Source organism: Balaenoptera physalus, assembly GCF_965194825.1.
Source record: "Balaenoptera physalus genome assembly, chromosome: 9".
Lineage (NCBI taxonomy): Eukaryota > Metazoa > Chordata > Mammalia > Artiodactyla > Balaenopteridae > Balaenoptera > Balaenoptera physalus.
In genome coordinates, this window is record NC_138888.1 from 16,522,340 (window position 1) to 16,666,518 (window position 144,179).

The 144,179-nt window shown below is 37.2% G+C and overlaps 2 protein-coding genes and 1 long non-coding RNA gene across 7 annotated transcripts; 1 reads left to right on the plus strand and 2 right to left on the minus strand.

Moving 5' to 3' along the window:
• Positions 1–2,120: 2,120 nt before the first annotated feature.
• Positions 2,121–88,515, minus strand: TAB2 (TGF-beta activated kinase 1 (MAP3K7) binding protein 2). Of its 5 annotated transcripts, none has more exons than XM_082474652.1 (8): positions 88,377–88,515; positions 63,685–63,833; positions 38,898–39,088; positions 30,243–31,743; positions 14,032–14,192; positions 13,723–13,816; positions 12,380–12,460; positions 2,121–4,087 (listed from the first exon to the last, which is right to left on the minus strand). In XM_082474652.1, exons 3-8 carry the CDS (start codon positions 38,997–38,999, stop codon positions 3,945–3,947), a joined length of 2,082 nt encoding a protein of 693 aa, XP_082330778.1. In that variant the 5' UTR covers positions 39,000–39,088; positions 63,685–63,833; positions 88,377–88,515; the 3' UTR covers positions 2,121–3,944. The 5 variants fall into 5 exon arrangements, with proteins under 5 accessions (XP_082330778.1, XP_082330779.1, XP_082330780.1 ...); XM_082474653.1 differs by lacking the exon at positions 88,377–88,515 and adding an exon at positions 87,291–87,909; XM_082474654.1 differs by lacking the exon at positions 63,685–63,833 and having other exon boundaries at positions 88,377–88,509.
• Positions 24,047–30,236, minus strand: LOC309667023. The gene is made up of 2 exons (XR_014267485.1): positions 25,780–30,236; positions 24,047–24,961 (listed from the first exon to the last, which is right to left on the minus strand). It is a non-coding gene; the product is annotated as an uncharacterized lncRNA (long non-coding RNA).
• Positions 75,381–107,603, plus strand: LOC309666705 (uncharacterized protein; the record flags this gene model as incomplete). The annotated part of the gene is made up of 4 exons (XM_082474313.1): positions 75,381–75,492; positions 88,354–89,203; positions 95,328–98,080; positions 104,582–107,603. 2 exons carry the CDS (start codon positions 75,381–75,383, stop codon positions 89,172–89,174), a joined length of 933 nt encoding a protein of 310 aa, XP_082330439.1. The 3' UTR covers positions 89,175–89,203; positions 95,328–98,080; positions 104,582–107,603.
• Between the last annotated feature and the right edge of the window lie 36,576 nt (positions 107,604–144,179).

A 144,179-nucleotide genomic window follows, 5' to 3' on the forward strand; every position in this document is an offset into this window, starting at 1 on the left:
GAAAAATGCCTCAAAACCCATTCATACAGAAACATAACCCACTGTTTTAGGATAATCCGGTTCCTAGAGAGAAAAGAGGTTGGCTCAGATAGTTTCACATTAAGCCCCTCAACACCTCTGTGAGCAGGGTTTAACATTAATATAATTATCTTCCTTTAACAAGGCAAGGAAAGAAAAGCAAGGGACTATCCCAGGGTTACAGAGTAAATCTAGGGAGATGCCCGAATTGGATCCCAACTGTCCTGACTCTTAAGGTTTGAGGGGTCTATCTGGGGAATAAGGTGGCACAGTATTAAAAATGCAACTGCTTTCATAACCTTCTTAAATAACTAGGTGAATTAATGAACTATTGTACTGTAACATGGCAATTCTATTTTTGAACTTGCAATACAGGAAGAAATTTATAGTTGCAAAGACAATGCATTACCAAGCACTTTTAATGACTAACTACACTCCCTTATAAAAAACAACAAGAACAACAACAAAAAACACCAAACAGCCTACTACATATTGAGGGGGGGAAATCCAATTTAACAAATATAAAGCTACAAAATTGTACTTTCTTTAGAGGAAGTCTTTTCTCTCAGTTGCCTAATTGTATTTTCAGATGGAAACAATAAAAATTAAAATGCAGCCCTGAGTCATTTCATCTTCAAGTATAATGGATACAATTATAGTTTCTAAAAACTAGAACCAAAAAAAAAAATATGTTCACTTGTCATGGAGAAATATAAGTATTTTGTAATATTATATAGGAAACTATGCTAATACCTGGCACGCAGATATCAAATCTGGAATGGCCTTTGGTGCCATTTAATATTATTTTCTAAGGCAACACAGTCAACTTCAATTACTCACAGACTGACGATTATATCTCATACCATTTACTTAAACTTATCATTGTTCACTATAATTTCCCATCAACATTAAACCGGGATAGAGGAAACTGATGAAATGTCAGTTAACCTTGCTATTTATACACGCTTTGATTAAAATATAAGTTAAAAGTTAATAGCTAATATAGTTTTGAGCTATCATAGATATGAGTTTATGTACAATTTCAATTCTCCAATATAAAGTCAATTAATATTACACTGTAGTTTGGCCCTGCTTGTCATTTAAAAAAATGGAAATTGTAAAAGAAAAATAAATTTTTATATTTTTTCCACAAAAATTCTCAATACAACGTGCATCTTTGTATAACATACTAGTTATATAGTGGATATTGGCCAACATTTTGTTAAAAATAAAAAGTTTTCCTGAGAAGTCCAGTTTACATGAACCGCTAACTGCCCACCTCCCCTTTCAATATAAAGAATGTCAGCACCCAAGGATGATCAGCAATGAGAAACGAAGTCCATCTTTCCATCTGAGGCTCTTAGTACCTGTAATTCTATTTTAGTGCAATATTTCCTGAAGGTAGTCTCCAGACCACCAACATATCCAGACCTCATATTCCCTGGCAAAGAATATTTATGTCCTACTAGGTTTCAAAGACCAGTCAAGGCAAGGCAGAGCTTTCTGTAAGTTATGTCACAACAAGATCAGCAAGGGCTACTCTGCTCTTTTCAAGCTCAGAAAAACTGAGTCATAATTTTTTGAAAACTCAATGTAAAGGTTCTCTTCAAGAGAAGCACCACCATCCTCAGCACTTCCACATAATACGAGAGAGCAAATATTAACTAAATGGCTACTCAGGTTAAATGGCCCAAGAAATCACATTTTCAACAACGGGGTAAAGTTTAAAAACCCCAAAAGAAATAAAAGAAAAAGCTATAATAAACTCTGAAAAAAGCAATATTCATTTTTCTGCCTTAGCTTAAAGATGATTGCTTTCATTCATTAGTTAAAAAGAAGCCTGGGGAAATTGATACAAATAATCCAAGAAATGCAGTGGAAAGCCATGATGTCATGAGAAGACTCTAGAGAATGAGTTTTCTCTGGTTTATATCAACTATCAAATGTTCTGCTGGGGCATAAATTACCTCCTGTCCCACAAACTTTAAAAACAAGTCACAAAATCCACATTAGAATATAAGTTTTTTAATTTTTATAAATAACTTATCTGTTACAAAGATAGTTTTTACCCAGCTAAATCACAAAACCATCAACTCAAGATATCCAAATTACGTTTTATTAATAAAACAAGTAAAAACTGATTTATCAATCTTCACATAGAACTGCAGATGAAGCTGAAAAACAAGGCCTATTTTTAAAACAAAATGCATCAAAGGTAAGGGCTTTGAGTTTATTGTCTAATTAACTAGGATTGTCATAGTTCTTCCCATATACAAGATGCAAAGCCTGGAAGTTAAGGCTTTGACATTCATATAGAATCACCTGTAATAATCCTGTTTATTTAAAAATATTCATTTGCAAACATTTACAGTGGGTGACAGTCTACATTACCTCCTATCTTTTGCTACATTTCAGCACTTCCCTTAGCCCCATTCTAAGCACTGATATATAATTCCATAATTGTTTTTTAAAATGCATACTGTTATTTCTTTTTCTTGATTTCATTTAGTTATATACATTCCTGATCATCTGAATATTTATTTTCCTTATAAAAATATATCATCAAAATAAAGAGATGCTTGAGGTTGCTTCAGTGTTCAAGTTTGCTTGTTTTTCTTTTTTCCAGCTCTTCTTCAGTTGTCCTAAATATGACTAGCCTTGTTTTATAAATATACATGATACTGCCACCAAGTCAGGTTTAGAAACGGACTGCCCCAACAGTAAAGCATTTAAACTTCTCTCCGAAAAAAGGGCTGTAGGTACTGCTGCTGTTGCTGGTTTTGAAACTGTACTTTCCCAATGGTAATCTCTTGTGAGAGTTCTGTGGGACACGAGGCAGATAAAGCAAGCTTAACCTTGTTGCTGTCAGTGGGTTAAAAATATCTTTTGTTTTAAGCTTCCCTGTGGAAGATAAAACACTGTGTTGTGTTACCCACTGCTAAAGTCAGTATATAGTGTGACCTATAGACGTAAGTCTTGTAATATTTTCTGCAATTCACTGTGCAGCATCTGTATGTCTTCACAGAACATCGGCACTCATGAGGGCAAAGTACAGAATAAGTAGAGGAAAGTTATTTTGTGCATAGTTTCATTTCATTAATGCTTTTTTTATTTTAAGGCATTGCTTCTCTCAGGTAAGGCTTAAAAAGGGACATGATCGTGCTTAATCACTAAAAGGAAAAAAGAAAATTAGTTAACAAAAGACTATTACACTATACATATAGAAATACAAGAAAATAATAAGGAAGAAAAGAAATCACTTAAAGCAGACTCGAGAGATCTGTACAGTAGGAAAAGCTTTGGGATATTTCACTCCATGTTTGTACAGACAATGCGTGCTGCTTTTCTTTTCATCTTTAGACCCTAGATGCTGGCTTCACAGAGTGGAGACGTTTTCAGGGAAGACAAAGACAAGGCCAAGAGTACCACAGATTTGTGAAGTTCTTCCCCTATCCATTGGCACTATATGGCAGCAAACAGTTTTTAAATAGTTAAACCTTGTTCCTTTTCTTCATGTTTGTAGTGTTTCACTGAAAGCTTTAAAAAAAAAAAAAAAAAGCCATTGTTCTATTCCTTCCTCCTGTCAAAATTCAGTAGTGACATGAGGGGAAAAGGTACTGGGAACACCTAGGTATTAATATATTGAGAATTATCCTTAATGGGCTACTGGTAACACTGTACATGGTTAGGCAGTGGGCAACCAAGTCTTTCAGCAGATTACCTTCATGTGATGAATTTCAACTGCCCATGATATTAGACTGAGGTATTATTAGCTCTGTGGGTTGACATTTAACATTAGCACAACACCATCTTGTCACACCTTCAATTTGACAAAATCCTATGTAGCAGTGAAACTTTTCCCCTGATGACAGACTAGTTTCTTGAACTTCAGATGTGGTTTTAGGGAAGATATAGGGCCTCTTGGCTCAGAAATGCCTTGGCATCTCACACTGTTCACAACGGATTAAGGCTGGATGGTTCAAAAAAGTACAGGCAGTACAATTCCACTGAGCCCCCTCATCATCTTCTGTGTCTTGAGTCTTTGGTGTTTTGATGGTGGACCTTTGATCTGTAAGGAAGCAAAAATCACAAAGTCATAAATTACTGGCAACTTTAAACAGTATTTGTACTGCACAGCATGAAACAGCTTGTTAAACAAGTGAAGCATCTAGCTGAAACTGACACACATGCTTGATCCTCACAACCTGTCTCTATCAGGCTGGCACTTCTCTGCTGGGGAAGAGCAACATGTAAATGACATAACCACCTCAATATCTCCTCAAAGGGGAAAAGAGCATCATTTCCCCCAATTTATAGCAGGAGAAAAGGGAAATCAATTCATATGGTAACTAATAGCCAAGATTACCATAATGTCACCTAAGATGGTGAAAAGGTGTCCAACTACAATGCAATACTGCTAGTGCATTTATGTCTGATTAAAGTTTGAGTTTCATTTCTCACTGAAGTAGTATTTCTATTTTTGTTTTCTACCAGGAATGGAAGTTTTTGTTAAATGTTCTCTATCTGAACAACACAAATAAAATATAAAGATGAACTAATTTCTAAAATCTTATTTATTTAACTAAATATCGACAATAGACCTCGGAGGAGTAAATCAGTAGAAAATTTTACCAGACTTTATTTCTCACTTTATTTTAAAATCATATTTATTATGGAACACTAGAAAGACTATTAGATTAAGAGTTGTGAGAATGGAGTTCTACTCCTAGCTCTGCTACTAACTCCTAATTTCTTTGCTCTGTGATCTTAGATAATAAATCATGTATCCTCTACATCTAATCTTTCTTACTTATAAAATAAAGTCACTGCAGCTTTATGAGACCAATGTTCTAGAATGTTTGAATGTACAGAGGTATCTTAAGTATAAGGAATAATTATATTCCTCCATGGTTGTGTCTAAGATGAAATTACGTTTATGAAACTACTTTTTTGGGGGAGGGAGGTACCATTATAATTTTAGAATAGTATCCCTACAAATTATTGTGGGGACGTTTCAAGTAAAAGGAGCATGCATTGTTGGATCTCTCCTGTCAAGGCTTATAATTTGTAGTTTCCAAACTACGTTAAAACAATGTATATTAATTTGAAAATTCTACCTGCTCCACGGAGTTGGTAACTAAATGATAACTTTTCTGCTATTTTAAAAGACAAACTATTGTATATAGTAGATGAAAATATCAAGTTTCTATAACAAATTTAAAATAATTAAGTAATGTTTGGTACTTTGTACCCCTTTAGCAGCACTTTACTGTCTGGCGTTAAACACTTTATTGCAAAATTCCCACTTTAAGCATTGGTCAGAAGTTTTTGGGCATCACCACAATTTCTGGCACATGCATGAGCAGCATGGAAGTACTATTTATACAGTAATTTTCTTTAAATTGAATAACTTCAAAACAAATATCTATTTAAGGTTTACCTAAGTAAAAATATTTGAAAAATCAAGGGTCTGACAGTACTAATTAGTACCCCCTAAAACACCTTAAAATAAATACAGTTAAAAAAAGTTTGACTTTTTACCATCTACAATTATTTCACACTCCATACTTGGGAAACATTTTATAGCATAATTGTTTTAATCTGGGGATAATCCAGTCTACTTACTAGAATTTTGGTCTCACCGAGGTTAGAAAACATTCCTACCTGGCACATTTTCAGTAAAACCTTGTCTTTCCTTTTTGTTTAACTACAAAGGTTTTTTAGGAAGGCTATTCAATCTATATTAACACTTCAATATATTATTAAGTGCCAGAATCTTCTTCATTATTTAAGTAATATCTAAGGTATCAACAGAGGACCTAAATTTTTTTAAAATGGAAAAATCTCCAATGGTTTTCTTACATCTGCACAATCTCTTTTGGTACTTAGAATTATGACTCTTATTTATGAGTGTTATTTGGAAACTAAGTAACCACCAGAATTGAAAAAAGAGGAAGTTAGGTTGCACAGGATGACTTGTGATTGCCACACTTCATTTTAGCTGTTAAAAAACCGTGCATTGTCTGTTGGTGGGAATGTAAATTGATACAGCCACTATGGAGAACAGTATGGAGGTTCCTTAAAAAACTAAAAATAGAACTACCATACGACCCAGCAATCCCACTACTGGGCATATACCCTGAGAAAACCATAATTCAAAAAGAGTCATGGGATGGGGCTCTTTGGTGGGGCTAATGGCAGACTCTGGGAGGGCTCACGTCAAGGAGTACTTCCCAGAACTTCTGCTGCCAGTGTCCTTGTCCCAAAGGTGAGCCACAGCCACCCCAGACTCTGCAGGAGACCCTCCAACACTAGCAGATAAAGAAACAGAGGCTAAAGACCCGTTAGCAGGAAAGTCAGCACTGGAACTCAGGACTTTTGACTGCAGAGACCACCCACACACTTCCACGTCTTCCGTCTCTCTCAAGGCCCAGCCCTGTCTTCCGAAGAGAGACCGGGTGCTGACAGGGTCTTGGTGCTCTGGCCGGGTGTCAGGCCTGAGCCTCTGCGGTGGGAGAGCCGAGTTCAGGACACTGGACCACCAGAGGCCTCCCAGCCCCACGTAATATCAAATGGCGAAAGCAAGGAAAAACACGTCAAGACACATATTAATCAAACTGTCAAAAATTAAAAACAAAGAAAAAATATTAAAAGCAGCAGGGAAAGGTAACAATTAACATACAAGGGAATCCCCATAAGGTTAGCAGCTGATCTTTCAGCAGAAACTCTGCAAGCCAGAAGGGAGTGGCAGGACATATTTAAACTGATGAAAGGGGAAAACCTACAACCAAGATTACTCTACCCAGCAAGGATCTCATCCAGATTCGATGGAGAAATTAAAACCTTTAGAGATAAGCAAAAGCTAAGAGAATTCAGCACCACCAAACCAGCTCTACAACAAATGCTAAAGGAACTTCTCTAGGCAGGAAACACAAGAGAAGGAAAAGACTTAAAATAACAAACCCAGAAGAATTAAGAAAATGGTAATAGGAACATACATATTGATAACTACCTTAAATGTAAATGGATTAAATGCTCCAACCAAAAGACATAGACTGGCTGAATGGATACAAAAACAAGACCGGTATATATGCTGTCTACAAGAGCCCCACTTCAGACCTAAGGACACATACAGACTGAAAGTGAGGGGATGGAAAAAGATATTCCATGCAAATGGAAATCAAAAGAAAGCTGGAATAGCAATTCTCATATCAGACAAAATAGACTTTAAAATAAAGACTATTACAAAAGACAAAGAAGGACACTACATAATCATCAAGGGATCAGTCCAAGAAGAAGATATAACAATTGTAAATATTCATGCACCCAACATAGGAGCACCTTAACATAAGGCAAATGCTAACAGCCACAAAAGGGGAAATCGACAGTAACACAATCATAGTCGGGGACTTTAACACCTCACTTTCACCAATGGACAGATCATCCAAAATGAAAATAAATAAGGAAACACAAGCTTTAAATGATACATTAAACCAGATGGACTTAATTGATATTTATAGGACATTCCATCCAAAAACAGCAGATTACACTTTCTTCTCAAGTGCTCATGGAACATTCTCCAGGATAGATCATATCTTGGGTCACAAATCAAGCCTTGGTGAATTTAAGAAAATTGAAATCGTATCAAGTATCTTTTCCGACCACAACACTATGAGACTAGATATCAATTACAGGAAAAAATCTGTAAAAAATACAAACACATGGAGGCTAAACAATACACTACTAAATAACCAAGAGATCACTGAAGAAATCAAAGAAGAAATCAAAAAATACCTAGGAACAAATGACAATGAAGACATGACGACCCAAAACCTATGGGATGCAGCAAAAGCAGTTCTAAGAGGGAAGTTTATAGCAATACAATCCTACCTGAAGAAACAAGAAACATCTCAAATAAACAACCTAACCTTACACCTAAAGCAATTAGAGAAAGAACAAAAAACCCCCAAAGTTAGCAGAAGGAAAGAAATCATAAAGATCAGATCAGAAGTAAATGAAAAATGAATGAAATGATAGCAAAGATCAATAAAACTAAAAGATGGTTCTTTGAGAAGATAAACAAAATTGATAAACCATTAGCCAGACTCATCAAGAAAAAAAGGGAGAAGACTCAAATCAATAGAATTAGAAATGAAAAAGGAGAAGTAACAACTGACACTGCAGAAACACAAAGGATCATGAGAGATTACTACAAGCAACTCTATGCCAATAAAATGGACAACCTGGAAGAAATGGACAAATTCTTAGAAAAGCGCAACCTTCCAAGACTGAACCAGGAAGAAACAGAAAATATAAACAGACCAATCACAGAGACTGAAATTGAGACTGTGGTTAAAAATCTTCCAACAAAAGCCCAGGACCAGATGGCTTCACAGGCGAATTCAAATCAAACATTTAGAGAAGAGCTAACACCTATCCTTCTCAAACTCTTCCAAAATAGAGCAGAGGGAGGAACACTCCCAAACTCATTCTATGAGGCCACCATCACCCTGCTACTAAAACCAGACAAAGATGCCACAAAAAAAAGAAAACTACAGGCCAATATAACTGATGAAAATAGATGCAAAAATCCTCAACAAAATACTGGCAAACAGAATCCAAGAGCACATTAAAAGGATCATACACCATGATCAAGCACGGTTTATCCCAGGAATGCAAGGATTCTTCAATATACACAAATCAATCAATGTGATAAACCATATTAACAAATTAAAGGAGAAAAACCATATGATCATCTCAATAGATGCAGAAAAAGCTTTTGACAAAATTCAACACCCATTTATGACAAAAACCCTCCAGAAAGTAGGCAGAGAGGGAACTTACCTCAACATAATAAAGGCCATATATGACAAACCCACAGCCAACATCGTTCTCAATGGTGAAAAACTGAAACCATTTCCACTAAGATCAGGAACAAGACAAGGTTGCCCACTCTCACCACTATTATTCAACATAGTTTTGGAAGTTTTAGCCACAGCAATCAGAGAAGAAAAAGAAATAAAGGAATCCAAATCGGAAAAGAAGAAGTAAAATTGTCATTGTTTGCAGATGACATGATACTATACATAGAGAATCCTAAAGATGCTACCAGAAAACTCCTAGAGCTAATCAATGAATTTGGTAAAGTAGCAGGATACAAAATTAATGCACAGAAATCTCTTGCATTTCTGTATACTAATGATGAAAAATCTGAAAGAGAAATTAAGGAAACACTCCCATTTGGCATTGCAACAAAAAGAATAAAATACCTAGGAATAAACCTACCTAAGGAGACAAAAGACCTGAATGCAGAAATCTAAGACACTGAAGAAAGAAACTAAAGATGATACAAACAGATGGAGAGATACACCATGTTCTTGGACTGGAAGAATCAACATTGTGAAAATGACTCTACTACCCAAAGCAATCTACAGATTCAATGCAATCCCTATCAAACTACATATGGCATTTTTCACAGAACTAGAACAAAAAATTTCACAATTTGTATGGAAACAAAAAAAACCCCGAACAGCCAAAGCAATCTTGAGAAAGGAAAATGGAGCTGGAGGAATCAGGCTCCCTGACTTCAGACTATACTACAAAGTGACAGTAAACAAGAGAGTACGGTACTGGCACAAAAGCAGAAATATAGATCAATGGAACAGGAAAGAAAGCCCAGAGATAAACCCACGCACCTATGGTCACCTTATCTTTGATAAAAGAGGTAAGGATATACAATGGAGAAAAGACAGCCTCTTCAATAAGTGGTGCTGGGAAAACTGGACAGCTACATGTAAAAGAATGAAAGTAGAACACTCCCTAACACCATACACAAAAATAAACTCAAAATGAATTAAAGACCTAAATATAAGGCCATATAAGGCCAGACACTATAAAACCCTTAGAGGGAAACATAGGCAGAACGCTCCATGACATAAATCACAGCAAGATCCGTTTTGACCCACTTCCTAGAGAAACGGAAATAAAAACAAAAATAAACAAATGGGACCTATTGAAACTTAAAAGCTTTTGCACAGCAAAGGAAAACATAAACAAGACAAAAATGGGCAGAAGACCTAAATAGACATTTCTCCAAAGAAGATATACAGATTGCCAACAAAGACATGAAAGGATGCTCAACATCACTAATCATTAGAGAAATGCAAATCAAAACTACAAAGAGGTATCCCCTCACACCGGTCAGAATGACCATCACCAAAAAATCTACAAACAATAAATGCTGGAGAGGGTGTGGAGAAAGGGAAACCCTCTTGCACTGTTGGTGGGAATGTAAATTGATACAGCCAGTATGGAGAACAGTATGGAGGTTCCTCAAAAAACTAAAAATAGAACTACTATACAACCCAACCCAGCAATCCCACTACTGGGCATATACCCTGAGAAAACCGTAATTCAAAAAGAGTCATGTACCACAATGTTCACTGCAGCTCTATTTACAATAGCCAGGACATGGAAGCAACCTAAGTGTTCATCGACAGATGAATGGATAAAGAAGATGTGGCACATATATACAATGGAATATTACTCAGCCATAAAAAGAAACGAAATTGAGTTATTTGTAGTGAGGTAGATGGACGTAGAGACTGTCATACAGAATGAAGTTAAGTCAGAAAGAGAAAAACAAATACCGTATGCTAACACATATATATGGAATCTAAAAAAAAAAGAAAAATGGTTATGAAGAACCTAGGGGCAGGACAGGAATAAAGACGAGCAGACGTAGAGAATGGACTTGAGGACACGGGGAGGGGGAAGGGTAAGCTGGGACGAAGTGAGAGAGTGGTAGTGTATATATGGACATACATACACTACCAAATGTAAAACAGATAGCTAGTGGGAAACAGCTGCATAGCACAGGGAGATCAGCTCGTTGCTTTGTGTCCACCTAGAGGGGCGGGATAGGGAGGGTGGGAGGGAGATGCAAGAGGGAGGAGATATGGGGATGTATGTATATGTATAGCTGATTCACTTTGTTATACAGCAGAAACTAACACACCATTGTAAAGCAATTATACTCCAATAAAGCTGTTAAAAAAACAAACAAAAAGACCCCCTGCATTGCGAAGCAGAACTGATTTCAAGAACTAAGTAAACCTCTATAAGTGAAACTAGTACCTCCCTATTTTAGCTTTAAGGCAAAAATGACTGATTCTTTATTTCTCCAAAAGCAGCCAGTACACAAGCTTCTATCTTTTGTGCAAAGGTTTTTAAGTACTGGAGTTTCTCTTTTTCTTTTCTTACTTTTTATCACGGGAGAACAGTGAAATAAACCCTCATGCACTTATCCTGCTTCTACAACTCTCAAGACGAATCTTATTTCATCTATATTCCACCTCCTTCCTAACCTCAACACATAAATACTGGATTATGTCGAAACAAAACAGGATCTTTTTATATGAAAATTTTAGTTTTTGAAAGAGAGTAAAAAGATTGTATTAAGGCACTCATTTAGAGTCTAAAATTCCCACTTTGCTTATTTTAAGAAGCTAGGCTATACCACTGTTTTCTTTATTCCTTTATTCAATTAACATCCAAATAGCATCCAATGTCTGAACACTGGCTTCCCCATGTACTATGCCAAATACTCTAATCTCACTTTTGCTCCTTTGTAGTAAGAGTTCATTATGTTCCAGCTAACGATGTTTAAAAACATTTAAATTAAAAAATATGAAGATAAAGCTAGGCCTAATTAAATTATACTTGAACAAAAACGAATGGACAGCACAGGATACTGATTGAGACTACGAAAATTCTTGTAACAAACTAAAAAACTAGTAACATACTTGGTTCTTTCTTATTCCCATTTCTGTATGTTTTTTAATGCCTGGAGTAAAAAAACCCACACAACCGTTCCGACATTTCTTAGTTTGGTGTCTATATAGTCTGTGAATATCAGTGATGTAAAAATGATAGTAGGTAATTATTTTAAAAAACCATTCGTCTGAAATTCAGAGTATTTTGATTACAGAGAACTATGCGTAAACTAAATAGGACAGAATACTCATGAAAAATAAACTTTCCTAAGGTGTCTTCCTTAACGTTTGTCTAAAATTTCAAAGAATGCAAGTTTCTGCACCTGGTGATTTTTTTTTTTTTTTGGCCAAGATTTGCTATTTTGGGAGTATATAATGAATCCTAAGGACATGCATATTACTTTTCAAGAGCTAAGTACATTACATTTTTGCACCCTCCCCAATTCCCAGCATGTAAGTGAAAATAAATATTTTCCGAATGAATCCATCCAAGAATGCCAAAGTTTGAAGCACTTCTAGAGTGGAAGGTTTTCCAAAACCTTGCTTTTCAAAATGCAACAGTTCTCACACTTACTGGACACACTAACCTTTGGGTTTTGGTGGCACAGGACCTACAAATCCAATATTGTCATAAAAGTTATGAATAGCGCTGGGATTAAAATGTGGTCCTGAAATACATAAAAAGTAAGTATATCAATGCTTATAGCTCAAAAATATTAAAAAAATTGTTTAAAAAACCAAATATTTTCTTTCTAAAAAATATCACAGTATAAATAGAAGAAATACTTTTTGCACCTCTAACGTCAAATTACATGTCAGGATTTCAAAAACAGCTGAGATAGGTATAATATAGTACCCATAATAGAGGTCTAAGTGGTAAATTGGGGAAGAAGGCAAATTAATGCCAGTAAGACAGACAGTAACAGAATTAGAACTAGACCCCTGTTCTATGTGACAAGATAACTTAAAATTTAACAATTTAAAATACAATTTTAACATGGTCTTAAGCAACTAAATAGCTTGGCTTCAAGTAAGTATAAAAACCTTGTACTAATGTAATACAATGCTTCAGATTTTAAACCAAAGGAACAAGTTCAAGAATTATAGTTTCTAGACTGGCACTAACTTCCTTTTTCTCTCCAAAGTTAAATTATGGCATTTTCAATGAATGTTTCAAGATAAACAGCTTACTTACTAAAATAAAACAAATCATCTTTCAGTTTAATGGATTTTGGCACATACTAAGAAGTATGATTAAGGGCTTATTTTTTGGCTTCTTCCCTTTCCTGTCTTTTCCGTTTTATACATTTCTATTATTTCTAAACTTTAGAATTAGGTTTAAGTTATAAATATTCCTTTTAGTTGTCTATGGAACTGAATTGTAAACATTTTTTTGTTCTACAATAAGCAGTTATTGCTTGTCAATAATAGCTCAAGTATAATAAACTATCATTGTCCTAAAAATATATAAGCCGTATTTTTATTTTCTTCTCTATTTTAGCAATTAAGAAAGTACCATTAGGGTGGCGGTGCCTTTTAAATTATGTTCTTAAAAGCATAATTCTTGAAAGGGAAAAAGGAAAAAGGTATATGAGGTTCGTACATTTTAATCTTAATAAATATTGTAACAGATTATACTAATACATAACAGCAATACTTTTGACAATACAGCCAGACACACTAATCACTGTCTTCCCTTAACACACGACTAAAGGGGATTTGAAGGCTATACAATGTATCAAATTACTCCGCAACCAAATACATAACTTTGCGGGGGAGTGGAGAGCGAGCAAAAACAAAAATCCAAGTAGCACTATATGGCTCCAAAGTCAAATCGGAAACAGTAAGATTACAATTGATAAGTCTGTTTTTAGCCGTGGGAAAAGAGTTGGTAAAAATGAATTTCAGCTGAGTATGCATTGAACTTTACCTCGGGCTTGAAAAAGATCAATTTCTTTGGTTAAGCAGTCAATGTCAATCTGGAGTTGTCTATTACAACTTCTCAACTGCTGCATTTCTTCGAGCTGAAAAATAATTCCATGTGAGAAGGATCTACATTGAACTCTTGTGTTATTAGCTAAGAAAGAGTGAAGTTTTGCAGGGGGAGGTAAGGACAGAGAAAGAAGTATGAATTAAGAGCATTTCTAGAAAACAAGATCAAGCTTTTATACTTAGGACAGATTGCCTATTCTCATGTTCAAGCATAGCAGTCACAACAGTTAGAGAAAGAAAGACTTACTGAAGGTATTTGGGATATGGAATTTGATCTTTTCAGACGCCTTCGAGTTAGATTATTTTCCATTTCATTGACCTCAGATTTTAGTTTATCCAGCTTTTTCTTTTGAATCTCAAGTTCTCTTTGAAGTCGTTCCATTCTGGCCTTCTGATGTACCAAAAGAGCTGCAATACATATTAGTAAATATGAGGACCCACCCAGTTTAGTCAATTAACCTTTAAACAGCCTTGGGAAAACAAAACAAATGACTACTTCTGTGACAAACAAGAGGCTGCCAAGAATCCCAAAGATAACAATAACACAAAATATTGTGAGTTAAACATTTAAAATTTCAAAATTTTTTACTTGAAAATTATTTTAATTATTTAAGCATACAAATGTCACTCATTTTTTTGGGGGGGGAGGTTTTAATATGGCCAATGACAGCATTTTTGCCTATAACCGCTCAAAAGGTCTAGTAGAGTCAATTAACCTACTTACTCTTTAGTTCAAATTTGACCCCTTGAAAGGATAAGCCCCTCTACTCCAAAACGTCTGACATGTTTGGACTATACATAAGGTATCCTAATATAGACATGTTATAGATATTTTAGAAGGGAACATGAGTTAGGTTAAATCCATTTTGATGTATACAACAAATAAAACTGATTTCAATTCACATGAATGTTAACATTAAATTCCTCAAACTGCAAATTAAAAACCATACCATTCAGATAAATCAAACACATTTTCTTATACTGCAATTACATTTTGTGAAAATATTTTCCTAAGATTTCCTAAGGAAAGAAAATAAGCAATCAATCTTGTCGCATGAATGATGAATTGCTTGGGAAACCTTATTAAACCATAAAAATTGGTGTATGTTCTTGCCATCTCTGGACAATGTGAGCTTCACTTCTTAGGACACTGGATTGGTAGTGAAGATACCTGAATAGACTTCTATTAAAAGGCAGCTTGGGATGATTCTACCATGAGAAAACAGGCAGATTTGGGAAAATACAATAAATAACCTCTAAAAATGAAAAATAGTAATAAAATGAAAAAGTCAAGTTGATTAAACAGATTAGATTAATGCTAAACAGTCATCATCAATCAAACTCAAATTTCCATGAATCTAAAAACTAAGGAAAAGGCTATATACATTCAGGCCGTTCAATCCAGTAGTGTATTCTAGAATCAGAATTAGGGTGTGAGGTGCGGGAGGCTAGTTAGGCTCAAGTACTTAAAAATTACCTTTAAACAATAGATAATTTTTCCCAACAAAAATTTGACACTAATATAATCCACAGGTATTTCCTCTGTAATTCTCCTTTCTTACTTATTGGAAGAAAAGAATATTAGGGCATTATGCTTCAAGTTTTAAAAACCATGACTGATTCTTGGTACCCTCTCTCCCATTTTAATATATATTCTAAGAACACAGGGCAGTGTTTTTGGAGGTACACATGTTCCTGGTAGAAAACACACTGTGTCTTTGTACATCCATACCTACCCCAAGCTTGTTTTGTCAGGCTTTTATTAATTTGGTTTATTTTATTTGAATTGCAGACTTTTACCCCTCTATTTCCAAAATATAAGAATTCTGCATTAGGGTTTATTTTATTCTCTTAAAAGAAGATGAGGAGTGGGCTGTTAATTTTTGAGTGGGATAATAAGAGGAGAAAGATGGAGGCAGGAAGTGGGAATGAAGGGCAAGGCAAAGGAGAACTAGGAGTACATAATGCACTTTTCTTTATTTCTAAACTCTGACCACCTACCAACATGTCTCAAAAGTGGCATTAGACATTTGTTCAAATTAATGATTACTTAAAAGCAGTATTTCTTAAAATTAATGGAGATTTTCTCCCTAAAAGTTTTTTCCTAAATATGTAAAAAAAAAAAAAAAAAAAACTTAAAAAAATACATTTATTTATTTATTTATTTAATTTTTGGCTGCGCTGGGTCTTCGTTGCTGCGCACAGGCTTTCTCTAGTTGCGGCGAGCGGGGGCTACTCTTCTAAAACACATTTACTTAGTGGTTCTAATGATATGTGATAATTTATATTTGTGCTGAATTAGAAAATAAGATATACATTTGTTATATTATTTAATATTATATATGGAGAGGGGATAAGAACAGATTTTCTAAGAAATTGAAACCCAACCTGTATCACACTCTGAGTGGTCAAAATTCATACCACGAGGGCAGGGAGAGAACCTCAAAGTAAGGAGTTACAACAATTAAATACGAAGAATCAATTATATTAGAGAGGACTTCCATTGAAAGATGATTGAGCATTGTATTTACATAATCTTCTGCCTCCTGAAACCCCATGAAAATGACAGAGAAATAAAACTGATAGACTCCAACAATGATAAAAAATAGGAAGAAGGCAAGAAATGGACGAGAGATTTCAACAAGTTTCTGGAGAATGAAAGTAGATGAAGTGGCATAGATTTATGAAGGAGAAAGCTACGGTCTCATACACAAGTACTGTACCGCAAAGAGGCAGCTAACCTGCCTGCAGAAACCTAAAGAGGCTCCAGACTTTGGAGGATGACGGTAACAGCAGAAGGCAGAGGTGAGGAGTGGGCCAGAACAGGGGGTTAACTGGATGTCTCTTTATGGAACAGCTGATCTCGCCCCATCCTGTGGAAGGGCAGGTAGCTGTATGCTTATTCTTAAGGCTCCTTCAAACACACATTTCTCAAGCTGGTTCCCATACACAAAGAATGCTAGGTGGTGATAGTGCAGTGTTCTCTTGCAGCAGAAGGCTCTTCACTTATTCCTCACAAAGCAAAGTCTGCCAAGTGACAAGTCTCACTTTCTTACACAGGGCTTTTAGCCCTCATAGTCCTTCATTCTTAAATATGAAGCAACAGCCAAGGATCACCACACATTTGAGGAACATCTGACATGTGAAAGACCTAGATAAACAAAGAGAAAGACTAAACCCAGACTAAGTGAATATAATTGAGTAGGGAGATGAGAGAACTCAACTTCTAATGAACATCATTAAGAGAGTTCAGACAAGAGCATCCATAAAACAGCAATCTGCTATGAAAAAGGAATTGGAGAACTAGCTCTTAGAAATTAAAAACATTACTGCTGAAATGAACATTTCAAACATGGACTGAAAGAAAATTTAAGGAAATCTCAACTACAAAACAGAAGGACAAGGAGGTGGGATATACTGAGACTATGACAATGAGAAATAAATAGAAAATTGGTCCAGGACGTTAAATAGCTGATTAAAATAAGTTCTGGAAAGAGGCAATAAGAAACTGGAAATCAGGAGATTTCCTGGTCTGAAGGGGGACGCTAGCCTTCAAACTGAAGGGGTCCAATGAATGTAGAAAAATGGACGATAAAAAAAAAAGAAGACCTATACCTAGGTACATTACTGTAGTCTATATAGAGTAGTTATACATAGAATATATGTGTGTGTGTGTATATATATACACACACAAGTATGTATACCTTGATACAATTAAAATAATATCCAATTATATACAAGTAGTTAAACCATAATAAGGCACAGGTAAAGACTATGCTGCAGCTTCATTTGTAATATTTGCATTGTAATAATATTTTAATTATTCAGCCAAACCACATTAATTTTCCCTATTCTGGAATCCTAAATTATTTAAATAGTAATGGAGCTGAAACTGCTTTTTGTACTAGTTCAAAGGGCATTAAGTAAATTACTACCATGAGTGAAGTGTGAAGGAAGGAAACAAAGGGAATAAACTATGTCAAGAGCTTACATATTATTACTTTGTATTTATAAATCATTTCACACTAAAGGGGAATCTTTTTTTGTTAGATGAGTTCATTTCATTTTTCACTTGGAAAAATTCAGCATTTTAGATTTTTCATGATAAAGTACATTTCTCAATTAAACTGTAATCTCCTTGAGGGTAAACATTTTTGTATCATCTTGTATCTACTTTTAACCGTGAAAATTGTAGGTACTTGATAAATACCTATTAAATGTAAAATAACAACAATAATTTGACTTTTAATGGATAGTAAAATGAAATAGAAATGTCCAGGAAATACTGATAAAACAAAAATTGGACATTTATTTTAAAGTCTCCTTGAATGTGTACTTCTAATATTTTTTACTTAGCAAAATTTTAATAATTTTAAAATATGGCAAGACTTTTTTAGGTTGCTGACACTGCAGAAAGATGGCTCTTTTATATGCTAGTTCTACTAAGGAAATAAGGGTTATATTTAACTTTTCAATCATACAACGATTTCTTTAGTTTTCCAAACTTAACTATCTACCTTGTCCTTTTAAATAGACAAAAAGGGCTTCCCTGGTGGCGCAGTGGTTGAGAATCTGCCTGCTAATGCAGGGAACACGGGTTCAAGCCCTGGTCTGGGAAGATCCCACATGTCGCGGAGCAACTAGGCCCGTGAGCCACAATTACTGAGTCTGCGCGTCTGGAGCCTGTGCTCCGCAACAAGAGAGGCCGCGATAGTGAGAGGCCCGCGCACCGCAATGAAGAATGGCTCCTGCTTGCCACAACTAGAGAAAGCCCTCGCACAGAAATGAAGACCCAACACAGCCATAAATAAATAAAAATAAATTAATTAAATAGACAAAAAAGGAGGAGGAATAACAGGCAGAGAAAAAATACTCAGTACGTTTCAAATCTTCTTTCAGTCAAAATTAAATTTTAATGGATAAAGGTAATTTAGGCATGCAACGCCCCCTGGTGGTTGTTAAAATAACTGACAATTAGTTACTTAAAATACATACTAAGGCTCTTAAAACCGCTTCTATAGGCATACTAGATATTTCACACAGCAATCTCCGAAAACGTAGGCTTTACCGAACTTTCGTCAGCTTCCAATAAACAATGGAGACAATCAGTTACTCAACTTTATTTGTAAATAGAAAAACTCACCTGAAGTTTCAGACAGTGTTAGCTTTACTAATTTTAGGCATTCTGTAAGTGTAAATGACATCTAATTTCTCCAGAAGTTAAAAAAAAATAAGAGAATTGAATGGGCATATTAAAAAAAAGATGCCTTTGCCATTGGAAAACGTACCAGGCATTTATGGATACAAAGATTTTAGGCTTATTTTTTAAAAAAAGAGAGAGAGTGAAGGAGATAAACTTTATCACTGGAAACATAAGACACTTATTTCTAGTGTCTTTAAAATTTTTGTCTGTCAGGGCAATTTTAAATGCCTAAGTGTGGTACCATGTGGCCTAAGTCATTGTATCTAAAAAGGCACAATGTCACCTTCTAAAATAAATCAAGATTTTTCTGGACTGTAAGTGCTGACAGCAGGGATATTTAGATGTTTTATATTCCACCGTATAATTACAATCACTTATTTGGTGACTCAGTCACAAGATTCAGAGATGGCAATTACTCTTTAAAATAAAGCATGCTGATGTTTTAATCTATTTTGCCACTTTTAAGGACAGCTTGAAATCAGATCTTGCAACAGTGTTGCAACTGGGCCTGTAATCTGGGCAACACATTTTACAACAAAACCATGAATATAATGCTTAACCTCTGTAATTATTTTTAAGAAATTTAAATTATTTATATATTAGTATTAATAATAGATGAGTATGGGACCCCTGCTAGACAACTTTGTTGTCATTTATTTGCATATAATTAAGATGCTGCATGTACTCTTATAGCATTATGATATAGATACTGTCTAAAAGCTTTGTTTTAGAGAAAAAGAAAACTGGGGCCTACAGACACCTCAAGAGCCTCAAAGAAATACAACTGGATGAATCATAATAGGAACTGTGAATGTTTATAGCTTAGAAAGGTTTATACTTTTAAAGGGGATATGGTAGTTATTTTCAAGTTTTTGAAGGGATGCCATATGAAAGAGAAATAAGGCCAGTTCAATATGATTTCAAGGAGTATCACTGTAACTAAGGAGAAGATACACACAAGATTTCTGTTCTTTTCTCAAAATCTTGGAATGCAGAAGGGCTTTCTAAACATAAACAGAAGCCAGAGGAAAAAAAGATTAAAAAGTTTTAATGTATAAAAATAAAAAAATTTATAAAACAACAAAAAAATTTATTGACCAAGTTAAAAGTAACAACATATTAGAAAAAACAGACTAGGCACAAAACAAGCAAGTTCACAAAATAAGAAATAAAAATGGTTTAACAATTAATACATGAAATGATGCTCAACCTCACTCATATTCGAAGATGCAAATTTAAAAACACCAAAACAATATATTTTTACCTATCAGACAGACAAAGATGTATTTTTTTCAATCACCTACATAGTGATGGGTGGGAGAAAGAAAGAGGAAAAGGACGTTCTTATAAATATTACTAAAAATGTTCCCCATTTATAAATATGGGAGTATAAACTGGTAGAATCTCTTTAGAGAGAGTCTCAAAATTAAAATTGGCAACATGTACTAAGGCAGTCATCAGTGTCCTTCACCAAATATTTCTGCCTCTCTGCTTTCCAGGTATGTGGTAGAACTGCGCCTCTCCATTCTCTCTGAATTAGGGGTGGCTATGTGGACTTGTTTTTTCTAAAGAGTAACAAGTGTCGGAGCAGAACTTAAGGAGTCAGAGCTGATTTGCTGTATGTCCTTTGACCTGTCTGAACAATCACGGAAGCACGGAGATGGAGCTTCCCTTAACCTGGGTACCTAAGTGAGGATGATGTAGAAGAGCCCACCAGCTAATCTATTTGGCAAGTGAACTAGAAATAAACCTTTGTTGTTTAAAGACACAGTTTCTTACAGCAGCATAACCAAGCCTAAATGATACATCTATCAAGATTAAAAATACACATATCCTTTGACACAGCAGTTTTCCACTCCTGGGAATCTCTTCTGCCAACATACTTGGGTGTGGGCAAAATTTGTATGCACAAAATTTTTACTGCAGCAGTTTGTAAAAACAAGACCCTAAGATCTGTCAAAAAAAGGACTGATTAGAGATTATGGTACAAAATACTATGCAGTCATTTTTAAAAGAAGCAGATCTGCAATGCCTGACATGGAATACTCTCAAAGAGATAAAAACAAAAACACTGATAAAGACAGAGAGTAAAATACTATGTTTCATTTGTATAAAAAAAGGTATAAATATATATATGCTTCATATACAATTTCAATTTCTAGAAGAACACAAAATGAACTGTTTGTGACCAGCTACTGGTTGTCTCCGGGGAGGGGAACTTTCCATCATAAACCCTTTTTGGTCTGCTTGCATTTTTTTAAAAAATCAAGTATATTTAGAAAAATATTTTGGTGTTATCCCTATAGAATCCTAGCTGACTTCTTTGTAGAAGGTGACAAGCTGATTCTAAATTATATATAGAATAGCAGGAGACCTCAAAGAGCCAATCTAAAAAAAGAACAAAGTAGAACTTGCCTGCCCCAATTTCAAAACTTACTACAAAGTAACAATAATCAGTGTAGTAATGGCATAAGGATAGACATACAGATAATAAAAAAAAAAACTAAAAGTCCAGAAATAAACCCATGTGTTTACGGTCAACTCATTTTCTACAAAGGTCCCAAGACCATTCAATGGGAAAAGAAGAGTCTTTTCAACAAATGGTGCTGGACTGCTATATTTAAAATAGAGAACCAACAAGGACCTACTGTATAGCACAGGGAACTCTGTTCAATATTCTGTAACAACCTAAACGGGAAAAGAATTTTAAAAAGAGTAGATACAAGTATACGTATAGCTGAGTCACTTTGCCACGCACCTGAAACTAACACAACATTGTTAATCAACTCTACTCCAGTATAAAAAAGAAAAAAAAAAAAGGCCACCTATGGTACAGGAGAGAACTTTGCAGCAACAACACAACAACAGCCCAAATGGTGATGGGACATCTGGACTGCCACATGCACAAGAATGAAACTGGACGCTTATCTCAGACCATTACATAGAAATTAACTCAAAATAGATGAAATACCAAAATTTAAGCTCTAAAACAATAAAATTCTCAGGAGAAAACACGGGTAAATCCTGATGACCCTGGATTTGGCAAATGATTCTTAGATATGACAGCAAAAATATAAATAATGAAAGGAAAAACATAACTTGGACTTCAGCAAAATTAAAAACTTGTGCTTCAAGGACACTATCAAAGTGCCAGGATAACTTACAGAATGGGAGAAAATAGCTGCAAATCATATAAGGGACTTATATCTAGAATATACAGAGAACTCATACAACTCAGTAATAAAAACAAATAACCCAATTAAAGACTAGGCAAAGGAAATAAACAGGCATTTCTCCAAAGAAAATATACAAATGGCCAGTAAGTACATGAAATGATCCTCGACATCATTAGCCATCAGAGAAATGTAAATCAAAACCACAATGAGATACCACTTTACAGCCACTAGGATGGCAAGAATCAAAGAAAAAAGCAACTGTGGTGAAGGATGTGGAGAAATCAAAACCCTCGCACATTGTTGGTGGGAATGCAAAATGGTGCAGCCACTGTGGAAAACAGTTCATTCCTCAAATGGCTAAACACAGAGCTACCACAGGACCCAACAATTCTACTCTTACGTGTATACCTACACGTATGTGTATACATATGTCCACACAAAAACTTGTACACAGATGTTCACAGCAGCATTATTTACAATAGGCAAAAGCTGGAAACAACCTAAATGTCCATTAACTGATGAATGAATAAACAAAATGTAGTATATCTATACAATGGCATAATGGGCCATAAAAAGGAATGAAGTCCTAACACATGTTACAAGGTGGATGAGCTTTTAAAACATTATGCTAAGTGAAAAAAGCTAGTCACAAAAGACTGCATATTATGTAGTTCCTCTTATACGAAGTGTCCAGAATATGTAAGTCTACAGCGACAGAAGGTAGATTAGTGACTACTTAGGGCTGAGGGTGGAGGTGATGGGATAGGAGGTGACAGATAAAGGGTATGGAGCTTCTTTTTGAAGTGATGAAAATGTTCTAATATTGGTTGTGGTGATGGTTACACACATGTGACTATACTAAAAATCACTGACTTGTACACTGTAAATGACTGATGAACTTTATCTCAATGAATGTTAAAATAATGACTAAAACTTTTAAAAAGTAAATTAAAAGAATGAAATATTCATACATGCTAAAATAAAATGATCTTAAGAGATGTTAAGAAAAAATGTATATAATATATCCCTAAAGAGTATGTTTATGTTATACATACTGTAGAGTATGTATATATTATATAATGCCACATATATGTATGTATACCCACATACATATATTGCATTCCCATTAAAAAAAAAGTGTGAGTGTGAGACAGAGAGAGAGAGAGAGAGAGTGTGTAATTATAAAGGGAAGGAGGATCAAGAACTGCTAATGGAGATTACCTCTGATAATTAAACGGTGGGATGGCTGGGGGAAGGGACAGGTCAGGGGTCAAAAGGAGACATTTTTATTGTATCTTCCCTTTTTGGGTTAAATTTCTTTTACCATGTGGATATGTTATTTTCATTAATACTTCTAAAAAATTCAGTTTAACATAGGAAATAACTTGCTAGTAGGCAGAACTCTTCAGAAATGGAATGTGCTGCCTTAGGAGGCAATTTGTCCCTCAGAAAGCACGCAGTACACAATGGGTTTACGCCTGACAGGGGTCCTGCAGGACCAACTGCTGGATGGGTAAGTGGACTGGATAACGTTTGTTGCAGAGTTCTAGATGAAACAAGTCTCTTCCAGCCTTGAGATTTATTCCAAATTAAAAAGGTAGGTAGTCTTAAGACCGGGAAGAACCTACGAGAAGTAGGCCAGATTCGAAAGGAAAAAAATTCTTTAAGTGATTTGAAGTCAAGCTTAATTACTGAGTTAATTTAATGTGACTTCAATGCCAACACAGTGAGTCAACGTTCGCAAAAAGGCATTTCCAATCAGCATGTGAATAAAAGTCAAAGTGCAAATTTTAAAATTTAATTTCTAGTTTCTTTTGAAAAGAATATCTAGCCCCCTCAATTTTTGTCATGATTAGCATTTTTTTTTTTTTAAATAAAGCCCATTTTTTTTTTAAAATTTTATTTATTTATTTATGGCTGTGTTGGGTCTTCGTTTCTGTGCGAGGGCTTTCTCTAGTTGTGGCAAGTGGGGGCCACTCTTCATCGCGGTGCGCGGGCCTCTCACTATCGTGGCCTCTATTGTTGCGGAGCACAGGCTCCAGACGCGCAGGCTCAGCAATTGTGGCTCACGGGCCCAGTTGCTCCGCGGCATGTGGGATCCCCCCAGACCAGGGCTCGAACCCGTGTCCCCTGCATTGGCAGGCAGACTCTCAACCACTGCGCCACCAGGGAAGCCCCCATGATTAGCATTTTTATTAAATCTCATTAAATAGAAAGGTGTTGTGATTTGGAGGGAAGTACTGCTGAAAAAAATGACAAGGAATGAGAAAGTCCAAGAAGCGAATTTCGTCTCATACATTTTCTTATTTGTATTTCTATTTTAGGTTTAAAGTCATAGCTGCTGTTTGACAATGTAATGGGACCATAAATGTAACTGGAAAAAAAAGTATTAAAGTATCATTAAAAATGCTTATTACTTTAGCTAGATCAATGCCATAGATGCTTTCTGTAGCGATAACGGAGAAGAAGAAATCATTTTTGGCAGCAATGTTAGTTTGGTAAGAGCCTCTGGCAACTGTAACAAAACACAGACCACAGGCCACTGCCCCCAACCCCCCACCATGAAGACTGGTTTGAATGAGTGGAGCATTTGTTCTCCACACCTACAGAAGTTTCCAGTGCTACAAAAAGCATACTTTTATGAACAGGGGGAGGACACCAGAAAGTCTCAGAAGACAGTGAATGATTAAGGACTCAAGTATAATTTACTTCCTTTACAGGGGGTGATGGTGACAGACTTGGTGCTGAGATGAGCAGGGTCGCGAAAGAAGATTCATTAACTGTCCTCTTTTTCCATTCTATAGCAGAGGGCATATGAAACAATAGATCTTCAAAAAACAAATTCTCATTTTTGAAATTTTTATTGTAGTATATTTATATTTCAAATGTTAAATGATAAATAAATGAAAAATAATGCGTTTTGTTTACCACATTTATTTAGGCATGTTCTCGCCTCAATTTGAGAAAAATATTTTCCAATGATTCTAGTACCTGGCTTAACTTGCTTTTCTACTCTGAAACAGTATGATTCAGGAGCTTTAGAAAGATCAATTTCACTGCAGGAGGCAGGGATATTTCTTTTCTCTTTATTACCCATACCACACAAATTAGAGTTCAGAAAAGATCCTTACTTAAAGATCAGTATTATTCGGGTCACCTCATTTAGTGCTGTGTAAACTGTAAAGCATTACACATGTATAAGTTAACATCGCAAGAGATGCATTTTGCTGGAAAGAACAGTCCTTTGATTTGACTGGAACCAAGTCAATGAAACACTAGATCAAGATTTTGACACTGGAGGATACATAAATCTTGGTCAACACCAGTTCCACACTAAACAGAAGGAAATGAGATAAGAGGCTGCAGAACAGCACCCACCCCAATACAGTGTGCACATGCAGATGACACAAGGGTACACAGCCATACGAATGTTAGGAAATTCCTTACACGTGTAGGTATGCTTAAAGAAAGTGATCACGGTTGTTACAGCTGTCTGGAGGTTGTTCAGTAAAGACAAATAATTTGAGTGGCCCATTCTGGGGAAACCTGGTTTTTTTTTGGTAGGCTTTGAGCTCTCAAAACAGAGCCCTTATTCATTAGCAAAGTTTTTTTTTACCTTCAGGTGTCTTTATAAGGTCTTCCGGGACTTCCCTGGCGGTCCAGTGGTTAAGACCCCGCGCTTCCAAGGCAGGGGTGTGGGTTCGATCCCTGGTCGGGAAACTAAGATCCCGCATGCCACGCAGCGTGGCCAAAAATAAAAGAAAAAAATAAAAAGGTGCTTCCTACATCTACCAAGGGTATTACTTTATTGTTTCAAGTTATTTCAAATTATATCTATATATTATCTATATTGTGATTTCTTTTGTGATAGCTGCCTGTTTTTATTTATTTTTATTCAGTGATCTTCTAGCTCCATGCTTCTCAAACTGAGGCATACACAGTCCCTACAGTGGTGCACCAGGGGTTATATGAAAGAAGGTACAAGATAAACCTGAAGCATCTTTCCAGAGGGTTTATTTTGAAAATCTGGAAAGACAGTGCCGTGGGCCCTGTGAACTGCCTACGTGAGAACCCTGACCCTGCTCCTTGTCCTGTGGCTAGGTATTTAACCTATGTGTTCCTAAGCATTTTAAGCTAAAAACAGGAATACTACTAGTGCCTATTTTATAGTTGGTTGTGAGAAATAAATGGGCTTTCAGAACAATGCCTAGCACATTATAAGCTTTCAGCAGGTACTAGCTGTTATATATCTTAATATTAGATTATTCATTTCCCTGTTGAGCAAATACAAGCAATGATGGAGAGACAGGAAATGCTGGGGCAGGTGGATTCAGATAGGGAGATCAGGGATAGTCTCACTGAAAAGGCAGACTTCTGAGTAAAGACTTGAAGGGAGTGAGGGAGTTAACTGTGGAGTCAGGGAGAAGAGAATTTCAGACAGAGGGAATAGCAAGTACAAAGGCCCTAAGGTATGCCTTCTATGTTTAAAGAATAGTAGCATGAAGGCCAGCAGGGCTGGAACAGAGTGAGTGAGGTGGTAAGTAAAAGGAAAAGAGATGGGGGAGAGGCAGTGGATCGCTGAATGAAATAGGTAGTGATCATGTGCAGAGGAGTCATATGATCTGACTTATGTTTTTAAAACTGTATCCCAGTGGATGCTGAGTTAAAACAAGACCGTAAGTAGGCAAGGGTGAAAGCAGGTAGGCTACTGCAATAATTCATCTAAGAGATGACAGTAGCTCAGGCCAGAGTGGTGACAATGAACGGGGGTGGTAAGAAAAAAGAATTCTTGATATACTTTGAAGGTTAGAGTTGACAGGATTTATCGTCAAATTAGATGTGAAATGTGAAAGAAGGAAGGAGTCAGTGGTATTTCTGAAGTTTCTGGCCTGATTAAGCTGCCATTAGTGGAGATAGGAAGAGTAAGTTGGGGGCAATGTCAGAAGTTGTTTCAGACATATAGTAAACTTGGGATGCCTAGTAAACATTCAAATGGAGATGTTAAGTAGGCAGTTAATTAAACTGCTTGAAATTCAGGAAATAAGTCCAGGTTAGAGTTACAAATTTGGGAGCTCTTAGCATAGGATAATATTTAAAGTTATGAGGCTGATTGAGATCATCTAGGGAATGGTAAAGACAGAAAAGAGAGAAGGCCCAAGGATTGAACTTTGAGGCTTTGATCTCACTTCTTTGAACAAAGAAGTGGAAGAACAAAGAGGTGAAAGGTCAGAGAGATGAGGGAGAACCACCAAAGAATAAAAGGAGAGGTGGAATCCTAGTGTATTATCATATAGTAAGTCAAATGAACAAAATGTTTCACAGAGAAGAAGGTGCTTGACTGTGGCAAACGCTACTGATACAGATCAAGGAAGACAAGGGCTGAAAGACTACTGGGTTTAGTAATGATGCTGTCACTGATGACCTTGACAGGAGCAGTTGTGGCTGACTGCAGTGGGAAAAACCCTGACTAGAGAAGACTCAGGAGAGAATGGGAGAGAAGTTGGAGTTAGCACATATAAGCAACACTTTATTTTCACACTCCAGTTAGTATACGAATATCTCACATCTACTTTAAGCAAAAATTCCCCTTATCAAGTTATCTTCATAAAAAAAATTACTCTCTGGGGGGTGGTGGTGGGAGGAGGAGAGACACAGGTGAGGGAGATTAAGAGGTATAAACTTTCAGTTATGAAATTTTGAGTCACAAGCATAAAATGTACAGCATGGGCAATATAGTCAATAATTATGTAATATTTTTGTATGGTGACAGATGACAACTAATCATCATGATCACTTGGAAATGTACAGAAATATTGAGTCACTATGATGTGTACCAGGAACTAATACAGTGTTGTAGGTCAATTATACTTCAAAAACAAACAAAGAGACATCAGATTTGTGGCTATCAGAGGTGGGGGGGGCGGAATTAGATGAAAGCCGTCAAAGGTACAAACTTCTAGTTACAAGACAAATAAATACTAGGGATGTAATACACAACACAGTAAAGATAATTAACACTGTTGTATGTTGTAAATGAAAGCTGTTAGGCATAAATCCTAAGAGGGACTTCCCTGGTGTTCCAGTGGTTAAGAATCCACCTTACAATGCAGGGGATGCGGGTTCGATCCCTGGTCGGGGAACCAGGATCCCACATGCCGCAGGGCCACTAAGCCCACATGCCGCAACTACGGAGCCCACCCGCTCTGGAGCCCGCGCACCACAACTACTGAGCCCACCCGCTACAACTACTGAGCCTGTGCGGTCTGGAGCCTGCCCGCCACAACTAGAGAGAAGCCTGCACGCCGCAACAAAGAGCCCATGAACCACAAAGAAAGATCTCGCGTGCCACAACTAAGACACGATGCAGCCAAAAAAATAAATATTAAAAAAAAATTTAAAAAAAAGAATAAATCCTAAGAGTTCTCAATCAGAAGGAAAAAATATTTTTAAAATCTATTTCTTTAATATTGTATCTATATGAGATGATGGATGCTCAGTAAACCTACTGTGGTCATCATTTCATGATGTACATATGTAAATCAAATCATTATGTTGTACACCTTAAACTTATACAATGCTATATGTCAATTGTATAGCAATAAAACTGGAAGAAAAAAATTACTCTCCATTTAAGAATCAGTAACTATCCAAACATAGGAAATCTACTATTTTGATGGAAGGAGAGTAGAAGAAAGGACTTTGGGGGAAGAACAGGAATTAAGTATCAGTGGAAAAAAATACTGTTACATTAAAAATAATTTACTGCCGAAACTAAACAAAAATGGTTCCAGTTTAGTCACAGATCTATGGAAAATGAAGTCTCAGCACAGTTTCCAGTGAAATCAGAATCACCCATGGAGCTTTCACACACACGAGCACCCGTGCCCACGTGCACCCAGGCTTCACCATTAAGAAGCTCTAATTGAGCAAGTGTGGACTGAGTCTGGGCATTTTTATGTTTTGAAAGCTTTGTAGTTGATTATAGAATTTGAAAGCACCACAGCCTAGCTTGGGCTGTGAATCACTAGAATATAATTGTTTAAAACATAAAATAAACCAAAACAATCAGGCTCCTCTAAGAAACTCAGCAGTAAAATCACTACTTTTAGAAATTCTAAAAAGGACAAGTGGTACTAGTAGTAGTAGGAGGCTACATGCTGCATGGAGGTGATGATGTAGTATTTTCCAATCTATAATACTTGGAACAATTCATTGGCGATATAAAGATGATTGAGATACATCCTTACTCTAAAGGACTCCAGCTAATTTACAAAACCTGCATCAATATTCAAGACAAGCATCCTCTCCTTTTTTATCTGAATGAATTTAACAGTTTCCTAAGGAAGATTAAATAACTTAAGGGGTCAGATAAAATGTGGTATGATAGAAATTATCTCTAATTGAATTAATATAGATATAATTTAGTATTACGCCAATATTAACTAGTCTATTCCAGAAAAGGACAATCAAGTGAGATAGATTTAAAACTAATGTTCTCATTCACAATTCCAAACAAAAAGAAAGGTTGCACTAACTGATGTTTAAGGGAGACTGAAAGAAACAAGTATCAGGAATAGGATTCAAATTTCTCTTTGAGTTATTCAAGAATTCACAGCAATTTAGACTTTGTTATAAAATAAGACAAATAATGTTGTATTAGAAAAATGAAGAACAGAGAATTCTTCTGGTCAAAGAAGGCAGATTTACTATATAAGTTCACTAATCTCTTATTAAAATGTGTTTTTATGAATTTTTATTTGAAGAAAATTTAAAGGGAAAATCAGCATCACTGCAGGTGACAGAGTTACTGAAAAGAAAGTTTATAAACATTAAGAAAACAAACAAATCAAGAGTTGATTATTCTGAAGATCTGATAAGGCTATCATTCAAGCTTCAAGTTATAAGATAAAACTGATATTCAAAATTTATATGAATACTCTCAAAGGTTCTTAAGATAGCATTATTTCAGGCAACATTTAAAAGATAAAATGATAGTGATATCCACTTCTGCAGTGAAACCAAATGTACACCACTTAAGCCCAGAATGGAAAATGATCCCATTGCCAATATTATTATTACCTTGTGTGTAGGCCGCATCATCAGATCCCATACTCAACTTCCGTGCTTCACTTATTCTATCCACATGTGCTAAAGCAGGGTCCGTGAGGTGCTGAATATTCTCTGTTTCTACATAATGATCAGGATGGTTCAGAAGATTTGTAAGTTCAAAGGTAGGGGACACCACCCCTGGTGAAACTGCAGGGGGTTTATTGGGAGAAACTGTAATTTTGAAAGTATATTTTGTATTGGGTTGAGTGACCACCACTCGAGGAGAAGTTGCAGAGTTATTGCCTATTGCTCGACTTTTGGGAGGGTGGTGATGAATAAAGGCAGGCCCCATGCTCACTTGCCCGGACATATTCCTGGAGGCAGCAGATGCTCCAGAGTTTGTGGATATGAAGAGAGTGGGCTGATTCCGCATGACCTGCTCATCTCCTGTGGTGGCATTAGCTGAAATATAGACCTTAGGTTGACTACGGGACATCACCTCATCGGTATTTGGGGGACTGGCAGCTATGTAAACAGTGGGCTGATTTCTGTTTAAGGTCTGGCTGTTGACCGAAGAGGAACTGCTGGAGGTTCGAGGTCCAGAAGAACGCAGTTTCGAAGAACTGCTTCTTTGCGGGGGTTCAAGTTTGATTTCAATCTGGTTTTTCCGAGGTCCTGTTGAAATATTCTGAATGTTATATTGGCTATGGGTAGAAGACTGTGAGCTACCAGACGAATGAATTGTTGGTGGTTGTGGAGTAGTAGGTGAACTGATGGGCATGTAGACATGAGAGGTCTGGTGGCCTTGCTGATTTGGCTGCTGGGCTGAGGTATGTGGCAGAGGATTAGATGCAGGATATGTAGTCCAGGGACCAGCTTGTGAAGGTTGATAAACTTGTTGAGGGTTCATGGGATTAAACTGAGATACCCAGCCAGAATGCTGTTGTGTCTGTCGAGTTGTACCACTAGGAGTTGTAATGTAGGGCCTAATATAGATAGAATTTCCCTGTGGACTGTTAAGTACAGGTGGAGGTACACCATGTATGTGCAAAGATGTAGGAGTATTACGACCAGTCTGGATATTTGGGGCTAAAGTTACCATAATGGGATTAAATCTTGGAGTTTGTTGAGAAAGGTTAGATGTTCCTTTGCTGCCTAAGTGAAATCCAAGATGTGGTGCTGAATTTGAAGCACCAGATGTACTGGACATTCCAAAAACATTAAAGCCTTGAGGAACTTGAGCTGGTGCTGTCTGTGGCTCCTGCTGAAACAGTTCATTATTGGACTGACCACCTTGAAGTTGTCCATCACTAATGCTGTGCGTTAGAGTCCTACTTCCATTCATTCTATTTCCTTCTCTTCCATGGTGGTAAACATTCTGTGACTGCAAGTCCAAGTTGAGAGAAGTCATGTGATTGCGTAGACCAGAAATTCCAGAATCATCCGAAAAATTCAAGTCTCCTTCACCGTAAAGATACCTTGTACTCTCTTGAGAGAGAACTGCACAGCAGGCATCCAGGTTATTATTATTCTATAAAACAAAATAAAAACAGCTTGTGTTAACAACCAGAAGCCAACGCATATACTCTCATCACTACTAAAATATTACACGATTAACAAGAGATTAGTTAATACAATTATAACAGATACACTTGAGCTCTTTTACTTGAGAAGAACTAATATTTATGCAAATAGTTGAATTAAAAATCCTCACTACTAATGTAATGGAAAAGTTCTCTAACTAGCAATAGCTAAAAGTGAACCAAGTCATTATTCTGTTTTAGGAGTTATTTTATAGTAAAATGGATACATGCAAATATAGTAAAATTACAACTTAATTAAAAATGCAGTTTGAATTTTGAACAAAATATAAGCATTTAACTTAAGCATGTAATACTGTATAATTAATATTTTGCATATTCATGTGCTATGTAATTCTTTTAAACCAATGACCTTTTAAAAACTATTATTTGTGGTATTTAAATTAAAAAGTTCTAAAATTCATAACAAAGGCATTACAGTTCCTTATGTGCTTCCTCTTGTGTTAAAAACAAACAAACCACATACATATACATATGTAATGTAAGGTCAAGGTAGCCTCCAGAGTAACTGAGTTCACATCTTTGCCTTTAGACAGCATCATATAATTCTACTCCAGAGAAATGAAAAACAAAACAAAACAAAAAAACAATTAGACTGTTTCTAAAGAATTCTCAAAAGAAACTAACCACTACTTATAAATTATCCATAAAAATATTTACTGAACACCTACGATATGTACATCATTCTGTTTGAGACTGTGGCAGACTCAAATGATGTATAAAACCAGACTTTTCCCTAGAAGAGCTTGCAACTCAATTAGGGAGACAAACCATGGATTTATGAAAAGGTAACATGATTAAAACATGAATATATGTCAAACAATAAGTGGTATTGAAGTTCAACAGAGAGTTAATACCATAGGCTACTGTAGAAAGGACTGTGTTAATGAGGGAGGTATAATCTCATGGGTTTCACAGTACATGTAGGACTTGGATAGGAAAAAAGGCATTCCTGGTGAAGGGAATGGCATGACTAAAGACAGACATAAATGTGATAGTAAGGAAAAGTATGTTCTAAACAAGGTGACTGGAGCAGATCTGGCTGGAGTTAAAGGTTTGTATTGGAAATTTTGTGGAACAAATTGTTAGAAAAGCAGATTGGGATTAAATAATTGGGGCTTGTTAAAAATGAGTTATACTAGAGTTTGGGCTCTAATACAGGCAATGGGGAGAGCCACTGAACATTCATTAACAGAGAAGTGAAGACACAAAGGGTGTTTGGGGAAGATAAAGAACTCCACTGATACTTAAGATGAAGAGGAAAGGGAAAACTTTTTGACAAGAAGATCGGTTAGAAGATATGAAATAATGACTGATGGTGGAAACAAATTATGAAAGACTACAAATAAACAGTCAACACAATTTGGCTATAAGGGAGAAAGAGAATTCAAAGAGAACTGGAAGACAAAGAGCCTGACAGAAAGGGGACAGTCTTAGACATAAAGAGGATGAATATAGCCAAGTTAAAATGTCTACAGGTGGTTTGACATGAGATAAAATCTTATTAGAGAAAATGGAACTAAAAGGCATCTCAAAGTCTTGTTAAGAAATGGTAGTCCAAAAAAAAAAAAAAAAAAAAAAAGAAATGGTAGTCCACAGTTTGACCAGATGATACGAAAGAAAAGATTAGTGAGCAATGTTTGACTTTTTTCCTTCCCCAAACCAACACTTCAAATCTCTCATGCTATAAAAATCCTTTTATCCTACACATAACTCTGAATTGATATATACTAGTTTTTCAAAGAAAATTTAAAAATTCATCACAATCTTTATCAATTGATTACTCCTTATCATAGTTAGACCTTATCTTTTGCCAAACTTAATTGGTGCTTTTTGCTTCAAGCTAAGTTTATTGTTATTCTTAGTAAATTCTTCTCCCTCCTAAGCCAAAGCTCACAAAGACCTCTTCTTCTCATCTCCTTTGCCGACATTCCCAAATTAAAATGTATATTCCCTACTAAATCCAATCCCACACTTCCTTTTTAAAAGCTGGTACTGCTATTTAAAAAGTCGTCTTCTCTAATTCTCTTGAGCTCTCAAAAATCCTTTCAATTCTTTATAATCTCTCACTATTTAATATGTCCTAGTCCCAGCTATGCCATAACTCATGTGCCCTTAGGTTTTTTACTCTCTACAGACATTAGTTTCTTATCAGCAAAACATAAAAGAACTTACAGGGATTTTACAAGGCTACAATAGGATAAAAGGAAACGTACTTTTTATTAAACATTTTATTTTAGAAAATTTTAAACATGTATGAAAATAGAGAGTAAATACGACAAACTCTCCTATATTCATCATCCATCTTTAAAAATATCAATATATGGCAAATCTTTCTTCATCCAATGTGTGCGCCCCAGCTGCTCCCTTCATCAAGCTAGATCAAGCCTGACATTATTTCATTTCCATCTGTAAATACTTCAATATGTATCTTAAAACATAACCACAATGCCATTATCATACCCTAAAATAATCAACACTTAAGATTGCATAATATCCAAATAGTGTTGAAGTCCCTTGATTGTCTCGTAAGTATCTTTTTAGTTAGTTTAAATCAGGATCTAAGCAAGGTCCACATATTTCATTTGGTTGATATGCCTCTTAGGTTTCTTATAATAATAATTAATCCTCCCCTCTTTCTCAAATTTTCTAAGCCATTTGTTTTTTGAAAAATGATCATTTGTCCAGCAGATTTCCCATCTGGATTAGCTGATTGCACCCTGTGGTATCAATATTTTCTGTATTTCACTGTGAACTAGAAGGTACAACTAGAGGTGTGCGCAGGTTCATGTACAAATTGTTAGCAAGACCCTGTATGGGCTTTATTTCATAGTGTATCACACAGGAGGCACAATAATATATCTGCCTGTCTTTTTGTGATCTTAAGGTTGATTGGTAGGTTCTGATGTTGTCACAGCTTGATCCAGCTGATGATTTTTATCAGCCAATGATAATCACCGTTTAGAAACCTTATCTCATTAGGGGTTGCAAAATGGTGCTATTGGTGATATTCCAAATATAAGATTCCTTTATCATGTTTTAGCTACAATTCTTCCTCATAGAACTTGATCTCTTTAACTATTTACTTACTCTTTGCACAGAAGAGGCAGGATAAATAAGTTCTCTTTACTGGTTTTTAGAATAATGAATTGGTGCCCTAGCAACTTCCAAAGGTGACACTTATTTTCAGTATCATTATAAACTCCTGTATCTTTAACATTTTGATATGTGTCAACTGATTGTGGGCATTATATCCTATCTTCAGCCTAGCGGGAATGACTCCAAGTTGGCTCCTGTGTACGTATGACATGAGCCCATTAGTCTTTCATAGCTTCCTTGCTTTCTAATATGACAAGATGTCTAAGATCATCTTGTATACTTCTTATCCCAGACCTGGGACCAGCTGTTTCTCAAAGAAGCCCTGGCTACTTTTAGTGGGAAACTGTATAGGACTCCCTTTAAGTGTATCAAAAGAGATGGGATGAGTTTTTAAAAGGTTGAAAAATCACTTCTTTTTTGTATAATACAAATCTGCATTCTTTTCAAAACCACAAAAGAGTCTGAATCATTATTTTCAGTTCATCTTTCATTTCCCCCCAAGCTTCTTGCACAGAGACATTACAGACAATATCAAAGTATACACTATAATCATCCTTCTCAAACTCTGATTCATTCACTCTTTCAACCGATATTTACTGAGCATCCCATTAGGATGTAGAAAGGAATATAATCCCTGCTCTTAAGGATCTCCCAGTCCAGTGGAGGAGATTAATGTGTATGCAAATAAATATAATGTACAATGGTAGGTGTTTCAATAGAAATATGAATAAGGATTATGGGTGGAGGGCACCTGAGAAGGCTTCAATTAAGGATATGGTAAGTAACACAACACATTACTTTGAAAAGAAATAGCAATTTTAAATTTATAGATTTAATCATCATACTAAAAGAATTAAAAACTAGTGAAAATTTCAGTTAAAAAAATTAGTGTCAACTATGCAATATTTTTTTACACTATTCTAAGTTATGATTTAATTACCAAATTTTAAAGATATGAATTACATCCACTGATAACATAGCTATCTTAGAGAATTCCATAGCACAAGGAAATGATGTGAGTAGTTCCAAAAAGAGGGGGCTGAACAGTAAACAAAGTCAGGAAGAGAACAGAGGATAGATATTTCTGTTCTCCTCCTAAGAGCATGTATACAAAGTGGTAGTGTGACATGATCCTTTAGCCACTAATTTTCAATATTCTATATACTTTTTTTTTCATCTAGAAAAGTTCTGAACCAGTATATTATAGGGAGGATCTCTCCAGAGAAAAGACAGCCTACCCATCTGAGAAAGGGAGAGCGGCTCCCAGAAGAAAGGCTGTCACCAAATAAGAGGTGTTTATACTACATTTAGAGGTAGCTTATTTGCCGTTACAGTTTAAAAGTAACTCTAAATTTGGGAAAACTTACACCTTAGTTGTATCCCCAGAGGAGCCCTCCGCATTCCTTGCTTGTCACATTTTTGTTATCAGCTAAAAGGGACATTATTCGAATGATTAGCAACTCAATTTAAAAAGAGTTGGGCATTGGGAAGCATGTCATACAGAGGTTTGTTTTTGTAAAACCAGATTAACACAGTGAAGGTTGATACTACTGGGTGCCCAAAAGAAATTCTAAATCATCTATTTTCTATTTTTTGGTAAAGTTGAAAACATGTTTACTTATTTTATTTTTTTAAAAACTAGGTAATTCATTTACAAAGATCAAAACAATATTAAAAGATACATGCTGAGAAGTCTCACTCCCATCTGGCCTATTCCTCCTTGCCCACCATGGGTAACCATCTTTTATTAACTTTGTTTTTAATTCTTCCAGTATTTCCTTATGCAAACAGGGGCAAACATACACACATGTGAATATTTATTTATAGATGTATTTACATACATCTATATATACTGCTCTACATTTTTTTTTAACTTAATATATCCTAAAGATCATACTGTAAGTGTTTCTCTCTCCTCCCTCTCTCCCCTCCCCCTCCATGTTCTGGACAGTTCTTTCAGTAGCAAATCTTATTGAAGAACCTATAGTATTTTTGAATTTTTCAATGACTCACTGAACATTCTCAGTATAGTCTTATCAGAAAATGCTATTTGAAAAATTAGGAAGAGGTACCTGAGTTCTAGGGGAAGATACCTTCCCCTCACTATCTCTGCTCCTTCCCATACTTTCTTGAGCTTCTGACTCCATTTTTATTACCCTTTTTTCCTCTTTCATTTCACTGCACATCCGATATCAACAAATATGGGCTATTGATTCATTCACCAAATATTCATTATGGGCCTTCCACTATTATTACTGTTATTTGTATTGGTTGCTAACATTTATTGAGCACTCATTATGAATCAGGTATCCTACTAGTTGTTTTCCTGCATTATCACATTTAACTCTCTGTGAACTTTCTTTATTCCCATTGTACCCCTGAGGAAAATGAGGGTCAGAAAGGTTAATTCAATTGCTGCTAATAACTGTCAAATCTTGAACTCAAGTCTCTTTATCAGCAAAATATATACTATTTGTTACTATTTAAATTTTTAAATTTATTTCCCCCTAGCTTTAACTGAGGTATGATTGATAAATAAAAATTGTATATATTTTGGTTGTACATGATTTTTTTTAAAGGTATACAATGTGATGATTTAATATACATATACATTGTGCAATGGTTACTACAATAAACACATCCACCACTTCACATAGTCAACTCTTCTTTCCTTCCTTCCTCCATCCTTCCCCCCACCCCCCCACCCTGGCTTCTTTCTTTCTTTTTTGGTGGTAAGCATACTTAAGATTTGTTCTTTTAGCAAATTTCAAATATACAATACAGTATTATTAACTCAAAACATATGCTCTTAAACAATACACCACAGAAAGAGCCAGACATGTTTGGAGAATTCCAATCAGTTGAGGATGATTATAGCATAGGGTGTGAGGGAGGAAGGACTGGGTAAGAGATCATGCCGCAGAAGAAGGCAGTATTTTAGATCACAGACCTAGTATGTCCTAGTCAAGATATATAAACTTTACTCTGAAGGGTATGGGGAACAACCATGAGGTTTTTAAACAGGTAAATATATAATAAAATCTGCATTTAAAAAGACATTTTTAGCAGAAGTGAGGACGATAGATAGGAGAGACCAAAGCTGGGTTAGACTAAAGGTGGGTAGACCAATTAAATGTATAGATAAAAGATGATAGGGTGTGAACAAAATGTAGTCACTTGATATCAAGTACAGATATTGAGCCTTTAAAGTTTCATATAATTTCAAACTTTAAAAATCATTCATCAAGAATAAATATGTCTGAAACCAAATCACTTTTTTATATCTCCATTTTAACAAGCTGAAAAATAGTTCTTGATAGAAAGATTTCCAGTTTAATCAAATGAGAAGGTACACTATCACTAAATATTTAGAATTACGGATTTCTAAAATTGTACATACTAAGAAAAATGTAAAAATTTATTAGATAGTGGTATTAATTGGAAAACTTACAGATTAAATTAAAAGATATAAAAAGAAACTTTTTTTTTCTTTAGAATTGGGACTTCAGGCATTGTCTAGTCAAATTTCCTCATTTTACAGATAAGAAAACTAAAGTACAAAAGAAGGTATATTACTTGTCAAATATGTTTAGGGTGCCCATTTAGGATTAGATCCCAAGTTTCCTGATTCCTTATTTAATGATTTTCTCACTTTCATATGAAGACCTGGAATTTTTAAAAGTTCTGGCAAAATGGGGAAAGGGGGGAGTGAAGCAAGTTCATAGTAAGTGTGGACCATGTATCAATGCTTTATATTGAGATCTCATTTAATCCTCATATCTACTTTACAAGGTAGGTATTATCCATATGACAGATGGGGTACAGAGAGCCCAATAACTTGCTAAAGGCCACATGACTATCAGACACCAAAGCTCATCTCTCCATCATAGCACACTAATGCCAAAGAAGATAAAAGAGTTTTCTTTCAGTGTTTAAAAAAATACCAAGTTTGTATTAATAAATTCAGAAATCATTGAACACTGACCTGTAACATGCACCTGGATACAACAACTTCAGGTACTTCAGGGAATTTTTGTCGCAGGTCATGTAAAACCTGAAAATCAATTTGGTGGCTTCCTTGGGCCATTCGTATATTGCCTGATCAGGACTATTTGTACAGTAGGCAATTCTAGGCCTTAGTGGAAACAGTACTCATCTCTTCTGTCCAAGCATCTTCTGTGAAAGAAAGAAAAAAAACTTTAATGAGAACTGTTATAGAATGAATATTGTTGTGGATTTAAAATTTCAATACAAAAGGGTATGTGCTTTAGTACCTAACATTTAATATAAACTATAAAAATATTATTTAGTCCTATAATGCTTCCCATATAGTTATACTGTCTTTTCAGTTTATAACTACTGATGGCAAACTTTAAAATGTTCTAATTCCTATGTATTTGTATGCTTTATAATGGCTGTGCCAAAAGGCATTCAAATGAAACTGTCAAGGTTGTTTTAAAAGGGAAAACTGAAAAATGCTTTATAATGGCTGTACCAAAAGGCATTCAAATAAGAAACTGTCAAGGTTGTTTTAAAAGGGAAAACTGAGTAACTTTACTGATTTTTTTCTTAATGATCAGAGGACAGCCTAAAGTAAGTAATCTTGTTTATTCTACTTAAAATTTTTAAAGTTTGGATCCTGAAAAAGTTTGGTCCTACAAATAGCTTTGCCTGCTTTGTCTAAAACTGATCTGTAAATCAAAACATTTGATATTTTGCCTTAATTTTCAGATATACTTAATCTTTAAATGTGTAATCAATTCATTCTCAGGGGCTTAGCAGCATTTTATTCCCTCCGTTTCTATAAAATCAGTATTTTAAAAATACTAATGCTTGGGCCCCAAGCCCAGAGGTTCTGATTTAATTGGTTGGGAGCAGCATGAGTGTATGGATATTTAAAAGCTCCCCAAGTGATTCTAACGTATGGCCCAAGTTGAGAATTACCTAACTTATTTATATTCCTAATATTCCTAATGTAAACCGTGTTTAATCTTGAAAGCCTCTTTGGGATATAAATAGTATAAAGTATATTAAACCTAAATAACATATTAAAATATTTAAAATCATTCCATTTGCATAATAATTAAAATACATTTCATTTTAGTATAAATTTGACAATAAGACAATCTCTTTAAAACAAATTTCTTATCTGTAGTATTTCTCTTTTCCATAAGCTTAAATATAAGTCTGTAAACTCTATGAATATAGTAATTAGGTCTCTTTTGTCCATTATTACACACCTAGCGCTTTGTAGACAGTTTTCAGCATAACAGTAGATATTAAAACACTTTTGAGTAAATTTAGTTATGACAGGACTCCCGAATCCTCAACACAATAAAAGCTCATTGAGATATCATGTTTGGTAAAGACTCTCAAGCTTTTTATTATCATTTGGTTAATTTTTCCTTTATTCGTTTGTCTGTGTGACTTCAGCTTAGTTACATCTCATAGGTAAAAGCACTGCCAAACCAAGTTATTTGCATCACACATTTCTCAAATCTATTTCTAAAACACACACACACACACACACACACACACACAATTTTTAGCACTCAATGTAGTGTTTCTAGAAATGGGTTGCAGGAGAAAAGGAAAGTACTGGAAATTAGTAAAGATATTTAAACACAACAATAAGGGGCAATAAACAGGCTACAGTACTGCTCATCTTGAGAAAGCCTCCTTGACTTCACTCCAGCTATCAGCTCATTTATCTGCCCATTCCCTCTTTTGGGCTGAACTCCTTGAAAGGGTGGTTTATACTTTGTCTTCATTTCCTTCCTCTTATCACTTTTAAATCTACCCCAGTCAGGTTTTCATAGTTTTTCTCCACTGAAACTACACTTATCAAAGCTGTCCTGGATCTTCAGGTTGTCAAACTTAACAGTCACTCCTCAGGCCTCATCTCACCAGACCTCTCTGTAGCTTATGAACTAGTCAACCACTCCCTCATTCTTTAAACAATTTCTTCACTTGGCTTCTGAGATTTATACTCTTCTGGATTTCCTCCTAGCCACTAGCAGCTCCTTCTCAGTCTTCTTTGTCAGATCCTCTTCCCTTTCGGAACATCTAAATGTTGGGGAGTTATGGAGTTCAGATCCAGGGTTTCTTTTCAATTACACCTACATTCCTCTTCAAGGTAATCTCATCCAAACACACTACTTTAAAGAGAGGCTTTGCAAATCTGTTATGTCCAACTCCAAGGGAGCTCTCTCTCCCTTGAGTTCCAGACTAATATAACCAGCTGCCTGCCTCACATATCCTTCTGGATATCTAAAATTCACTTCAAACTTACTATGTCCAAAATTGAACTCTCAATTTTCCCCCATCCAAACCAAATCTTTCCCAGTCTCTTTCACCTCCGTGAAAGAGAGATGGTACCACCAGTCATTCAGTTGGTCCTTCTCACATGCCATATCTAATCCATTATAAAGTTTTGTTGGCTGTTATCTGCAAAAGAATATTCTGAATCTGACCACTTCTCCCCACCTCTATTACTGCTCTTGTCCAAGCCACCATCATAGTTCACCTAGACTACTACTGCGAAGGTCTCCTAACTGGTCTCCTCCCTGCCTTAACTCTTTGCTCTACCCCCACCTCCCACTCTTTTGAACAGAGTGATCTTTGTGAAAAGTAAATCAGAACAATCATTTCCCTGGCGCAAAATCCTACACAAGGCCCCTGGCTAACTACCACCCGTGGGACTTTGTCTCCTACCACCATCTTTATTCCCTCAGTTCCAAACTAAGTTCCCTCACGCTGGTTACTTTCCAAAGAGAAGCCAATCTCATTCCTCCCTTAGGGCTTTTAGACTCGTTGCTCCTTCTGCCTGGAACACTTTTCACTCAGATACTTGCATGGCTCTCTCTCTTACTTCATTAACACCTCTGATCAAATGTCACTTCCTCAGAGACTGCTTCCTTGACCAATCTCTCTATCTAAAATAATGCCACACTTGTTTCCCTTCCCTCCCTATCACATCCTCATACCTTGCTTTTACTTCATAGCATTTATCAATATCTGACATACCTACCTACCCATTGCCTATCCCTAAAGCGTTAGCTCCACAGGATTAAGAACTTTGAAGTTCACTGCTGTATCCCCAGGATCTCAGTCAAAGATGTAACATTTGTTGGATGAAATAAAGGTTTTACTGGATGGTTTCTTCATATTTTTTGCTTCTAAAATGCATTTCAAATAATCTAGATTGGAAATTTATATACATAATTTGAGGGAGAGGCAAATAAATAAATTCTCAGTCTAATTCAGGACAACTTTTCTTATTTAAAAGTGGATGAATCATGAAAATAAATTTCAACTTATTCTATTGTTAAAACATATACAGAAATTTCTAAAGTTCTTTGAAAAACTCTTATCACACTTGCTTGCTTTTCTAATAAAGACTATCAAGTACACTAACAAGAATATTGTTCAAACGTACAACTGTATTTTAGGGATTCCACTTCCTGTAATGCCTAAGTAGCTCCTACTGGATGAATTCTCTCATGAGCAACTCCTATAACTAGACAACATATAAAAATATTGAAGGCAGAAACAGCAAAGGGAGAGTGGTGGTGCTGGGGGTGGGGAGGTGAAGGAAGTCAGTACGTAGAAGAAGTGGACAGCACAGGGTGATTTTCCATTTTTTAAATGGCTTTTAGCCAGAGAGCAGGCCTCAGTTGGTTTGCTCAGCTAAAACCCAAACAAGTAAATCTGTAGTCTTACTCACTTAATGAACCAAAGGATAGGTCATGTTGTGGCATGACCACAACAGCTGAAAATCTAGCCAGTAAATCATAGAAAGGAGAGAAGCACCAAATTCTGTGTATAAATTCTGCACGTATCTCTGATCCCCAAACTACACATACGTGAGAGATTCCAAATGGCCAGGCTAAGGCTAAAATAACAGAACTGACATTTCAGTTTGAAGTTTGATTTCAGCCAAGTTAACTGCCTACTGAAACAAACAAGTAAGGAAGCAAACCACCAACAAAACATCAATACCCACTAGAGGAACACAGTAGACTCCAGAGTCTCTACAATGTGTCATTCACACTGTCCAAGTTATAAACTAAAATTATTACACACTGCAACAAAAAGAATAAAATATCTAGGAATAAACCTACCTAAGGAGACAAAAGACCTGTATGCAGAAAATTATAAGACACTGATGAAAGAAATTAAAGATGATACAAATAGATGGAGAGATATACCATGTTCCTGAATTGGAAGAATCAACATTGTGAAAATGACTCTACTACCCAAAGCAATCTACAGATTCAATGCAATCCCTATCAAACTACCACTGGCATTTTTCACAGAACTAGAACAAAAAATTTCACAATTTGTATGGAAACACAAAAGACCCCGAATAGCCAAAGCAATCTTGAGAATGAAAAATGGAGCTGGGGGAATCAGGCTCCCTGACTTCAGACTATATTACAAAGCTACAGTAATCAAGACAGTTTGGTACTGGCACAAAAACAGAAATATAGATCAATGGAACAGGATAGAAAACCCAGAGATAAACCCACACACATATGGTCACCTTATCTTTGATAAAGGAGGCAAGAATATACAGTGGAGAAAAGACAGCCTCTTCAATAAGTGGTGCTGGGAAAATTGGACAGATACATGTAAAAATATGAAATTAGAACACTCCCTGACACCATGCACAAAAATAAACTCAAAATGGATTAAAGACCTAAATGTAAGGCCAGACACTATCAAACTCTTAGAGGAAAACATAGGCAGAACACTCTATGACGTACATCACAGCAAGATTCTTTTTGACCCAGCTCCCAGAGAAATGGAAATAAGAACACAAATAAACAAATGGGACCTAATGAAACTTAAAAGCTTTTGCACAGCAAAGGAAACCATAAACAAGACCAAAAGACAACCCTCAGAATGGGAGAAAATATTTGCAAATGAAGCAACTGACAAAGGATTAATCTCCAAGATTTACAAGCAGCTCATGCAGCTCAATAACAAAAAAACGAACAATCCAATCCAAAAATGGGCAGAAGACCTAAATAGACATTTCTCCAAAGAAGATATACGATGGCCTACAGACACATGAAAGAATGCTCAACATCATTAATCATTAGAGAAATGCAAATCAAAACTACAATGAGATATCATCTCACACCGGTCAGAATGGCCATCATCAAAAAATCTAGAAACAATAAATGCTGGAGAGGGTGTGGAGGAAAGGGAACACTCTTGCACTGTTGGTGGGAATGTAAATTGATACAGCCACTATGGAGAACAGTATGGAGGTTCCTTAAAAAACTACAAATAGAACTACCATACGACCCAGCAATCCCACTACTGGGCATATACCCTGAGAAAACCATAGTTCAAAAAGAGTCATGTACCAAAATGTTCACTGCAGCTCTATTTACAATAGCCAGGACATGGAAGCAACCTAAATGTCCATCGACAGATGAATGGATAAAGAAGATGTGGCACATATATACAATGGAATATTACTCAGCCATAAAAAGAAATGAAATGGAGGTATTTGTAATGAGGTGGATGGAGTTAGAGTCAGTCATACAGAGTGAAGTAAGTCAAAAAGAGAAAAACAAATACAGTATGCTAACACATATATACGGAATCTAAGGAAAAAAAAAAAAAAAGCCATGAAGAACCTAGTGGCAAGATGGGAATAAGGACACAGACCTACTAGAGAATGGACTTGAGGATATGGGGAGGGGGTGGGGTGAGATGTGACAGGGTAAGAGAGTGTCATGGACATATATACACTACCAAATGTAAAATAGATAGCTAGTGGGAAGCAGCCACATAGCACAGGGAGATCAGCTTGGTGCTTTGTGACCACCTAGAGGGGTGGGATGGGGAGGGTGGGAGGGAGGGAGATGCAAGAGGGAAGAGATATGGGAACATATTTTATGTGTATAACTGATTCACTTTGTTATAAAGCAGAAGCTAACACACCATTGTAAGGCAATTATACGTCAATAAAGATGTTAAAAAAAAAATTATTACACATAAGAAAGAGGAAAAAGTGACCCATTCTCAAGAGAAAGGCAACTAAGGGAGACCAAGCCCAAGATGACCCAGATGCTAGAATTAGCACATAAGGATTTTAAAGCAGCTATTTTAACTATGTTCAAGAATGTAAAGGCAAATATACTTGGATTTCTCAGCCAAAAAAAAAAAAAAAGAAAAAAGAAACTATTAAAAAAATGCAAATTCAAGAAGTGAAAAATTTCTGAAATAAAAAAATTCACTGGCTAGATTTAACCACAGATCAGAAATGACAGAAGAAAGAGTCAGTGAACTTGAAGACAAAGCAATAGAAATCATTCTAACCTGAAGAGTGGAGGAAAAGAAGAATGGTTGAGGTAGGGAGACGAACAGACCCTCAGGGACCTGTGAGAAAGAATCAATAACTCTAATATAATATACCTGTAAGTGGAAACCCAGAAGAAAAGGGGAGAGAGAATGGGGTAGAAAAAAGTATTTAATGAAACAGTGGCTAAAAATTTCCCCAAGTTAGTAAATGATATAAATTTACACATCAAGAAGATCTTGACTGGTTCCCCGGCCATCTTGGAGGTTGCTCTTGGTTGGGCGCCATCCTGCACCTAAGGCAGGAAGGTGGTGGTCATAAAGAAGACAAAAAAGTTGCCTAAGTCAATCAACTCTAGACTCCAGATCAACTCAAGATTCCAACTCCTTATGAAAAGTGGAAAGTACATGCTGGGGTACATGCAGGCTCTGAAAATAAGACAAGGCAAAGTGAAACCTGTCATCCTCACCAACAACTGCTCAGGTTGAGGAAATCTGAAACAGAGTATTATGCCATGTTGGCCAAAACTGGTATCCGTCTACAGTGGCAATAATGTTGAATTGGGTACAGCGTGTGGGAAATACCAAAGAATATGCACAATGGCTATCAATGATCCAGGTGATTCTGATATCATTAGAAGCATGCCAAAATAGATTGGTGAAAAGTAAATCATGCAAAATTTTTCTATAATAAAACTGGCCAGAGCCTGTTTTAAAAACAACAAACAAACAAAAAGATCTTGATCAAGAAGATCAGCAAACCCTCAACAGGAAAAGCCAAAGAAAACCACACAGCAGCCTAACAGTAGAAGTGCTGAAAATCAAAGAAAAAGAAAATCTTGAAAGGAGCCAAAGAAATGAAATATAGGGAAACAACAATTCAAATGAATGCCGACTTCTCATAAAAAACAGTGGAGTCCAGAAGATACTGAAATGACAAAATTTAAGTGCTGAAAGGGAAAATAAACAATCAACCCACATTCTGCATCCAGCAAAAGTAAACTTTAAGGACAAGGCAAGATAACTATTTTTAAATGTAGCCTTTGTGGGTGAGTGAATAAGTTTTACAACTAAACACATTACTGAAACAAACAGGTATTTATTTAATTATGAAAGGAAAACCAAGAAATACTTTACAACTTAATCTGGAAAATTATTTCTAATAATAAATAGAAATATGTTTTCTATGGTTAAGATGCAAAATGACTGCTCTTCTGAGAAAATAAAGAAATCATACTTTATAGGTATGCTTCTAACAGTAGGTGCAAAATTTTGGCACCTAACCTGCCACCAGCTCAAATGATCTAGGAGGAATAATTTCTTAAGGATTCTAAATAGTAGCAGAGTATACACAGTACTACAAAACCCAACCGTAAATATACTGGCAAGATTTACAAAATGTGCCATGTTCTTTCCTTTCTTAGAGTATGTAAGCAATTTATTTCTGACCTCTCAATATTATGACAGTGCAGAGTACTAAGTATCGGTTAATGGCTCACTCAGACTTCATGTTATGATAATTATCAAGTCTTCATTTTCACTATTGTTTACCGTTGTGAATTCTTCCAGGACTGTAAGAGTATAACACAAATAACGGTTTAACTGTACTCACAAGAAGAGACCACAGTCTTCAGATTAAAAAACAACGATAAAGCAAAGCAAAAGGACTTATAGGTCTGATCAAAATTTGAGCATTTATGAGGTAACTGGATATTTAAAATTGGCCTATCATCATCATCCACAACCCACGAATTTAAGGAGTGCCTAGTATGCAGCAGATACCATGTTGGAGATACAAGTATTAGAGTCTATACCCTTGCTCTCCAGGTCACAGACATTCCTGGATTAAAGGCACATCAAAACAAGCTCATAATTTAGGTAACTGTTTTAACTTGTCCACTATTTTATCTTCTGTCTGCCTCCTGCTACCAGATCTGCTGCCTGCTCTCTCAGTCTACCTTGTTGCTGACACAGTAATCTTTTTCATCCCTTTCACATCATTCAAAAACAGACTGGAAGGGAGTACATGAGGAAAAACTATAGAGAGCAGCAGCAAGAAAAAGGTAGGGGCCACATCGTGAAGTGCCTTTTGGGCCATTAAAATTTGGAGGTTTTAGCTTCAGGGTAATGGGAAGCCACTGAAAGATTTAAGCTCAGAGGCAGGAAAGGTGACATGATCAAGAAATCCTGTATGTATGAAGAATGGCTATAGTACAGAGAAAAGGGGCAAAAGAATGTATGAGAAGACCAGTTAGAAAAATGCTGTAGTCAGCCATGAAAAGGTTAATAGCTTGTAACTGCAGAGATAGCAATGGACAGTGAGTAGAAGGAAAATCTTCAGGGATATTTAGGAAGTAAAATTTAATAGAACTTTGAGATGGATTAGATATTGGGGTAAAGAAGGAGGTATAAAGGTTGCTTTCTTATTTGCTCAGATGGTGGTCCCATCTATAAACTGGGGAACAACAGAAAAGGTCCAAGAAAACAAAGGGGTAGATTCTAAGTTTAGTTTTGAACATACTGAGTCTAGGGTACCTTTAAAACCTCAAAACAGTGATATCACAGAGGGAGTTGGGATATATGGACCTGGAGCTCAGAGGAGAGGTCTAGGCTGCAGATAAACATTTGAGAGGCATCTATGGTGCTGGCATTAACTAAAATCTGAGCATAGATGAGACAATCCTACCATATAATTTAAGAACACTCAAAGAAAAATATTCTTGGTTATACTATGTATAAAACATTATACAGTCATTATTAATTTTTTCCCTAAAGGCCAACATTTCTTCTAGCCCAAACACTAAACATTATATACAAAAATTGATTTTAAAATATCTTAACTTTTTGTTCTGGAACTATTTTAAGGGCATACCCTATAATGAAAAATTAAATAAAAATTTAAAGAAGAAAACACGTACATAGTTTTTTAAAAGCCAAATAGTACTACAAAGTTTATCGAGAAACCAGCAATTTCCCTGTCTCATGCCGCTCCACTTTTATCTTATTCCATATTCCACTGTCAACACTGAGCTGTTTCTCCACATTCCTACAAAGATGATTATAGGGCTATTTCTTGATTTTTCAATTTTATACATTTTCTATGGATTTCCTACTGTGGGAAATGAAGAGTTAGCTTTATAACTTAGTTCCCATCCCAGAACATAACCATGCTTCTTCACTCCTATGTCCATCTGCCCAATACTTATTTCACAATTTTTTGCTTCAATCCATATTCAGTATTTATATTACTTTTTCCTGTAAATACTGTTAGCCTAGCCACCTAATCTATTATGAGGGGTGGATTCTATCGCCAAGGTCCCTCCCCTACTAGCATTTTGGTAAGAAAAGTGTGTGTGTTGTTAATGAAAAAACTGTAGAATATTAACCATATGTGACCAGAAGTTGGCTTTCCATCAAGTCCGAGAAAACAGCAAAGGTCTCGCAATTCTAACCCCAGGAGAAATGGGGAGAGATGAGAGGGGAGGGGATAGGGGTAAACACTACTATTCTACTATTGAAATTATAGATTTAGATGAGATGTATTACTTTTAAACAAACCTTGATAAGAGATTAAAAAACAAACAAAACCCCCAAACTATGACTATACAAATATGTAAAAGATTAAAGTTGACTGCTCCTGTCCAGGAGGTACCATACAAAATAAATGATGGAGCAAAGCAAAATTCCCAGAGATCCAACTTTAAAAAAAAAAGGAGTGGACTTCCCTGGTGGTGCAGTGGTTAAGAATCCACCTGCCAATGCAGGGGATATGGGTTCGATCCCTGGTCCAGGAAGATCCCACATGCCACAGAGCAACTAAGCCTGTGCGCCACAACTACTGAGCCTGTGCTCTAGAGCCTGCGAGCCACAACTACTGAGCCCTCATGCCACAACTACTGAAACACGCATGCCTAGAGCCTGTGCTCTGCAACAAGAGAAGCCACCGCAGTGAGAAGCCTGTGCACCACAACAAAGAGTAGCCCCCGCTCACCACAACTAGAGAAAGCCCGCGCACAGCAACGAAGACCCAATGCAGCCATAAATAAATAAGTAAATAAATAAATAAATTTATAAAAAAATAAATAAAAAAGAAGGAGTAACTGGTAATGTATCTTATATAAACTACTTAGATTTATGTAATTTAAACTTGACAAAGTGTTGGCCTTCATTATTAAAGTCTTATTAAAAAAAGAAATCAATGAATAAATTAAATGTAGCTCTCAGATAAGCTTAAAACTTTCCTAAGCAGTAGAATTTCAAGAAACAATACTCTACTTTAACCATCTGTTTCTAAAATTTTCTGGCGAAAGAACATATTAATAATTAAAAACAGAAATAACACTGCTAAATATTTCACCGTCAATTTCTACATTAGTGGGCATTGTTTCATTTAATAAGATGAGACAATTAAATGGCTGGTTAAGTATAAATTCTAGGATTCTATAATCTGTGCTCATTTATTTATGAAATTTAATCTGTCACTTACTTGCAGTGTCTTCTTGGGCAAATCATTAAACTCCTCTGTGTCTCAGTTTCTTCACCTACAAAATGGTGATGACAGAGTAGCTACCTCACATGATTTTGAGAATTAAATGAGTAATACACATAAGATAATAAAAAGGAACACAGAGCAAGCAAACAAGTAAATAAAATAGCTTACGTAAATGGTAGCCATTAACACTATCATTTCTTCCTTGTAAAATGAAGGAAACTCCAAGAATTTACAGGGTTAGTGATAACACAGTGAAAATTAATGGTATTACACTTGCCTCGCCTGTAGCAGAAATTACAAACACTAGTAGTAATAATTATTTATTCTAAATATCATGAATTTCCACAAAGTACAAAGGAACAAAACCTTAGCAAACACAGCTGCAGGCCACTCTGGCTGCAGAATACTGAAGGAGTTGACTGAGCCTTTGAGGCCTTCCTTTCCCATGTATATGGGACAAATAATTTGTTTTAATTGGGTAACTCAGATAAAGCTACCTGAAAACCAAATATTAGGTTGCATATAAGTGCCAGATAAGTGATATAAACTGTGCTATAGGTGTTTAAAGGGCTCTCTGGGCTGAGGGAGGGTGTGGGAGGGTCTTGAATCATGGGTACTTAAATAAGAAGGTTAAAGTATGAAGCAAGGCAACCAAATACTGGGCAGGTTCTGGAGACAATGAGTCAGTCACCTGTCTGGCTAAAAGAAGGAGGGACAGGAGGAAAGGGAATTATGAAGAAGGAGTTTGGGGTGGTGAGTATCTACAAGAGAAGACGAGAAAGGCCAATGAAGGCTGCAAGTGTACAGTGGCCTTTATTATAGAAGATCTTGAGTTAACACTAACGGTTTAGCATTATTATGTAAACTGGTATACATACTTTATCTTTGCCCAGTTTGTACATGGTTGAGTTTTGCTGGAACAAATTTAATTATTATAACAAAAAATATATAGTTCATGCTGAAATATCACAGAGAAATAGGATGAAATATATAAAACTAAAATTCACTTCTCAACTGCACTGGGATTCTCCTTTAGCTTACGGACAAGAAGGAGGTCTTTCCACTTTAACCATATATACCATCCTAAAATTTAACTGATTTCCATAGTGACTTCCAGAAATGATAATTTTTTCTATAAACAATGGAATCTTGAGTTGGATAGAACCCTAGGAAATTGTCTTGTAAAAGTATATATATTTAAGAGGTTAGAGAAAAGCCTTGCTGCCCAGTAGACTCTTTTTACCAGACTTCCTCTTCCATTCATCTATCCAATTTTACCTCTTAAAACTAACCCTTGACAACAAACAGAAATTTTTACACAAGTAATGTTAGTTTCAAAGTGGAGAGACTACCTTGTTCACTGCTGCTGTACCCTGAATACTTAGAAAGTGTAAGGCAAGTAGTAGATGTTCAAAAAATATTGTTGCAATAAATCTCTAAATACAGATCAGAATACATCTAGATTAAAGACTACTATAAAAAATGGTAGCTATCCCTCCAAACTAAAAGTGTTTGCCTTACCCTCGGCTATGTCAGTGCTGCTGTAATACTTGTTTTGAAACTGTAAATTTGTTTCAATGCAATTGATATGTTAGGGAACAATTTGAACACTAAATGAATTTTGCTGTGATTTCATCTGCCAGAAACACTAGGTGAATGCAGAAAACCATACTCAGCTGAAACAAGCTGCATGTGAATACACAAAATGTGAATGTGAACACACCTCAAACATCTGCCAGCTACCTCAGCTCACTGCATCTTCATGGAATCAGTCACACCCATCCACAACTTGTGTTCAACTTCCCTTGTGATTTCAGAAAACCCTTCTTCAACCACTTCACAATAACAAGTTTCCACAACTATGTGGAAACTTCTTTTACAAGGCAAACTTCAGGAGGGTTTAAAAGCAAAGTACAATATTTATTTGTATAAATATTGTACAAGTATTTACATATTTCTTAGCCATTTAACATGTGTAAAACTACACTATCATGTTTTTTAAGGTTCCTGTCTTTCTAAATGTTCACTGATGACATTTTGAGTGTTGTACCCCAATTCCATGTTTCCCGTAAGTCTTGTAGGGTTTTGTTTTTTTATTTTTTGACTGTATTATTTTCCATAGTATGGTGTTTTTTAGGAACACATATGTCAAATTGTAACAGAACTGTTTGTACTGCAAAGCCCCTGACCTCAACAACGGTTACTCAATTCCCCAGGATGTCTAATTGGAAGGTAGAATGTTTCAACTTAACATATGAGGTTGTCAATATGATGTTAACAGTTTCTTATTACTAACTTTAACTTGTGTCTCTCTGTGGACTGGCTGACAGGATCAGACTGTGCAGTCAGTTAGCTATAACTTTTTTAAAGTTAAAGCAAGTTTTGAAACTTTTTGGCCTCAATGAAGATTTCAGAATTCAACTTAAAAAAAAAAAAGTATTACCTTCCTAATTACATACACTATTTTAAATACCTTTTTCATTATTGGTGTAGTATGTAAGTATCTCATCAAATGCCAAGTAGGTAATAGTTGATGCACTTCACATCTGATTAACTTTAAAAGAATTTACAAATGTCATTAATTGAATATGAAAAATCTCAAAATTAATTTTAACAGCAAATTTTTAGAACTGTATTTCTTGGAGCATGATATTACATCTTTATTAAGGCAAAGCAAACTTGCTGCCCCCCAAATTCTATAATATCAAATTATTTTCTTAAGATTTAAAATGTAAGAATTATAGCTATGGCAATTAAAAATCTAAAATTCAAATACTATCATCATTTACAATTAAAAACAGGATAAGTATAATTCACCTGTAGCATAAACTATAGCATAAAACAGCTGTAATACTGAATCATTTTACATAGATATTTGCAAAAATAAAATAACAGAAACACACCAAGTTAGTCACCTAAATGCTACTTACTTTAAGTTACCTATCATGTTGAGATTTAGTGTTAGTTAAAAGCTTAAAGGGAACAAAGGATTATGTTACCAGAAAATGTATTTCTCAATTTTATAAGCCTACAGTAATTTATTTTCTAAAGAAAAACAGTAAATATTAATAACTGAAGTAACACAATGATCCACATTACCTCCTCTTAAAAAAAAACTTCCCAAATTTCTCATTTAATACACTGCCTCAAGTTCATTGAACATTGACCATTTCTTATGGTTAAAAGGCTTACCAGTTATAAGTTCCTCTAAAAGGAATGTGCAAGTCAGCCACACTTGGCAATTTATGTATTGTGGTTTTGTGGTGAGTGCTACCATTTTCTAAGGATCAAGAAAAGTGCAATAAATCTAAGGCAGAATGGTTATAATCCATCAAAACATATTATATAACTAACTACCTTGTGTGTATTTTCCAATTCATACCCCATTATTATCTTTCAATACATTAGGGCTTTAAGATGGAAACAAAGTTACTTCTGAGTGTGCCCCTTTTAATGTAATTTTTGGCTAATGCATCCTGTATGCAAATATCTTTAAAAGAAAACATGATATAAATATGTGATATGATAATAAGCTCCTATTTATGGGTAAAAGGGAAAAAAAGAGGAGAAAAGGAAATGAAAGCACTTGAAAGAACCAGTTTACATCTTACATCAACCATAAACATTTGGAATGAACTAACAGTCTCAGTGATATGTGAAAATTATAATAATTGGTTAAAATATTAATCTAGAATGGCATTTTAAGATGAAGATTCAGAGAAAGTTATAAGAAGTTTCACCAACTGATCTCCATGCAGTTTCAACCCCTTCCTTGACCCCTGTTTTTTCTGTTCATCTCATCTAACTTTGCCCATCTTCTTTCTACTGTCATGGCCCTTAGCTGACTTCTCCCCAGCATAGACTGCTGGCCAGATGCTAGGTATGTGTGTGTGTTATGGCACTGAGAGTGTGATGATTAACTTCATGAGTTAGACACAGTATAAATGCACAGTTATTCTCAATCTCCAAAACCTTTAATAACTAACAAATAGTTAAATCAGTAATTTAAAAATCATATACATACACTTCATTGGTAATTGACAACTGTGGTGAATCATGAGACTGCTAAGCCTGCTAATGGAGAAAATACATAAGGATCTATGTGCAAAGGAAAACATTTAAATGAAAGATTTTATTACTATAACAGTATTCAGAATCTTCAAAAGAAATTATAATGTATTTAAAATGAGTGGTTAAAACAGTGAAACAATATTAAATTGAATCAACTCTCTAAAATAAAATAATTTTGTTTTTTGTTACGTGCCAGCCTTTCAAATCTAACACTACAAAACTGTTGAAAAGTTGGCTATTAATCTTGTTATAGTTATGGGGAATGAATTTTATATTAGATGGTCAAGAATAATCTCAAAACTATACAGAAACTTCTATCTCAGCAGATTTATTACATATAAATCTATTTCACAATTCTCCAATTATAGATACCTTTAGAGAATACTCAATATTTTTAATTGTATAAAATAGTTGAATAAAGAACCAGAAATCTCATTATACCATACTTATCCATAAATCTAGAGACTTCCATAATAAGAAGTATGAACTGCAAAAATATATGAAAGTGATCATCTACTTAACATTCTGATTTATGAAATGACACGTTTTCTAATGTATTATTGTTATATATTATACTTGCATATGTACTATATAGTATACATATTTTGCTTACTCAATAAACATTTGTTGAGTGTCTACTACTCACTCTATATGATAATGGGTGCTGAAAATATTAAAATTAATAGAAGCACAGTTGCCTCCACTCAAGAAATTTACATTTTAGTAGGGGAAGACAATACATCAACAAGTAAATATAATAACTGAATTGTAACTGAGTTGTGCTGCAGTATACATGGGAAACAAAGAAGGGACCCATCAAATCTGAGGGAAGTGGAGGATTTAAGGCAACGATTAATTAAAGAAGGCAACACCGAGACAGCGGAAGCAAGAAGAACTACAATCCTGCAGCCCGTGGAACAAAAACCACATTCACAGAAAGATGGACAAGATGAAAAGGCAGAGGGCTATGTACCAGATGAAGGAACAAGATGAAACCCCATAAAAACAACTAAATGAAGGGGAGATAGGCAACCTTCCAGAAAAAGAATTCAGAATAATGATAGTGAAGATGATCCAGGACCTCGGAAAAAGAATGGAGGCAAAGATCGAGAAGATGCAAGAAATGTTTAACAAAGACCTAGAAGAATTAAAGAACAAACACCTAGAAGAATTAAAGAACAAACAAACAGAGATAAACAATACAATAACTGAAATGAAAAATACACTAGAAGGAACCAATAGCAGAATAACTGAGGCAGAAGAATGGATAAGTGACCTGGAAGACAGAATGGTGAAATTAACTGCCGCGGAACAGAATAAAGAAAAAGGAATGAAAAGAAATGAAGACAGCCTAAGAGACCTCTGGGACAACATTAAACGCAACAACATTCACATTATAGGGGTCCCAGAAGGAGAAGAGAGAGAGAAAGGACCTGAGAAAATATTTGAACAGATTATAGTCGAAAAATTCCCTAACATGGGAAAGGAAATAGCCACCCAAGTCCAGGAAGCGCAGAGAGTCCCAGGCAGGATAAACCCAAGGAGAAACACGCTGAGACACAGAGCAACCAAATTGACAAAAATTAAAGACAAAGAAAAATTACTGAAAGCAACAAGGGAAAAACGACAAATAACATACAAGGGAACTCCCATAAGATTAACAGCTGATTCCTCAGCAGAAACTCCACAAGCCAGAAGGGAGTGGCATGATATATTTAAAGTGATGAAAGGGAAGAACCTACAACCAAGATTACTCTACCCGGCAAGGATCTCATTCAGATTCAATGGAGAAATCAAAAGCTTTACAGACAAGCAAAAGCTAAGAGAATTCAGCACCACCAAACCAGCTCTACAACAAATGCTAAAGGAACTTCTCTAAGTGGGAAACACAAGAGAAGTACAGGACCTACAAAAACAAACCCATAACAATTAAGAAAATGGTCACAGGAACATACATATCGATAATTACCTTAAACGTGAATGGATTAAATGCTCCAACCAAAAGACACAGGTTTGCTGAATGGATACAAAAACAAGACCCATATATATGCTGTCTACAAGAGAACCACTTCAGACCTAGGGACATATACAGACTGAAAGTGAGGGGATGGAAAAAGATATTCCATGCAAATGGAAATCAAAAGAAAGCTGGAATAGCAATACTCACAGCAGATAAAATGACTTTAAAATAAAGAATGTTACAAGAGACAAGGAAGGACAATACATAATGATCAAGGGATCAATCCAAAAAGAAGATATAACAATTGTAAATATATAAGCACCCAACATAGGAGCACCTCAATACATAAGGCAACTGCTAACAGCTATGAAAGAGGAAATCGACAGTAACACAATAATAGTGGGGGACTTTAACACCTCATTTACACCAATGGACAGATCATCCAAATGGAAAATTAATAAGGAAACACAAGCTTTCAATGACACAACAGATTAGCTAGATTTAATTGACATTTATACGACATTCCATCCAAAAACAGCAGATTACACTTTCTTCTCAAGTGCACAAGGAACATTCTCCAGGATAGATCACGTCTTGGGTCACAGATCAAACCTCAGTAAATTTAAGAAAGTTGAAATCATATCAAGCATCTTTTCTGACCACAATGCTATGAGATTAGAAATCAATCACAGGGAAAAAAAAAACGGAAAAAACATAAACACATGGAGGCTAAACAATATGTTATTAAATAACTAAGAAATCACTGAAGAAATCAAAGAGGAAATCAAAAAATACCTAGAGACAAATGACAACAAAAACGCGATGATCCAAAAACCTATGGGATGCAGCAAAAGCAGTTCTAAGAGGGAAGTTTATAGCTTTACAAGCCTACCTCAAGAAACAAGAAAAATCTCAAATAAACAACCTAACCTTACACCTAAAGGAACTAGAGAAAGAAGAACAAACAAAACCCAAAGTTAGCAGAAGGAAAGAAATCATAAAATTCAGAGCAGAAATAAATGAAATAGAAACAAAGAAAATAATAGCAAAGATCAAGAAAACGAAAAGCTGGTTCTTTGAGAAGATAAACAAAATTGATAAACCATTAGCCAGACTCATCAAGAAAAAGAGGGAGAGGACTCAAATCAATAGAATCAGAAATGAAACAGGACAAGTAACAACTGACACTGCAGAAACACAAAGGATCATGAGAGATTACTACAAGCAACTCTATGCCAATAAAATGGACAACCTGGAAGAAATGGACAAATTCTTAGAAAAGCGCAACCTTCCAAGACTGAACCAGGAAGAAACAGAAAATATAAACAGACCAATCACAGGCACCGAAATTGAGACTGTGATTAAAAATCTTCCAACAAACAAACGTCCAGGACCAGATGGCTTCACAGGCGAATTCAAATCAAACATTTAGAGAAGGGCTAACACCTATCCTTCTCAAACTCTTCCAAAATAGAGCAGAGGGAGGAACACTCCCAAACTCATTCTATGAGGCCACCATCACCCTGATACCAAAACCAGACAAAGATACTACAAAAAAAGAAAATTGCAGACCAGTATCACTGATGAATATAGATGCAAAAATCCTCAACAAAATACTAGCAAACAGAATCCAGCAACACATTAAAAGGATCATACACCATGATCAAGTGGGATTTATCCTAGGGACGCAAGGATTCTTCAATATACACAAATCAATCAATGTGATACACCATATTAACAAACTGAAGAATAAAAACCATATGATCATCTCAAAAGATGCAGAAAAAGCTTTTGACAAAATTCAACACCCACTTATGACAAAAACTCTCCAGAAAGTGGGCATAGAGGGAACCTACCTCAACATAATAAAGGCCATATATAACAAACCTACAGCAAACATCATTCTCAATGGTGAAAAACTGAAAGTATTTCCTCTAAGATCAGGAACAAGACAAGGATGTCCACTCTTGCCACTATTATTCAACATGGTTTTGGAAAGTCCTAGCTACGGCAATCAGAGGAGGAAAAGAAAAAAAAGGAATACAAATTGGAAAACAAGAAGTAAAACTGTCACTGTTTGCAGATGACATGATACTATACACAGAGAATCCTAAATATGCAACCAGAAAACTACTAGAGCTAAACAATGAATTTGGTAAAGTTGCAGGATACAAAATTAATGCACAGAAATCTCTTGCATTCCCATACACAAATGATGAAAAATCTGAAAGAGAAATTAAGGAAACACTCCCATTTACCACTGCAACAAAAAGAATAAAATAACTAGGAATAAACCTACCTAAGGAGACAAAAGACCTGTATGCAGAAAACTATAAGACACTGCTGAAAGAAATTAAAGATGATACAAACAGATGGCGAGATATACCATGTTCATGCACTGGAAGAATCAACATTGTGAAAATGACTGTACTACCCAAAGCAATCTACAGATTCAATGCAATCCCTATAAATTACCAATGGCATTTTTTACGGAACTAGAACAAAAAATCTTAAAATTTGTATGGAGACACAAAAGACACTGAATAGCCAAAGCAGTCTTGAGGGAAAAAAATGGAGCTGCAGGAATCAGACTCCCTGACTTCAGACTATACTACAAAGCTACAGTAATCAAGACAATATGGTAGTGGCACAAAAACAGAAATACAGATCAATGGAACAGGATAGAAAGCCCAGAGATAAACACACGCACCTATGGTCAATTAATCTATGACAAAGGAGGCAAGGATATACAATGGAGAAAAGACAGTCTCTTCAATAAGTGGTGCTGGGAAAACTGGACAGGTACATGTAAAACAATGAAATTAGAACACTCCATAACACCATACACAAAAATAACCTCAAAATGGATTAGAGACCTAAATGTAAGACTGGACACTATAAAACTCTTAGAGGAAAACATAGGAAGAACACTCTTTGACATAAATCACAGCAAGATCTTTTTTGATCCACCTCCTAGAGTAATGGAAATAAAAACGAAAATAAACAAATGGGACCTATTGATACTTAAAAGCTTTTGCACAGCCAAGGAAACTACAAACAAGACGAAAAAACAACCCTCAGAATGCGAGAAAATATTTGCAAACGAATCAACGGACAAAGGATTAATCTCCAAAATATATAAACAGCTCATGCAGCTCAACATTAAAAAAACAAACAACCCAATCCAAAAATGGGCAGAAGACCTAAATAGACATTTCCCCAAAGAAGACATACAGATGGCCAAGAAGCACATGAAACAGTGCTCAACATCACTAATTATCAGAGAAATGCAAATCAAAACTACAATGAGGTATCACCTCATACCAGTTAGAATGGTCATCATCAGAAAATCTAGAAACAACAAATGCTGGAGAGGGTGTGGAGAAAAAGGAACCCTCTTGCACTGTTGGTGGGAATGTAAATTGGTACAGCCGCTATGGAGAACAGTATGGAGGTTCCTTAAAAAACTAAAAAAAGAACTACCATATGACCCAGCAATCCCACTACTGGGCATATACCCAGAGAAAACCATAATTCAGAAAGACACACGCACCCCAATGTTCACTGCAGCACTATTTACAATAGCCAGGACATGGAAGCAACCTAAATGCCCATCGACAGACGACTGGATAAAGAAGATGTGGTACATATATACAATGGACTATTACTCTGCCATAAAAAGGAACGAAACTGTGTCATTTGTAGAGACGTGGATGGACCCAGAGACTGTCATACAGAGTGAAGTAAGTCAGAAAGAGAAAAACAAATATCGTATACTAATGCATATATGTGGAACCTAGAAATATGGTACAGATGAACTGGTTTGCAAGGCAGAAATAGAGACACAGATGTAGAGAACAAATGTATGGACACCAAGGGGGGAAAGTGGCAGGGAGGGGGGTGGTGGTGGGATGAATTGGGAGATTGGGATTGACATATATACACTTATATGTATAAAATGGATAACTAATAAGAACCTGTTGTATAAAAAAAAATAAAATTCAAAAAAGAAGAATGATGACATGAAAAACAAAATGATTACAAGATTATAATTTAAAAAAAAATAAAATAAAGAAGGCAACACCTAAGCTGGGTTTTGGAAGATAAAAATGTGTTCGCTAGATGGTCAGGCAAGAGGGAAAGAATATTTCAAACGTAAGTAGTTGTCTGGGAAAAGAGTTTAAATGTATGGCAAGTTTGGGAAACCACAAGTAGCTGGTTAATGTTAAAGTGCAGGGAGTGAGACTAACAGGGAGAAAGTGTGATAAAGGATGAGGCTGAAGAAGTAGGGTAGGCACGGGCATATCCTGGATGATCCTAATTGCTTTCCTCTGCACCATATGTGCTGAATCCCACAAGTCAGCAAGAACAACATGCCTCTCACTTTCCAGATTCAGATAATTTATCTCTGAAGTTCCAATCCCTGCCTGGTTCTGTGACATTCCACCAAGTCCCAGAGGTGGGCATGCATTCATTCAGCAACATTTACTCTGTGCCATTTAGCAGTGTATAAGCTGCAGTGCAGATCAGGAGGAAGTGCCTAAAACTTAGGAATTAAGGAGAGGTAGGAGAAACTTCACAAAGAATGTAGTGCTTGAACTTAGCCATTACAGATGAATTATAAAAGTCTTGCAGGATATCACTGACTACTGTTTGTATTTCGGGAAAGACCATGAAAGAATAAATTTGAAGAATTATAGCTGTAGTGTAGAAGGGAAGTGAGATAAGGCTAAAAAGGTGGAAAGTTTTCAGTGAAAAATGTACAGATTCTAGATAATGTAAAAGATCTAAGAAAATTCTACTGGCCTAGAACTTTCTCATAAATGTGATCTACTTTTTGGTTCACCTTGATATCTGGGATCCATTCCACAAACACTGCCCACTATAAGCCTGGTAATGTGCTCTAAACATGCAAAGATAAATAAAATATAGTCCCTGCTTCTGAGATTATAAATTAGTAGAATTCAGATTTATATTGGACTTCTTATAGCATATATTTGTTATCTAACCTCATCCTTCCCACATGTGAAGCAGAGAAGACAACTGGTAAACCATTTTTTTTTTCTTTTTAACTGAAGAGAATCATGGAAAGACGTATTAAGAGATATATCTACAGTTCCAACTAAGTCAGTAGCAGAGCAGTATTCTAGGCCAGCAGTTCTCAACTGTGGTGTCACTATCCAGTGCTAGCGCAATCAGTTGTAAATGAAATTTGTTGCTGATCATTAAGTACCAGAGCTCTATAACAGTATAAAGTATCTAACCTATGGACAAACACATGTGTTTAAGGAGGAGCATATAAGGATGTCACTTCAGTGTATATTACTAAAAGAACAACCTGAATGACCATCGAGGAATGAATAAATAAATTACTGTATAGCAATACTAAAGAACATCATACAACTTTTTTTTTAAGTGGAGTAAGATATCCAAGTAATTATATGCAAAGACCTATAAGACATTACTGAATGAAAAAAGATGCAAAACCCATGTATAATGATACCCTTTGTGTTTAAAAAAAAAAAGGATACAAAAGAATTTTTAAACAGATTATTTTTATATGAACGCACAGGAAATGCTCTGAAAGGATACACACTAATGAGACTCGGCTGGGTAAAGGGACACATGGATGGAAGATGGTCCAGGGAGATTTAGTCATCTCTGTTATGTTTTAATTTTTTATAAGAATATATCTTCATGTATTACTTGTATAATTAAGCATAAACAATTGAGCTTAAAGCAGAATATTTTCCCTGTAAAGTTATTTCCTACATATTTCCCCATAACACTACTAGTATTCTGATATGTGGGTAGGAGAGTAAGAGCAGAATAGAAAGAATTATTTGAAAGCACCTGAACTGAGCCAACTCAATGTACTTTCAAATAACTCAAAGCCTATCAATGCTGAAACTGTTACCGATACAGTTAGCAACTGCAACAACGCTCTGTCATCAGGAGTCCTGACAGACGAGATTTAAACGTCCATACATAAAGGTGGACAAGAGCACTCTCCTCTGAACTTATAGCATAATCACTCTGGTTTAGCACTCACTACAGGCTGGGCTCTGTGCTGAACGCTGTTAACCTGTATTATTTCAATTACTTCTTACAACATTCCTGTAAGGATTAAATGAGAAACTGCAGGTAAAAACTCTTCACACATAATGCCCAATCACATAACAATAAGTGTTGTCCTCTATAGGTGTTACTACTGCCTAATCTCTAACCTTATCAAGTTTCAGCCCTCACTGTACAGCAGTCAGCTTTTCAAAAGCCTCACTGACTTAAGTGTGCCAATGCTAAGAAATCTGCAATGGATTCTCATTACCTACTGAACTAAATCCAAACTCCTTCATCAGACATTTGAAAGCACATGTGACACAGCTCCATCACCCATCATATTCTTCTGTACCCTACTATTCTGTAGGCACACTGGAGTGCTCACAATTTTTAGAATATATTATATACTTTGACTGCCATAACTTAGGAATACTCTTGTCACTCTCGCTAAAGAGTTCTATCTACTCTTCAAGGTTCTGTAGAAATATTACCTTCTCTACAAAGTTGATTCTCTCTGGCACTCTCAAGTACATTGTTTGCACCTCTATTATGATACTTTTTTTGTATTACTTGTTTGAAAGCAAGTTTTATTTATTTTTATATCCCTACTGTGCCTAGCACAGTGTTTTATACACAATTTGCATTTAATAATGTAGAAAACTTTCACCATTACTCATAGCCCCAGTGATAACCAGTACAACTTGAAATTCAGAAGCAATTCTCTCTAATTTCCCCTTCAATTCACCTACCAGTGGTAATGACCCTATAGTATCTCTGGTAGTAACTCTTTCCAGTCCTAATTCAACACTCAGTGAGATATAATTATTTCCATATGAAACAAATGAAGTGGCACATAATCAGTGACCTAATGCTGACAAGATTGGCTGACATTAAATTCATTATGCATTAACACTGGAGGAAGGAATACAAAGCATAAGCTAGAATATTAGAATCATCTTTTAAAATCACAATTGGGATATAAAATTCCTCTGTTCAATTTTGGGTAATCTCTAACCTAACTGAATTGAACTTTAAAATCAAAGGATGTGTAAGTCATCTACCCATTTAGTAAATAAAGTCACCTTTTATGGATTAATTATTTCTAAAGCTATACAAATTGGTAAAAGCAGTAAATGTCCTTAAAAGCTAACTGACCTCAGCCCTCTGACCATTCGTAAGTGGTTTTTTCTCGTTTAAAATCTAAGGTAGCAAGAAACCTCAGTTTTTAGTTTTGTTGTTAAATTTCACGACATTCCAACTACTAATGACTTTGGTTTCTTTTGAGCAATCAAGTAAAAACATAGCAACTACTAGTTATTTACTTACATTTAAAATATAATTAAATTCTTCAGGCGAAAGTATTACATAATACGTTACTTGATTCTATCCAGGAATCTTACTTCTTCCAATTTTTGAAAACCATATTAACTCTTTATGTGAAGGCATTCGTAGTGTAGAATAGTTGAGGATCTCAGGACAGAGAACTGGTTTCATTTAATTCTCTAAACTACTTGTACCATATGTGAACTTCTTAAAGGAAGACAGTTTTGTTGTTAACTGTTTACTTTTCAATGAAGACCAGAGTACTTTTTGGAGATTTACAGGGCTTAACTCAATAGCATGTCAAATTTATTTTTCTTAAATTGTTTTTGCACTAGTTTGCTACTACTAGCAAACAAGTTAAATTAGAAATATTCAGGCAAAGGTACATTAAAGTCAATACTAGCTGCATGTTATCTAGGTGTTAGGGATGTTACCAAACTTTAAAGCAAGATGACCACAAGTTTTGAAAGTAAAGTTTTGGTTATTATAGATTTCATAGTAAGGCAGTTACATGGCTAAGCTTGGCTGGTACCATGGACTTTAGCATACCTGGAAATAGAAAAATTCAAATGGTAGCTGTTCTTGATTGGCCCATTGCCATTTTTGCAGCTTACAAATTTTTAATTAAGTAACTGCAGTGAGCTCATCTCTACTGGATACTTCTTTTCCAGGGCAGGTCCAGGAACTGGGTCTGGAGCCTTGAAAGCAGAAGAGAAACTAGAGTAAACTAGAGGTAGGCAGAACAAGAAACGTGACCAGATAACATTGAGATCTAATAGCAGTGAGGTAGTCCCCAATGTCTCTCACATGAAATATTTTTAAGTGGAAAAGAATCTCTTAAATTACAAGTTACCAGAAGATGCTATTTGCATTAGTTCAGTCATTGTCTTAATCTACACAACTCCACTCTGAACTCCCAATTCTAGAAACTAAAACAGTAGCCTTTATGAAATCTCTATTGGCTTTTAGCAATAGACTGTCCAATATGGGACCACAGAGTATAAAAGAACGAGAAAAACAATAAATTCATTTTCATTGGTAAAATTGGAATTGTAAAGTCCTCATTTTCAGGTCACTTTTCTCTTTTGCTATCTTATTTCCAATCATCTTCTAATTGTTCCCCTAAATTCCTACAATCAATTCTCAGAGGTTTCTTAAGAAATGCTTTAGATATATCCAAGCAATGAACTGAATTTCAAGTCCCAATTTTTAAAAATACTTCGTAATTCTTAAAGAGGGAGGCAAAGAACAGCTCATAAGATGTGGTTCTTAACCACACTGGAAATTCTTTTTTCCATTACCAAAACAGATTCAATGATTTTTTTTTTTTTTTTGGTTAGGTCCACATTATTTAAAAAAACACACACACGCAAAAACTTGCAACTACAAAGGTTACAGAAATGGTAGGCTATTAAAAATGTTAGACTGTTGTACTAATTAGATTACTAGGGCCTGGAAATGATGTCCTTATGTTTGGTGAGCTGATACCCTTAGAAGTCTCTCTCTAAGAAACGAATCAATCCCACAGCAGTCAAAATAAACTGAACCCTCTGCTGCTGTCAAATGATGGCAGATTGTGAGAATTGTAACAGGACAAAAAAGTAGTGAAGACAAGGATTCAAAGAACTTAACTCCCTGCATTTCTAGTAACTAGAAACACAACAAAGCAAAATAAAATGAAAGTAGTTTTAAAGAAAAATGTCAGTTTTCCACTTTTTGTGATGGCATGTTGCAGGTGAAAATATTCAGGTAGAGAAAGATCTAGGTTCAAATCTGGTTCCAGTGTAAACTAAAACGCTGCAGAAGTTTCCGCTCTATTAAATGGGATACCATCCCCCACCTCACTGGACTGTCATGAGAATTAGCACCTAACGACCTGGCACACAGTAGGTATTCAATACATTTTTCTGCATAATGGAACATTATTTTTTTGTTCTAAACATATGAGTATACTTAAGCTTTCATTTTCATAAATGCTAAAGCAACAGCTGTGTAACAAGCTTTAGGTTTAAATAACTCAACTGTGTCACATCCTAAGAGATATAACTGATTTATCAACACTGATTTCAGAACAAAGCAAATGTAAGAACGCTCAGTTCTGAGAATTGATGATAAATAAAAATACAACAATTTACATTTAGGATATAAAGAGAATTAGTGGTAAACAAGTAAGTAGACATGTAATTCTTCCTCCTCCAAGTAAAGGAGAAAATACTTTTGTCAACAGGTTAAAAGGTTATAGATCTGGGATACAGTGCCTTTTAAAAAACAAAAGGAATCAATATATGATCTAACTAGGTCTTTAAGTCAGGAAATGCTTTAAGGGCAAAGAAAAACCTTACATTTGAGCAATAATTTTCCTCTTACTGATAGAACAGTGGGTTCCACACAAAATTATTATTTACCAAATATGGTTCAAAGATCAGATTACACCTTCCCTGGCATTACCAAGTAATAGAACATTATCGCAGGCCACAAGGAATTTTAAAAAGAAAAAGAAAAAAAAAATTTCCTTAAAGTTACTCGAAATGTATGCACTGCTACAACTTTATTTCAAATAGTTTTTAAAAGTTAACATGGAAAAAGTCTTACTCAAAAGAGATTGCAATTTACTTAGAGATGACAAGATTAAACTAAATTTTGCCAGAAGGCAAAAAAAAAAAAAGAAAAAAAAGTATTTAAAAATGAGGATTCCTATTCATTAACCCATATGGAGAGACTTTCAGTTTAAAGACATCAAGAAAAACACTTTTATAGACAAACCATTAATTTTTGTTTTTATTTTATAACTACTATCATATTGAAATCTCATTACTCAAATAATGTTTCAGTTGATTCTTTTTGATTTTCCAGATATAAAATGTCATCTACAAATAAATGTGCCTCCTCCCTTTCAATAATTACACCTCCTATTTTGTTTTTTGGTCTAATTATATTGGTCAGCATTCCCAAGACAATGTTATGTAACAGTAATGCTGGCCAGACCTTTTTTGATTCATGACTTTTAAAAAGGAATTTAGTATTTCACTAAATACTAAAATAGGAATTCTAGTATTTTACCATTTCTAGTAACAAAATGCTGGCTTCCGGTCTGAGATATATAAAATCTTGGCTATGTTCATTCGTTCTTGTTTCACTAAGCATTCTTATTAGAAATAAATGTTGATTTACCTTTTTTTTGATATCTCTCAAGATATTCATACCCCCCGTGACCTACTAATAAGACTTAATTTGATTTATTGTTATATTCCTAGAGTGAATATTACTCAGTTATAGTATTATTCTGTTAATGTAATGCTAGATTCCATCTGACAGTTTTATTAAGCATTTTTTGCACCAACTTTTGTGAGACTGATGTGCAATCTTTTATGTTCATATTTTATGTTAAGCGGCTTTGTAAAAAGAAACAGGAAGCTTACCTTTTTTTCTCTGTGTTCTGAAATACACAGCTAATTATCTGGTGCTTTTTGCAGGAAAGAGTCTCATGTCAGTTAAGACCAGCATTTTCATTTGTGGCTCCAGATCCTATCCCTTTCTTTCACATTTCCACAACACCCTTTCTTTTCAATCTCTCACTTCAACCTACGAACCTGTTTAAGTCTTCACCATCTTAAACATACATCCATGAACACATTTGTACCACAAAAACTTTCCTTCCCAGTTAAGTCTTGCTCAGCAAGTATTTATTCACAAAGCTATCTATTAAAACTGCTACTCTATTCAAGGCACTGCGAAGGAACTGCAGTTCCGGCCCTCTATTCCTAATCTAGTAAGGAACACAACCATGCATACAAAATACTGCAATAGCAATGCAAAGAATAAACAAGCTATGCTAGGCCATCGCTCTCTTACCATCTGTGCCTTGCCAAACTTCTCTACTGAGTAGTTATGCTATGGTCTCAAATTTGTTTTACTCTGCCTTCAAGTTTCGTCCCTTGATAAGTTTTATTCAAATCACCAAATCCAATAACCTATCGGGAGCCTTACCCACCATTTTGCAAAAACTTTGCGGCTTGTTTCATATTTTTTTAATAAATCCAATTAGATCTTCAAATGTATTGTTAAATTCTGTTTTTTAAAAGGAAGTTCATAGAATATTTTATTATTTAAAAATTTATTTATTTATGGCTGCGTTGGGTCTTCATTTCTGCACGCCAGCTTTCTCTAGCTGCGGCGAGCTGGGGCTACTCTTTGTTGTGGTGCGTGGGCTTCCCATTGCGGTGGTTTCTCTTGTTGTGGAGCATGGGCTCTAGGCGCACGGGCTTCAGTAGCTGTGGCATACGGGCTCAGTAGTTGTGGCTTGCAGGCTCTAGAGCGCAGGCTCAGTAGTTGTGGTGCACGGGCTTAGCTGCTCCGTGGCATGTGGGATCTTCCCGGACCAGGGTTCAAACCCGTGTCCTGTGCACTGGCAGGCAGATTCTTAACCACTGCGCCACCAGGGCAGTTCCCACAGAATATTTTACGTTTTACTAGGCACTTTTAATTCACCATATCATTTGATGCTCATGAAAAACCACCCAGTAAGGCTAGGTAATTATTACTCTCATTTGCAAGGTTCAGAAAAATACACCAATTTACTGATTATCAAAACTCCAATAAGCAGCAGAGTTAGGGCCAGAGATGTATTTGTGGCTTTCTAACTCCAGGTCCAGGGTTCCCTCCTCTATATTTTATTAATTTGATTGATTAATTACTAACTTGAATACTTACTGATCAGTCTCTTCTTTAAAACTTTTCTGGTCAACACTGCATATTCTTCTAGCATCCTAGGTTCCTTATTTTGGTACTTCTTAATGTTTGTCAAAAGGATGTATAAGTAAAAACTATGACATTTATTCTCTCATTTCTTGCCCTGGCATCTCATCTACAGTTACAGCATCATCTAGGGAGAAGCTCCTTTAAAGTGTAGTTTAAGCTTTCTGTTCTACTTGATGAAACGTAAGCATTCAGAATCATAGAATTTGATGTTGAAAGGATCTTAGAGATTATTTAGTCCAACATCTTTATTTAACAGAAGAAAAATATAAAGTTCAACTCACACAAGTCAGTAGCAGAATTTGAATAAAAGTAGCAGAATTTGAATAAAAGTTTAAGACAAAATTTGCCTTTTTAAACTTATGAATCATAAAACAAATATATACATATACAGTAAACAGAAAGTAACTAAAATTTCAAGAGTCATTACTGGCCCCTGTTTCATTTTTGTTAAAGATACTTATCCATATTTCTAATATGACAATACTAATGTATGAGTCCATCTATCAAAGTAATTTTTTAAAAAAATCATGGAATGGCAATAAAGTTAAAACCTACTCAATTCTATATATTCATGCATTAATTATCTATCTTCCAGATTTTTAGAGTGAACTGGGAATCAAAATCACACCACTACCTAGCCTAATGCTTCCCACCTAGGATGATAATCATGACCTAGTCTACAAGGCAGGAACAGATACCACTAGACTGTTTGCTGAACACCACTTAGAACAGTGCCTAGTACATGTGTTAAGCACTGAAAACGTGTCAGCTACCACTGCTTCTCCACCAATTACTACTTCTGAATATATTCATATGATTATAAATATGGCCATATTAATGATTCAGCCATACAGACAAGCATCCTGTTAGAGGACCAGTACCTCACTCTTCTCCGTTGGTCTATTGTCCAAGTTTTGTTCTAGTGAGCAGGGCCACAACCCTTGGTTATCTAGGAACACCTTTCCAACAGCTCCCAAGCTAGAAGTACTTTAATATCTCAACATCAGAGTCTATAGGCTCTGAAAATTAACAGCTCATTTTAAAAGGAAATTTTCTACTCCAACACTTCTAAACTTTTAAGCTCATTTACCCATGATACAGAATGCATGAGAAATAAAAGGGAATCTCATGTGAAGCAGGAAGATTTTTTTTCCTCTTAATTGTGCTTAAGTTTAAACTTAAACTCTTCCCCAAACTAGCTTCCCCTCTTCAACTTCCCATTTTTATCAGAAATAGCAATTTTCTTGTTAGCCTGAAAACTGAAATTACCTTAACTTTTCTCTTGCCTTCCTTTACCTTTCTCAACTGCTTCAAATTTCATCCATTTAATAACTAACGTTCCTCAAAACACAACTCCTGAAACTCTCCTCACTGGATGTTACAGTCAGTACAGTTCACAATCACTTCCACAGTTCTGAAATCTAAAAAGTTCTGAAAAGATTTTTTATGAAGCTTCATGTCAAAACTCATCTGGTAGTGGCAAAAATCTGCTTTGAACTGACGTGAAGCTACTTATAGGCTTTATTTAGCCACTTACTGTAAACATTTCCATTTTTCACTGCAGAGATACTAGTGTTTAACTACTGGGTGATGCCTCAAACCTTGCTGGGCATGTTACGTAGTATACAATATATACACGTTACCTTTCTAAAATTCAAAAAATTATGAATTCCAAAACATAGCTGGCCCCAGGGTTTCAGAAAAGGTATCATGGACCTATACAATATTGTTCCAAGAATCCTAATTTAGGCACCCTATTCTTAACTTTCTTTTTGATACTTTCCCTTACACCACTCCATGCATTTCAGCCTCCGTATTTACCACCAAGTCCTATAGGTTCTTCTTTCCACATACCACAATTGCCAATTCTACTCCACTCCTACTGCTACCACACTATCCCAATCATCCAATTTCTAAATGACCAAACCCATAGTTTACCTCCCGGACATTAAGTTCTTCCCATCTGACCCATCAAGCAGATTAAGAAAGGCTCCTATATAACCACTTAAAATATTTCACTTCTTTGCACAAGAACTTAATAAACTGGAACAGATACATAATAAGAGGGTAAAGATGGTGATTGTGGGATTATAGATGAATTTTTGTTACCTTTTAAACCTTATCTATAACTGTAAGCTAAGAAGAGGTTCTCTTTTTTTTCAAACTTAATGAAGTTTTTAAAATTTCTAAATTGACATTATTTATTCTGTAATTAAACCAACACAAAGAAATGAAAAATATACTAGGCTGCTCCCCTATTTATCACTTCAACTAAAATTCCTCAGTGTGGTTTTCAAGGCCTTCTCCAGTTTGGTTCCACTAGGACTGGTATCATGGACACCCCCCTGGCCAACCCCGGCTTTTCAGTAAAAGCCAGTTTTAACGAAATATAGCTAATTATTTTTTAAAAAGAATGATTTTTAATGAGTAAAATAAATGATCACAAAGAAAATCAATTATACTGAAAAGCACAGTAATCAAGTGTTCTTTAGAACCCATATTTATGATATATTTATATATTTGCTTCTTTATTAACACTCAACACAATAAAATTCAGCAGGGGTCTAATAACAACTATAATTTTGAAGTAGTAATCTACATAAACTATACTCAGAGACAGCCACAACAGTAAAGTAATATGAAAATATCTGTGCTTTTTTCTATTAGTAATAAAGTCACAGGTACTGCTAATACTACTGTGCTTTACTGTTTAAAATCATAATGGAAGGAAATATTAAATTTCATTTACAGGTATTCGTTAGTAAAAATATACAGATTTTTTTTTTCAGGGACTCCTTTAAATCCTCTCCTCAGACCCTCTTCAGGGTTATGGAGTCTAGAGTTAAACTCTATTAAATCCACCTACTTTTATTTCCCACTAGTCCCCACAGTCAGAGAACTTCAGTCAGGCTTTGTCTGAACATGTTCAACCCTGCTTTCATTCCTGACTATGTTACTGCTCTAGCTTAGGATATCATTTCTCCACCTGGATGCTTATCAAAATCTTAACTATCTCTTCAAAAGTAATTCATGTTCTATCTCCTTTTTGAATTCTTTTTCTACTGCTTCAGCCCACATGGATCTCTCTATTCCTAGAACTCCTAATGTACCTGTGGGTCAATGCTTCATGACCCAACATGTAATTATTTTCTTATAGTTCCACTTCTTTGTCTCTTCATCCAAGGTGTAAGATCCCTGGGGACATGGGTGACATGCTTGTATACAGGACACTGCCCACATATAATATAGGCACATAGAATGTATTCAATAAAGAAACTATTCTCAATAAACCAAGTATCAGAAGACAATTTCTTTGGGAAGTTTAAGTACCAGAAAATACATCAAGAGGACTGAAAATTCCACTAAGCAGCAAAAACAGACTCATAAATTAAGCTTAATATTAATAATTCACCTCAATCAGAACCTAGATAGTCATATTATATTAAAAACTCAGAAACTTATTTACTAGGCAGTAATGAATTCCAAGTAATAAATCAGGAACGGAGTACTAAAGTAGGCATAAAACAATGATTCATTCAAAAAATATTTGCTAAGCATCTACTACATGCCAGGCACAATTCCAGATTCCACTGATTCAATGGTAAAAAAACAAAAAACAAAAAACAAAAAACCCAAAAACCCCCCAAAAACAATGAAAAACAAAATCAAAAACAACTCACACAAGAATTTACTATTAGGCCTTGGACTAGAACCTGGGGCTCCTGATTCTCATTATGAAGCTCTGGAACAAAAAGCTGTTTCTGTCTTTCAGAATAGGTAAAGTTGGGGTGGGGAAATGTTCTCAGAAGGCAGTAAATCATATAAAACATTATAAAGAAAAAGATTTGGAGCTATTAAAAAATATATATAATCTACATAGTATATAAATATAACATTAAAATCTCTATACATAAAATCTATAAAGAAATAGATTTGGGGATAAGTTTCAATTGTCTATGTAGAATATTTATTGCCTAATGATACTAGATGAACAAGGTATTACTCTACTCATTGATTAATATTTTAATCACAAACACTTCATGAAGTTTTATTCTTCTTCAAAGAGCTCTGCCAAGTTGCCTCATTTACTTTATATAAAAATATAAAAACTTAAATACCAATATCACAGAAGTGGGGTGGGTGATAGAAGTCATGGTGGTAAATATTATTCTAAGTAATCTTTTTCATCAGAGGGAAGAGCCCAAAAGAGGAGGATAATGCGAATGTGGGTAGGAAACCAGGAACTGCTCTCCACACATTTCAATCTCTAGTGCTGTTTATGACCAAATAGAAATTACTTTTCTTAAAGGGAAGTTCTTAGACTAATAGCAATGGAATTCAGAGACTGAGTGAGTGAGTGAGGGGGAAGGATAAGTGGGTGGGACTGGAACAAATAAACTAGTAGTCTGACAGTGCCATGCTAGTAACCTTAAGTCATCTTGTCCAAAACTCAACCCACTGCCTCCCACACAGTAATATAGCTATATGTTAATTACTAATAATACAGCACTGATTCTGAAGTTAGAAATCTCAGGGTCTTCAATTCTTTTCCTCACCATATACAATCACTGGCAAAGTTCTACTGATTACTCCCACAAATGTTTCTTGCATTAATCCCCTTTTCTAGTCCCACAACCTCCTTGTACAGGTATCTTTTACCTGGATAATCGAAGTAACACAATAATCTCTTATCTGATGGCTTATTCCACTCTTAAGCCTTTCTAAGCTATATTTCACAGTGGTAACAAGCTTTCTAGCTCCTAAACATAGCTGGATCATGTCACTTTCCTCCCCAAGAGAGGTAAAAGATTTTGTAGAATTAGACTGTACTGAGTTTTGGTAGAAGGTGATGACATTGACCTAGGGAATAATGGAAAAGAGGTTGGGCAGGAAGAGAGGAGACTTAAAGACCAAGAACTTACAACAAAGGAGTCAGAAAAGTTAGATAAAATGCAGGAAAGAATGGGATCAAGAAAGCCAAATGAAAAGAGTAATAACAATAAAGTTTTAAGTTTATTATTTTTATAATAATTTTGTAACAATGAATAGCTAACATTTATTAAGCATTTATGTATCTGCTAAGCACTGGGCCAAGTGATTTATAATGCATTCACTCATTTAATGCTCTCAATAATCATGAGAGGTAGGTACCTCTGTATCAGACTCAGCTGACTACACATTGTTCTCTCCCAGAGAAAATAAGGATTATTTTATATAGCGCACCCCCCCACCCCCCCGCCCCGGCCTTATTCCCCACAATGCCTAAAACAGATCACCAAACAATTTACATTCTTACTATGTTGGTGTCAACAATACCAGAGGAAAGCCATTTTTCCTATGAATTTCATTAACATGTCATTGACTAGCACAATATATACATGTATATACAGCTATATACATACATACACGTACATAAACATACACATACAAACACACTAGGGATCTGGAAATAAAATACTATGGCTTTCAAAAATAACTCTTCTCTTGGGACTTAAATCTGAATTGGAACAGTAAAGGCTCAGGGTACTTTTGTCTTGTAAAGCTCAAAGGAGGAAAGGTAAATGAAAATCTTTTTAACTGAAGAGAAAAGAGGCTTATACCCCTACCATCTACCTGGAAATAGGGAGGACCTAGTCCTCCTAAAGGCAGATGAAAGTTACTTTCTTTTAAAATGTGTATAGGAAATTTCCTATGAGATACTACTATGGACTAAACTCTAAGCCCAGCCTACTATTTGCCATGTGTGCTCCATTCCGTACAAGAAGTCTGGGCCAACTTTAGATGATTTTGCATAAATCCACTACCACTAGGAAAAAAGAACAAATAACAAATGGCAAAATGTGTGCTTCACTGACCTTGGGTTAGTAAAGTTGCTATGTTTGGGTGCATTCTTCAGGAGTGTAATATTTGTTTGACAGCATCAGGGTACTACTCAGAAAAGACATTTGACCATAACCTATACTCTGGAATCTCAAAAACTCACTTATTTTTAAAAGCAAGCAAATCTTCTAGCTTTAAACTTTAGTAGTATGTGTGTTCACTCATTCATTCACAAATATTTACATAGAGCTTAGATGTCAAGGCATTGTACTAATGCTGTAAAAACTTATTTAGTGGGAGAAACTGAAAAATAAACAGAATATTATAATAAAATATGGTAAATCCTGTGATAGGGGAAAAAACGTGCTGAGATATTTAAATTATAAATAAGAAAAAGCATTAATCAGTTACAACAGGAAATATCACGCCACTTAAAAAAGTATTTTCCAGAATACCTTAATATGAAGAAAACATACCTGAACGGAACTCAGAAGATCTTTTTACCATGTCTGTAAACTGAGCCTTACCCTTTCCCTTTACCAATTTAATTCTGGCTCTAAGTCAGAAATCTAAGTCTCTCCTTGCTAGCTATTTTGCATTCCTGTTTTAAATTTTTGTTTTTGACCTGTCTCTTTGGCTATCTGTTTTATCTACAAAAGAAAAGTTGCCACAGAAAGCCTTTCAGTCACTTAATAATAGTGTCAAACCCTTTTCACAATATGTATAAAGCTACTTCGTTTACAAAGATTTAGGACAAAGCTCTGAAAATTAGTAAAGCACATGTGTCTATACTACTATTATAGCCATCTACTTATCAAATAAGCATGATTAAATACACATTACAATAAATATATATCCCCCAAATTTGTCTTCCAACCACATAATTTCCGGTGCACTCAATGTGAGATAAACAAGTGTTGATAAACAGAACCAGTCAAAATTTTCACAAAGTTCTTCACGTGCTAGGAGAATCTTGCTTTTTGCTAATAAGCCTTAAACAATGGTACAGTAAAAAGAAAAAGGTTACAGGTATAATTTTTAATAACTATCACTATAATTTCTCACATATCAACTCAACTGATGACTCTCTGATTTCTATTTCTAGCCTGAATTTCTTGCTTGAATTCCATTTGCATATCAAATTACCTACTTGATAGGTCCAGTTAAGTGTCTAGTAGGCCCTTCAAAGTTAACACATCCAAAAAAAAAAAAAAAAACCTCTTGATTGCCCAGCCCAAACTTGTTACTTCACTGTCTTCCCCAACTCAGCCAACAACGACTCCATACTTCCAACTGCTTGGGCCAAAAATCTTGGAGTCATCCTTGACTTCTCTTTTATGCCTCAGATCCAATTCATCAACAATTCCTGCCCACCCAGGGTTCGTAATATATCCAAAATCTGACCTCTTCACACTCTTTCCTGTTGTTACTCTGGTCTAAGCCACCATCAGCTCTCATTTGGATAACTGCAATAATTTCCAATATGGCTTCCCTGTTGACATCTTTGCCCTGCTCTTATAGTTTACTCCACAAAGAGCTGCCAGAGTGAATCTTTAACAAGGAAAGTTACCTTCAGTTAACAGTTTAAAGAAGAAAAATCATATGGTCATATCAAGTGATTCTTAAACTAGGAAGAGACAGGCACCTACAAAAAACCTACAGCTAACATGTACTTAATGGTGACAGACTTCATGCTTTCCCTTAAGATCAGGAATAAGACTAGCTTGTCTGATATCACCATGCCTACTAAACACAGTATTGGAAGTACTAACCAGAGCAGTAAGGCAAGAAGAGGAAATAAAAGGCATCCAGATTGGAAAGGAAGAAATAAAACTGCCTCTATTCATAGACACATTAGAAAACCCAGTCTCCACAAAAAAAGTACTAGAATTTATTAGTTTAGCAAGGTCTCAGGACAAAGGGTGAACTCATAGAAGTCAACCATATTGCTATAAACTAGCAATAAACAACTGGAAACCAAAATTTAAAACACAGTATCATTTACAACTGCTCCAAAAAAAAAAAATGTATCTAGTTATAAATCTAGCAAAACATGTATAGAATTTGTGTGTTGGAAGCTACAAAATGCAGATGAGAGAAATCGGGCAACCTAACTATAAGGAGAGATAAACTGTGTTTATGGCTTGAAAGACTTAACAAAATAAAAATGTCAATTTTCCCCAAATTGATCTAAGGGTTTAATGCAATTCCTACCAAAATCCCAGCATGATTTTTTTACAGATTCTAAATTTTCCATGGAAAGGAAATGCAATAGTTAAAACAATTCTGAAGAAGAAGAATTAAGTTAGGGAAATTTTACTACCTGGTTTTAAGACTTACCATACAGCTACAGTTATCAAGACAGTGTGGTAGTAGTACAGAGATAACCACAAAGATCAGTGGATCAGAATAGAGAATCTAGAAATAGACGCTCACAAGCACAGCCATCTGACTTTTGACAAAGGTGCAAAAGCAATTCAATGGAGGAAGGATAATTTTTTTTAACAAGTGGTGTTGGAACAGCCGAACAGTCCACAGACAAAAAGTGAACTTCAGTCTAAACTTCACACCTTTATGTGAAGATTATGTAAAAATGGATTATAGATCTACATATGCAAGATGTAAAGCTTTTTAGAAAACTTTTAGAAGATAAAAGGAGAAAATCTTTGGAACCCAAGGTTAAGCAAAGACCTCTTATTAGACTTGACAACAAAAGGCACAATTCATAAAAGAAAAAAGATAAATTAGACTTCATAAAATTTTTTTTTCTCCACAAAAGCCCCCATTAAGAGGATGAAAAGATAAGCCACAGATCAGGAGAAGATATTTGCAAATCACATGCTTGACAAAGGGCTTGTGTCCAGAATATATAAAGAACTCACTAAACTCAACAACAAGAAAACAAACAATCCCATCAGAACATAAGCAAAAGACTTGAACAGACACTTCACCACAGAGGATATACAGACAGCAAACAAGCACATGAAAATACATTCAACATCATTAGCCATTAGGGAAATGCAAACTAAAGCTACAAAGAGATGTCACTACATATCTATTAGAATGGCTGAAATAAAAAATATACTGACAATACCAAATGCTGACAAGGATGCAGAGAAATTAGATCTCTCATATACTGCTGATGGGAATGTAAAATGGTTCAGCCACTCTGGAAAAGTGGCAGTTTCTTATAGAGTTAAACATACATTTACCATACAACCCAGCCACTGTATTTCTGGGGATTTATCCTAGAGAGATGAAAAAGTATTTTCACATAAAAACCTGTGGAAAACTGTTCACAGCAGCTTTAGTTTTAGAGCCCCAAACTGGAAACACAAAAGTCCTTCAATCAATGGCTGAACAAATTGTGGTACATCCATACAATGGTATACTTCTTAGCATTAAAATGCAATGAACTACTGATACACGAAACAACTTGGATGGATCTCAAGGGCATAACGCTGAGTGAAAAAAAGCCAATCTCAAAATATATAACACAACGCATGATCCCATTTTTATTAACAATTCTCGAAGTGACAAAATTATAGTGATGGAGAACAGATGAGTGGTTGCCAAAAGGGTTAAGGCTGGGTAGCACAAAGGAGTTTCTTTGTGTGATGGAACAGATCTAGTTCTATATCCTAATTGTGATGGCTACACAAATCTACATACATGAAAATAATATAAAATTATACACACGCAACCACTAACAATTAAATCATATTCTAAGAAGTGAGAGGGGAAAAAAAGGCAAATAGCTCACGTCTTAAAATCCTTCAGTGGCTTCTAATCTCATCCTGAATACTAAAATCCTTTCTACAATCTAAAGAGCTACAAGGAAAGCACATCAGTAGAGGATCTCATCTACTCTTCTCCCGCTCTCTTAACTCCAACTACACTGGTCTTCTTGCTGTTGGAACAGGGCAAGCATGGTCCTGCCTCTCTATTTAGAAAGCTCTTTCCCTTTATTACTTCACTCAGGCACCTGCTCAAATGTCATCTAATCAGAGAAGATTTCCGTGTTGCCTCCCAAATAAAATGATGTCTTCTTCCTCTTTCTCTCTCTATAGGAAGCTTAAAACCAACAAACAGAACTCAAATATCTTCCTCACCTGTTACTGCCCCTGGTATGCTCTTGTATTGATGAATGGCAGGCATTATACTATGCACTCAGGTACGCAAGCCAGGGCGTGTGTGATTACTTACTTACTTCACACTCAGTATTCTCAAATTCATCACCTACTCTTCTCCTTAATTACAGCCTTAACTCACATCTTTATCAATTCTCAAATATCAATTCTCAAATAAATGGTTATAAGGCTACCTCCCGGCCCCCGGCCCCCACCCCCCCGCTCTTTTTTTTTTTAAACCCCTAGAACTTTAATTAATTTATTTATTTTTTATTTTTGGCTGTGTTTGGTCTTCGTTTCTGTGCGAGGGCTTTCTCTAGTTGCGGCAAGCGGGGGCCACTCTTCATCGCGGTGCGCGGGCCTCTCACTGTCGCGGCCTCTCTTGTCGCGGAGCACAGGCTCCAGACGCGCAGGCTCAGTAGTTGTGGCTCACGGACCTAGTTGCTCCGCTGCATGTGGGATCTTCCCAGACCACGGCTCGAACCCGTGTCCCCTGCATTGGCAGGCAGATTCTCAACCACTGCGCCACCAGGGAAACCCACTCTTTTCTAAATATTCTCTACAGCCATCAGAAACTACACTGCAGCCAGAGAAATCTTTCTAGAACGTTAATTTAAACATTCCATCATTTATGGGATGAAGTCAAATCTACTTTACAGAGCATACAAGTATTTTCATGCTCTTTCTTCTCATTTTCCACCTCACTTCCAATTAACCCACCACTGGTACCTAATGCACTGTGGAACTATTCACAGTACTGAATAGGTGTGGACTTTCCTACCTCCATCCTTTATGCATGTTGTTCTCTCTGACTGCAATGGCCTCTCTTCTCCCAACTTGTCCTCCTCTTCCTTGCCTATCTGACACAGATTGTGTCACCCTTCCTATGAAGAATTCCCTCTTATATCCCTCCTTCCCTCACTGAGTCAGCCACCTCCTGTAGATTCCTAAAGTGTTTTATGTCTAACCTTGTCACTGCATTTGCTAGTGTTAGTATACTATTGATAGCTTGTATACCTGTCCCTTGAGGGCAAGAACAATATGTTAGTCATCTTTCCAATCCCATCACCTAGCAAAATACCTGGCACACAGCAGGACTCAAAACTAATTCAAAACCACTGGATAGGTGAATTAGGTTGACCAATAAAGAAGGTAGAGATGAGGCATGGTGAAAGAATGAGTCAGGCAAGATTTTTTGGGTTAGCTATTTTGCACAGGTATATCATAGAAGCCATATGAAACAAACTCTATGGAGTTTCTTTCTATTCTTTTGGTCGTGTGATACCCTATAGAAATTGAAGTACTGATTCCGTAGCTTGGTTTGGCTAAGATCACCAGTTCACTTTTCCCATGAACCAGTTACCTTCCTCAAAAGAGTACTTCTTATTCCATTCACAGAGCTACAGCAACGGCTCTGAACAGTCATCCTGTAAATTCATGCCATTGTTCATGAGGGGAAAATCTCATGAAGAGAATGAGAATGTCTCACTCAGGCCAAGCACCACCTCAGCTAGAAAAATCTCAAAAAAGAAAAAGAAAAATCAAGCCCAACGAATACATGTCAATACATTTTCATATGTAAAAAAGCAGAATTGGCTTTGTGGAAATGGAAATTTTTTTTTTGAAACCCCACTTCCACATGTTTATTTTTCCATTTCCTTAGAAAATCATCATAAAGTAGCAAACAGTGCTTAGTCAAGTACAGTTCAGGTATATGCTAGTCACAAGGTAAACAGCAAGTTACTCTCAACGCAAACAAACAGTACCTGTATTTTCACCAACTTTTGTTTGTCAATGATCCCTTAGATATCTTGAGTACTTTTTCTCTTCAATTCTAGTAACTACTTAACTGTGATGCCTGCATGCATCTGCTTGAGTTCCAAAGAGTAGACGCCCATGTTTGTCAGGTCACTAACAGTCTTTTAAAAATTAACCAAGCAATTATACCACAATATGCGCTCAATGAATTAAAATGGAACACACACTCTGTTCTGAAGCCTTTTTAAAAAGCAAATTTTCTTGCCTATATTGCTATCTTCTCTGTTACTATTTTCTAGTGATAACTTAGCACCAATAAAAGCTGATGAACAGAAAATGTTTGTATAAGCATCACTGTATAATACAAACTGTATTATTAGGTTAAAATATTACTTATACAAATAGCAATTAATACTAATTAGTACAGCAAAATATTCTACAACAATCACCAGTTCACTCAATGAATTAAGATAAAAAAACTTTTAGGAAAACTCAAAGCAAAAAATCACAGTTAACCCAGTAATGAACATCAGGAAATTTAGCACTGTATCTTTTTTGAATGTGAAACATGGACACAGAAAAGAATACTATTAAAATAATTGAAAAAATATTAACTAGCAATTTAAAACAAAAAAATTATTGAGGTCACCTTATACAGATAAAGTGGTATATGTTTTATAGTATTATATTTAAGCTCATATATTTTCAGTGTTTTCAAAATCTGATCCATGCCAATTTTCTAATGCTTTTCATAAAAAAACCTAAATTATGGGTTGTGAACTAATTTCAAATTAAAAATGTGGGCTTTTTCACAGGAACAGATAAGAAAAATACAAAGAATTAATAACTTGCATGTTTATTTTGTAATTAAAGAAATAATGGTGATGTTTTATTTCACCCTTGGTCTGAAGAGGTACAGTAAATTAAACAATATAGACGTTATCTCCCTTTTATTCTACTTTTTGGGGAAAATGAATTGAACAGGTATTCTGAACGAAAAACCTAACAAAGATAAATTCCAAATGTAAGATTACCTCCCATTATTTGAGCTACATGTCTACTAGAAAAAATAATTCACCTTGTTCTGTTTGAAAGATTAATACTTTTTGAAACTGAGCTTCGCTAAATAGAAGCTAATATTGATATAAGAAAGTTACAGGGAAGAAAATCTGCCTCAAAAAGCATAGGATATATCAGACATTTTGACTACTACTTATTGATGTCTACTAAGTTCAGGTAAGTACTGTGCTAGGTAACATAAATACAGAGCTAGCTAACATAAGAAACGCAGATAATGTAGTTAAAACTACCATGCAAGGTAGGTATTATTATACCTATGTATTTTTCTAAAGAAAAGTCCTAGACTCAAAGAGTTTGAGTGATTAGCCTAAGACCACAAAGCTATAGTTAGTAATAGAACTCACATTTGAACTTGGGCTCATCTGACTTTAAAGACCAGGTCTTTTCTTATCATACGTCACAGATTCCCAACACGATAAAATTAAGATGTTTAGTTAAAAGGGTGGAGGTTGACAAGTTGACAAGTTAACAGAGACCAACTCAAACTCAAAAGTAGTATTTTCTTCAGCAGCTGAGAGAATTAAAACTAGGTAAACTCCCTTCTACTCCTATTTTCCCAGTTCATATCAGAATGATTGTTTTTGTTGATTTCTCTGACTAAACAAAACTTGCCTGGTGTGAGAACTGTGTTCAGCAAGGTCAAATTGCAGATTTCAAGTTTTCATTTGTATTGGCAAGTATTTCCTCCCATTGATAGGGAATGGAAAATCATTCCGCTGAACTGCCATTGGCTCTACACTAATGAAACAAGCAGTATCTGGCCTGCCTGACTGGCAAACCGACAGGAAGCAAACTTGTGATGTGCTCCATTTTGCTAACACTAAAAAGGTTAACATTAAGATATTATGGGTCAAAATAAGTTTTCCTTAATATAAATGTTAGAGTAAAACTTTAAACATTAAAACTCAAAAGAAGAGTATTATTTAATAATTCAGATGAAAGTATAGTTAATAAACCAAAGAATAAAAAGAATTTACTAACTGAAAATTTACTCTTTTTGTGCACTTTTTTTCCCTCAATAATTCACTGTCATCTGTTATTCTCCCAGAACCTGTCTTCTGCACTAGCCAAACAGACAAGTTAAATGGTCAGAATCAACCCCCAGAAACTCTGAAGTTTTTGATGGTAGCACTAATCTCTATAATATACCTCGGAATGTGGCATTGCTTTTGACTTACTATTTTGGCAAGCTTGGGCAGGGGCTGGTTGCAGAGACCACGAATTTTCTTTAACAGAGTAATTCTTTTGAATCATTTTATTAAAAACAATCAGCATTCATATATTTCCACCAGAATCTTTTAAATTCTACACTTCTTTACTCTTGCTTCTCTTCTCTGTCCCTCTCTGCAGGACCATTCCAACCTCTACTTTATTATTTGGCTTCTGAGGCTTGTACCAGGACTGTTTTTTGTTTTTCTTCTTAGGTGAAACAAGAATGCCATTTTCTTTAACAAGGCAATTAAAATACTACAAATTCTTAAAATGCCCTGGTCTATGTTGTACCTATTTGTGGATAAATCAGACTGACTTTCTTTCTGAAGCCACTCAAACTGACACCCTGTAGTAGTATCCCTTTCCAGTGGTAGGTTGTTACAGTTCAAAACAAACAAACAAACAAACAAAAACCCCCAAGAGTATAAAAATATCCAATTGTAGATATTTCTATCTCATTTTTAAAACAGTATTGTGTCATACCAAGTTTAAAAATTAAGCAATTTGTTTCTATACATCTTCAAGGGGAATTTTTTTAAAAGCCAAGAAATATTTTGCATAAATGACTAAAGATCTTAGAACTTAAGGGAAGTCTTCAGTTTTAGGAAAGCTAAAATTATTATTCATTAGGCAGAGAATAACTTGCTACAGAACAGGAAAAAGCTTACTGGTGCTAAGACTCAAACATCTGAAAAATGGTTACTGTTAAAGTAGGGTAGGGTGGGGTGGGATGTTTTCCCTTTTCCGTGAAAACACCAATATTCCCCACATCACAGGAATGTAAGAAAGTGACTGAGCCATTTAATCCATAATGTCAGTATAAATGTACAGTTGCACTGAAATTGCCTTAAAGAGGTAAGACAAACTTGTCTTTTAAAGGCTGGTTAAGAGCACATAATTATATATGAATTATTTTTTCTACTCTGCTTTTAAAAATTTCTATTCACTTTTTCACTTTAATGTCAACAACTTCATAGGAATAGGTTAATGAATACTAATTTAGCTGCAAATAATTTCTTTCTTTTCTTCCTTTTAAGTTCTAGGATGTTTTTTCAAACTTTTGGCTAGATTCAAAAAAATAGCATTCAGAAGACTTTGTGTGATATCTGAGTCTGTGCTTAAAACTAGAGATTCAAAGACTTAAGTCCAGTGCAAACACTTTTCAAAATCAGAAGGTGCTTACTACCAAAAAGAGTTGTGATACACAGGAAAACTACCACTAAGAGCCATTCAGCACTGAACACACAGTATTTCTTGAGCTCCTTAAGTACAGGCCAGGCACTGAAGATATGGTGAAGTCAAGACTGAAAGGAAAATAAGACACAGTCTGTCCTTGAGACAATTTAGTGATTTCCCAGGCTAAAAATGAAAAACAAATATTGCAATTTGATTGACTATTCCACTCTTTCTTCAAAAAACTTATCCACAATTTGCATTACTTTCTCTTCATAGAAGTTTTCCTTAATACTTTGTGAATTCTCTGAATTACCCCTTTTCACACAATAAAGGTATAATAACTAGTGACAAAGCGAACATTTATTGAATACGTAAACTGTACTAAATGTTTCACAAGTACTTCCATGAACTGGGATCTTATACGATATTTTTATCTACTTGTCAAAATGCTGAAATCCAGATCATCAAGATATGTCACGTTTCCTCATCATAAAGACTAGGTTTACTCCTGACAGCATATTGACTAGATAACATGTGCAAATGCTCCAGAAAGTATTAGTGACCATAAATTACAGTTGAGTTTTAATTAACCTTATTCTATCAGAGAAGAGTGCTTTAGTTGTTCAAATAAACTGTGTATTAAACAATGTCCCCCATAGTGCTATGAAAGCTTCTTGGAAGGGTTACCAACATCAACTATTTTGTTTTACAACAGAACTCCAGATAAGCAAGAGACAAAAAAGTTGCAGTTTACTGAGTCCCTTCTATATATCAGATAATTCACACAAAATGTATAATTTGTCATCACAACAAACCTATAGGTATTCTACTCCTTTTACAGAGAAGAAAACAAGCTCACAGAGGCTGAGAAATTGTAGTTGGCCCCAAATCACAAAGCTAGTAAGTGGCAAACCAGGATTCAAACCAGGATAGCAGACTCCAAATTTTCTATTGAGCCACAAAGCAGCTTTCTGAAGCACTAACAATAGGAAATCACTATTAACTAAAACTCTGAAGTACAAACATAATGTTGTTCCCAAGTTATGAAGTATATTTCTAAAAAAAGTTTCTTATTGGAGTATAGTTGATTCACAATGTTGTGTTAGTTTTGAAGTATATTCTTAAAGAAAAAAATTTATGTATGGAAGTTTTTGTTTTTGAAATCAAAGATAATATCCACTATGCAGTTTTTAAAAGAGCAAATATGCAATGTCTGTTCCCCAACCTCCTGTTCTGTTTTACTTTTCTCCACAGTACTTTTTTCTCCCAGACACGCTTGATTTTACTCATTTATTATATCTTCCACTACTAAAATGTAAACTATATGAGGACAGAAATTTTGTCTATGTTATCCACTGCTGCCATCTCCAATATCTCAAAGAACCCTGTGCTCAATAAATATTTTGTGAAACGACAGAAACCTTGGCACTTAGTAGGTATTCAATAAATATTAGTTTCTCTTTCTTTTACTATGCAGGAAACACTAAAAAGGTTAATGTTAAGATATTAAAGGTCTAAAGAAATTTACCACTCCCTTGATACCAAATTTTGAACTGAAACAGATTATCAGAAATCCAATAGAATTTCTTGTTCAAGTTTTACATTAAAAACGTTGAGGCAAATCAAAAAGATACATTCGGCAAAGCCTGATTTATAAAGCACTGTCAGGAGATACGGGGGTCTACATGAATTATATTTTGAACAAAGCACTTTTAAGTGGCAAAACTTTAATCAATTTTCACAGAGATCTTTCACTGATATTAATATTCGCAATTTTGCTTTGTGGCAATTCTGACTTGGATCTCCTTCTAAAACATCAACTTCTCAGCTGACGCATCTTACTGTGCTTTTAACAGTAGCCCATTCCTTCTGAGGATTAAGAAATTAGAAACTAAGCATACTTTGTAAAATGAGTCAATAAAAATCAAAGTGAAAAGCCTAAGTGAAATGCATAACTTTAACGCTAGAAGGCTAGTAGTAAGTACTACTTAGTACCAAACATTGTGTTTTGAGGGATTGAATACTTAGAAAATGAAGAAAAAGACAGCCATTCTTAATCTCTGACTCTTATCAAGATCATAGGCGAGTTTAGCAGTTAACTAAAGGGAATGTAAAAAGTACAGTACTGGCCACCCCTGAGTACTTACTCAGGGATTTTAGATTTCTGATTAAGTAAATGTCCTTGATTTTTAAGGTCGGAATCATAAAAAAATGAAATGTTAAAATATTATAAGTATTTTGGAAATATGAGCCAGAGGCAAATAAATATGAACATGCATACATTTAGATTTCATACAATTTCAAAGTCTCCAAATCCTTACTATCTTAATACAGAGGACTTAAAATAAAATGACATATAGACTGTGAGAGTCTACCGAAAGATTCAGCCCAAACCTCCTTAGAATCGTTCAGCATGATCATCTTCCTGTGCTTGGCACCCACCACTACCCACATCTCCATTTTCCTAGTTGCCTAAAACTGTTCATCTAATCCTCTACTAGCATCTTATCCCCTAGCTTCTCCTCCTTATTACTGTTTTGCCCCATTTTCACATTTGCCTCTGTTATTCCCTCATAATCCTTCTATTTTATAGAGTCCCAATCTTAGATGGACCAAATAAAGATGACATAAGTGAAACAACGGAAAAGTGCTACTACTGTTCTCTTCTGGGTCATAGGAGCGTGGCCAGGTAGAGATATAATGAAATTGAAGCTTTTCTGAATTACAGTTTAACTTACAAACTTTGTATGTTGTAAAGATTATCAGGAACTTTTCTTCAAAACATCTATAACAAGGTAAACATTGCCTTTTAAATACATTGATAACCATTAAGAAATACACTTTTAGTCTTGATGAATTTATACAACTAAAAAAAATGCTGTTTCAGAAAATTCAAACATTCCTCATGGGACTTTTTTGGCACGAAACTCACAAAGTTTCATGTAAGTGGTACCCATCACACCCATTTTGCAAAATGCCATATGTTCATAGATACATATGTAGATTTCATCCTCAACAGTATTTTGAGAAAAGAATTTTCCCTACAGAGAAAACTACAGAAGTAGAATAAATTTTTATTTCTGTCAAGACACAAGACTAATCATGTTAAGACACTTACCCAAGTATAACGTGTTACTAATACTAAAGAAGCAATTCTCAATAATAACGTAACTGGGGATCTGAGTAGTGTGCCCACTTAACTCTGCAGAGTTTAAAAACCTCCTGATTTCATTAGATGCAATAACTGTATGCAAGTTTTAAACAATATCACTAGCTGAAGGCAAGCGCTTCTTTCCAGTAAAGAGAGGACCAAATATAGGTGTTATTTCAATCAAATCAGATTAAGTTAAAACTTATTTTTCAGGAAATTTGTATCAGATGAGATTGATCATTTACCCACTTCTTAACAAGTTACAAAAAGCACAGGTTCTACTATGCGACAGTTCACTAAAGAGGGCTGAACCGCTTGCATTTCATCAGTGTCCCCTGAGAATACTTTTGAACTCAAGAAAAGGTATTCCACGTGCCCAACAGGAAAATGAAATAACGGAGTATATTCAGTGGACGACTTACTCATCTAATTAACGCATTCAACTTTCAGTTGATCCTTTAAAGATTTAAATCTTAAGCACCCTCTATTAGAAACTGATTATATTTAAGGGGAAAAAAAACCCAACAGAAGTTCTGAATCACTGGAATTTTTGTTCTATTTCCTGTTAACACACTGATAGTGCCATCATTCAATATATTCGTTCCAGACACGTTTTTTCAAAGCTATTGAATCCTTTTTAAACTTGGCCTTATTTTAATTTGTAACTCATTTATCTGACAATTCTTCCCATTGTTTCTAATTTAAGTGCTCAGCCAAAGCTTACAGTGAGATGAAGAGCATGTCTGTCTTTATTAGAAAATGCAGTGTTTCAAAATCTAAAGTTTCAAACTGTCAGGGTTTAAAACCAATCACGACTTCACTGTTCCAAGGAATTCAAAGATATTTTTAAAAAGGTGTCAATACTCTGCTACTGTACGAAGAGTGTGGTAGGCAGCAGCAGTGTAAAAACTGAAAGCAAAATTGTATTCCATGCCCACCAAAATTCCCGGCCAAATCTGAAATTGCATAATGAGCAACGTACTCTTTAAGAGTGAGCTAAAGCACAAACGAATTCCTCTTATAAAATGCGAATCAACCTGACCCTAAAGTTCGACACTTTACAAACTTACCTAAAACAGACAAAATGGATGCAAAAGTATACTGCTTCACTGTTGCCTCAAATACGACCTTAGTGTTCAAGAACTTTCCAATGAAGAGAGGCACTCAAAACAGCCTCGCATTGGGGACCCCGAAACGCATGAACTCCTGAGAAACACCCGTGAAGCTGCAAATTCCCTCCACTCTCCTGGAAACCCCGCTTATCAGAAACATTTGAAGAATTCCTCCACGACAATTAAGCTGACTTGAAGAATGGAAACCGAACATCGCAAATATACTATATATGGAATGAAACATGGCCAAACGCATAGATACGAAGCCACACGGGCTCCGCCACTCTGCTATACTACCCCGCCCGAGCAGCCGTACAGCATCAGCAACGGGAAGATACACCTGTCACCTGTTCAGCGATACCCAGACCCTTTCAGCCTCCCGGCCCCAACCCCAATCTTAGGGTTTGAGGTTGACGGGACAGAAAGCTAGAACTATCCTCTGAAATCTAAGGGCCACACACTCACAGCGGGGATGGCTCCCCACTTCCAGAAGGCTGCAGAAAACCCACATCGGAAAAGGAACCACGCTCTCCCCTCGACCTCCACGTAACTCCCTCGATCTCTCCCCGCAACACCCTCGCCCCTAAGTCATCCCTCTTCGGGCCACGGCTCCCCCAGAGGAGATCTCCGTCCCCCCCGCCCAGCCCCCCATATCTCACACATGCCAAAGGGGCGGGCCGGGGGCACCCGTGCAGGCAAGGGCCCTCCCCGCCCCCGGCACCCTCCCCCACCCGGGGCTCTCCCCGGCGCCCGACTCCAATGAATCTCCCCCTCCCCCTACACACTTCGTCCCGGGAGCCCAGGCCGGGCCCGATGCTCCCCACCCCCGCCCGGTCTGGAGGACTTGGGGGGCCTCCCTCTCTGCCTCGCCAGTGGGGAAGGAAGGAGGCGGAGGGAGGAAGAGCGAGAGGAAGAAGCGGACGCCCCGCAAGGGCCTCGCGAGTCGGCAGAGTCCCTTTCAGATGAAGGGGGGGGGGTGCGGGGAGCTGAGGGGAGAGCCGGGATTGGGGATCCCGCCGAGGCCCGGCAGCGCTGTCCGCTTACCCTTCGCCGCCGCCGCTTCCCCCTCCTCCTCCTCGGCCGCCGCCGCCGCCTCTCCCACTACGGCAGCCGTCTCCACCGTCGCCGCCGCCGCCTCCACCACCACAGCCGCCGCCAGCGCCGCCGCCGCCTCCGATTCCACCCGGCAGGGGGGACACCTCAGCCCTCCCTCCCTCCCCGCTCAGCCCCTCCGATCGGCCGCCGCCGCCAACTCCCTCCGGCTGCCGCTGCCGCCGCCGCCGCCGCTCGTGGCTGAGGGGGAGGGGAGGGGGGTCGGGTTGGGTCGCCCCGCCGGCGGCTGCTGCAGATCAAAAACGATGGCTGGGTAGTGTCGCCTCTCCCCGCTCCTCGGCTCCAGCTCGCTCGGCCTCCCTACCTCCTTCGGCCCCCACCCCCCTCGCGCTTGCTTGCCCTCCCCCCACCCCCCCAGCTCTCGCTCGCTCTCGCCGCGGCTCCGCCAGTCCAGTGCAAATCAAAATACTGTCACACAATATGGCGGCGCGGCCGCCGGCAAACACCGCGAGATCTGTGGGCGCTGCTGAGGCGGCGGCTGTGACGAGGCCTCCCCTAGTCGGGCGGCGGGGGAGCGGCCGGCGGCGGTGGCGGCGGCGGCGGCGCGGAGATGCTCTTTCTCCGCCCTGCACCCCTCCCCCGACTCTCGCAGACTCCACACCCGTCTTGCGAAGGCTGAAGGGAGAACGCTGCCCGGCCGCGCGGACTGGCGCGGGCCGCCGCCGGGGCCGTGCTAGAGGGGCCGCCGAGGCAAACGGCCCGAGGAGGGCCCGGGATCCTACTTTTTAAGTTTTATCCCTGCCGCCGTTACTTGGAGGGTGTGTGTGTGTGGAGAGAAAGAGCAGGTTTACCCTTCAACGGGGGCCGATAGCAGTTTGGGTTGAAAGGAGAAAAGAACTCCCCGCGGCTCGGCCCGTCCGGAAGCGGGCGGCGGGACCAGTGGGCCTGCTGGCTTCGCCGCGCGGGGAGGGGGCTTCGAGCTCCGGGCGGGGGGCGGACCCGATGCCGCGGCACCGCAGCCGCCCCGCGCCTTCCCCGGGCCCGGGCCGCCGGGGGCGGCAGGTGGGCCTGCGGCGGAGGCGGGTGTGCGGCCGCTGCGGGGCGGGGACACACCCCTTTGGAGGCGGGCGGCGCCGAGAGCCGCTGGCTGACGCGGGTGACCAGAGCGGGAGACCAGCGTCGTCCCGAGAGTGTGCGGGACACGTCCTAGAAGGCTCGGAACTCGCAGCTTCGAGTTTGGAAAAAAGTGTTGGGCTCTGAGTCTTCTTGAGCGCTGGAAAGAAAAAAACCAGTCTAACTGCTGCAAGGGTTTTGTTGTTGCGATTTTATTTAAATTGCGCGTTCCTAGAAGTCCTAGAAGCAGAGCCAAAGACACTTTAACTTGGGGTGGGGGGAGGAGGCGAAGGAAAGACTTCTGTTTCTATCTTAAAGAAATATTTGTTTAATTTCCCCCTAAAATGAAACGTGTTTAACACTCACACGTTTCTCACAATGTAAGATATTTATTTAAACATTCTAGCGCTTTAATGGTGTCCAAAACACTACAATTTTTTTTTTTTTTGTCCATTTCTCTGCCAGTTTTTTCCTTGAAACAATTCTTACTCCCCAGAAAAATCCTGAAGGAGCATTTTTATTTTTCTATTTCCAGTATGAGCGCTGTAGTTACAGCGAGAGCCTTTAAACACACACACACACACCCCCAAAACAGAACAAAAATCTCTTAAGAAGTACAGGCTTCTCTCCGGTTAAGGTACTTTTGCCAGTTCTTTTCCCCTCACTCATCATTTAAAAATACCTGAAATATTGGGATAGGGCACCAATTCAAAACCCTTACCACGTCAAAGCCGGAAGTACTTATTATTACTTACTGTATCAGAATTTAAGTATTTTTCTCTCCATTGTCAATATCATTAAGAGAAGTAAATTAGGATTTTAAAAATGGGAAGACTATAGTTTTAATGTATGCAATGCTTGGTAATAAAAAAAGTCACCGAACCTTAATACTTCACAGTAGTCCTTTCTGAGGAACTATTTCTGAACTAAATGTTAAAGTAATTGATGAAATGAGTTTAGAGAAATTGAATCCATTATTAAGTAAATTTCACTTCTCTTTGAAACCACTATAAAGTATAGAGCCAACAATTGCTTTTGAAATGGTAGAATTACATATTTTATACAAAATATTGTTAGAAATTTAATGAAATGTATATATACGTATTTTAATGGCAATATAATGCTTTGTAAACTTATGAATACGATAGGTGTGAATAGCTCAAGTCTAAGAACCAGTGGGTGGCAGAGAAGGTATGTATAACAATACATCCTTGCACAAACACTGAAGAGCTTTAACCTGGATCTAATCATGAGAAGCATCAAACAAACCCAAATAGAGGAAAATTCTACAAAATAGCTGGCCCGTATTCTTAAAACACTTTCAATGTCATGAAAACAAAACAAAACTGCAGATTAAAGGAAACTAAAGACATAACAACTAAATGCAATATGTGACCCTGAACTAGATCTTTACTGGAGGAGGAAAATGCTATACTTTAGGATGTTATTGGGATAATCGATGCAGTTGGAATATGAACTGTAGATTAAAGTACGTTATCCGTGTTAAATTTCCTGAATATATTATGTATGAGAATATCCTTGTTCATCAGAAAACACACTGAAATATTCCCTGCGGCCACCAGGGAAGTCCCCTTGGTTATTTTTAAATTTTAAAATAGTTTAAATATTTTAAAAAAACTTGGTGAATATGGGAATTTCTCTACTATTCTTACAATTTTTCACTGTATGAAATTATTGCAAAAGAAAAAGTTTTAAAAAACAAAGAGCTTTAAACTGCAGAGTTCCCTGCTTAACCAAGAGAAGGAATGTTGTGGGATGGACAGATAGAGATAGAGAAATAGATATCCTTTCATAATGGAACTAGCCATCTGTTTCTCAGTAACAGATGGGAGTTTTGGTCATTCAACTTTTCCTTCTTCTCGCCTATTTAATCTACTTGAATTTGGAACAGAGATAGTTAGGAACCCTTACTATATATTTGGTAAATGTGATACCCATATTTACTGATCCAATAAATATTCAGTGTCTATTATCCACAAGGCTCTGTGGAGAAAACATGAGGGAACAAAGCAGACTATGCCTTTCAGATGCTCTCTGTAATGATTAGAGAGATAAAACAAGATATAATCCCTGTACTACATTCAAGAGTCTTTTAGTCTAGTGCTGTGTGGCCACTAGCTACCTGTAGCTATTTACATTTAAATTAATTCAGCAAAATGAAATGTTCAGGCCCCCAGTTGCATTAGCCACATTTCAAGTGCTCATTAACCGTCTTCACAGACAGTTCTATTATTGAACAGCACTGGTAGTAGAAGAGAATACACTATGTAAATAACACCAATACAAAGTAGATGGTAATAAACACCATAGAAGCTTAGAGGAAGGAGAGTTTACTTTGCAGGGGGTGGCAGTAGAGGAAATGTCAGGGACAGTTTCAAGAAGATTGTGTACAGGCAAGTGGAGATGGAGCAAGAGTATTCCAGGCAAAGACAACATGAACAAAGCGGGAAAGGGAGAGGCATATTCAAGGGATAGCACTTAGTTCTATGTATCCATAGTGCAAGGTATGTAACAGAGTGTAGCGCTGTACAACACCACAAATGCTGAACTGCTGAGCTTGGACTAATTCTCTAAGCAACGGGAAGCTACTAAAGAAGTTGTCTTTTGGACAAGACAAAAAATATGATCAAATAGTTCTTTAGGAAGGATAATCTAGCAGCAGATGTATGAAATGGATTAGAGTTGAGGGCATAAAGACTACATAGCATTGCAATAGCCCAAATGAGACATAATGAATTGATATAAAGCTGTCTATCAGTAAGGATGTAACAAATTCCAATTTAAAATGGCTTAGGCTACAAGGAAATTCATACCTCACAAATTTGGTAATTACAAAGTAAAATTTGGGTTCGAAAGATTCAGAAGCTTGATAATGTTGTCAAAGACCAGGTTCTTGCCATCTCTGCTCTGCTATCTTGGGTGTTGGCATTATTCTCCAGCTAATAACAGCAAGATGGTAATGGCAGCTCCAGGTATCATTTCCTGAGGTCATAATGTCTGGAGGGAGAAAAGAGTTCTTCTTAGGAGAGGGAAAATGTTTCCCAGAACCACTCCCCCATCCCCCCTCTGACTTCCCTCCTATCTCCTAGGCCATAGTTGAATCACATGCCTATTCATGAAGCAGTCCTGGGTTTACATGATGGAACAAGTGTGAAGGAGTCAAAGACGGAGAGACGAAAGTCAAAAATGACTCTACAATTTAAGCCTAAATGACTAGGGTCCATAGGAAGAAGAGAAATTATTCAGGGAAAGATGATGATTTTTGTGAGAGTCCTAATTTGAGGTATCTAGGTGGAAATGATCAGCATGTGAAAACATGGGATTGACGTTCAGAATGAAGATCAAAGTTGGGGATATGCACTGGATGTCCTCTGCAGAGAGAAAATCAACAAAGCCATGAGATTGCCAAAGGAAAGGAGGGGTAGAGAGGGTCTACAGCACAGTTTCAGAAAATAAGGTGGATGCAGGGAAAGCATGGTCAGAGAAGTAGGCCATATATTATACATAAATCAAGGGGAATGGATGGAGTTTCAAGAAAGCCAACAGTGTTAAGTGCTATGGAGAGATTCAGGATGATGCAGATTTAGAAACATTGGGTTGCCAACTAGGTAACTGTGATCTTTAAGAGAGATGTTTCACAGTAAGGTAGAAGCAGATATATTTCAGGAGTTAAGGGATAAGCAGATAGATAGGAAGAAGCATGAAATATTGACTATTCTTTCAAAAAGTTTAGTAGTCACAAAAGGAAAAGCTATATGAATGAAGGTGTTTATAGCAATATTTATTTATAAGACTAAAATTTGGAAGCAACTGAAATTTATGAACGTATTATTATTTAAAAAATTAGGATTTGTGTACTCAATTATATGTGATGCAGTCATTTAAATAATTAAGATTATGGAACAATATGGAAAAATATTTATTAAGCAAAGGAAAACGACAGAAAACTTAAAAAAAACACCAAAGACATTATAACAGCAAAAAGTATATATACGTGTGCATATGTAAGATACTATAAAATATACAAAATAATTGTAATTGTCTTGGGGTTGTTGAGCAATGGGATATATATTTTCCAAACTTTGTATGTTATAGAAATTTTATAATTAAAACACATATGCATATATTTTAAAATATTAAATGGCAAAGACAGAGAATGGTAACTTGAGGTAACTGTAAGGTTGAAAAACATTTGCTTTTTTTGGTTTGTTTTGCTTTGGCAAGAAATAAAAGACATTTGGCTGTGTTTCTAGGCTGGGGGTAAAAATTCAAAGTAGAGGGAAAGACTGAAGGTGCAAGAATGAGGTGATGACTCTTGAGCATCTAAGAGAAACTTATAGGAATAATATTGAAGGCACAAGAAGAGAGTTTAGCTTTTTAGGACAAGGGACATTTTCTGAGACAAAAATAATTAAGAAAGGAAGAATATCCTAAAATATTTGTGTGTGTTTGTGCATGTGTGTGTGCAAATTGAAAGGCGATTCTAAAGTTTATGTGGAAATAGAAGGGTCTATAGTAACCAAGACAATTTTGAAGAACACACTTAAGACTTAACACTACCAAGTTTAAAGACTCATTAAAAGTCTCAGTAATTAAGACAGTGTGGTGATGGCACAGAGACAGATAAATACACAAAAGGAACATAATAGAGAATCCAGAAATAGAACTTGATTTATGACAAAGGCACTGCTGCAATTCAGTGAGAAAAGGATATATTTTCAACAAATGGTGCTGGAACAATTGGCCATTCATATGGAAAAAAACGATACTTGACTCCTACCTCACACCATATACAAAAATTAATTCAAGAGGGATCATAGACCTAAATGGGAAGTTTTAAAAAGCTTCTATTAATCAAAAGACACTATCAGGAAAGTGAATAAGAAAGAGAGAATATATTTCAATACATATATCTGACCATGGACTCACATTCAAAATATATGAGAAAATTTCCATAAATCAATAAGAAAAACCAAACAACCCAATTTTTGAAATAAGGAAAAACTCTTGAAGAAGTACCCTATAAGATGATTTCCAAATGGCCAATAAGTTCACAGAAAAGTGTTCAACATAATTTCTTATCAGGGAAATGCAAATTACAAACGCAATGACATATCAGTACCTACCTAACAGAAGGGCTAATGTTAAAAAGTCTAACAGTGCCAAGTGTTAGCAAAGAAAAGTGTAGAGCAACCTGAACTCTCATATACTGCAGATGGGATTGTAAGTTGGTTCAACCACATTGGAAAACTCTTTGACAGTGTTTACTAAAGCTAAACATGCCTACTTTATGACCTAACTATGTTGTTTTTTTTTTTTTTTTTTTTTTAAAGGAATTCCTTTATTTATTTATTTATTTATTTATTTTGGGCTGTGTTGGGTCCTCGCTTCCGCGCAAGGGCTCTCTCCAGTTGCGGCGAGCGGGGGCCACCCTTCATCGCGGAACACAGGCTCCAGACGTGCAGGCTCCGTAGTCGTGGCTCACGGGCCCAGCCGCTCCGCGGCACGTGGGATCCTCCCAGACCAGGGCTCGAACCCGTGTCTGCCGCACTGGCAGGCAGACTCCCAACCACTGCGCCACCAGGGAAGCCCTGTTGTTTTATTTTATGTGTCAATTTGGCTGGGCCATGGTGCCCAAACAGCTGGCTGAACATTATTCTGGGTGTTTTTGTGAGGGTGTTTTTGTATGAGATTAACATTTAAATTGGTGGACTTCGAATACAGCAGATTGCCCTCCACAGTGTAGATGGGCTTCATCCAATCATTGAAGGCCTGAATAGAACAAAAGAACAACTTTTCCCCAACTAGGAGGAATTCCCCAACTAGGAGGAATTTCCCCAACTAGATGGCTTCCTGACTTGAACTGGAACATAGGCTCTTCCTGGTTCTCCAGCCTGCTGGCTTTTGAACAGAAACTGCAACATTGGCTCCCCCTGGGTATCCAGCCTGCCAGCTCATCCTGTAGATTTTGGACTTGCCAGCTTACATAATCATGTGAGCCAGTTTCCTATAATCTCTCCCTCATTCTTTCTCTCTGTATCCTATTGGTTCTGTCTCTCTGGCAAATTCTTATACACCAACAATTTCATTCCTGGGTATACACTCAGGAGAAATAAATGCACAGGTCCATCAAAAAACCGATAAATGGAATATTATTCAGCAATAAAAAGCAGTGAAGCACTGATACATGCTACAACAGCGATGAACTTTGAACACCTTCTGCTAAATGAAAGAAGCTAGTCACAAAGGACCACATATTGTATGTTTCCATTTATATGAACTGTCCAGAATAGGTGAATTCGTAGAGATAGAAAGTATATTAGTGGTTGCCAGAGGCTGGAGGAAAGGGTAGAATATGGAGTGACTTTTAATTGGTACACAGTTTCCTTTGGGGATGATGAAAATGAAAATTTTCTACAGTTATATATTGGTGATGGTTTCGTAACTCTGAGTATACTAAAACTCACTGAATTTTGCACTTTGCAAGGGTAATTTTATGGTATGTGAATTATATCTTAATAAAACAGTTACATGTTTAAAAAAGAATTAATTACTGATACACTTAACAAAATCAGTGAATCTCATGCACATTCTGAGAGGAGAAAAAAAAAACAGACAGAAAAGAATACACATTGTATAATTCTGTATATGTGAAGTTCAAGAACAGGCAAAAGTAACTGGTGGTAATACAATTCAGAATAGTGGTTACCTCTGTGGGGTACAGGATGAGGAGTTTTGATTAGGAGGAGTCATGCGGGAGCCTACTGGGGCACTAAAATATTCTTCATCTTGATCTGGGTGGTGATTGGATTTAAACACATGCAAAAATCCATCGAGTAATATATACACTAAAGTTAAGCGTGACTTAGGCACTTTACTGAAAATATTTTGTACTTCAATAAAAACATTTTCTAAAAGGAGAACAATGGGTGACAATGTAGAGAAATTTAATCTTAGAAAGAGGGACAGTAGAGAGGTTGTGGTGGCCTCCAAGCTTTTGAATATGCAGAAAGCAAGGTCCTTTGCTCAGAGTAAGAGTGTTGGGAAGGGGATTAAAAATTTATGGAAAGGAGATAGTGATATGAAGGAAGAGGGTCACTCATTAATTGTTGTCTTATTTCTCTCTAGGATAAACAATGTGATTTATGTCACATGCTCTCATGTGTACAAAATATGGTATGTGTGTGTTGTGTGATGCCACTCTGGGTAGAAGCACCAGAAGTTTTTATGAATAATTTAAAAACTTATTCCAGGAGAATAATAATAACAGACAGATCCACGAGAAATCAAGTCTTTTTCATGGACTCAGCTACCCTTCGCCTCAGGACTAGACTTGAAAACAGAGAGAATTAGAATGGCTAATATTCTCATCTTTGTCTCTCCCTTTCACCCTAGATCATAAACTCTTGAATAAAAATCTGTTTCATTCTGAATAGTTTATGTCAGCATAATTAGCTAGTGTTTAAATTCCATAATCTAGCTTTAGGCTGGACTTGGGTGCTGAGTACTTTTAAGGCTCTTTTTCACCTTTGGATAACCATTAGTTAAAAACTCTCTTATCTTCCCAACTAACCAGTCATGCTGATTTCCATTTTTGAGACTAGATCATGATGCAAGACCTTATCAGAAAATGTTGCGACTGTCTGATGTAGAATATGGCACGTTGATACACTGGCGCAATGCACAAATGTGATAGGAACCCAGGGCATATAAAATTTACCAGTTATAAACCACTATTTATTATACAGTGCTTTACAATTTACAAGGTTTTCTCACATATATTATCTTCTCTGTTTGTCACAGTTTCTTTTGTTTTATACGTTATTACTACCACCACCAATTCACAACTAAAGATTTTAAGGTTCAACAGGTTAAATGACTTACTTTAGATTGGGTAATCTAAAACAATTATTAAGTGAACAGTGGGACTTTGAACAGATCCTCTGACCACATAGCCCAGGTCCTTTTCACCATACCATCCTGCAAGACATCTTCTCTTTGCTTAAAAAATTTACAGTGATGATAATAATAGGGTGGGCAGTTTAAGAGAAACAAAGTTACTCTGGAAATTCAGAAGAGGAGGGGATCACAGGAAAGGTTTCTTGGGGATTATATTCCAGATGGGCCTTGAAGAGGTGACGGGATTGCAAAAGACCAAAAAACCCCCAAAACCAAACCAAACAAACAAAGACAAGGGAAGGCATTCCAGGTGCATGTAATAGTAGGTGCAAAGTCATAGAGTCAGAAAAGCATAGACCATATTTTGGGAATATTCAGTAGTTTGGTTTTGTTGAACTGTAGGAAAAATGTAGGATAGTGGTAGGAGAGAAGACAGAAAAAGGTAGCACTACGAACTAAGTTTGATGGGTAGTAGTGTACCATTGAAGTCTTATGATCAACGGAATATACTTAAATCTGTACTTCATCTGTCCTCTATTCAGGTGGAGAAAGAAGAGGCTGGAGGTGGGAAGACCACAAAGCCAATCATTTCTAGGTAAAGGTATGGACAACCTGAACAAACCTGTGGCAATAAAAAAAAAAGTCCAAGAGAAATTTCGATGGTAGATTTTTTTTTTAAACATCATTATTGGAGTATAATTGCTTTACAATGGTGTCTTAGCTTCTGCTTTATAACAAAATGAATCAGCTACACGTATACATATAGCCTCATATCTCCTCCCTCTTGCGTCTCTCTCCAACCCTCCCTATCCCACCCCTCTAGGGGGACACAAAGCACGAACTGATCTCCCTGTGCTATGTGGCTGCTTCCCACTAGCTATCTATTTTACATTTGGTAGTGTATATATGTCCATGCCACTCCCTCACTTCATCCCAGCTTACCCTTCGCCCTCCCCGTGTCCTCAAGTCCATTCTCTACGTCTGTGTCTTTATTCCTGTCTTGTCCCTAGGTTCTTCAGAACCATTTTTTTTTTTTTTTTAGATTCCACATATATGTATTAGCATACAGTATTTGTTTTTCTCTTTCTGACTTACTTCACTCTGTATGACAGACTCTAGGTCCATCTACCTCACTACAAATAACTCAATTTCGTTTCTTTTTATGGCTGAGTAATATTCCATTGTATATATGTGCCACATCTTTATCCATTCATCTGTCGATGGACACTTAGTTTGCTTCCATGTCCTGGCTATTGTAAATAGACCTGCAATGAACATTGTGGTACATGACTCTTTTTGCATTATGGTTTTCTCAGGGTATATGTGCAGTAGTGGGATTGCTGGGTCGTATGGTAGTCCTATTTTTAGTTTTTTAAGGAACCTCCATACTGTTCTCCATAGTGGCTTATCAATTTGCATTCCCACCAACAGTGCAAGAGGGTTCCCTTTTCTCCACACCCTCTCCAGCATTTATTGTTTGTAGATTTTTTGATGATGCACATTCTGACTGGTGTGAGGTGATACCTCACTGTCATTTTTTTCTCTAATAAGTGAGGTTTGTATCGTCTTTAATTTCTCAGTGAGGTTTGTATCATCTTTAATTTCTAATGATTAGTGATGTTGAGCATTCTTTCATGTGTTTCTTGGCCATCTGTATATCTTCTTTGGAGAAATGTCTATTTAGGTCTTCTGCCCATTTTTGGATTGGGTTGTTTGTTTTTTGATATTGAGCTGCTTGTAAATTTTGGAGATTAATCCTTTGTCAGTTGCTTCATTTGCAAATATTTTCTCCCATTCTGAGGGTTGTCTTTTCGCCTTGTTTATGTTTTCCTTTGCTGTACAAAAGCTTTTAAGTTTCATTAGGTCCTATTTGTTTATTTTTGTTTTTATTTCCATTTCTCTAGGAGGTGGGTCAAAAAGGATCTTGCTGTGATTTATGCCATAGAGTGTTCTGCCTATGTTTTCCTCTAAGAGTTTTATAGTGTCTGGCCTTACATTTTTTTTTTTTAAATAAATTTATTTATTTATTTATTTTAGCTGTGTTGGGTCTTCATTTCTGTGCAAGGGCTTTCTCTAGTTGTGGCAAGCGGGGGTCACTCTTCATTGCGGTGTGTGGGCCTCTCACTATCGCGGCCTCTCCTGTTGCGGAGCACAGGCTCCAGACGCGCAGGCTCAGTAGTTGTGGCTCACGGGCCCAGTTGCTCCCTGGCATGTGGGATCTTCCCAGACCAGGGCTCGAACCCGTGTCCCCTGCATTGGCAGGCAGATTCTCAACCACTGCGCCACCAGGGAAGCCCATTACATTTAGGTCTTTAATCCATTTTGAGTTTATTTTTGTGTATGGTGTTAGGGAGTGTTCTAATTTCATTCTTTTATATGTAGCTGTCCAGTTTTCCTGGCACCACTTATTGAAGAGGCTGTCTTTTCTCCATTGTATATTCTTGCCTCCTTTATCAAAAATAAGGTGACCATATGTGCGTGGGTTTATCTCTTGGCTTTCTATCCTGTTCCATTGATCTATATTTCTGTTTTTGTGCCTGTACCATACTGTCTTGATTACTGTGGCTTTATAGTATAGTCTGAAGTCCGGGAGCCTGATTCCTCCAGCTCCATTTTTCTTTCTCAAGATTGCTTTGCCTATTCAGGGTCTTTTGTGTTTCCATACAAATTGTGAAATTTTTTGTTCTAGTTCTGTGAAAAATGCCATTGAGAGGTTGAAAGGGATTGCACTGAATCTGTAGATTGCTTTGGTTAGTATAGTCACTTTCACAATGTTGATTCTTCCAATGCATGAACATGGTATATCTCTCCATCTGTTTGTATCATCTTTAATTTCTTTCAGCAGTGTCTTATAGTTTTCTGCATACAGGTCTTTTGTCTCCTTAGGTGGGTTTACTCCTAGATATTTTATTCTTTTTGTTGCAGTGGTACATGGGAGTGTTTCCTTAATTTCTCTTTCCGATTTTTCATCATTAGTGTATAGGAATGCAAGAGATTTCTGTGCATTAATTTTATATCCTGCTACTTTACCAGATTCATTGATTAGCTCGAGTAGTTTTCTGGTAGCATCTTTAAGATTCTCTATGTATAGTATCATGTCATCTGCAAACAGTGACAGCTTTACTTCTTCTTTTCCGATTTGGATTCTTTTTATTTCTTTTTCTTCTCTGATTGCTGTGGCTAAAACTTCCAAAACTATGTTGAATAATAGTGGTGAGAGTGGACAACCTTGTCTTCTTCCTGATCTTAGAGGAAATGGTTTCAATTTTTCACCATTGAGAACGATGTTAGCTGTGGGTTTGTCATATATGGCCTTTATTATGTTGAGGTAATTTCCCTCTCTGCCTACTTTCTAGAGGGTTTTTGTCACAAATCGGTGTTGAATTTTGTCAAAAGCTTTTTCTGCATCTACTGAGATGATCATATGGTTTTTCTCCTTCAATTTGTTAATATGGTTTACCACATTGATTGACTTGCGTATATTGAAGATTCCTTGCATTCCTGGGATGAACCTCACTTGATCATGGTGTATGATCCTTTTAATGTGCTGTTGGATTCTGTTTGCTAGTATTTTATTGGGGATTTTTGCATCTATGTTCATCAGTGATATTGGCCTGTAGTTTTCTTTTCTTGTGACATCTTTGTCTGGGTTTGGTATCAGGGTGATGGTGGCCTTGTAGAATGAGTTGGGGAGTGTTCCTTCCTCTGCCATATTTTGGTAGAGTTTGAGAATGATAGGTGTTAGCTCTTCTCTAGATGTTTGATAGAATTCGCCTGTGAAGCCACGTGGTCCTGGGCTTTTGTCTGTTGGAAGATTTTTAATCACAGTCTCAATTTCAGTGCTTGTGATTGGTCTGTTTATATTTTCTATTTCTTCCTGGTTCAGTCTCAGAAGGTTGTGCTTTTCTAAGAATTTGTCTATTTCTTCCAGGTTGTCCATTTTGTTGGCATATAGCTGCTTGTAGTAATCTCTCATGATCCTTTGTATTCCTGCAGTGTCAGTTGTTACTTATCTTTTTTCATTTCTAATTCTATTGATTTGAGTCTTCTCCCTTTTTTTCTTGATGAGTCTGGCTAATGGTTTATCAATTTTTTTTATCTTCTCAAAGAACCAGCTTTTAGTTTTATTGATCTTTGCTATTGTTTCCTTCATTTCTTTTTCATTTATTTCTGATCTGATCTTTATGATTTCTTTCCTTCTGTTAACTTTGGGGTGTTTTTGTTCTTCTTTCTCTAATTGCTTTAGGTGTAAGGTTAGGTTGTTTATTTGAGATGTTTCTTGTTTCTTCAGGTAGGATTGTATTGCTATAAACTTCCCTCTTAGAACTGCTTTTGTTGCATCCCATAGGTTTTGTGTTGTCGTGTTTTCATTGTCATTAGTTTCTGGTATTTTTTGATTTCCTGTTTCATTTCTTCAGTGATCTCTTGGTTATTTAGTAGTGTATTGTTTAGCCTCTAGGTGTTTGTATTTTTTACAGATTTTTTCCTGTAATTGATATCTAGTCTCATAGCGTTGTGGTCAGAAAAGATCCTTGATATGATTTCAATTTTCTTAAATTTACCAAGGCTTGATTTGTGACCCAAGATATGATCTATCCTGGAGGATATTCCATGAGTGCTTGAGAAGAAAGTGTATTCTGTTGTTTTGGGATGGAATGTCCTATAAATATCAATTAAGGCCATCTTGTTTAATGTATCATTTAAAGCTTGTGTTTCCTTATTTATTTTCATTTTGGAGGATCTGTCCATTGGTGAAAGCGGGGTGTTAAAGTCCCTTACTATGATTGTGTTACTGTTGATTTCCCCTTTTATGGCTGTTAGCATTTGCCTTATGTATTGAGGTGCTACTATGTTGGGTGCATAAATATTTACAATTGTTATATCTTTTTCTTGGATCGATCACTTGATCATTATGTAATGTCCTTCTTTGTCTCTTGTAATAGTCTTTATTTTAAAGTCTATTTTGTCTGATATGAGAATTGCTACTCCAGCTTTCTTTTGATTTCCATTTGCATGGAATATCTTTTTCCATCCCCTCACTTTCAGTTTGTATGTGTCCTTAGGTCTGAAGTGGGGCTCTTGTAGACAGCATATATACTGGTCTTGTTTTTGTATCCATTCAGCCAGTCTATGTCTTTTGGTTGGAGCATTTAATCCATTTACATTTAAGGTAGTTATCGATATGTATGTTCCTATTACCATTTTCTTAATTGATTTGGGTTTGTTATTGTCGGTCTTTTCCTTCTCTTGTGTTTCCTGCCTAGAGAAGTTCCTTTAGTATTTGTTGTAAAGCTGGTTTGGTGGTGCTGAATTCTCTTAGCTTTTGCTTGTCTGTAAAGGTTTTAATTTCTCCCTCGAATCTGAATGAGGTCCTTGCTGGGTAGAGTAATCTTGGTTGTAGGTTTTTCCCTTTCATCAGTTTAAATATGTCCTGCCACTCCCTTCTGGCTTGCAGAGTTTCTGCTGAAAGATCAGCTGTTAACCTTATGGGGATTCCGTTGTGTGTTATTTGTGGTTTTTCCCTTGCTGCTTTTAATATGTTTTCTTTGTTTTTAATTTTGATAGTTTGATTAATATGTGTCTTGGCGTGTTTCTCCTTGGATTTATCCTGTATGGGACTCGCTATGCTTCCTGGACTTGATTGACTGTTTCCTTTCCCATAGTAGGGAAGTTTTCAAGTATTATCTCTTCAAATATTTTCTCAGTCCCTTTCTTTTTCTCTTCTTCTTCTGGGACCCCTATAATTCGAATGTTGGTGTATTTAATGTTGTCTCAGAGGTCTCTAAGACTGTCCTCAATTCTTTTCATTCTTTTTTCTTTATTCTGCTCTGTGGTAGTTATTTCCACTATTTTATCTTCCAGGTCACTTATCCGTTCTTCTGCCTCAGTTATTCTGCTATTGATCCCATCTAGAGTATTTTTAATTTCATTTATTGTGTTGTTCATCACTGTTTGTTTGCTCTTTAGTTCTTCTAGGTCCTTGTTAAACGTTTCTTGTATTTTCTCCATTCTATTTCCAAGATTTTGGATCATCTTTACTGTCACTATTGTGAATTCTTTTTCAGGTAGACTGCCTATTTCCTCCTCATTTGTTTGGTCTGGTGTGTTTTTACCTTGCTCCTTCATCTGCTGTGTGTTTCTCTGTCTTATCTTGCTTAATTTACTGTGTTTGGAGTCTCCTTTTCACAGGCTGCAGGTTTGCAGTTCCCATGTTTTTTGTTGTCTGACCGCAGTGGCTAAGGTTGGTTCAGTGGGTTGTGTAGGCTTCCTGGTGGAGCGGACTGGTGCCTGTGTTCTGGTGGATGAGGCTGGATCTTGCCTTTCTGGTGGGCAGGACCATGTCCAGTTGTGTGTTTTGGGGTGTCTGTGGCCATATTATGATTTTAGGTAGCCTCTCTGCTAATGGGTGGGGTTGTGTTCCTGTCTTGCTAGTTTTTTGGCATAGAGCGTCCAGCACTGTAGCTTTCTGGTCATTGATTGGAGCTGGGTCTTAGCATTGAGATGGAGATCTCTGGGAGAGCTTTTGCCGTTTGATGTTGCATGGAGCCGGGTGGTCTCTGGTAGACCAATGTCCTGAACTCAGCTCTCCCACCTCAGAGGCACAGGCCTGACACCCGGCCAGAGCACCAAGACCCTGTCAGCCACATGGCCAGGTACGTGGGGAGTTTCTTGCCTCTTGGGAAGTCTGAGGTCTTCTACCAGCGTTCAGTAGGTGTTCTGTAGGAGTTGTTCCATGTATAGATGTATTTCTGATGTATTTGTGGGGGGAAGGTGATCTCCACGTCTTACTCCTCCACCATCTTGAAGGTCTCCCAGATGGTAGATTTTTTATAAAATCGTTTTAGGCAAATGAAAGGGGTGAGGAAGAAAAAACTTATCAAAGAAAGACTGATGTTGAGCCTAAAAAATGGTGAATTGTTATCACATTAACAGAAATGAAGAAGTGTTTTTGGTGGAAATAATGAATTAGATTTTCAATGTGTTGAACAATGGTTTTAGTTGCCCTCTGCAGCTTTCCAAGCCTCTGTCATTCAGATGTTTAAAGATGAGAGGATGAATTGACAAAGAATACGAATGGCCAATAAATGTATGAAAATGTGTTACCTCATTGGTAATAAAGTAAACGACATTAAAAAAACAAAGGAGATATTTTTTTCTTCCAGTGTATCAGATGGAGAAAGATTGAAAAGACCAACTGTTCAGAAACAAACTTAAGAAATATTTAGGATTTATAAGAAAATGAAAAGCTCTGCTGAAGAAAACAAACAAACAAAAAAAACTAGAAGAAAAATAGAAATAATATACCTTGAGTTGGAAGATAATATTTTAAGGACAAAATTGTCCCCAAGGTTATAAATTTAACTCAAGCACAATCAAAGATTGACAAAGTAATTTTAAAGAGCATCTGGATATTTTATTAAATAAAAGTTGCAGAACAGTGTGTATAGCATGCTACAGTTTTTGTGAAGAAAAGGGGAAATACACACACACACACACACACACACACACACACACACATACACGCACTGGGGAGGAAAATGGGGGCAGCTGAGATGAGGGGGAGAGAGTGAGACATCTCATTTTTTTAAAATTAATTTTTATTGGAGTATAGTTGGTTTACAACTTTGTGTTAGTTTCTGCTGTACAGCAAAGTGAATCAGTTACACATATACATATATCCACTCTTTTTTAGATTCTTCTCCCATATAGGTCATTACAGAGTATTGAGTAGAGTTCCCTGTGCTATACAGTAGGTCCTTATTAGTTGTCTATTTTATATATAGTAGTGTGTACATGTCAGTCCCAATCTCCCAATTTATCCCTCCCGCCACCTTCCCCTTTGGTAACCATAAGTTTGTTTTCTACATCTCTGACTCTATTTCTGTTTTGTAAATAAGTTCATTTGTACCCTTTTTTTAGATTCCACATATAAGCGATATCATATGATATTTGTGAGACATCTCATTTTATTCCTTTCCTCCTGATTTAGAAAATGTGAAAGCGTTACACATCAATATTAATGAAATCAATTGAGAGGAAGAACTAGAATGGTTTTTTTAAGGAGAAATAATTCGGGTGGGGGTAGGGTGGGATTCAATGACTAGACAAAAGGCTTGTTACAAGAATTAAATGAAGGAACATAGGTAAAGTTGTTACAACAGTTATTGGTACATGTGGTGTACACAAAAATGCTTGTTGATATTATTTTTTTATAATCTTTAGATGGGAACTACATGACTCAAATATGTAAAGAAATATATTGATAGATTTTTTACGACATGAAGTTTAAAAACTTGTGGATGGGGAAAAAGGATTGAGAAAAACATAAACTGGAAAAATATACTTACAACATATATGAGGGAAAGGTCATCATTCCGCAGATATTTTTTGAATGTCTGCCTTGGGTGAGGCATTACACTAGAGTCTGGCTACGCGGTGATGAAGAAGATGGTCTTGGCCCTCATGGAGTTTATAGTCTATATAGAATAGTATTACTATCCCTAATATATAAAAGCTTATTAAAAGTCATAAGGTTGGAAACTTACAGGCCAACAGGAGATGGACAAAGGACATAAAGGGGTTGTTTTAAAAAGTATTGCTGATGGTCAATAAACATAAAGAAATAAATTCATTCTCACTAGTCAATTTCACTCATAAACAATGAAATTTAATTTTTTGTTTATTAATGGTGAAAATTAAAAAAATGTGGAACCCCAATGTTGGCACGGTGGAGACAGAGGCATTCTTATATCCTGGGATTGGGAGTAGAATAGTATAAGCTTCCCACAAAGCTGTTTAAAAGCATGTATTGGAATTTTAAATATGCAAACTGTTTGACCTAACAATTCCACTCCTAGGAAGAAAAAATTGTACATATATTTGAAGGTATATGTTCAAGGATGTTTACTTCAACCTTCCTTATGATAGCAAAAAAATAGAAAACAACCAGAATATATCTTAATGAGTAACGAGCTACATTCTGGCGCATTGATAAAGAATACGATGCAAAGATTAAAAAGGGTGATGTACTACACACATTGACATGAAAAGATGCCACAATATTATATTAAGTGAGGAAGGCAGATTGCGTGACAGATTATTAAAAAAAACTCTGATCACATTGAAAACAGTGGATGTATATGTATAGAAAACATTCTTGCAAGATAGGCTCCAAAACATAACACTGGGTGACGATAAGAGGGGCCACCTTTATTTTATGTTTTATACTTTTCTGGGGGTGGTATTTTCTGAATTTTTAGCAATGAATACATTACTTATACATCCACACACAAAATGAAACTCCAATAAAAATAAACAAAATAAAGCTATGTTTCTTAAATATTTTCCTTCAAAAGTTCTTTAGGAATAATCTTTGTTTAACTAAAGCCACGACGATTGAAATTTTTATGATTAGGACTCTCAGGTTTTGCACATTCATAATTTTTCCTGTCCTAAGTCAGTAGGGAAATCTTTTGTAAATAATAAAATATTTCAAGAATTTGGAATGAAATGACAATCACAGAGTACTGACCTCATTTCCACGATGGTTAAAAGAATCGAAGGAAAAGAAACCTTGACAGGGCAGCAGACAAGAAGTCTGAGAAGCACCGGCTGCCTGAGGTTTGCAGCAGGTTCTGTGGCAGGGGCGGGGGGTAGTGGAATGGAGGAGAGACAGGCAGTTTGCCTCTTTTTTGGTTTGCCCTCCATACTTACTCTTCCCCAAACTGTGTAAATTTCCACATATGTGAGTCTTTAGGATACAAGAGAACTCCTCTCCTTGTCCCTGTCATTCTTCTATCCTTGTTGAACCAGGTCTTATGTGCACTGTTATCTGGACATTAAGTCCTCTTGGCTCTGCAGACATTATTATGCAAAAATGACTGAAAATCCTTAATTCAACCCACTTTGCTATGGGATTCAGAGGCCTAATGCTTATCATGTTTGCAACAGAATTGCTCCGTGACTCACAACGCTGCCCATCTATGGACAGAGAAGAACTGTGTCTCAGCCTCAGATCTTGGAGTCGGAGAAAGGGGCCCAACTCCGCAGACCATGGGGTTATTGTAAGGAGCCAGTGATTTCGTATAGGTCCCAAGCCTAGTCTGAAAACTAAATTGACCAAAGTGCAACTGCTGCTGTATGGAGAGGGCCACATTATTAAGATACTTAGATTAAAAAGGAGTTCTTAGTGTCAAAAAATTTGCCAACTACAAACTTAAGATGATAAACTTTGTATGGTCTTTCATGCCTTCATCTCTCTCTGTATATGAAGGGTCTCTCGCACCCCACCCTACCTTCCTGCCCTGGTGAATCCAGCAAGAGCATGACACCAAGCACACAGTAAATTTTCAGTAAGACTGTTTAGTCCAAATTCTATAGATCTGTAGAACAGAACCCCCTCTTCTTACTCTTCCTCTTATTTCTCTTAGAGCAAACTTCCTATATAAATACAAGAACAAAAAATAAAAAATGAAAACCAAGTTTGATTGTTCAGAGGCGGGGTGAGGAGAGGCACTGAAGAATTGTCATGTTCCTAGACCTAGTTATTGGTTTACTTACTAGAAAAAGTCACACATTTTTCTAAACAATTTTTTCCAAAATAAATGCTGAGATGCTCACTATTCTAAAATGGAAACCTTTTGAATTCTGAAGAATTTTAAAATAATGAGTCTATGTATCTGAATTGGAGGAAAAAATGACATGCGAAGGAAACACTTTAGACTCTAGTTTCAGCTACTATAGCGTTTCTTTAAAAAAAATTCAAAAGATTGTTACCTCAGATTTATGAATAACTGCTTTGTCTGTGTTACACTCAAAGTCAGCATTTCACTTCAGAATTTTGTGTTCTATTGTTTTTTTCTTCTAACTACTTTTCTTTCCACGTGATAATGTGAGGATCTTCCGTTTCTAACTGCTCATCTATTAACAGCAGAGAACAGGCAGGACATTTGAGATAAGAAAATGACTTGGAGGTGCTTTTATACGTTTAATGGTTCCTGAGTCTGAACAGTCTTGTGAACTTTGGATAGTGCCCTTAGAAAAAGGAAATGAGTTCAAAGAGACAAGCTATTGCAGTATTTGAATTTCAAGCTTGTGGTGAGCCAAGTAACATGATGGGCTCATGTAGCAGAAGTTAATAACAGATTATCTTAATGATGCACACTCCCACCCCAGTTCTACCCTACTTATAGTAATACTCGACATTTCAGTAAGACATTTGAACAGGAAGAAAGATGTGCCAATCATGACAAAATAACTTTCAACAGTTTTCAAGTGATACTCCCAAATTTGGAAAGACTGCTGTACTGAGCCACTTTTAAACAAATGAATCTAGTCCTTTAGGTGAAATGATGGGAGATCCTGTGAGATCCTAGTTGTGGTTCACCTGTGCCATTTTCCACAGATAAACCAGGGTACATGTTACTAATTTGTAAAATCAACTACTTTGTGAACATTGGTAGAGCATTGGGACCTAACCTTTTGCTGTTGCACCTGTCATTTTTTCCACCTTTACCCATCAAAGTGTGACCTGTTCTAGAACGTGTCTGTCTTTGGTGAGGGACACGCCCAACTTCTGAAGCTCCAAAAAGAGAGTTTATCTGACTAAAACAGGCACTTGAAGACTGAATTCCCAGACTCCTGTTACTGAAAGAATAGGAGGAGCCAGCAGGAATCTGAGCTGTCTGGCAAAACCCACTGTGCCCATCAGTACAAATGAAGATAAGATCACTGTAAAAACCAAGAGCATCTTTCAAATTAATGAGAACTCCTTTAAGATGAGAGAAGAATTTGAGGAAACCATACTAGGTGGCCAGAAAACCAAGAATACAGTGACCTTAGATAATGACTCCTTGATTCAGGTTCAGGACTGGGCTGGCAGGGAGACCCCCAGAAGGAGAAAGTTGGTGGATGGGAAAATGGTGATGGAAAGTGCAAAGTGCCATGAACAATGTTACCTGCACTGGGACACATGAGAGAGTATAAACAAGCTGTCTCAAACTCTGAGGCACTCCCAAACAGTGATCCAAACTCCTGAGGTGGTTTCAATAAAATTCCAAAATTAAAAAAAATTACCTGTTCCTTCAGGGTCTAGCTGAAAACGCGAGACCCTGGTCTTCCTAACAGGGGTCCTCTTTCCATCTTTTGTATCTTCACAGCACTTGCTTTGTGCCTGTCTCAGGGCACTTCCCACAGTCCACTCATCTCCATTCAGATTCCTCCTTCCTTGACTTCACTGATTCACCTTTACCTTTGCATCTGCCACGGTTCCTAGTACAGGGCTTGCACATAACAGGAGTAACAGATGTTTCTGTGAAGAAATGAATGAATGGATGTATCTTTAACCAATCTGGTAAAATGTAAAATTAGGCATAAATGTATCTGTCACAGATCGAACTAAATAGTAACATGCAAAAGTTTACTTTTCATTTATTACACAGTAACACATACTTAATTTAGAAATTTAAGAAAATACAGATAAGCCCAAAATTACCTATACTCTTTCTATCCAGAGAGAGAAACTCTTCCATGCTTTTTTCTATTTGTAAACGTATATGTGTATATACATAATGGAAATATACATACGTACACACACATACACACCCACAGGTATATTTTTCTCCTTAACCGAAGTATAATAATGTGCTATATTGCTTTGTAGCCTGTGTTATTTCAGGTTCTCTGAAAAGCAGACACCAAGATAAGCCTAAAGGTACCTGAATTTCATCAGGAAAACACCTGTGAGAGAAAATGGGGAGGGAGCTGAGAGAGGCTGGAGAGGCATCTGACTGTGATCTAGGTCTGATCCCAAGTGAAGGAGAGAGAGACAGGAGGTTGAGTGGTGTCATCTAGAGAAAGTTCAGCAAGTCTCTGGGGGGGAGTCCTGGACTAAGAATCCATCAGAGGAGTCCCAGGTCCCCGAGGAAGAGGCCCGCCTTACTAACTCTGTCCGGCTGTCATTGGTTGCGAGCAGACGGTAGGGGTGTGGCCTTGGCGCAAACGCTGTGGACAGATTTCCCAGCGCAGCCGCCTGAGGCCCTTGGTCAGTTACACTCCCTGAAGTTGGAAGTCTGATGTCAAATACCCACTTTTTATTGTGAACATCTTTCCAAACCATAAACTATTCGTCTATAGTGTTCTAGTAAATATTTCTATTTCACAAGTAATACATGGCTGTTTTAGAAAAACTGGACAACTGAAAGAACATAAAACTTACTAATAATTCTAAGACTAGAATTACCTACTGTTAACATTTTACTATATGACTTTTCTGATAAAAAAGTGCAAATATGCATATATAAATAAAACACAGGCTTATTTGTGTGTATAATGTATACATATACACACACAAAATATGCATACACATATATGATCATAATTTTCTAGCATTTGTGAGAATGATGGGATCTGCTCCTGAGCCTTTCTTGGGCATATTTTTGAATGACTATGTGAAACAGAACAGGCTGTAAGTTCACAGAAGCTGATTGAGAGGTTTCAATAGGCAGAACTTTAAGACTTTGTATATGTCAATGATTTCCTTCTTGGATACGAAAATAGATTTAATTTTATACCTCTTTGTCAAAACTGTTTTTCAAATGGCATATATAGTTTTGTATTAAATAATATAAGAATGTAATGAGTAGATATGTCTTAATCCTTCAAAGTTTCCTTCTGTTCTCCAAAATGGTGGCTCAGGGAGTGCTGAGTCGATGGTTTTATAAAGTGATTTATTTTGCAATCACAAAAATAAGATTTGAAAGAATGTTGACCTGTTCAGTATAGTGTTTTCTGACAAGTATTCTTTGAATACATAGCCCTCTTCTTAGTGAAGACAAAATATTATATGGAAACGATAGCTGAAGACACTACAGCTTTTTGACACAAAATAACTTTCACATGATGAAACAAATAAATAAAAAGAGATTTTAGAATGTGGACTGACATTCATAGAGTTAGGGTTTATAAACATGGGTTCTTATTACTCCTAACCGTATTTTTTTTGATGAATGTTTAAGTGTAATATGCAGAAATGACCATTTCATCCCCTTATTAACTCCCTGCTGGACTTCATTTTAAGAAATTTTAATAGTTGAAAACATAATATTTATACTGCAGGCTTCAACAACCTCAGTGTATAACTAAGATTACAATTACCTTACTACTCTACATTATAATGTCCCCAAGAATCTATGACTTGATTAGCAGGCTTTCCAGTTTTTTCCCAGGGTTATTGTAATTCCCCTGTTAATATCCATTAGAGGAGCGAGAACTCAAATATTCCTTGGGGCTAAACTCTGTAGCTGTTGGCTCCTTGCCATGTCTTCTGGTTTTGGCTGCCTCAGGTGCTAGAGATTTGCCCTTGGTGTCACTGGTAATGTTATATGGTTGCTGACCACCATGTCAAGAGACCCCACTGTCCCACAGAGATGTGTCTCTGACCAACCGCACTGTGGACCTCTGCCAGTTATCCCAGTTCACGATGATTCCAGGGATGAGAGGGCAGGCAGTCTCTTGTCATCACTCAGTCTCTATCCTGGTTATCTCATAGCAAAACTCCCCAAGCCCTGAATGATGCAGCATTCAATTTACACATGGGTTCGTTTTTGCCAAGGTGCATCCAATGCACTTGGCTAACTGAGTCAGGATCCTCCCTTTCCATGCAGCAAAAGATGCAGAGTCCAGAATATTCCATGCCAGTGACTTAGGCCTTGAAGCTAAGGATCATTGGTATTGACAACCCCTCTCTCAGCTTTCAGCCCACCTCTCCCTGTCTTTGCCTCCTTAATTTCCTGCTGGAACCCCTGGTCCTTTCCTCAGTCTGACATTGGGCCTGTCTTTTAACCGCAGTGGAGTGTGTGTGTGTGTGTGTGTGTGTGTGTGTGTGTGTGTGTGTGTGGGATGGGGTGAGGTGGGGGGGACATGGTAATGGGGGGAGAGATGATTTTAGACACATGACTGACAAAAAGTTCTGTCGCGTAACACTAAACTGTTCTCTAAGAATAACATTCAATCCGAAAAAGGTTGAAGGAAAGAGAATGATCCTAAAGCATCACTTTCAGTCCTAAATTGAATTTTAAAATAACCCACAGAACTACAGAATTTTACAGCTGGAAGTGATTTTAAAGACCATTTCATGCACTTCACTTGACCTGTGCAGAAACTAAACGATTTGCTCAAAATCAGAGTTATTGGCAGAATCAGTTCTAGAATCAAAATTATCTGACTCCAGTCAATCTTATACCCATGATTCAGCAAACATGTCTTATTGATCAAAACCATTCTGTATGATTTTTCCTTTTATATGAGAGAAATAGGACATTTGAGGTCTCTTGAGCCAAACATACAAATAAGGGCTTAAATTTAATCAGAGTAACTATTAACAATATATAGACTTCTTAGGATGAATCCCTTTACCTGGATTCACTCACAAATGATCAGAATCACAGGGCCTATCCTCAGTTTACCATCTTTCTAGTCCTATATAAGTTATTGTTCCTATATTGTTAATACTTCGAGACCAACATTCTTCAATAACAATAAAAAGAAAAAAATTATTCTGTCTTCATCCAGAAGACATTCATCTAGCAAAAATGCTATCTAGTTTATCTAGCTTCATTTTTATCTAGCAAAAACCTGGGTATAGGAAAAATAGATTTCCCCTAATTTGCACTGCACTATTAACTTTCTTTCTGTTGCAACTTATAATGGCAGCTGACGTTAGATACACTAACGTAATTACTATAGTCTCTTGACCAGAATTAAATATTTTGAACCAATGCTGTATTCACAGATGAACATTTCCACTAAAATTAGACAGATTCTTAACATAGTTTTTCTATTCCACTGTAACACTTTTCATTTTCTGTTGTATTTGAAATATGTAAAAACATTCAGAGTAAGCTGTCCAGTCAAGGAAAAAAATTAAATCTCTGTATTTATTTAGCATGAAAAAGATTCTTTAAATAAATCCCCAATGAAAAGCTATGATTGATAGTAACAATGGAGCTAGGCATATATTTTTAATTCAAAAACAACATTAAGGGGAAGGAATGTACTTAGCCAGTTACAGAGTTAATCCTTTTAGCTGAGATTATCTTCAAAGTTCTCAAACAGGTTCTGCCAAGTGGGAGAATATAATATCATTTTATGGGATTTGCCCCTGAAATAAGGAAAAATAATGTTTCTCTCTGTGTCTGTGTGTGTACTAGACTTTCTAAAATGTCCTCCATATTTTAATTCTCCCTTAGAATACCTTGAAGAGTAAATACTATAATCTCCAATTTATAAATGACAAAACTGAAGTTCAAAGAGCTTAAATGACTGGCTCAGGGTTACACATGTAGTAAGTAGTACAGCCTTGATTTAAAATGATGTCTTCTGACCTTAAAACTACATATCTTTCTCCAACAAAAATGCATTTCCTAGGAATATCATGTGTATTTTCAGAGATATTGAGCTCTACTCAAATCCCCTAATCAGCTTGACCTCCTTCAGATCTTTGGGAATGTCAAACCTTGAATTTGGTGTAAGGTGGTCTTGGGTTGGTAGCATGCCAGTCTTGGCAGAAGTAAGCACAAATCCTCTTTGGAGGAAAGTGCCTTCACTGTGAGCCTCAAATTATTTCTATAAATTATTCCTTTTACAAATGCAATATGTAGCGCATGGTTAAAGATAACCAGGCACAAAGATAACTGAGAAGAGCAATCGTGGTGGATTTGAAGCTGTCAGCTATAAAAACCAGAAGTAGATAAACACATATGTGAAAAAATTTAGTTTAATTTTTTAAACTAAAAAATTAGTTTAAATTGTTTTAGTTTAAAATAATTTAAACTAAACTTAAATTTAGTTTAAATGGTTTTAACCATTTAAATGGATGGTTTTTTTTTTTAATGTTTGCTCATTGGTTTTTAATTAATTAATTTATTTATTCATTTTTAGCTGTGTTGGGTCTTCGTTTCTGTGCGAGGGCTTTCTCTAGTTGAGGCAAGCGGGGGCCACTCTTCTTCTCGGTGCGCGGGCCTCTCACTATCGTGGCCTCTCTTGTTGTGGAGCACAGGCTCCAGACGCGCAGGCTCAGTAGTTGTGGCTCACGGGCCTAGTTGCTCCGCGGCATGTGGGATCTTCCCAGACCACGGCGCAAACCCGCGTCCCCTGCATTAGCAGGCAGATTCTCAACCACTGTGCCACCAGGGAAGCCCTAAATGGATGGTTTTAACCATAGGTCAAAGGCAGCTAAAAATAGAATTGATGAACTATATAATAGGTCAGAAGAAATTATCCTGAGAAGAGAGAAACAAGAAGAGGGTTCGAAACACAGAGATACTGAGAGAAGATCTAACATGTTTAATTGGAGTTCCACAAGGAGAGGAGAGAGACAATAGGAAAGAGTAATGTTTGAAGACATAATGCTTCAGAATTTTCCAGAACTGATGAAAGATAGCCACACATTATACATTCTCAAGCCAGGTAAGTTAAAAAAAAAAAACAAAAACCTCACATAAACTCACTGTGGCAAGACAGCAGAAAACCAGAGACAAAAACAAAGTCTTCAAAGCAAGCAGAGAAAAAAAAAGATAGATTATCTTCAAAGGAGAGACAGTTGGGCTAAGTAAAGGCTTGGATGGCTTCACTGGCAGCTCTACTAAACATTTATGAAAGAAATAAATCAGATCTTCCACAAATTCTTCCAGAGAATTTTGAGAGTCCACTATATCTTAAGAGTCCACTATAACATCCACTCATGATGAAAACTATTCAACATTGTACTGGAGGTTTTGACGGTACAGTAAGGTGAGAAGGAAAAATAAAAGTGTAATGACTGGAAAGGAAGAAACAAAACTGTAATTTAGAGGGCATGATTATGTACTTTTCTATATCTGCATTATATTTCACTCTAAAAAAGTTTTTTAAATGCCTTATAATTGCATAGCACTGTGTGGTTTTCAGTGCCCTCTTATATTAATGGTTGTATTTGATCATCACAAGTCTGTGAGAAAACTCAAGTTCAGAGAGGTTGGGTCACAAAGCTGGTCTATGGTAGAAGCTGCACTAGAACCCAGGTTTACTGTCTACTGACTCTTCAAGAGCCTTTCCAGTTCATAGGTATTTATACTATGGCATCCATTTTAATAACAATTGTCCATAAAGCAATCTATTTATTCGGGAACGTAATTTATATTATGTGCAGTGCTGTTTATTATAGAGTAATACCAAACGACACATGACCTTGCAGTCAGATAAGAGAAAGAAACTATAACCTAACCAATGCAGCTGCTTTACCTGAGTGTCTTGGCTTATCAAAACAGCAGGTGGTAAAATTATGTTAGAAACCATTGATAAAGCTAATGTTATAATTTGAATTGTGCCCCCTAGCCCCCCGCCCACCAATTTATATGTTGAAGTCTTAACCCTTACTACTCTAGAATGTGACTGTATTTGGAGATAGGATCTTTAAAGAGGTAAAGTTAAAATGAGGTCATTAGGGTGGGCCCTAATCCAATATGACTGATAAGAAGAGGAAATTTGGGCACATATGGGTACAGAGGGAGGACTATGTGAAGACATAAGGAGAAGATGGCCATCTATAAACCAAGGAGAGAGATGTGGAATACATCCTTCTTTTATGGCCCTTAGAAAGAATCAATCTTACAGACAGCCTCCAGAATTGTGTGAAAATAAATTTCTGTTGTTTAAGCTACCCCAGTCTGTTGTATTCTGTTACAGCAGCCCTAGCAAACTAATACAGCTAGTGACATACATACATACATAAATGCCATTACTCTTGAGCAAAACAGATGCTGGATTTGTACAATGACACTTAGGATTTATAGCTATTCACTTATATATAGCTTTAAAAGCTTTCTATTTGTTAAGATTTTTTTCAGGGAAAATAACTTTGTTATTGAGTGTTTAACACTCTCTAGATCTCTGCCTTTTTACCATTGAAACAATTGCTTTTATAACACTGTATTGAATTATTGACGTTTTTCAGTAATTAAATTATCACAGCAGAATAAACATTTTATGATGATTCGTCTAATATTATCAGATGATGTAAATGAAGTCATATTGTCTGTGAAGTGATCTTACAGCATTTTGAAAGATATCATAAATTTCTCCTTAACAGATCATGTTAAGCTTATATTTAGAGGATGGTAATTTTGAAGAGTTGAAGTGAATTGTAATTTATTAATGCTTTTAAAAGGCACGGGGGTACTGTCACATATGCCCTTCTCAACCCAGGCTGATGTACCTGGAACATCTGGTCTTTCATTCATTAAATTCAACATTCCAATGGAAAATGCTATTGGAATGTGAAAAGATTCAAACAACAAGCCAGGACACCTGCATCTGAGACCAGTTTTGTTTTGAAACCAGAAAACCCATGCAAATAAACAAACAACAGCAACACACGTAAGGAGTGAATTAATGACAGCTTACTGGAGATATCTCAAAAAGAAAAAAATTTCAATAGTAGTTTCCAGACTTCTCTCTAGAATCAAAAGAGTTGGGTTAATAATTATCCTGAATGAGATGGTAGATTTATATAAAATGAATTTATTCTACATTAAATATAAGAAAATATTTCATAACATTTTATACTCAATGATCTTTCAAAATAAAATAATTCCATTTACACTTCACTACAAATTTCTCCTCTCTCCATCCCCCCATCCCCTGTCCCCAATTCTAAATGAAGAAGAAGAGAGACAATTCAAAAGTTTTCTAATGTCCTATTGTAATTAGTAAGCCCCATAACCAGAGGCCTGTGGTCATGAAGCCCGGCCCGAGAAAGCAATTTCTGGAGTTCACAGGGTTGTTTTCATTGGGAAGCAAAACTCAGCTGGAAACTCCCAACTTGTCGGCTTTTCAATCAGGGGAACTAATAAAGATATGTACCTGGAAAAATTAATTTATTCATCTAGTCAAAAAATTTTAATTCAATCCTCATATATTGAGTAACAATGAAAACTTTCATAATTAGCTTGAGTTATATGATATTTTTATTAAAGAAAAACAAAGGAATTTAATTAAGATTAAGGATGTCAAGGAAATAGGTCATATGATTAGCTATGAAATAACTTTAACTTTTGAATAAGGTCATTGTTGCTTAATTAAGGTATATTGATTTGTAGAAACTTCAGGGGTGCTTTTGTTACAAGTTGGAAATACGCTGGATTTCTTAATACTGATATGTAAATTTTATGCTTCTTAATTTACCTATTGGAACACTGTCAATAACACAGTTCAATTCTTTCAAAAATAAATTTAATGATTAGCTCTTCCTCTATTTAAACAAATCTATTTAGTTAATTTTATACTCTTTCTTAAAATAAACAAAAATTCTAGATAGTCTCATTGTTTGAACTTGCAGCTCTATATTTATAGCTAGGCCCTTACTTACTAATAACTTTAATTGCATCAATCATTCAGTCTAAAATTGTGCTTTTTATTTTGACTTGTTCAGTGCTCATGGACTCCTGATTAAGAAACAGTTTTCTGATGCCAGCACGGATGGAATTCAATCTGTGGTCCAAAGCACTGGGAAATGAGATTAATCAGTCTGTGTTGTCAAAAATTTACCGAAACACTTACTCTTTCCAGAGTGTTGTGCTAATCAAAGCACCATACTTCTGTCTAGTGACTCAATCTGCTTGCCATTCCTACTCTTAAATTCTGCAAAATCCAGTTGCCAATCACTTCCTTCTAGAAGGCTGCTAAGATTACCCATTTATGTTCCTCATTTAAATTCTTAATTTGTGTCATTTTAATGAACATTCATTGGTATGTTGCCTTATAACTTGTTTTCTAATGATTTAGTTCCTATGATGTGTCTTCATAGTTAGACTGTAAACCCTTGAGGACAGGCACTGTCTTCTATTGCTCATATGATCAGCAACATCCCCGAGGTTAGCACGTATTCACCTAGAAAGCTCAAATAATACTCCTAATGATGACATCTAGTCACAGTAACATTCTGAAGTGGTTTCTGAATAATCAAAGGAAGTTTAAACTGAGTTTCATGATGGACTCTCATTTTTTGAAATGCGACAATCCCTGGATGGTCAATGTATGCGGTCACTTTTGGTTCACAAAGTATGCATCCCCCAATCATTCTGAAGAAACAGGAGCTTACTGTGTGGTGTTCTGCATGCAGCAGGAGTTCAGGGATTGTGTTTGATTTTAACAAAATGGCACAACCCCCCCACCCCCCCCCCACCCCCAGGAAGAAACTGTCTTTAATCTGGATCCTGTTATTTTAGATTTTGTGATAAATTGTCAAACAAGGTTCAGGCTGAAGCATATCTTTGTTTTTGCTGTGAAAGTGGGGTTTATCTAGTAAATTATGAAGAAGGTGAGGAAATTTTAAATCATTCCCTCATTCAACAGCTATTTATTTAACACCTACTAAGTATCATATACTCTTCTAGGCTCCTGGGATGTATAAGAAAGCAAAACAGACAAGTATTCCTGCCCTGATGGAGTTTACATTCTAGTGGAGAAGAGTAGGGTAGGAAATACAATTAAAAATAAGTAAATATATGGGGTAGTGACAATTGCTATAGAGGCAAATAAAGTAAGGAGGGAGGATAGAGATGAAGAGAAGAGGGGAGAGGACACAAAGGTTGGTTAGGTAAGTACTCTTTGTTTGAACAAAGACGTGCTGAGGTGATAGCTGAGCCAGGGGTAAACCTGCAAATGCAAAAGCAGTGAAGTGTGTACCTGTCAGCCACAGGCACCAGCAAGCAGCCCAGTGGCCTGGAGTGGGAGAGTGGTGGAAAATGAGGTCAGATCCTGCAGAACTGGTTCTCCACACTGCCTGCACATACAAGTCACCTGTGGAGCTGGAAGGACTCAGGCTCAGGCCCCAAACCAGAGACTATGGATTTCAAAGGCTCCTCAGTTGATCCACTGAAGGCCATGATGAGAACTTGGGCTTGTGTTTCTATTTAAAAATTTTTCTCCCCAGTTTTATTGAGGTATAATTCACAGACAGCACTGTATTAGTTTAAGGTGAACAGCATAATGATTCGATGTAAGTATATAACGTGAAATGATCACCATGGTAAGTCTAGTTAACAGCCATCACCTTACACAGTTATGAATTTGTTTTTCTTATGATGAGAATTTTTAAGATCTACTCTCTTAGCAACTTTCAAATAGACAATACAGTATTGTAAACTATGGTCACCGTTACATCCCCAGGACTTATTTATCTTGTAACTGGAAGTTTCTACTTTTTGACCACCTTCACCCATTCCCCTTCAACCCCTGCCTCTGGTAACCACCAGTCTGTTCTGTTTCTATGAGTTCAGTTTTTTTCAGATCCTATGAGTGAGATCATACAGTAATTGTCTTTCTCTGTCTGACTTATTTTACTTAACATAATGGTCTCAAGGTCCATCCATGTTGTCGTAAATGGCAAGATTTCCTTTTTTATGGTTGAATTATGTGTGTGTGTGTATATATATATATATATATATACATTTTCTTTACCCATTCATCCATCGATGGAGGCTTAAGTTTCCCTCTCTGGCTTTTATTTTGAGTGAGGTGAGGGTCATTGGATGGTTTTGAGCAGAGGAAAGACATGATCTATCTTTTAAAAAGCATTCCCTTGATTCCTGTGTCAGGGTGCAAGTGCAGAAGTAGGGAAACCATTGACTTAAGAAAAGCTACTTGTGTGCAGTTTTACAAAGAACTGCCGTGAGTTCAAGACACTTATTAGGACATCATCAGATATCGTCTAAGTTCCACTATCGAGTATTGCTTGGTCCTAATAAACCAAGTATATTACAAGTTCCTTTGTGCATAGTACAATTGCATCATTCGAAAAGTATGCTGGAAATCAAGGTTTTCACTAATTTGATTAGCTTTTTCTGCAATGGTGTGGGTTGGAGACGTTTTGCTGGACAAAGAGAAGGCCCTTTTCTTTCTCTACCGGCAGTGGCATATCCCTCTCCCTCATCACTCATGTCTCAGGGACCCCAGAGATGAGCAGGAACAGAGGAAAAGGAGCTGGTAGGATGGTGATGTGGCCACAGGGGCAGCTTGCGTTTGCTTGAGGCTTTGCCTTGAAGTGCACAGAGCCCAGATGGGGCAGAGGAGCCTTGGTTGTCTCTGTGAGTTTGTAACTGTCTACCCTCCGCTGGTCCGCAGAGATATGAGAGTAAAAGAAGAGGGAGCGAGAAACACATCCACTCTGCTGAGCAGACCATGGTGTGAGATGGAAACGATGCAGGGACCACTGTGTTCGGATCTTTGCCCCTCGGGTTCCTCATTCAGAGGTAACAGTGCCCACCTTATAAAGTGATTTTGGGCTGGGTGAGGTAATCCACATAAAGTGCTTTGCACAGTAGCAGGAGCAGAGTAAGGACTTAAACATATTTACTGTCATCGTGCTATTTGTTTGTTGCTGATAATTTTAAACAATTAACTAATTCATCATAACCATAATTTTATTCCTTGGCATGACAGTAATTTGATGATTGAATTTAAACATGCTACACATTTTTATGACAGCATCAAAATTCCAGATATTATTTAGTGGGAAACTAAATTTTGTGGAGCAATTGAAATTAATGCTTAAGACCTCCTTGTAAAGATTATGCCCAGTGCTTAAGTTCTGGGGACTTTTATTTACTAGTCCGCTTTAGAGAGTGTTCAGAACTAACCTGCTTTTTCCTGAATTTCTCTTTACAGGGAATAGTGTTACCTGGCAGTTTAAGTGAGCACAATGTCTTTATTTATTAATTTATTTTTCTAACATCTTTACTGGAGTATAATTGCTTTACAATGGTGTGTTAGTTTCTGCTGCATAACAAAGTGAATCAGCTATACATATCCCCATATCCCCTCCCTCTTGCGTCTCTCTCCCACCCTCCCATTCCCACCCCTCTAGGTGGTCACACAGCACCGAGCTGATCTCCCTGTGCTATGCAGCTGCTTCCCACTAGCTATCTATTTTACAGTTGGTAGTGTATATATGTCCATGCCACTCTCTCACTTCGTCCCAGCTTACCCTTCCCCCTCCCTGTGTCTTCAAGTCCATTCTCTACGTCTGCGTCTTTATTCCTGTCCTGCCCCTATGTTCTTCAGAACCATTTTTTTTCTTACCCAATGTCTTTATTTTAACACATATAAAAAATAAAACCAGGCACAGTACCACATTGAAAACAAATTCTGTAACAGGCTGATGGAGTGGCCCTGTGCTTGGTGGGCTGGAAAAGAAGTTGGTATACACATGAGTAGTTTGTATCAAAAGAAATACCTTTACAACAACTTTTAATAAGCAGATTTCATTTTCCTTTGGAAAAAGTCACAACTTTCTACCACTCTTAAAAAAAAAGACACCCAGAAAACAAAGTTTGCTTGTTAATAGTCCCTCCAATATGTAGGGGAAGCTTATTTTTTCTATCCATTTAATATTTCTGGGAACATTTGCAGTTTGGGCATAAATGTATGCATTTCAGGGGCTTCTACAATTTTTATACTTGTTTCTAAAACAATGTTTATTGTTTTCTATTTATAAATTAATACATGTGTAATGTAGGAAAATATAAAGAAGAAAAGAAAATCACCTATAATCTTTTCATCTGAAGAAATGTTCATCTGTCAACATTTCGTGTTTTGCTCTCAGTCTTTTAAAAAATACATTCTTTTATGGTTACAAAGGCAAAGTTAAATGATATATACAATTGTTAGCCTGCTTTGTTCCCTTAGCATTATATCATAAATATTGTCCTATGCTACTAAAAATCCTTCATTTTGAGGGCTGTCAAATATACCAATGTACAGATGTATCATAGTCTACTGAATTAGTCCCCTATTGCGATAGTTGGGTCTCAAATTCTTGCTATAATAAATAATGCAGTGGTGAACATTTTTGTATAAAAACCTTTTGTCAGGTTATTTTCTCAAGATTGGTTTCTGAAAGAGGAATGAATGGGTCAAGACATGTGAAAACTTCTAAGGGTTCTGATAGGTACTGGGAAAGTCCTTTCCAGAAAGATTGAACCAGTTTGCCCTCCACGGGACTTCAAAGTACCATGAACTTTCAAACATATATTTTTTTAGAAACATTTTTTCCTTTTTAGAGAGTTTTAAAAAATGCTGTTTATATCCTGTTTGAAAAAACAAAGTAGAGTAACATCTAGTATTGGTAATAACTTAGAAAACTGAAAACAGCCATAAAAGCAAATTATTGTCTTAGATATACAGAAGTCATTTGTAAGAAATGTACACCGTATAATAATATTTGAAAATTGTTTTTTCTTCATGTTCTGTGCATATGTCAGATATGAAAGTCCATTGGTAGCAGCTGGGATTTTTCTAAACTCTAAGATTTAAGACCAGGGCATTGGAAAAAATTAAATAGTAGTGCGTAACTAAGTTTGAGAAACTGGATTGGAACTACTAGATTATTAAAAAGAGATTTTTTTGAGTAATATATACCTCATTTTTAAAAATGAGCAAATTATATCTTAGAAGAATATTAGAAGAATTTGTGAAATATATTTTCAGTGCCTTTCTTTCCCTGAAAGGAAAACTAGGACTTCAGTTGTTTTAAGCCGTACACAGTGTTATTTAGAGCGCTGGTTCTCAAAGTGGAGTCCCCAGGCCAGCGGCAGGAGCATGACCTGGGAACTTGCTAGAAATTCAAATTCTCAGACTCTAAGGCCTAATAATTGGACCCTCTGAGCATAATTCCCAGCCATGTGTTTTAACAAGGTCTCCAGATGATTCTGATGCATCCGCAAGATTGAGAACCACTGATTTAGGGTTTAAAAGCAAATCAGTTTGTCCATCTCCCCAACCACCACGACCTGAGGTGAGATAGCAACCGGTTAGACATAGAGAAGGACATTTCTGCCTTCCAGGTTTTGTTTATCTACAAGTGTTTGGGAAGTCACTCAATGTGCTTAATTAGTACATGTCTGTATGTGATGAAGCGGGTATATAAGTATATTAAAATACACATATTAGAACTTTCCCCCTATTTCTTACTTCATAAGAAGGAAGGATTCTTTGTTGCTCCCAGAGTTTATAGGGATAATAGGTGGAAATGGAGAGAAAGTTAAGAGAAAGGAAGTAGCTCACTGTTTAAGATAGGCCTAGTACTACCCCTGGGAGATGGGGGAAGCTGGTCCCCTGTAAAGAGATTCTAGGAAATGTACAAAACTCTAGGCTCCAGGCACAATTGTAAAATATTTGAGAGTTGTCTTCAGTGCCCTCTGGCTTTCTCTCCCCAGGTCTGTGCTTTCTGTCTACCCACTTACAAGAGTGTGAGCGGTAACTAACTTCTTACTTACTGAGTGCCTGTCCTGCGCCCTCTTGAAGCGCTCAGTGGGCATTGCATCATTAAATCCTACAACTACACCAGGAGAATGTGGCCTCTTAAAAGCAGCTAATACTCAGAGAGGTAAAATAACCTGCCCCACATCACAGAGGTATAAGAGTCGGAGGCAGGTCAAACCAGACTTTCCTGATTCCAACAGCTGTGCTCTTCGTCTCTGAGCAGTGGCCCAGATGGGATGTCTTTAGGCAGCGCCCCAGGCTCCAGAACTGCCTTCCTCCTGCCTTTAGCCAGCTCCGCTCTCTCAGTTGTGATCTTAGATGGTCCTGGCTCTGTGGGGGCAGTGGGCATGGGGAAGTAGCTCCAAGGGGATAGGGAGCATAATTCAGGGTAACCTCTTTCAAGATTGGTTGTGCCTAAAGGAAGAGGCAGTTTTTCAGATGTTAACAATTTGCGGGTGGCCTCTCTGGCAGTATAGCAGCTAATGGAGAAGGTATTTTGGAGTGGATTCAGGGGAACTTTCTAGTAACTTTTCAAATCATGCCCTTCAGGCAACTGCCTACCCTGCCCATGAGTAAGGACAGATTGCTCATGTGCTTTGGGAATGTGTGTGTGTGTGTCTGTGTGTGTGTGTGTGTCTGTGTAAAGGGATCATTGTGTGGCAGACACAGATTAACCCAGAGTGAAAATAAGCTCTAATTTTTGTTAGATGCTTCCTCCTCTTAGTCCTTGTGAGAGTTGCATTCTCAGAACTAACTAAAAAAAACACTTATTGAGCATTTACTAAAACTCAGGAATAGGCACTGGGATACAAAGACTGACTTCAAGAAAGGATCTAGTAGGGAAACTAAAGATACAACACTATATAACTTTGTTGAAACAGTGCTGGAGATGTTCACAAAGAATTACGGGAAAGAGAAGAGGCACCCAACTCAGCTTGGGGGCAGTCAGAGGAGGGTTGCCTGTGGTGCAAGTAAGGTGTTGCTTATTCTTGGAGAAAGGATACAAGTCAGGGTGGAGAGCATGGCTAGAGGCACTTGGGCTGGGTATGTGGGGAGATGATGCATTTTGGTGTTGTGAACTAGTGGGGATGTAGCAAGTGGCAGGCTGTTAAATGCCCTAAGAAGAGAAATTGACAAAGGTCAACTTGCATTTTAAGTGTATAAGCTGGCAAATGAGTGTTAAGTTTCGGGAAACCAAATGAGAAAGAGACATTGCAATTTATCATTGGTGGTCAGATCCTAGTGATAACACACCTACAAGATTGTTGTTATTTGTATTCTGAAACCTTGAACTATTCGCCCTACTAATTTTAATGATTTTTATTATATTTCAAAAATGTTTTTAAAAATCAAAGTTATACATGCCTAGTTATAAGCCGTAGTGCCCTGACCTCCTTTATTCAACTCTAGTCCTGTTGGGCAAAAGCCACCACTTCTCTTTGAGTTGTTTCTTCTTGCAGTTATTTCTACACCTCCAAATGAGACTCTTCTGCCCCTAATTTGTGATTTATTAATTCTAGGTATAATCAATGAACTTCCTGTTACATTATACGAAGATATAACATACCCTCTCCCCTTCTTCCATATTTCCATTATACTTATATTACTTTTTACATTTCCTCTGTTGGTTACTGATCTATTTACATAGGTCATGACCTCAAGTCCTTGGCTTCTACTTATCTATACCCACTTAGCATCAACCAAGTGGTGCAAACAGAGTGGGATAGGAGAGAGTTGCTCCTGAGAGGTTCCAGCCAAGGGAGCCTGCCACAATAGAACTACTCAAGTTTACTAACTGGAGAGATGTTTAATTTATTAGATAACTGTGAGATTATTCTTTCTAGAGTGACAAAACAGTGACAAAAGTCAACCTTTTGTTTATTAAGGTAGGAAATAAAGTCTTTGCTAAAAGTTTTTTTTAAGTCCACCCTTCCCAACAAATCCCCTAAGCTGTCCCAATCAGTTGCAATTTATTATGAACCAGCAGCCAAGAATGCTTTTCTGTGATGTATTATCACCTGAGGTGGGTGGGAAGATTTTTTTTTTTAATGCAGGCAGTATTTTCTTTTGCCTGTACATAGCAAGAGCTGCTTCCCTGAAGAGTGGTGGCAACCAGAGCTCCTTCAGTGTGTGACTAATTCATGTGACCCAGTCACACTCTTGGTTTTTGTTGTGGAGAGAGAATCAATTCCTGCTGAATTCACATTTGCTCTGATATTTGTCCTAAACTATGATCTGAAAATGCAGTGAGTAACGTTTTTAGTCACACATTTAATAATCTCAATGGTTTCTCATTCCATTCCCTTAATTTCTAATTTAATTCCATTGTAGTCAGAGAATATAGTTTGTATGACTTGAACCCTTTAACATTATTTGAATTTGTTTTGTGGCTCAGATTATAATCTAATTTGGTAAGTGTTCCATATGCACTTCAAAAGAATGTCTATTTTGTTGTTGGCAAGGGGAGAGGAGACGTTCTACAATGAGGTATCACCTCACACCAGTCAGAATGGCCATCATCAAAAAATCTACAAACAATAAATGCTGGAGAGGGTGTGGAGAAAAGGGAACCCTCTTGCACTGTTGGTGGGAAAGTAAACTGATACAGCCACTATGGAGAACAGTATGGAGGTTCCTTAAAAAACTAAAAATAGAACAACCATATGACCCAGCAATCCCACTACTGCACATATACCCTGAGAAAACCATAATTCAAAAAGAGTTATGTACCACAATGTTCATTGCAGGTCTATTTACAATAGCCAGTACATGGAAGCAACCTAAGTGTCCATCGACAGATGAATGGATAAAGTAGATGTGGCACATATATACAATGGAATATTACTCAGCCATAAAAAGAAACGAAATTGTATTATTTGTAGTGAGGTAGATGGACCTAGAGTCTGTCATACAGAGTGAAGTAAGTCAGAAAGAGAAAAACAAATGCAGTATGCTAACACATACATATACAGAATCTAAAAAAAATGGTTCTGATGAACCTAGGGGCAGGCCGGTATAAAGACACAGACGTAGAGAATGGACTTGAGGACACAGGGAGGGGGAAGGGGAAGCTGGGACGAAGTGAGAGAGTGGCATTGACATATATACACTACCAAATGTAAAATAGATAGCTAGTGGGAAGCAGCTGCATAGCACAGGGAGATCAGCTCAGTGCTTTGTGACCACCTAGAGGGGTGGGATATGGAGGGTGGGAGGGAGACGCAAGAGGGAGGAGATATGGGGATATATGTATATGTATAGCTGATTCACTTCGTTATAAAGCAGAAACTAACACACCATTGTAAAGCAATTATACTCCAATAAAGATGTTAAAAACAAATTTAAAAAAATGATTTTTTAAAATTATGAAAAAAAATGTCCATCAGGTCCAGTTGGTGGATCATTCCTTTTGACTACTATATTCTTACTGATTTTCTATTTGTTCTGTCGATTATTGACAGGGGTTATCAAATTCTTCCACTATAATTATGGATTTGTCTATTTCTCCTTCAGTTTTATCAGTTTTTGGCTTCATGTGTTTTGAAGCTTTGTTGTAAGGTGCATAAACATTTAGGATTATTCTGTTCTCCCGATGAATTGGCACCTTTATCATTAAGAAATGACTTAAAAAAATCTCTGGTAAAATTCTTTTTTCTGCAATAGATTTTGCCAGATATTAATATAGCCACTCTGGCCTTCTATTGGTTAGTGTTGGCATGGTATATTATTTCCATCCTTTTACTTTTAATCTTTTTATGTCTTTATATATAAAGTTTGTTTCTTGTAGGAAATATATAGTTGTCTTGCTTTTTAATCCATTCTGAACAATCTTTGACTTTTAATTGTGGTGTTTAGACCCCACTTGCATTAATATGATTACTTATAAGGTTAGGTTTAAATTGGTCATCTTGCTATTTGTTGTCAGTTTATCCCATCTGTTCTTTATTCCCTGCTTTTTTTTTTTTTCTCTTTTCTGCCTTTTTTTGTTTTTTTGTTTTTTTAAAAAATTATTTATTTATTTATTTATTTATTTATGGCTGTGTTGGGTCTTCGTTTCTGTGTGAGGGCTTTCTCTAGTTGCGGCAAGTGGGGACCACTCTTCATCGCGGTGCACGGGCCTCTCACTATCGCGGGCTCTCTTGTTGCGGAGCACAGGCTCCAGACGCACAGGCTCAGTAATTGTGGCTCACGGGCCTAGTTGCTCCGTGGCATGTGGGATCCTCCCAGACCAGGGCTCGAACCCGTGTCCCCTGCATTGGCAGGCAGATTCTCAACCACTGCGCCACCAGGGAAGCCCTCTGCCTTCTTTTGAATTAATCAAGTATTTTTATGGTTCCATTTTATCTTTGTTGACTTACTAGTTATAACTCTTTGCTTTGTTATTTTGGTGGTGGCTTTAGGGTTTATGGTATACATCTTTGACTTATCACAGTCTACCTATCACTTCAAATTAGTATAAGAACCTTACAAGAGTAAACTTTCATTTCCATTCTTCCCACTTTTTGTGCTATTATTGTTATATATCTTTATACAACTTTTCATATACTTTTAAGCTACATTGTTATTATTTTCATTTAAACAGTAAATTAATTTTCTTTTAAGGAGATTTAAATAATTATAGAAAAAAATCTTATATATTTACCTAAGCAGTTACCATTTTTAATGCTCTTCATTCCTCTGTGTAGATCTATATTTCCATTTGGTATCATTTAACTTTATATTATTAAGATGTTTTCAAAGAGTGCTGTAATTAGGACTAAATGTATCATAAATCATGTTTCTAAAACTACCTTTAGGCTGTTTTCAAGTAAAAATGATAACAAATACTAAAATCGTGAATATCATGCATTAATTCTGATGTTTCTGTTATGAGTCATTTAAAGGAAATAGAAAATGTAATAACTAACTTGAATTCTAAGTAAGTGCATTTAGACTCTCTGTTATGTGAGTAAGAATTCTGAATCATAAACAGCAGCCTCTTATTTCTCATAAGGTAGAGTTTTAAAACGTTTCCTTTTTTTGTATAGGTATCATGTTTATGTAGTTCTAACATCAAAAGGTATAAAAAGGTATTCCGTGAAAATCTCCTACCTCTGTCTCCTATTTGCCCAGTTCCTACACCCACCCCCATTCTTTATGTCCAACTAGATAATCACTGTTATTAATATTTGGTTTATCTCTCCAAGGACTTAAAAAATACATTTACAAGTCAATTCCTATCTCCTTATATATGTTAATGATATATCCACTGCTCTGCATCTTGTTTTCTTAACAATATATTTTGAAGATTTTCTATATCAATATATAAAGAACTTGCTTATTCTTGAAAAAAAAGTATGTAGCATTCCACTGTAGGGATGCATCTTCCTTTATTTAACCAGACCTTTAATTCATAGACCTTTCAATTTTTTTGCTATTACGTACAATGCTGCAATTAATCCACTTGTACTAATGTTATCTGCGTGTGTGAGTATCTCTGTAAGGTAAATTCCTAGAAATGAAATTGTTGGATCAAAGATATAACCTTTGTAATTTTGATATTGCCCAATTCTTTTCCATTGGGATTTTACCAATTTACAGTCCCATTAGCATTGTGGGAAGGTGACTGTTTCCCCACAGCTTTGCCAACATAGTGTACTTCTAGATTTTTGTATACACTATGTGATAAAAAATGCTATCTCGGTTTTAATTTATATATCTCTTATGATAAGTGAGGTTGAATAGCTTTTCAAATGTTTAAAAGCTGAGGGTAGAATTTTAAAAAGTGTATGATTGGTTTATTAAATCTCAAGAAAACACTTTGGTGAAAGTAGGGAAATCAAAGAAGGAAAAATTCAAATAATTTAACCATTTTTAACCATAAAATTCCTATTAAAGACAATAAATGTTTCTCAGAATCACTGAGTACCACCTCAAACATCTGCCACTGTTAATATCTCACGTTATGTAATATTTTCTTTGGCTCCCAATAGAATACAAACAAATGCACAAATGTATAAGCCAATTAACAATCATACTGACGTCTCTAACTCTAATCCACTATCACATGGATCATTTTAACCTCTTCAAGAGTAGGATTTTTAAAATAGAAAATGATCATTTTAATTATGTAACTTCAGAGTATAGGCTTCCATTGAAAGCTGGGGATATGTATGGGGTATGAATATCAGTCCACAACTCAAGTTCTTTGTTTTCCTTTAAATCAACTTATATCTAGCTCTGAGTCTTATCCTGTGGAGGGAGGAGGAAATTCCATTTCAAACATGCTTGGGGCCCCATGCCTCAGGGCTATCAAAGGTCCAGGGGTCTTGTGCAGCCCCTTGGCACTGGGGCGGGTTGTCTTTCCTCCCTGATTGCTGCTGAGATGCCTGTGGTGGGAGCCACAGGGGTCCTAAGGCTCCACGACTTGTGCCACACATGAGGTGGGGTACTCATCAGTAAGAAGAGGGTCCTGCTCTGGTACGTGTGTGGCCACCAAGGTCTGGCACCTCCTGGGGCCCTCCATAAACATTGCCCTGGTCCTCACTTTCTCTGGAACCCCGACTTCCTTCCCTCTTCCAATCCAGGCCCAAAGCTCCACTCTTTTTTTACACTTTTCAAAGGCCCATTCCCTCCAGCACAATAAGTGCAGCTTCTTTAAAGGACTAGCTTTCTCAAAAGCAAGAATGGGAATTATCTTTTCAGGCAACCTTCTTAGGCATCCCATTATTATAGGGTGCAAAAAATGTCTGGCTATCTGCTTGAAATGGTGGTGGGGAAAAACACAGGGAGAACAAAGATAAGGTAATATTTCAATACATGTCTCCTATAAGTGAGTAATGGTGGGTTTGAAAAGCCAAGGTAATAAAACGCTTTCAATTAGAGTTATGAGACAAAAGAAACACTTTCTACTTTGAGGTTGTACAGTCTACAGTTCCACTCTTAAGAGCAAAATGCTCAGGTCACATCCATACACATTAGCAATGGGATCCCTTAACTGGGTCCCTAGTCGCATGAGACTTTTGGATGACTGAAGACAGGATCACCCAGCCACAGCAATTCTAATGCACTGCTATTTGTGTCACATAGAAAACTGTTAGTTCTGGGCCCTGGATGCAAGATTCCATCATGCTTTTGAGTTTTGAACTGAGGTCCTATCATGTTTCCAACAATGATACTGGTCAATGGAAATATTATACTTTTAAGACATAAAACTAGACTATTAACAGAGATTTAACTTCGTGAGGTGCAAGCAGAAACTTTTATTTTCTCCGATCACTGCTTCCAATTGCCATCTGCCCACTCTTTTTGTTCTATTAAGTAGCAGATTTTTAAGACACCTGGGATTGATCCTTTTACTTTCTAGTCACTTCTGATTTATTGAAATTAGTCCAGTTTCAACTCTAATCGCATATCACATTCAAAAGCTTCCGTCTCCCCATCACAGGTCAGAATTTTAAAGGACTTTGAACAAGGAAGCTGTGTGGTCTGCCTTTCTGTTCCCTTTCCCTGTTTCTTTCTGAGGGATCAGAGACAAAGGGAGGCACGAGGACCACCTCCTCGTGTTGACTGTTGCTGGTTCTTTGGCTAAACTGATGGGCCATGGATACTGTCTTGGTGCCAGATGAACAAAGGCTGATTCTCTCATGAAATGTATAAATCGGCGCATGAAGCATCCTCCTTGCACAGGTCCCATTCTGGAAGGTCTGGCCCTGGCCCACCCTCTGCCAGCCTCCTTTAGCACTGCCCTGGCAGTCTGCCCTTGCTGGTGGAGTTCACTCACTTGGTAGACAGATCTTCAGAGTGCGGCACCCAGATCAGATTCCTCTCAGCACCCGTCCACGAGGGCCACTCAGGTATCTGTTGCACAGGATCTAAGCCACAGGAGCCTCAGGTATCTCTTCTAGGCCAAGAGTAGAAACTCATGCTACTCCCTACCACCTCTTCTCTAAGACCTCTATCTGCTAGATGAGAGTTGTGACCATCACAAACGTCCCCAAATATTGCCAAATGTCTCCTGGTGATAGGGTGACCAACTTTCCTGGCAGTAGGCCTGAAAGTCCCATGTCCTGATGTGGTACACAGAGTACTGTCCCCCCCAAAACTGTCCACATGCAAATCCCCCAAACCTGTGAATCTATTACCTTTCATGGCAAAGGGACTTTGCAGAGGTGATTAGTTCAGCATCTTGAGATGGGATGATTATCCTGGGTGATTTGGGTGGGCCCATTGCGATCACGAGGGTCCTTAGAAGAGGGAGGCAGGAATGCTAAAGTCAGAGAAGGAGCCGTGATGATAAGAGCTGAGATCAGAGTGATAGAATTGCTGACCTTGAAGATGGAAGGGGGCCATGAGTCGAGGAATGCAGTCAGCCTCTAGAAGTTGAACAAGGCAAGAAATAGATTCTCCCCGAGAACCTCTAGAAGGAACACGGCCCTGTCAACACCTTGATTTTAATCTAAGGAGACTTCTGATCTCCAGAACTGTAAGATAATAAGTTTGCATCATTGAAGCCACTAAATTTATGCTTGTTTGTTATAGCAGCAATAGGAAACAAACACACCCACAAACTCCTTGGTCCCAACCCTAACCAGGATTGTGGGTCATCCTACCTGGGGGGCAAAATTGCCCCTGGTTGAGAAACACTGCTCTGTTTTTTAGGAGTAGTTTTCTTGAACTTTGCTCACTTAGCTTCAAGAAGGGGCACATGCTTTTCCCTTCTCCCAGGATGAGGAAGGAATTATCTCTTACCACAGAAAATTACATTCCCCACAAGGAAATTACTCAACAACTTCCTCTTACCTCTCAACCAACTCAGACTTCGGGAGGTTGAGGGTGGGGCTGGAGGTGTGTGGTACTGGTTTTGTGTCAGCCAATACTGACACAGTTGGTCTTGGCTCCCTTTTTTACTCAGCTTTTTCCAACTCTTTGCTAATTCCAAAGCAAAAGGAAAAAATCACATTCAACTTTCTATTAACCTCAGAAGTGACTCTAAGCAAAGCCTTTTGCAACTTCTGCTTTCTGGTTGTCCATAAGTGTGAGGAAGAAGATCTGATTGTAGGTATGACAGCTTCATTTCCTATCTCTGGTGGACTCTACTGTCCCCCCCCCCCCATGTATCCTTTTCCATAGTAATAGTGTTTTAAGGAAACCACTTGGCTGCCCAGCTAATGAGTACACTTTCAAGCCTTCCTAGCAGCTAGCTGTAGGTCAGTGACTAAGATCTGGCCAAGAGGATGTTAGTAACTTCTGGCTCATTTCCTAAAAAGGAAGTGGCTTGCCCTCTACTTCCTCTTTTCCTTAGGGTAGGAATGCAGATAAAATGATGGTGAATTAACTTCAACTAAGCAGATGAAGACAATATGTCAGAGGATGATGGAGCCACAAGATAGAAAGAACCTGGGTTCCGGGATGACCCCATGGAGTAGAGCTGCCTACCCATCCTTAAATAAGCTTAAGCTGTGTACGGTATATACTAACTCACTAACCAAATTATTTGCATCCCTGTCCATTTTCTGTGTTCCATATAGTGGGAATTCCCAAACACTGTCATGCCAATGACATTCTCGGCAATATTTTCAACTGTCCAAGTCAAAATGAAAAGATAAGAATAATGCAGTAGCTATGAGATGGAAAAGAAAAGCCACAGACAAAGGAATTGTTTCCAGAACATAAAAAGAACTCTCAAAGGTCAATAATAAGAAAACCAAACAAGTCGATTAAAAATGGGCAAAAGAATTAAACTGACATTTCCTTAAAGAAGATATATAGATGGCAAATAAGCACATAAAAAGGTGTTTAACATCACTAATCATTAGGGAGATGCACATGGAAACCACGAATACCATCAAACACCTATTAGAATAGTTAAAGGAAACAAAAATTGATGTTATCAAGCACTGTCTAGGATAGTAGCCACTGGCACCCCATCTATCGCTGGTGTGATGCAAAATGGCAGAGCTATTTTGGAAAACAGTTTGGCAGTTTCTTGTAAAGTTAAAGGTACACATCATATGACCCAGCAATTCCTCTCCTAGGTATTTACCCAAGTGAAATGAATACCTATGTTCAAACAAAAACCTGTATGTGAATGTTTGCAGTGGCTTTATTCATAATCACCAAAAACTGGAAACAAACCAAATGTCTCTCAATGGGGTAATAGATAAGCATAATGTGATACATTCATGTAATGGAATACTACTCAGTGATAAAAGGAATGAATTACTGATACATGGCTAAATCTCAAATTCATTATACTAAGTGAAAGAAGTCAGACTCAGAAGTCTACCTATTATATGATTTCCTTCTATGACAGTCTTGCAAAGACAAAATTACAGATCAGACGACAGAAAAAGATCAATGGTTGCCAGGAGCTGGAGGAGTTGATAGGACTGGATTGCAAAGGGGCACAGAGGAATTTTTTAGGGTAAATGAACTGTTTTATTTGACTGTTCCACTGTGGTGGGGTCATACAACTCTATACATTTGTCAAACTTTGAAGAACTGTGCACTAAAAATGGTGAACTTTATTGTATGTAAACTGTAATAAAAAATGGAAAAGAAGAATAATTTGTGATAAGTTTTAAATTTTTTATTTCTTTAAAAATTTATTTATTTTTGGCTGCTTTGGTTCTTCGTTGCTGTGCACGGCTTTCTCTAGTTGCAGCGAGCAGGGGCTACTGTTCGTTGTGGTGCACGGGCTTCTCACTTTGGTGGCTTCTCTTGTTGCGGAGCACGGGCTCCAGGTGCGTGGGCTATAGTAGTTGTGGCACGTGGGCTCTAGAGCGCCCGCTCAGTAGTTGTGGTGCACGGGCTTAGTTGCTCCGCGGCATGTGGGGTCTTCCCGGACCAGGGCTCGAACCCGTGTTCCCTGCATTGGCAGGCGGATTCTTAACCACTGCGCCACCAGGGAAGCCCAATTTGTGGTAAGTTTTTAATAAAACTACTCAGTTTTACAATGTTACATGTTACACATGCTTTATAACTTGTAGCACTATGTTGTTGCTTGTATAGTGTAACATTTCTCGGTTTTTATTTGGCCCAATAATGAGTTGGCCACTTTTTACTGGAATCCCAGATTTTTGGTGGACATCTTCCTGGTATATGTAATCTTAGCCTAGGATTCACTGCCTTAGAAGGCCAGGCTCTATAGATTTAATCAGGGATTGTGGTGCAATAAAATAAAACCCACGCAACTCATATCAGGAAAGGAGTTTACGAGGAGATATAGAGGACTCTTGTAGAACCCAGATGCAAGAGCTCTTCCTGATCTGTGGAAACAAGAAAGCCTCAGGCAGCTTTCTCCCCACCCACTGCCTCGTTTCTCTCTCCTTGGTTACAAGGTCTCTCCTCTCTGCTGCTCTATCCATACAAGCTCCTCTGCCTTCGCTGCACCCAGCTTCTTCTGCTTATACGTGGCCCAGCATGGCAGCCAACCCCAGGTCCTAAGTGAGCCCTGACTCAATCTCAGTTCAAAGGAGACAGATTCTGGCCAGCTCAGCAACTCACGGGTTAGCTCTTCACTTCAGCGCAGGCAGCTGTGGCCAGAGAGAGGTCGTATTATGAAGAACAGAGGCACCAGGGCTACAGGCATATATTAGATTATTTATGATGGAGTGTGGGGAGGCAATGGCTGGTACCTTTACTACAAATGACTTGTGTTTAACGTCTGCTCTTATTAAATGCCTGGAAAATGAGTGAAGTAAACCGAGAATATTCTAATCTTCTCTCTCCATGTCAACCAAAGCAGGTCCCAAATTGTGAGACTTTGGCCTACTGAAACTCTGATGTTTACAATATTCTCAGAGGATGCACCATTTTTTTCACATCACAGAGACTAACGAAAGCAGATTTTACTTAGGTGTCAAGCCTCTGACTCAATTCTTGACCTATCTTAAATAAAAACAACACGATATGGCTTTACAGACCTAGTGAACGTTAACAAGTTGAACTTTCCAATGTCCTGAGTATCCTTATTTATTGCACAAGGAACCTAAGATTCAGAGAGGTTAAAGGAATTGCAAAAGCTGACAGCGAGGGACTCTTGATGCTTTGATAAGGAATTGGAAGTTTCTAGCTCCCAGACGCATGCTCCGTCTACTAGGTCACTCTCTGAAAAAAAATTTTGACGTTAAAAAGATTGCCTCATTCTGTAACCATGAGAATTGGAAACAACTACTGTATTGTGCTTTTTTAAAGTTTTTATTACACAAGCAGTACATGTTCATTATAAAGAAATCATAAATTATGGATAACCAGATAGAAGAAATCGCAGACACATATATTTTATTTTAAATGCAGAAGGGAAGACTTGTTTTTATAATCACTGTGGTAGATTATCCTCTCTACATTCAAAACAGCACCAGAAAATTCTTTTTTTTCAGAGATGAAGAAGGGAACATTTCCCTCCTCTTCCCACACTAGAGCTTCCCCTTTGGCCCTTCAGAGAGGGAGAATCTTTCCTCAGCTAGTGGCAGCCAATGTGCTTCCGGTGTAGAAGCTTTACACGCTTCATGGAGATAAAGCAAAACCACGGCTGAGTTTGGAGGAGGCCTGGAGCAAGTACCATGAAAAATGTACTTGAAAAAAAAAAAATCCCAGCTCAGTTCAACACATGTATTCAAGACCGAATGTATCATATGCTAGGGAATAATAATAACAGCCTTACCACCAGATACTCACCATAACAATCCTATGTGGAAGGACAAGTCTGTTTTATTTATGAGGACATTGAGGGTTTTGAGAGGTTAAATAACTTGACTAAGGAACCACAGCTAGTGAATAATACAGACAGAATTTGAATCCAGACAGTCAGGCTCCAGAGCCTGCTACCTTAACCAGTACTATCTGAAGGGATAAAAATGAATCCAAGAATGAAGAGGCAAAATTTGTAGACTCGTTAAACAAAAATTTGGGAGGGGTGGGGGGAGAAGGAATTTAAGAATCACAAAAAGTACAGTGAAGAGATTGAGTCATCCATATTTCTACCACTCAGAATGAACTATGCAACATATTTGTTTTCAGGATTTTTTTAAAAAGAAAAATCACATGCTTACAATAAATAAGTCAAATAATGTGGAGATATACAAAGTAGAAAGTAAAAAGTATCACCCCAAATTCCCACCACATTAGACAAACATCACTGCAGACATCTTTCTGTTTATTCAGATACGGTGGCAGGCAGTTTGCTCAGTGCCTCTAAACTCATCCTGAAGACCTGTTCAGTGATAAAGCATCACAGGAGATATTTTTCCCACTTCTTTTCTCATTCCTCTTCTTAAATTCATGTAGTGCCCATTTAGGGTAGAGCCTTCCTCCCTCCTTCCCTCCCTCCCTCCTTCCTTCCCTCCCTCCCTCCCTCCCTCCCTCCCTCTCTTCCTTCCTTCCTTCCTTCCTTCCTTCCTTCCTTCCTTCCTTCCTTCCTTCCTTCCTTATCATCCATGCAACAATTCAGTCGTTACTCTGTACCAGGAATTGTGCTAGGTGCTTGGGATAAAAAAGTTTCTGATACATGGTAGAAAAAAGCCTGGTGGGGAAAAACAGAGAACAATTGAGAAAATTGAGAACAATTACAGGATTCTAATGAAATATAAGGGACACTGCAAACACAGAGGTAAAATGGCAGTAATAAAGATTTACATCTATTGAGAACTTACCATGGCAGGCACTATTCTAAGCACATTATATATATATATTAATTCATTTGCACCGGAGGAGGTCAAGGAAGGCTTCCTGGAGGAAGTGACATTTGAGTTGAATCATGAAAGGTGAGGAATCACTTATCAGAGATTCAGGTGAAGAAAATGTATCCCAGGCAGAGGGAACAACTTGTCCAAAACCAGAAAGAATATCCCGTGAGAACTGTAGCGACCACAGATAAAGCCAAAAAGGTCAGGTCATGAAGGCGCATCATGAAGAATTTTAAGGACCTGCATGGCATAATCAAAAATGTAAATTATAAACATCTCTCTGGCTATAACTGGAAGGTAGATTGAAGAGAATAAGGATGAAGGCAAGAGGATCAATAAGAAAGACCTGAGAGTATTGATCCAGCTGAGAATTGATAAGGGCCTAAATGGAAGCTGTGCCATTGTGAGTGGAGAGGAGGGAGGAGATTTGAGAGATGTTCAGGGATTAGAACCGTCAGTGAATAATTATAATAATAGGAACATTTATTGAGCATTTAGCCTGTGCTCGACAATCTCCACCATAGCCTATGGGGCAGACACTATCATTAGCCCCGTTTTACAAGCGAGGAAACAGAGTTGTTAAGTAACTTGCTCAAGGATATATAGTTAGCAAGTACTGAGGCCTAGTACTGAACCCAGGTTTTCTGACTCCAGAGTTCATGCATGTGACCCTGTGCTATGCAAACTCCTACCGTTTTCAACAACATTTATAGAGGGAGATCAAGACAGAGACTCAAAGAACAACTGGACGTGGAAGTAAGAGGGTGCTACCTATGATGTCTTCCAGAGTCCCGCACTGGACAAATCCTGGGAGCAACTGGGATTAGTGTAGTATTCTCAAATAATACCTGGAGAACCATTGCTCCTTTTATATATGTGACAGAGAGAAGAATTTTGCAATGCTCCCTGTGGCAGAGAAAGCCAGTTATCTCTCACATTCATTCTTACCCTCTTCTTTAGTAAATAGTAGCCATTATTTTCAGGTGGGCTCATGACCACCCAGAGTACCATTTTGCCCAGCTATGTGTGGGCCATGTAACTAAATGTAAAAGGAGGCAGAGTGAGCAACTTGAGAAGTGCCCTTTAAGGAGAAAGGGCAGCACTTCTTCTTGCCTTTCTTCTTTTTCCAGGCTGGAATGCTGACACAATGGCTGGAGCTGGAGCAGTCATCTTGAACCATGACATGGAAATGAGGATGGTAGACCAATGACCAAGAAGGAGCCTGGGTCCTTAACACCATGGAGGGCTACATCAGCCCTGGACTGATGACCTTTTTTGTGAGTGCTTTTTTGTTTAAGTCACTACCATTTTGATTTTCCTGGTAGTTAAAGCTAACCTAAGTCTAACTAATACATTGATTATGATATCCTTTGGCGAGTATATTTCTCTATAGCTTTTGATTTTCACCTTTTGTTTTGGGTGATGATACTAATTCACTTATTCATTTGACATATATTTATTGAGTTCTCACCATTTGTCAGAGACTATTCTAGACATTGGTGGTATAGCAGTGAACAAAAAAAATATCCCTACCCTGTTGGAGCTTACTTTCAAGTGGAGGAAAGAGACAATGAATGAAAATCTGTATACACAATATAATGTCAGTTATTAGGCTATTTTCTTAGTTCCAGACCATCCTTCTTTTGCTTTATGATGCTGGAGCTGGGACACTTTTCTGCTTTTCCTGCAGGATCCTTGTTTGGTCATACCAATAGGGGGCCCCAGAGAGAACTCGGACTACAGGAGGAGTAAGAAGGGGTATGTACACTCTTTTCTCTGCAGTGCCAGCCTCATCAATTTCCCTCAGAAACATCAGCACCAGTGGCAGGTAGGTGTCCCCTTCCTAGTTGTCTGAGTTCCAGCTTTGCAGGAATCCCCTCCTTCCTACTTGTACAGTAATAGTTTGCTAGGACTGCCGTCACAAAGTACTATGTATGGCCTGGGTGAATTTTTTTTTTTAATTTGTTCATTTATTTTTATTTTTGGCTGTGTTAGGTCGTCCTTGCTGCGCGCGGGCTTTCTCTAGTTGCGGCGAGCGGGGGCTACTTTTCGTTGTGGTGTGCGGGCTTCTCATTGCGGTGGCTTCTCTTGTTGTGGAGCACAGGCTCTAGGTGCGCAGGCTTCAGTAGTTGTGGCATGCAGGCTCAGTAGTTGTGGCCTGCAGGCTCTAGAGCACAGGCTCAGTAGTTGTGGCTCACGGGCTTAGTTGCTCTGCGGCATGCGGGGTCTTCCTGGACCAGGGATCGAACCCGTGTCCCCTGCATTGGCAGGCGGATTCTTAACCACAGTGCCACCAGGGAAGTCCTGGCTTGGGTGACTTGAATAACAGAAATTTATTACCTCACAGTTCTGAGGGCTGGAAGTCCAAGATCTAGGTGTCAGCAGGGTTAGTTTCTTCTGAGAACTCTCCCCTTTGCTTGTAGATGGCTGTCTTCTCCCTGAGTCTTCACACAGTCTTCTCTCTGTGTACGTCTGTGTACAGATCTCCTCCTCTTATAAGTATAATCAAGCAGGACCCTCTGGGGCCTTCCCTGGACAGACAACCCCACACTCCCCACCACAATGTCCTCTGTCTGTCTCTTGTTTGTAGTAAAACTTCAGCCTCCTAGGCCTTTCCCAACTTCCAAAGAATAAATTTGATCAGAGATGTGAGAAAATGCAAAAACAATGGAAAACGGTCAAGTAAGTCAAAATAATAATAGTTTAACCATTAAACAAAGTCAAGGCCCTTTGGTTCCTCCTCAAGGGCTAAAGATGATATTCTAAGTCCTATCCTTTAAGCTGTTATGCAGATATTGAAAGCCCCACCAGGTGGAAGAAGTTAACTGCATGCTGCCCACAAGCATGTAGACCCCGACTGGTTGGAACCAGAAGGTTGATGTTGTTGACTCTCCATGACCTCACCACCAACCAGTCAGAAGACCGTCTGTGAAATGATCACGCCCAACAACCCTCTCCCTCACCCTGTCTTTAAGAAGCTTTCCCGGAAACCCATCGGGGAGTTCAGGCTTTTTGAGCACTAGCTGTCCCGGACTCCTTGTATGGCGCCCTGCAATAAATGCTGCACTTTCTTTCGCCACAACCTGGTGTCAGTAGATTGGCTTTACTACGCATGGGCGAGTGGACCCAAGTTTGGTTAGGTGACATAAGGACACTGGCCATATTGGACTTGGCTCACCCTAATGGCTCATTTTAACTTCATGTCTTTAAAGGCCCTATCTACAAATACAATCATGTCCTGAGGTGCTGGAGTTTAACATATGGATTTTTGTGGGGTGGGGAGGACACAATTTATCCCATAACACTACTCCAACTTCTATATCTGTATATTTTTAGTACAATTAACTTTATTTTTTAAAAAATATTTATTTATTTGGTTGCACCGTGTCTTAGTTGCGGCAGACGGGCTCCTTAGTTGCAGCTCGTGGGCTCCTTAGTTGTGGTTCGCCAGCTCCTTAGTTGCGGCATGTGGGCTCCTCAGTTGTGGCATGCAAACTCTTAGTTGCGGCATGAATGTGGGATCTAGTTCCCTGACCAGGGATGGAACCCGGGCCCCCTGCATCGGGAGCGCGGAGTCTTATCCACTGCACCACCAGGGAAGTCCCAGCTTCTATATTTTAATAATTACAATTTCTTCTCTTTGCTACCCCAGCCCTAGAAGTGGAAACTTCTTGCAGTTGTTATCTCCATGAAGTGCTGATATTTCCCTTTTGCATTTTTGCTTCTTCGATACCTAGTGCCCAATTCTTTACATTAATTTCTCTCTGTTAAGATAACTGGTGTGGGTTCCCACTCTTAACCAGCCCCCGACTGAGGCAAGGGGAGACTCTGTGGCAGTTACAGGGACAGTAGGGTGGTGTCCCAGGGGTTCAGGCTGGCCTCCCCTCCCACACAGGGCTTTCAGGAGGCACTGCCTCTGACAGTTACCACATCTGTGCTCTGGCTCTTGGCTTGCGAGGGTCAAAAACTCGATTTGGTCAGTGCGCTATGAGTTGGTCAGTGCGCTTTGAGTTGGTCAGGCTCTCAGCGATGGATGCCTGCAAAACAAAGTCCTGGGGGATGAAGGTGTGGAGTACAAACCCAATGACCATTTGTTAGATGATGTGGGTTTGGGATATTCATGCTCTCCAGTTAGCCCTTCTCTTCCCTAAGGAAACCTACATAGGAATTCAACTGTGACCAAAGTTTCCTTAGTCCGCGTGAAATATGAGCAAAGGCAGAGTCGGTGGTCTCAGCAGCTCAGGAGGTGACCAGATTATGATATTCTAGCATATTCATCTTTACTGAGGGACAGTCTGCCAAATGGATGAGAACAATCATCCAGGGAGGATGCCCTCTGCCCTGGAGAGTGACACAGATACATGGACAATCTATGACTCCTTAGGCAATTGTGGGCTCCCCTTTCCTAGATTCCACACAGGCAATCCTTTTTTTGTTCACACATCCTCCTTTCTGCACATGAATTTGACTACTGCTCTCTTTTGCGTTCGATTAACACCAGATGATATTTTGAGTTTCATTTATTCTTTTGACCTAAAGATTTTTTAAAAAATTTATGTAATTGAAGTATAGTTGATTTACAATGTTATGTTAATTTCTACTGTACAGCAAAGCGATTCAGTTATACATATATATACATTCTTTTTCATATTCTTTTCCATAATGGTTTATCACAGGATATTGAATAGTTCCCTGTGCTATACAGTAAGACCTTGTTGTTTATCCATTCTATATATAATAGTTTGCATCTGCTAATCCCAAACTCCCAATCCATCCCTCCCCAACCCCTCTTCCCCTTGGCAACTACAAGTCTGTTCTCTATGCCTGTGAGTCTGTTTCTGTTTTGTAGATAAGTTCATTTGTGTCGTATTTTAGATTCCACATATAAGTGATATCATATGGTGTTGGTATTTCTCTTTCTGACTTACTTCACTTAGGATGATAATCTCTAGGTCTATCCATGTTGCTGCAGATGGCATTATTTCATTCTTTTTTTGTGGCTGAGTGGTATTCCATTGTATATATGTACCACGTCTTCTTTACCCATTCATCTGTCGATGGACATTTAAGTTTCTTCCATATCTTAGCTGTTATAAATAGTGCTGCAATGAACATTGGGGTGCATGTATCTTTTCAAATCATAATTATCTCCAGATACAGTGCCCAGCCAGGAGTGGGATTGCAGGATCATATGGTAACTCTATTTTTAATTTTTTGAGGAACCTCCATATTGTTCTCCATAGTGGCTGCACCAATTTACATTCCCACCAACAGTACAGGAGTATTCTCTTTCTCCACACCCTCTCCAGCATTTGTTATCTGTAGACTTTTTGATGATGGCCATTCTGACCGGTGTGAGGTGGTACCTCATTGTAGTTTTGATTTGCGTTTCTCTAATAATTAGTGGAGTTGAGCATCTTTTCATGTGCCTATTGGCCATCTGTGTGTCTTCTTTGGAGAAATGTCTATTTAAGTCTTCTGCCCATTTTTTGATTGGGTTGTTTGTTTTTTGTTATTGAGTTGTATGAGCTGTTTGTACATTTTAGAAATTAAGCCCTTGTCTGTCGCATTGTTTGCAAATATTTTCTCCCAGTTCGTTTTGTGTATGTCTCCTTTTCTATACAAAAGCTTGTAAGTTTGATTAGGTCCCATTTGTTTATTTTTGTTTTTATTTCTATTGCCTTAGGAGACTGATCTAAGAAAACATTTATATGATTTATGTCAGAGAATGTTTTGCCTATGTTCTCTTCTAAGAGTTTCATAGTGTCATGTCTTAAAAGATCTTTCAAGGTGACTTACTAAAAGCTAATATCACTTAATACATCTCACTTGTAATGAGAGTATAACGCTGTTTCTGAGTCTGAGTGTGGTAACGCATTGTAACACTTATGAATGGGCTTCAGGTCAATAGAATCTCTTTAGGGAGGGACGTGGCAGGCATCGTTATCCACTAGGGCCCAGAGCAAAGCACAGAGAGAGCAGGGATGAGCATATCCTGCTCGGGAGTGACTTCCCAGTTGGCTGGAGAAGAGAATTTATGTGGCTATTGTGGTAGGACACGGATGCGGGTCAGTGTCAGATTGCGGAAAACTTTGAATTCCAGGTTAAGGAGCTATACCTTATATAGACATTAGGGAACCCTGGAAGACTCTTGTGTGAGGCTTGCAACGTTAGCGTTAGACCCTGGCCTGACGACTCCAAGTTCAATGCTCTGTAGAAACCAGCCTCTAGGCACAAGCCCTTGTTATATTCCCTTTATCTTATTCTTCCTAAATCTTTGCTCTCAGTAAAGATGCTGAGTGTAGCAGTGCTTGAAGGGGTAAGTGGCTGGGGAGGAGAGGGGCTGAGGAAGCTCAGGGAAGCAGGAGCAAAAACACAAACATAAACCACAGAAGAGGAAAGTGAGCTATTGGTTATTATTTCCATTCCTGTGGATATGAAATACTATCCCAATTGTGGGAAGCTGAGAAAGGCCACAGCAAAATAAAAGAGAAGCCGTCCCATTAACAGTGATGTTTGGATGTTGGAAAACAGCTAAGGTGTAGACTTACGTTATGGAAACATCCTTAACCTCAACCAAATTCCAAGAACATTCTAAAAGAACGCTGGCAAAGCTGGCTTTGCTTTGTAGGGTCTTCGCCATTAGAGACCCACAAAATTGTAAACCTTGGAAACTGCTGTGTTTCAAAAAAAAGGATTCTGAACCCTTGTCATTAAAATGCATTTTTCCAGCATCATTTCAAATGAGTCAAAACGCTCTCTTTCTCTCTCTCTTTTTAAGACTCCAGCTCACTAA

What these genes read in the sequence shown, in the direction of transcription:
- TAB2 (XM_082474652.1), bottom strand. Translation starts at nt 38,999, where the DNA reads ATGGCCCAAGGAAGCCACCAAATTGATTTTCAGGTTTTACATGACCTG. An exon ending in TATCCAGGTGCATGTTACAG is followed by an intron (nt 31,744 to 38,897) that starts GTCAGTGTTCAA and finishes TTTGTTTTATAG; the next exon opens with AATAATAATAACCTGGATGC. An exon ending in TGTGCCACCAAAACCCAAAG is followed by an intron (nt 4,088 to 12,379) that starts GTTAGTGTGTCC and finishes GCTTCCTTACAG; the next exon opens with ATCAAAGGTCCACCATCAAA.